The 112,867-nt window shown below is 43.0% G+C and overlaps 3 protein-coding genes across 6 annotated transcripts; all 3 read left to right on the forward strand.

Annotated features, from left to right (window-relative positions):
* The first annotated feature begins 10,066 nt into the window (after positions 1–10,066).
* On the forward strand, positions 10,067–70,219 carry DSTYK (dual serine/threonine and tyrosine protein kinase). 2 transcript variants are annotated; one of them, XR_013348569.1, is made up of 14 exons: positions 10,067–10,592; positions 31,681–32,069; positions 46,958–47,621; positions 52,986–53,218; positions 53,789–53,872; positions 57,028–57,204; positions 57,608–57,737; positions 58,859–59,015; positions 59,794–59,926; positions 61,682–61,795; positions 62,369–62,483; positions 63,442–63,576; positions 65,729–66,241; positions 66,718–70,219. XR_013348569.1 is itself a non-coding variant. In XM_077839600.1 (13 exons), exons 1-13 carry the CDS (start codon positions 10,067–10,069, stop codon positions 65,914–65,916), a joined length of 3,045 nt encoding a protein of 1,014 aa, XP_077695726.1. In that variant the 3' UTR covers positions 65,917–70,219. The 2 variants fall into 2 exon arrangements, 1 of the variants encoding a protein (XP_077695726.1); XM_077839600.1 differs by having other exon boundaries at positions 65,729–70,219.
* Positions 70,220–71,889: 1,670 nt separating this feature from the next.
* On the forward strand, positions 71,890–90,711 carry RBBP5 (RB binding protein 5, histone lysine methyltransferase complex subunit). Of its 3 annotated transcripts, none has more exons than XM_077839194.1 (14): positions 71,890–71,953; positions 73,453–73,478; positions 74,348–74,520; positions 75,316–75,456; positions 76,341–76,503; positions 77,101–77,210; positions 77,828–77,947; positions 78,358–78,511; positions 78,627–78,698; positions 79,337–79,454; positions 81,335–81,404; positions 82,124–82,353; positions 83,285–83,479; positions 87,790–90,711. In XM_077839194.1, the coding sequence occupies exons 1-14, from the start codon at positions 71,935–71,937 to the stop codon at positions 87,816–87,818; spliced, it is 1,620 nt and encodes a 539-aa protein (XP_077695320.1). In that variant the 5' UTR covers positions 71,890–71,934; the 3' UTR covers positions 87,819–90,711. The 3 variants fall into 3 exon arrangements, with proteins under 3 accessions (XP_077695320.1, XP_077695322.1, XP_077695323.1); XM_077839196.1 differs by having other exon boundaries at positions 87,793–90,711; XM_077839197.1 differs by lacking the exon at positions 71,890–71,953 and adding an exon at positions 72,781–73,026.
* A 1,902-nt stretch (positions 90,712–92,613) lies between these two features.
* Positions 92,614–93,723, forward strand: TMEM81 (transmembrane protein 81). Its single transcript, XM_077839509.1, has one exon. It carries the CDS (start codon positions 92,926–92,928, stop codon positions 93,721–93,723), a length of 798 nt encoding a protein of 265 aa, XP_077695635.1. The 5' UTR covers positions 92,614–92,925.
* Positions 93,724–112,867: the final 19,144 nt, after the last annotated feature.

Raw genomic sequence — 112,867 nt, forward strand, 5'->3', positions numbered from 1 at the left:
GAAGGAGAGAGTCTCTGACCCCCCCCCAAACTTTCTCCTCTAATTCAGCCGCATGGGGTGCAGTGCGCAGTACCTGCATTTTTGCTTGGGGAGGGTGCATGTTTCATGCAATTAATCATCTCCTCCCCCCTCCCCAGTTCTGTTACTCACTGCTCAGGAGAGAAAACGAGTGATGCGAAACCCTGGAGCCTTGCATGGCTGCAGATCCTCGTGCCTTGGGTGCATCTCGTCTCCCCTCCCGCCCCCGCCCCGCCTTGACATCTGCTGCTTCTCTCTCCCCCCCCGCCCCCAGCCAAGGAGCCGCTTCCCACCGCAAAGCTGCTGCCGCCGCGGCTCCTGCTCGGGAGGAGCAAAGCGGCTCAGCCTACCCCCTCCGCCTCGCCGGCTGGGGCGCCTGACGGACGGCCGCCTCCGCCCAATCAGAGCTGGCGGATCGAGTGGGGCGCCTGGAGGGGGGCGGGGGGCGGAGCCCGTTTCAGGCTCGGTTGGCCGGCGGCGCTCCCCCCCCCCCCCCCCGCCCGCGTCCCCAGGAGCTGTCAGCGGCGCTGGTGCTGCACCGGGCGGCGGCTTTGCCCTGTCGCCGGCGGGCTGCGGCAGAGGCGGGCGGGGAGCCAGGGCAAGCCCCCCCCAGGCGGTGGCCCCTAGGCAGGAGCCCACCTTGCCCTAGTTCTGCGAGGGGCGGAAGCTAGGCTGGCACAGTCACCTCTTCATTGCCATGGAAACTCCTCCCACCAGCATGCGACTCTTGGCCAGAGCCTCTCCTGTCCTTTATTTATTTCACCTCGGCCTCTTGCAACGCAGGTCAACTCAATTTCCCTTAAGAGAGAGAGAGAGAGAGAGAGAGAGAGATTTTTTTGGGGTGCCTTTCAAGGTACATGGACCTGCAGGGGTGCACACCCAGAGATTTAACCCTTGCGCAGTCAGAGCTTGCCACGCTCCTACCTTGCTTGTGTCGACAGAGGAAAAATCAAGACGACCTTTAGCGCGAGGGTTGTTTTCAGGAGAGGCCTGAAATTCTTTATTTTTCTTGCATGGAATTTCTTGTGCCCCTTTGCTGCCATCTTGCCACACACGTAGACCCTGAAAAATACAAAACTCGGCGGTGGTCTCACTTTGAAATGAAATGCCTTTTTTTTTGAACCCAAACCACATAAACTTGCACTTTTTCACATTGTGTTTTAGGAGAGAGCCACACACACACACTCGCTTGCTTTTCTTCAAAGACTGGTTTATTTTCTGTGGAAAGTGAGGCCACTTTTAACACACAACTCTGTGACTAAAGCAAAATTTTCTGGCCAAGATGGGCCGATGTTTAACCTTGAAAGGAAATTGGGGAGGGGGACGGACGGACCTTGAACTGCAGAGTTTTGTATTTTGTTACAAATATTTTACTGTGTTTTATCACCACTGGTTGTCTGAATGTGAATTCATTTAACTAGGGATGTCCTAGGGAGAAAGTGAGATAAGTGAGGAAGGGGTGAACAGAAAGGGAGAGTGATAGAAGAGGACAGAGAAGCACCAACATACATACATTCTGATGAGTTACCAGCTAGTGTAACTATAACCATATTTAATCATAAATTTATTCTGGGTTGAAGCCAATCTCTACCTATTGAAGAACAGCATAAGACCTATATGGGAAAAGTGTGTCCCACATCTGCCAATGGCAGGGTTCTTACATTTTCCTCTGAAACATCTGGCACTGACCACTGTGAGAGACAGGGTAATGTACTAGATGGATCATTGGTCTGAGCCAGTCTGACAATTCCTATGTTCCTACGACAACCTCTTATTGATCTAATGACTCAGGAGCAAGGTGTAGTGTCTAGAGCAGGGGTGGGCAAACTACGGCCCACAAGCCGTTTTAAGCTGGCCTACAGCTCCTGCTGGGGAGCTGGGTCAGGGGCCAGACCACGCGGCTCAGCCCCGCTCTGGCCAGGTCGCTGGGTCAGGGGTCTCGCCATATAGTGTGGCCCTGCTCCAGTGCTCCAGCCAGGGCGCAGGGTCAGGGGCTGCACCACGTGGCTCTCGGAAGCCGTGGCATGGCCCCACTCCAGCTCCGACATGCTCCAATGGCCCCATCTGGTGCTCCAATGGGAGCTGCAGGGGTGGTGCCTGCAGATGGAGCAGCATGCAGAGCCACCTGGCCACACCTATGCGTGGGAGCCGGAGAAGGGAGTAAGCACCGCTCGGAGCCTGCAACCCTGAGCCTGTCCCCACGCCCCAGCCCTGATCCCCTCCCACTCTCCAGACCCCTCAATCCCAGCCCGGAGCACCCTTCTGCACCCCAAACCTCTCATCCCCAGCCCCACCCCAGAGCCCTCACCCTCTCTTCCACCCCACTCCCAATTTTGTGAGCTTTCATGGTCCACCGTTCAATTTCTATTCCCCAATATGGCCCTCAGGCCAAAAAGTTTGCCCACCTCTGGTCTAGAGCCCAGGTTGTGGTTTCAAAGGTCTGTACTTTCTCTACCAATTACTTGCTATCTGACCTTGGACAAGTCACTTAGCCTCTATATAAAAGAGGGATGTCACTCATTGGGGTGAAGTCAACAGGAGTTTGGATGCACAAAGTATGCAGGATAGGGTTACCACCTGGCCGGCATTTGACCAGCCTGGCTGGTTTGTTTTTTTATGGATTTGCCAGTGGCCAGAAAAATTATTTAATTTGCCAGGGTTTTCTTTTAATGTGGGTCTAAAGATTTGCATTAAATACACTGGGATATCAAATGTTGAGTGTCTGCGTCCAGCTAAAGATGCAGCAATGTTCCCATTTCCGTAGTTTAAATAAGAAAATTGTTATTCAATCTTATGTGTTATCTCTCTAGATACTATAATAAGAGGCTGTTGAAGCGGGGAAGGGTGAATTGCAGAGTTGCCTTGTGGTTGGGGCAGGCTTGCCTCCTTGGGTAAGGGGTGAGTGCCGGGTTTTTTGCATATCATAGTTGATAACCCTAATGCAGGAGGAGGCCTAGTGTTTGTCGAACACTTAAAAGATCTTTGGATGAAAGAAGCTATTCAGTGTTAGTCATGGTCACATTCAGTAATAGTACTGATTCCGTGTATCAATGGGTAAATGATGATGTTATAACCAATGGGCCAAACCCTGAAGTCCTTACTCATATTTTGCTCAGCCTTTATTCAGTCACAACTCCTGTACAATGGCTAAAAATTACTTCAGTAGCTAAAAAATAATTAAGAGCCTCAGAACATGGCCCTCTAACAATATCTTATTTGATGCTTACAGGTAATTAGCAAAAAGAAAAGGAGTACTTGTGGCACCTTAGAGACTAACCAATTTATTTGAGCATAAGCTTTCGTGAGCTACAGCTCACTTCATCGGATGTAGCTCACGAAAGCTTATGCTCAAATAAATTGGTTAGTCTCTAAGGTGCCACTAGTACTCCTTTTCTTTTTGCGAATACAGACTAACATGGCTGCTACTCTGAAACAGGTAATTTGATTTACCCCAATGAAACAAAATGGTTTGGGTAGCTCACAGATGTCCTGTTTTATCAAGAAGGAAAAGCTCAGATGAAAATGGATTGTGATAGGTATGAAAGCTTCTCATCTTGTCTGCAGCATTTTTCTTATCTTCTGTTTCTGACTGATGCATGTTATTTCAGCACAGAGCAGATGTGATCCAGTAGGTGGTCTTATTGCTTGGACTATTTCTGCAAAGAGTTATTTTTACTCTGTCCTGATATAGCTCCATAAGCACATTAGTTCATCTGCATGAGGTTTAGCATGCCTGTGTTATTCTTTGTCAAACACAAAACCTTAATGAACAAAGGTGCCCTTTTATTGATGTGGGTATGGAACAGGTTTTTTGGGTATTGAGGCTAATCTCTCATGAGTGGAATTAAGCTTTGATTGATAAATTCACAAACATGGGAGTTTTCTTTAATTTTAAGGTATAAAATTTAAGCAAACTATAATACATTGTTCTCCTACAGACTCTTCATTTGAAGATCTGAAAGGAGTTTACAAACATTAACCAGAAGAGTTTCCCAACACCTGTGGGCTACGTATTGTTATATTCATTTTACAGGTAACTTAACTAAGGCACAGGACGGGGAGGCAATTTTGTGTGCAGTCACTCAGTGATGCCATGGAACCACCAGGACCAGAACCCACAAACCTTTATTCCCTAGCACCTGCTCTAACCACTAAACAGCACAGCATTATCACACTATAGCCCCAATCCTGAGAAGTGCTGAGCACCTGCTGCCTCAATTGTCCATCATTCCACCTCTTACAATCAGGCCTAATGGCTGCATGATCTGGACTAAACAGTGAAGATACAATATATTGGTGAAGTTCCCTGTGCAGAAGGCCAGCAAAAGGCATACGTACCACTTAAGTGACACCTGAATCTTCAAAATGTGACTTAAATGGCATTCAGTGGTGGACAGGCCTCATGTCATCACTCTGCAGGGGGGGAGAATTTCACCCTTTGTGAACTATTCCAGCCTCCATAAACAATTTACTTCGCCAAACAACGTTGCACTGTTTTCATAAAAATCCTAGCAACTGGGCATATCTTCTTAAAATAAAACATGGGAAAATAAAGGATTGTTTGTGTGAAGGAGAAGTTGCTATTTATTAGATACATTTTCCATTTGAATGGAAACAGTGTCTGTGGGATCTATGCCAATTAGCTCTGTCTGGCACTCCAGAGATCAAGAGGGATCAGGACATGCCATTTGCAATAGGGGCTCAGTATTTCTTCTCTACGCTCATCCACTGAAAGATGCTAAGCGCCCTTTGTTGTGTGAGATACCGTAGATCAAGTCAAACGTACAGACTGACTTGTATCTGATCATAAAGAGCCTGATGTATAGTACATCTCATTGGTTTGTGGCGGCGCAGTGGGATTCTTGCTTTGTGGAGCCATGGTCAGTTTCTGCAGTCTTGGAAAGGGATCACCAGGCTCAAACAACTGCTAGGAGTTTGCTGAGGGTATTGTGGCCTCAGCAGCTCAGATGCCAGGAAAGAGCATGGAATATATAGATGTGATTGAAATGCTAGCATCTATATATTATGGTGATGTGCAGAGAGATAGAATCTGGTGGCTTTATTTTTATCAACCACAAGGCAACAAAATGTATTTGATTTCAAAAGAACAGTCAATTACATGCAAGATTTCCCACCATTCTTTTCTCAGGAAAAAAAAAAAAAAGCAAGTTAGTTTATTCGGTCTCTCTCTCATATGACCTTACTACAGCACTAACATAGAACAGCAAATTAATCTGCTCTTTCAACCCTTTTAGCCCTTTTAGCATGCACAGCAAAGAGGGCCATGCCCCTTTCTGGGATACAGCCTTCCAAAATTCTGCTCCTGACAGTGCCAACTATTCGGCTCAATATCTTGGGAAAGAAAAGGAACCGGGGGGGGGGGGAAGTGACTGTGGCAGTTGAAAAGTGCAGCTTAAGCTGATTTTATGACTGAAAGGTTAAGCGTAGGGAGGAGGGCACATTTAAATAGCGTTTTATCAGCAGGAAATGATACATAAAAAGGGAATCACAACCTCACACACAAAAATTGAATGTAATACTATGGATAATTTATGCATAAATCACTTATTTCATCTCAACAGAGACCATAAGGGCCTAAGGGCATGGAAGGAGATCAAGAAAATGTGGAGAAGGCATAAAGAAGGGGTTTTGTTTTCTTTTTTTCAGATGGGAAATGGGCCATTCTGCTCTCAGTTACATAAGTGTAAATCTGGAGTAATATCTTTGAAATCTATGGAGTTATTCTGGATATACACCAGGTAACTGAGATCAGAATCTGGCCCTAAATACTGAGAACAGCCTTGGTGGACAACGTCACCATGGCAAATACAGTGGTGTTTTTGAAGATGCTGTTATATGCTTTCCTTAGGACAATGATGTGTTTTTTCATAGGGCACATGTCAGGGTGCATGGGATAGGCTTGGTACATTTTGTTTTTATTACGGGGAAAAGTTCCTTTAACTAGTACAGTGAAAACAGAATTCTCGTCCCAAAAGTAGCATGCAGTTTGTTTTTGCATGTCACTGAAAACAAGGGAAGTCAGAAAGACCGGTGGGGTGGTTGTTTTTGGGGAAGTCTAATTCATTTCCACTTCAGACCCTATTCCCCATCCCATGCAAGGCCCAGACATTGGACTATCATTTGGAGAGGAGAAGGAGAATAACACAAAGTGCTGCCAACTCGTATCAGTGTCAAGTATCAGGGGGTAGCCATGTTAGTCTGTATCCACAAAAACAATGAGGAGGCTGGTGGCACCTTTAAAGACTAACAGATTTATTTGGGCATAAGCTTTCATGAGTAAAAACCACTTCTTCAGATACACGAACTCTTATCAGTGACTCCCCACAGTAACTGCTATCATCAATGCTGCTAACCGTCACGATTTCATTGCGAGTCTCACAGGATGTTGTTTGTGTTTGTGCACAAACAATTACGTGTGAATCTCAACTTCCATTAAAGTACATTTCTGGCCCTTGGGTTGCAGAGAGAAGCTTGAGACTGGGACCCAAGTGCACCCTAAAGGTTGAGAAACAAGAAGACAAAAAGAACCCCACAGTTATTTTAATGTCTCATGATTTCTAAGACAATCTAATCTGGGGAGCCTGAGTCATGATTTTTGCGCATTTGGAGTTTGCAACACTGCGTCATGCTCCAAAAGAGTTTTGAGCCACCTCTTTCCAAACTCAGCATCATCAATACAGCTGTTCGAATTCTTCATTGTCATTAATATTAGTTGAAAATCTAGCTTTTTGTTTTGCTTTTGAACCATTCATGAACTGATCTCCGCTACAGTGAACAAGTTAGTTAATGGTAAGTAATCACTGAAGAGTTTGGATGGACAATTTTTAGCCTTTGAATTGTCTGGCAATGATCCACTACAGCTATTCATTCTTGGTTATATGTATAATTAATTGTCTAAGTCACATGGTACTGATTTCCTGTTTGATTGAATGAACTTTTTAAACTGGAGAATGATGAAAAATAAATATACTTCCCAGTAGCCATTTGTGCTAACATCCATGGAACTTCTGGAATTTGCAAACATTTTCATTAGTCCAAATACTTATGGATCCACAAATATAAGAGTAAAGCCAGTTTGTTCATTAATATACTGACAAGTTACTAAGATGGCTCTAACCACATGGCAGAAGGAGCAAAGAGAGCAGGTGCCCCAACGGAGCTGGGTTTACAAGGAATGTAGGATCAGATTCTTGAACTATAATGTTGACAGGGATTGTGAGAAATATTAAAAAGCAGAATGCTAAATTCTAAAGCAGAAAGCACAAATGGAAAATGAATTACATGCGTATTACCAATATGTCAAGACAGCAATGGAATACTGTAAAAGAAACAAATTGTTCTTTACAAGGTAGGGAAGCTGTGGAAATTGCTTTACACTTGTCCAGGTCTGTGACATAAATAACTGTAGAGGGGTTTGGCAATAAATAATAACTTTAATTTAAAAAAAATATTTTTAAAAAGGGTCATCATCAGGATTAGACCATCTTTGTCATTCTTGCTGTAATTCTTTTTTTTAATTATTATTTTTATCTTTAAATGCTGGGTGAATTTGGTGCTTTGAAAGCGAGTAAATGAACGACAGATCTGGCTAGAAGCCAGGCAGAATGACAGAAGCTACTGTGAAACCTTCCTCTTTCAGACCTGTGCTAATATTAACTCTGAGATGAACTGCAAGACCTTGGGTTGTCAAACTCAGGTAATTTGAGTGAGTGAGAATTAAAAACAAAAATGATGAGGTGAGTTCTTAAGTGATTCGTTTTATCATCATTACATGAGATCCAATTAATATTTCTTTCTTATCACTGTCCAAAACCAGTGCTGAAAAATGTTTATCAATACTAAAAATATTTGGCGGGTAGGGCAAAATATTTCTAGCAGCTCATGAGGTTTCAGGCTTTTAAATCATGTCATTCTGATTACCACCTTCTAACAAGTGACTCAGTGGGTCTTCAGCAGAACATAGGAATTCCCATACTGCATCACACCCTGTGGCTCACAATCTCTCTGGTCCCCAATCAGCAAAATATTTAAGCATGTGATTCAGTCTATCCCTATTCAGCAAACAGTTAAGCACATACTTAGCTTAAGACAATGGGACCTAAGCATGTGTTTAAAGTTAAACTGTTTAACGGTAGAGGGAAGGACTGCTGAATCAGGACCTCGCTGCCTCAGGTTCCTCAAGAACAGAATGAGGATAATCCTGTTTACCTGCTTCACCAGAACTGTTTTAGGATTTAGGCCCTGATCCTGCTAAAACAAATTATGGGCAGATCTCTACACCTACAATGTCCACGGGGTTCCACGCAATGACAAGGTTCTGCCCACTGAGAATCAGCTGGGACTTTAAATAGTGTTCGTAAAGTAGTTTGATGAAAGGTGCGAGAAGAGGGAAAAATATTATTGAACATCTTCAGTGGCTATATGTTCATAAAACACCATCAACAAAAGCCCTATCACACCAAAACACCATATTGCACACACAATTTTCCCTCTGGGAAGAGAATGAGAGAAAGAACAAACCACATGTGACAAATATTAAGTCATGCCACTTACTGCCCTACTGGAAGACACTCAGATGGTATGGGGATAAGCACGCTATAAGAACCTATATAGAGCAGAACAGAAAAGCATTTTTTTCTCATCCTTAAATTCAAGACTCTTTGTGCTCTCCTTGTGCACTAAAAGTTCCTGTCACCATTTTTGTAAGTATGTAGCGCCTCATCTTTGCCCTGGTGTCCTTGCCAAGACTTCCCATCCCCTTTCCCCACCGTTGAGCTGCAGCTTAACATAGGAATTGCTAGACTGGGTCAGACTGGTAGTGTGTCTAATCCAGTATCCCATCTTTGACAGTGTCCAATACCAGCTCCTCCAGAGGAAGAAACCCTGTAGTAGGTTGCAATGGGGTAACCTGCCTCTAGGGAAAGTATCCTTCTACCCTCTAGCCCAATAAATAGAAGTTATAAAGGTCCCCATAGAAAGGGGATCTGACCTCTCTCCCCACAGAAAGGAGATGTGCCCCCTATAGAGGGGTGTCTCCCCACAGCAAGGGGATCTGCCCTCTCTCCCCCTAGAAAGGGGGTGTGCCCCCCATAAAGGGGTGTCTCACCACAGCAAGGGGATCTGCCCTCTCTCCCCATAGAAAGAGGATGATGTGCCCCCTACAAAGGGGTGTCTCCCCATAGCAAGGGGATCTGCCCTCTCTCCCCCTAGAAAGGGGGTGTGCCCCCTATAGAGGGGTGTCTCGCCACAGCAAGGGGATCTGCCCTCTCTCCCCATAGAAAGAGGATGATGTGCCCCCTATAAAGGGGTGTCTCCCCATAGCAAGGGGATCTGCCCTCTCTCCCCATAGAAAGAGGATGATGTGCCCCCTACAAAGGGGTGTCTCCCCATAGCAAGGGGATCTGCCCTCTCTCCCCCTAGAAAGGGGGTGCCCCCTATAGAGGGGTGTCTCCCCATAGCAAGGGGATCTGCCCTCTCTCCCCCTAGAAAGGGGGTTTGCCCCCTATAGAGGGGTGTCTCGCCACAGCAAGGGGATCTGCCCTCTCTCCCCATAGAAAGAGGATGATGTGCCCCCTATAAAGGGGTGTCTCCCCATAGCAAGGGGATCTGCCCTCTCTCCCCCTAGAAAGAGGATGATGTGCCCCCTATAAAGGGGTGTCTCCCCATAGCAAGGGGATCTGCCCTCTCTCCCCCTAGAAAGGGGGTGTGCCCCCTCTAGAGGGGTATCTCCCCATAGCAAGGGGATCTGCCCTCTCTTCCCAGAGAAAGAGGATGATGTGCCCCCCACGTAGGGGTCTCCCCCCACGCGAAGAGGCCGGTCCTGCACCAGGAGGCTCACCCCCCCCCAAAGGGGCGTGGCGACGGCAATGCAGCGCTGGTGTCAGGAATCCTATTGCAAAGGACTACACATCCCATGGTGCACCGAGGGGCAATCGCCGCAGCAAGCACCTCCCCACTAGAGGACTACAATTCCCACAGTGCCCTGCCCCAGACGCGCAGATACCCTAGGCAGAGGACTACCATCCCCATGGTGCACTGCGGCACGGGGGTCCTCCCACCCGCCGCCTCCCCCTTCCCTCCGCGGCACCCGGATAAAGGTTCCGCTCCGTGCGCACTGCGGTTCGGCGCGGCGCTGCCAGTGAAGACGGCGGCGGGGCCCGGCCGCGGGGCGCTGTTCCCTCGCGGAGAAGGAGGCCGAGGCTACAGCCTGGCAGCGGCGGAGTCTCCGCCGGGGTGGGGCTGGGAGAGCGGAACCGACCTGGAGGACATGGACGGCGGAGGCGCCCCCCCGCCTAGGGGCCACGGCACCGGGGGCGGAGTGATCCGCGAGCTGTGCCGCGGCTTCGGCCACTACAACCGGCACCTGGCGCGGCTGCAGCACAACCTGCGGGAGACCAAGAAGTTCTTCCGCGACATCAAATACTCCCAGGGGCAGCCCTTCCCCGTCGTGGCCGTCCCCCCCGGGCCTGGGGAGCCGCCGCCGCCGCCGCCGGCCGTTCTCCCCACGCCTGGCTCTCGGGACAGCGCCCCCAGCGGCAGCGTGCTGCAGGCCGGTGAGAGGGAGCTCCCCGACTGGGCTAATGGGGGGAGCACCTCTGGGGTGGGGTTCAGAGGGGGGAGGGGCAGCTCGGGGGGTGGGGCCGCGTAGTGGAGCCTCCGTGGGCGGGGGGAGCCTGTGGCGCAAAGCTGGGTTTAGGGGGGATGTGTAGGGTGGGGAGCGGTGGGGGGACCCCTGGAGTAGAGTGTGTGTGACTGTAGGAGGGTTGGGGGGCGGTGTATTGGGGGTGAGGGGCATGGCTGGGGAGTATGGCCGGGGGGGGGACGGTATATTGGGGGTGGGGGGCGGGAGCTGGGCGGGGGGGCATGGCCGGGAGGGGCGGTGTATTGGGGGCGGGGGGGGGAGCTGGGCGTGGGGGCGGTGTATTGGGGGCGGTGTATTGGGGGCGGGGGGGCATGGCGCGGGGGGGCGGTGTATTGGGGCGGTGTATTGGGGGCATGGCGCGGGGGGGCGGTGTATTGGGGGCATGGCGCGGGGGGGCGGTGTATTGGGGGTGGGGGGTGGGAGCTGGGGGTGGGGGGGCATGGCCGGGAGGGGCGGTGTATTCCAGGGAAGAATAGGGCTGATCTCTGGGCAGAATAAGTGGTTTATGGGGCTGGTGCAACAAAAACGGGGTAGAAAGAATGGGTGGGGGAGACATAGGGAGAGATGCACAGAAAGGAGGAAAGGGCTGAGCATGCTGAGCTCCAGTGGCGCATTGGGGAGGAGAGGGGAAACTCGGTGTGACAAGGGGGCATCGATACAAAAGGTGAGATGTGGTGGCAAATTACAGGAGGTGAGGCTCTTGCTAGGAGATTATGGGTGCTGATTGGTGGCAGTTTTGCAATTACTGTAAAATTGAATGATTTATGTACATTGCAGTTTGCTTCAGTAAAAGGTCTCAGAAGTAACCATGTTCAGTTCTTTTCATTTCCCCCCCCCCCACCTATGAGCGGTTGTAAACCGCCATGATACAAACCCCTTTATGGTATGTACAAGTTTCAGAGGGGTAGCTGTGTTAGTTTTTATTAGTAAAAACAATGAGGAGACCTTGTGGCACCTTAGAGACTAACAGATTTATTTGGGTATAAGCTTTCTTGGGATTTGTTAGCCTCTAAGGTATCACAAGGATTTCTCATTGTTTTTATGATATGTAGAAGTTCAGCTTCCAGGGAATATCTTTTATGAGAAGGACCTACTGCAATTAACAGCTTTATAAACCTTTCCATTCACTCAGAAGTAATTCCCGAAGTGTACATGAAGTTTTTCTTTATTAGCTTTTGGCTCAATAGGCCTTGTGCCCCAACTGTTAAACATCCTGATATAAAAATCTGTTGTTCTTGTGAGACTTAAAATCTGTCACACTCAAAATAAAGTGTTCTATATAGAACACCTGAGACTGAAACGGCTACTCTAAAAATCCAACCTAATTCTTACCACTGATGCTTTTTGTTTACATTCTATTTTTTGTGGTTTTTGTTTTTAGTTTCCGAGGCAATAGGAAACAAACCAATCAGTTTCACTTCTGGTTTTAGCCAGCTTTGATGTGATTTGTGCATTGTCACAATACTGAAAACACTTGGCTTGCAAACATTGGAGGAGAAATGTTTAAATACAAATAAAACTGTCTGCAGTGATATTTTTGACTTCTATAATGTAAACTTTTCCTTTTGGGTGTTAAACTTGTTTAAAAACCTCTCAGTTTAGGGCATAAACTGTACCTGTCTTCAACCCTTTAAACTGTTAGGTTATTCAAAATTTTACATTGTTTCTGTTTTTCAGTAAAAAGAAAAGGAGTACTTGTGGCACCCTTTAGAGACTAACCAATTTATTTGAGCATACGCTTTCGTGAGCTACAGCTCATTTCGTCGGATGCATACTGTGGAAAATACAGAAGATATTCTTATACATACAAACCATGAAAAAATGGGTGTTTACCACTACAAAAGGTTTTCTCTCCCCCCACCCCACTCTCCTGCTGGTAATAGCTTATCTGAAGTGATCACTCTCCTTACAATGTGTATGATAATCAAGGTGGGCCATTTCCAGCACAAATCCAGGGTTTCACAAGAACGTGGGGGGGGGGGAGAGGAAAAAACAGTCTCTATTTTTTTTTGTTTCTGCCGGGGATAGACCAGGAATGGAGTCTTAGAACTTTTAGTAAGTAATCTAGCTAGGTATGTGTTAGATTATGATTTCTTTAAATGGCTGAGAAAAGAATTGTGCTGAATAGAATAACTATTGCTGTCTGTGTATCTTTTTTGTAACTTAAGGTTTTGCCTAGAGGGGTTCTCTATGTTTTGAATCTAATTACCCTGTAAGGTACCTAGCATCCTGATTTTACAGGGGGGATTTCTTTATTTCTATTTACTTTTATTTCTATTAAAAGTCTTCTTGTAAGAAAACTGAATGCTTTTTCATTGTTCTCAGATCCAAGGGTTTGGGTCTGTGGTCACCTATGCAAATTGGTGAGGCTTTTTATCCAACATTAAACCCTGGATTTGTGCTGGAAATGGCCCACCTTGATCATCATACACATTGTAAGGAGAGTGATCACTTCAGATAAGCTATTACCAGCAGGAGAGTGGGGTGGGGGGAGAGAACCTTTTGTAGTGGTAAACACCCATTTTTTCATGGTTTGTATGTATAAGAACATCTTCTGTATTTTCCACAGTATGCATCCGATGAAGTGAGCTGTAGCTCACGAAAGCTTATGCTCAAATAAATTGGTTAGTCTTTAAAGGGTGCCACAAGTACTCCTTTTCTTTTTGTGAATACAGACTAACACGGCTGTTACTCTGAAACTTGTTTTTCATTGTTGTTTCAACATGAGCCCTTGCATGACTACCTAGTTTTGAATGTCCAATCACGTGACCTTTAGATATCAAGGTGGCAAAGAAGGCCTGAGCAGCCTGTTAAGCACTCACTGGGCAAGTTACTGTGGCCATGTACATAATGTCAATGACTGGTCCAGAACTGCAGTTTGTTCAGTGGCTGTGTAACATCCTGCCATTGTAGATATAAGAATGTCTTAAGTTATGACAAGACGTGAGCATCTGCTGCATGCATGCTAAGGCCATGGTCCTGCATGTTACCTCAGCATGTGAGTAATCAACTTGGTTGAATGGAACTACTTGCTTGCATAATGTTGTTTCATGTGCTTAAGTATTTCTTGGATGGGTGTCTAAAGCTGATATAACTGTGTGAGATTCTGGGGCTGCTTTCTTCTGGTTAAAATATTTAAAAGAAAAAGTTATTATCTTAGTGCCCGAACTCGTGTTTTGTAGAACCTAATTGTAACAGAGGGGAGAGACTTTAAGAGCCGCCTTAGGAATCAAGGAGCACAGCTCCTATTGATCTTTCAGGAAAGCACTCACCTTGCAGAGTTTGTGTCTTCAATGCTGTAGCATTCTGTACAGTGCATGTGAATCAGGAAGTAAAATATACTAGTGTCTTTATTGTCCAGGGTTGAGAGAGACTTCCTGAAATGCTACACTTCTAATTTACTTTCTAAATTCAAAAGGTGATATCCAAAGAGGTCTATTAAAATAATAAAAAATAACAAACCTATCCCTAGCTTGTTTTCAGTCATGGCAGCTAATGTTCTAAAATAACATTATAGAAATACCTGGCCCCAAATAAGCCACTGGGAAACAAGCTATCTAAAAATTAGCTTGCCTTCACTTTGTTCTGTATCAATATCAAATGCATCTGGTAAGCTGAATCGCAGCCATTCTGGTTTTATTGAAAAAGGAGGTTAAAATAATAGTTGGCTGGTGGTGGGACCTGAGAGCCCTGTCTTTCATGTTGTATTTGAAAGACTTTTAAAACAAATCTTAACACATCTGGTGATTAGGAGGGTGACAGCTAAAAGCTGTTGGTAATGGACAAATGAACGATCACAGATTGAAAGGATGGGTCTCCTCTACCCAGTGTGCATCAAGCACTAAGACAACTACTGTAATTTCTTTGTCAGCAATACAAGCAAAATTAACTTCAGAGGATGGAAGCTTGGGGATTATGCTAGTTACTGTTAAAGGGAGAACACCTTTGTAGCATCACTGTTTGTGTGTCTTGGGTTTAATAACAAGACATTGTCACGGATACACATGTATCAAGAAATTTCTACTGTGGTTTTATAACCATGAAAAATCTTTCTAAAGAGAGGCTTCTCATTAGCCTACTTCAGTGTTAAAGCTGCTTCTTGTACAAAACGCTGGCTGTTCCTCTTTGTCTTCCCTAGCCGTCGTGTTTCATATTGAGTCTTTACATAATGGAATCTCCCAGGGGTTCTGATCAGGGCTTTATTGATGCTACCAGGTTATACTCTCGTATGTAAAGAAATGGCAAAATAAAACCCACCAGACGATTGAGTAAGGGTTGTTTAGGGTTGCCATAATTCTAATTGAAAACTGGTCCCCTTTTGGCAGTGGTGATGGGGCAAGCTGTTTGCTCCATCTGATAAAAAGAGATCAATTAAGATATCTCCTGTGTAACGTGCACCTTAGGAAACTGAATCCTGTGTCTACTGCACTGAACAGTGATTAACAAATTGCAAAATACAAATGGAATCTAAAAAGAAGAGAAGATGCCTTACGTAACTCAGTGTTAAAATTGGTACCGAAGAGAAACCATGCAGTAATCAGGAATTGAGAGCTGTGGTACCAGTAGTGTTTAGAGTATCTGCAAAGATGAAGAGGTGACATCTGTAGGTGCTGCATGGAATGGAATGTGATCTAATTGAATTGTGGGATGGAGGGCTAATCTGAATTGATGTTGTAGTCAAGGTGAGTAAATGGAATGAACATATGTGGCTCTTAAATAAGGAATGCTGTGGTCTTGAACATAGCATGGTTGGCATATGTGGTAGGATAGCAACAGTAGTTACCCTGATTTTATTTTGTGTATCAGCGGTAATTTAAACAAAATAAATAGCAAAGAAAACACCATACTTTGCAAAAAGATGCATTCATGGGAGAGGTACTTGGCTGCATACTTTGCTTAATTAAATAAAGTAACCAGGGATGCACTCGTAAATAGGTACTAACAATCCCTTTTACTGTTTGAGAAACTGTTTCCCTTACTCTAGACCTGGCATCCTTATGAATTCTTCTGAAACAAGACCCTACCATACCATGAGAGCTGGGGAAAGTTTGAGATGGGACTGGTGTGGAAAGGAAGGGAAATCCTCAGACACTGTTTTGGAGAACAGACTTTGAAACTGCCATGCTGCTCAATGTCCCTATCCTTACCTTGAGGTGATTAACTCGCTCTCCTGGTCTTTTACATCCGGTCCTCCAATAAACACAGTTTTGTTCTCTTCAAGCTCTGCCAGCAGTTTATTTGAAAGGTATATCATTCTGAAACCTAAAACCGTTTAGCCTGGGTTTCTTAATGTTTTGGCCGTCTTACTTTGGACCCTATTGTGAAGTTCAGTTATTTTCCTCTTTTTTTTTTTGGTATATAGGCATCTAGAGATGAACCCAGAGGTTAGTTTGATCCGCTGGAGCAGTGCTGCAGAACTGACAACAGAACATCAAGCGTAGCAGTTTTACACTTGACTTTGTACAATGCTGTATATACAACTATTGATCATTACTCTTTAGAAAGTGTTCTTAAACAGCAACCACAGAACGCTTGTCATGGCTTTTTTATGACCTGTTTTTACTTCCTGTTCATCTAACAAGGTTACACATCATGCTTAAAATAACCACTTGCTTTATTTGTATTGCAGCAATCCCCAGAGGATTGAGGATCCCATTGTGCTTAGAGATGGCAAAGATATGGAAACAAGATTCCTAACACTGAGACTAGTTTTAAAAGGCTATTAGACTACTTGCTGGGTGGTACTTGGCACTACTCTGGCTCAGTGCTGCTTTGACAGATCCTGTTCAAATAGATGAGAGAAATGCTGCTGTGGCTTACAGGGTTCAAGATAAGGTATAGACAGGGCCCAGCTCCACATACCATGAAGACAGTGGCCATGTTATCAGTATAGTCATGGCTGCTCTTATAAGAGTCTGCTTTGGCATGTTGATTAGCAAAGTGTGTGTGTGTAAATATATATGTATGTATGGTCCTTTTTTTTTTTTTTAAAGACATCCGCAAAATCATTTTGCGGAGGTAAGGGCACTTCACAGACACTTTCAATCTATGTACTTATATTCTAAATTATGTAATAGATCAAAGGGGTGCACTTGATCTATACAGGGCAGAAATGCCCCTTACTGGAACTCTTCAACTCCATAGTGCTGCTGTATTCAAAATGTGCTATCCTTTGTATAGCATAGGAGATGGGGTGCCAGAATGTGGGGGTCACGGGGCCATGGCCCCACCACTTTTACTGGCCATAAGGGTGAATGATGGATATGGGGGGAGGGAAAGATGGGGGAGCCTTGAGGGAAGGGGTGCCATGGGGGTTCATGGTTTGGGCACTGGTGACCTCCCCCCACTTTTAGGAAGCTTTCCACTGCTCATGATAGGAGGAAACTTACACCCATGCACACTGTAACTTTAGCTTCTATAACTCTTTCAAGGTCAGTAGTATAGTTATCGGTTTCCCATAGCTTACTGCCTCCATTAAAATGTAACTTGGGTGACTGACTGCAGTGCTTTCCCCTCTGGTGCCCCCAAACCAAATTTGTGAGTGATCTTAGATTTCATCTTTGCTGTACAGCCAGTTCTTTGGTTAACAGATTGTGAATCCTTCAGACAGGGATCATCCTTACCTCTGCCTAGCAAATGAGCCGCTGGCTTTGGTCAGGGTTTCTGAGTGCTGCTGTAAACTTAGTGATAGTAAATAGTTTTAAATGGGGCACAACTGCTGCTTTGGGCATGGCAAATGAGCAATACTAACCACAAGGAATATCCTTTCTCCAGTAAATCTTGTCATCTAATTTTAGTCTTGAGTTGCCGTTTCAAAGGCTCTCATGGTACCATACATTTTTAGGTGGCCTATGACTGAGAATCTCAGTTGCAATGGCACTTACAGACCCAGGGTCTCTTCTCCTTGGATTCTGGAGCAGGAGGAGAGATTCTGTTGGTGGAGAAAGTGAAGTCACTTCAGGTGGACCTTGTTCACTTAAATCTTATTGATTTCTTCTTCAGCTAGTTTCTCTGATGCTGGAGGTGGGTACCTTAAACGTACTTTGGGATGCTTCAGGAACTTTAAGGAGTGTGGCTTCAAGTGTTTGAATTTTTCCAAGCTGCGGGCCACCAGACAGATACTGACTAGCTATTCTGTAGATTTCAGTAATCGCTGTTTTACCTTTATTGCTGAGGTGTGTTGGCCTCATATGGTTGGCTGTGGAACTGATATTTTCTTAATGATTTCACTTATACTTTTAACTTCTGTCTTGGGTGCCTAGAATATAGAGAAGGTGCTTTTTGAAAATTCTGTATTGCTTGATTGATAAAACCAAAACTGGCAGTATAGGGAATACAGTTGTATTCCGAAATGAGATGAGCCATAGGTAGTGCACAACTTGGCTTTGCATAGAAATGGATAACTGCAAGAGTGAAGGTGAAATTCTGCCCCATTTATGCACTAACGATCTCTAAGTGAATGTCAAAGAAGCCAGTGCAAGTACAGTGTGTAGCAGAAACTCTAGCTCTTTTTTCTTTCTTTTTTTTTTTTTTTTTTTTTTTTTTTAGTGGATGGGTGCATGTGTGAGTTGATTTGTAATCTGTGAAGAAATGCCCTCAGCAAACTAGACTCTTTTTGCCAAGTAGTTGTGACTCTGAGTTATAAAATCCATTTTGGTGAGACACTCTTGGTCCTGAATTGGCTATTTTCATCAAAAAGCTAAATAGGACCCACATGTTTGGAAGCTTCCCTATGGGTACTTATTTGAAGTTTGTCCTATAACATCAGCTGATGTGGTGTAAATTCCCCCAGTAAAATCAGCATAATTGCTTTTGCCATAAGCGCACTTCATCATCTGCAGTACTCTGGATTTGGTTCACTCGTTTCCTAGTAAATAGCTTTAAAAATTATCTGACATACCAGTGACTTATTACGGAAATTGGGGTTTCAGATTCCCCCATCATCCTGAACCTTTCTATGCTGACCAACTGCATCTGTGTCCTCTGAGTGCTGTGTGAACCTTCCCTTTGATTTCTTTGCTCCCAGTATCTTTCAGTCTCTTGATATGGCAAAAATAGTACTGTCTGGTGCAGTTTATATTTCAGCTTGGTGAATGCAATTCTAATTTTTTTTATAATTTTGACTGATACTATTTTGTTTTTTTTAAGCATTTTTACTTTTATCAATTTAAATTTTCAGTTGTTTAAAACACATAATTTTGTGTGTTTTTTTCCCCCCTATTTTTATTGATGTGAATTTTCACACTTGCGGGAAATTGTGTGTGACAACAGTGATTGACTTTTTAAATCTCAGTGTCTGCAATGTCACATGTCAAAATATATAAAATAAATTTCCTCAATTTTAAGTTCTCAAACAGCATTTTTCTTACTTTGCCTGTTTGTAAATTTCAGTTATTATTGATAGAAATATTTTTTCGTGTACAGTGAAATCAACGTTTACCAACCATTACTGATAAAAATGTAATCTTTCCAAACCTTTTTTATATTTATAGAAGGACAGTCCTTAATGAGTTTACTGTTTAGAGGTTTGTTTGAATTGTTTTGCATCTCAGTCCAGTGTAGGCACAGCACAGAAACCACCTTCATAATTAAGCCCCTGGTGATAGACTGGTATCACATGTGCTACGGATGTCTTTTGTTTATGGTGTAAGTTCCAAGTTTGCTCTGAGCATTCATACTCTAGTCAAGAGTTGACACTGTATTATGGTAGGTTTCAGAGTAGCAGCCATGTTAATCTGTATTCGCAAAAAGAAAAGGAGTACTTGTGGCACCTTAGAGACGAACAGATGCATCCGATGAAGTGAGCTGTAGCTCACGAAAGTTTATGCTCAAATAAATTGGTTAGTCTCTAAGGTGCCACAAGTGCTCCTTTTCTTTTTGTGTTATGGTAGTTGATTTAATTCACTGGCTCAATCTCTTACACTGACTATAACAAATTAACTTGTTGAATGGATGCTGGTCACTGATGGATGTTATGTGCAGGAAGAAGGATGAGAATATACAAGCTTGTAGCACCAGGCATGTTCTGATCCACTCAGTAATTCATTTTCTTTAGGCTGCTGTATTCTAACCTTATTGATGTCTTGGTGAGAGGTGTGGGGGTGAGTGTGCAAGAGCATACATATACTTGTGATAGCTTTCCACACTAGTCAAGGAAAGTCTGGAAGAATCCTTACAAACTGTTTGTTTGAACATGTCTTCACAAGGTCCTGCTGTATTGAGTGTTGCAGCTGCAGTGATGACTTTGTGTGCAGTGTTTGAGTTTGATATGTTCATGCTAGGTCTTGGTGGAACAAGCTTGCATTCCAATCTAAGGTGCAGTAGGTCTGTAAGTACGCTAAGACATGATTCACTTCTTGCTTTGTCTCAGAACTTTCAAACCCAATGTTTTGTTGGCTGAAATTTTCAGTGCAGTTAGTGCTGAGGCTAGTCTGATGTGGGTATGAATTCTGGAAAGGCATAAACCACAAAATTAGCCTTTTTTGGTATTCAAGATGCAGCTTCAAGTTTTTTCAATAGAAGAAATTAATCATTTCTCAATATCTGAGGGTTTTATACTGCTACCCATCACTGAGGGCCATCTGGGTAAAATCAGTACCAATAGCTAAGTCCCTAATGGAGTTTTGAGCACTCTTTCGTTTTCAGGGTCAAATCTGTGTTTGGGGAGTCGGGGACACGTCTAAGGTGGAGGATGTTCATATTGTGAGCCTCACTTTTATGGTGGAAAGTTTTTTCTTAATAAAAGTAAGACTTATTGAGCGTTGCTGTTGTACACTTGATGATCTGAATTATGGACCGGTAAACCTCACATCTTTTGTTTTGCTTAGACACTTAATTAACAAAGTGTGCTGCCCCTAATCTGAGTGATGTTAGTAAAATTAGATTAATGGATAGCTATTGTAATGTAGGCTAAAATAATAGCCCTCTTTGTCAAATGTTAACAGACTTAGTAGTACTAACTTAGAAGTTAGTAGTATTGGGAAATATTTCCCAATATCAGAGGACTCATTGTTTCCTCAGAATTTGAGGTGCTGAACACAATAGCTGTTAGTTTAAGCAGGTTCCCTTCATAGCAAACCTGTTACAAAACCACACACTAACTGGCCATCTGGTCTATGGTGGCTTTTTAGAGATTCTACTGAAGACCTTTTAGATGGTGTTGATAACGCAGTTTTCCTGTGGAAAAGATTGTATTAAATGCTGTGTATGCTTACAAAAGCGTCAAGGAACCAGGGGAAAGTGTATTTGTAATTGTTGAAGTCAAGGGGAATCTTGTACATATATCTAGGGCGATGATGGTCCAGACTGTGTGCATAGAAAGGGCTGTTTTGAAATGGTCTGAATCCCACATAGTGGATTTTCTTCCTGTGCTTTCAGTGAGACAAGGTACTTTCCTGAAAGTGCAGCCTGTGAAACATGTAGTCTAAGGCCATGTTTACGCTTCGCGGAGATGGAAGCTCGATTTTTAGCGGGTCTAGTGAAGACTCGCTAAATAGGGAGCGCTCTGCAGTCAGGTTGACTCACCTTACTCCTCTTGTTCCGGTCGCGTACCGAAGTCGACGGGAGAGTTTCTCCTGTCAACACAGCATGGTATAGACAACACAGTAAGTCGATCTAAGCTATGTTGACTCCAGCTACTTTATTCACATAGCTGGAGTAGCATAATTTAGGTTGACTTACCCCAGTAGTGTTGACAAGGCCTAAGACTATTATACTCATGTCTGATTCAATTTGATGTATGGAAACTTCCCTAGGTCACCTTAATAAAACTTCTAGTGTGTTCAAAGCCCACTCTCTTTTTAACTAGTCTTACTTCATATGTCCACCAGGTATATGATCAAGGCTCTTCCATTTATGAAACGAACTTGCTGCTCAAGTATTGGCATGTGGTATTCATGGTGGTGTTGCATTGCTGATCTGATTATCAATTGAAGGATGAACAATTAAAAGCTCTGGAACATTAGCATCACATCATTTCTCAATGCTCTCTCAAAGTATTGGGGTGTGCTTACTGGCACATACATGTAAGTGTACTTCGTCTCTTGTAAGTGAAAATGTTATGAAACGCATTGAGTCTTGTGAGAAGTGTGTCTCTGAAACTAAACCTAATCCCTGAGCCTTATCAAGACACATGTTACCTAGTGTCCTTAATGCTGCATAACTTCTGTTATGTTGAGCTTATGCTCAAATTGATTAGTCTCTAAGGTGCCACAAGTACTCCATAACTTTTGTATGTGATACCTACAGGAATCACTTGACCTGACACTGAAGTGCAGACCCTTGGGGATACAACAGCTGTTTAAACACTACCACTGTATAGTAACTTAGGGTAGGAAGTAGAAGAAATCCATATCCAATGGAAACTCAAAAGGGAATTATTAGGTGAGCAAACAACTACTCAAGTTAGAGTTGGACCAGGATACCTGGGCAATGCTCCTGGCTCTTCCAAAAATTGGGTTCTGTAGTTTCCCAGTGGTCAGGACCTACAAGGTAAGTCCACGATGCTCTGTCTGGCTGCACAGCAACCACTTGGCATAGGGTACCGGTTCATTATCGACAGGGCGTTAGTGACAAAATAGATGGCATTATTTCTGCAGCATTTTGTTTCTTCCTTTGATGTTTACCAACCAGGTACTGACAAACTGTTGCTACTAGACTTATAAGAGCTTACCGGATAAGATGTAGGTGTGATTTATGATCTGCTTCTGTGAGCTATTGGAAAAACCAAGTTAATTTGACAGTTAAGATTACATCCAGCACAACCTAAAATACAAATCAGGCAATTAAGCATCACTTGTTATTCATAAATATGGCACCCTATTTTCCCTAAAGAACAGCATTTTGGACCCAATCTGGCTTGTTCTCCATGTTTTTTCTATGAGCAGCAATTCTGTAACGTTCCTACAGTAAAATGTGGTATTGATGCAAGAGAAGTCCTGAGAAGGGTTTTTATTTTTGTACATGAATATATAATTAAGAGAAACAGCCCTTGCTCTGTGATCTTTTGTGTAGAAGAACTGGATATCCCAGCTCTGCGTTTCTCTTAAATGTCCTCTTCAGACTGATTATAGTGGCAGAGGTTTTAACCACAGATACCAGGCAGCTGTTAAACTTCCTGCTTCTGGGTTGTCTTGTATCACAACGCACACCACAAATGACAGAATGGAAGCAAAGGTAATTTTAGGGAAGAATATCTGACCTCCAGGATGCAAACGTCTCTTCTGTACCGATCTTGTGCTGCAAGCTGTTTGTCAGAACAAACTTTTCTTTTTAAAGTGGGTCATTGTGGGGCAGTTGCTTTTACAAGGGGTTCTCAAACTTCGATCCCCTTCTGACGATAAAAATTACTACACGACCCGGGGAGGGGAACCAAAGCCCAAGCCCCACTGACCGGGGGGTTGGGGGGCAGTGGGACAAAGCTCAAGTCCTAGGGCTTCAGCCCCAGGCAGGGGGGCCTGTAACCTGAGTCCCAACATGCAGGCCTGAAACCCTCGAGCTTCAGCCTCGGATGGTGGGGCTCAGGCTTTGGCCCTGGACCCCAGCAAATCTAAACCAGCCCTGGCGACCCCATCAAAATGGGGTTGTGACCCACTTTGGGGTCCTGACCCACAGTTTGAGAACCGCTGCTTTTACTATAATGTGTAAAATAACAGCGTATGACGCTTGTGAAGTGGTGGTGGATGGTGCCACACAAATGCCTCAAACTTGCAGATTGAAAAGTAGCAGATGTTAAGTGAACAAACCTTTTCTCCCCACTGGGAATATTGGGTCACTTCTGTGGCTGCTTCCCTGTCACTCTCTAAATGTATATTAGATGGTATGCAAATAAAATTCTTTGCTGGGTGCCAGAGCAAAATTTTAATTGCAAGGCTGCCTACTTCTCAGGGCTGGATAAATTACAATTGGATAAGGGGCTGGACAGCATCCACCTGCTCATATGGAAAATTACTTAGACTCTGACAAGGCTTTTGCAATACTAATGTAAACATTTTCAAAATCTATCCACTGTTGAGTTTAAAATTACACAAAGCTTATCTAGAATAACAAATGCCTCTGAAGATAACCTGATCAGTTCATGTGTAGCATTGGCATTTCACTTGTTCAGGAACATGTCCTCTTGCAGCTTGACAACATCATGCATTTTGCTACTATCAAGTAAACAAATTTATTTTGCTTATCAGTATTTCACTGATGCCATCTGCTGATAAATCTAGATTCAGGTAAGGGAACTGATTAACTGGAAAAATGGTTTGTGGAAGTCTTTTCTGTTTTGATGTTGGGCCTGTGCTGTAGCAATGAAATCTTACCAAAACAAAGCGCTCTAAACTCAAGACTTAGAATTGAACGCTCGCCTTGAATTTTAGCTGCTCTGTATCTGCAGGAATGTAAATTATGTGAGCCGACCAACAAGGAAAAATAAATAGTTTTGCTGAACCCTTTCCTGAAACTCTCCTCTCCTGATTGTGATGTCTCACTTAATCGACATATCAACAGTGGATTAAGGCCCCCAGATTCTGCACTTCCACATCAAGTTCTGTGTTGTAGTAGGAAATTGCTAGCAAGGCATGAATTAAACTCTACCTTTTTGTGCACATCTTTCACACGCTCACTGTAGGTGTAAGGCTCTTGTCCTGAACTTTTATGATGTCCATTTTATTCGTGGACAGTGAGGTTGTCCATGCTTATCTTAGAGCTAGAGAACTTTCTTTTCTGTCCGTACAACCCATTACAAACACTGCATTGTAGCAATTCTCCCTTCTGGCCTAGGGTGCCTTCCACCACTTCTTTGTTGGGGACAGTTGCTAGAGAATTATGAGAGGGAACTGAGCATGCTGTCTTTGTATTAAACTGTCACTGGGAGGTCAAGCTAGTTCTAGTGCAGAAAATGACACACACCCCCCCTTCAATTCAGTCTTGTGACAACTATTTCTAATTACAAATACTTGATGAGATTAAGAGGACAAGTTTGGGTTAGGTGCCATAGAGCAGCAGGTTTGGAATCTTCCCGCTTGAGTTTTATTTTTGGCATTGAGGGTTTAGCCCAGGGTTGCAGTCTAGCCACCTGTACAACAGTGGTACTTGATGTAAGTGACAAGGGGGTTGTGTGGCTTAATGGCTTGCATGGCGATTGAGACTTTTTTTTGTTTAAGCATCTAAGCATATGAGTTTTTAAAGTCTCAGGCGCAAATCAAAAATATTACGTAAAGAGCTACTTGAAAAAGTGGTTTTATGCCTTCTACTTCTCTCTTCTCCAGAAGACTTCCTTGATGCTGGAGGGTTAATTTTGGTTAAGTGCGGAGAGGCACAGTGATAGGTGGAGTTCTCCCTTCCCCCATCTTTAATCCAGCAGTATAGTGGAGATGTTACACTCCTCTTGTCAGTGGTAAATGCAAACCCCATCGGCATTCCTTAACACTTGTAAAACGTGGATGGTTTATAGTCATCAGCCTGCGTGACTAGTGCAGATAGGGTTTTTTGTTTTGTTTAATCTTTAAACTGACTTTGGCAACAGAAGTCTGAGAGAAACTTGACCAAAATAGGTAGTGACTTTCTTCCAAACTTTCCTGTTTGTAAGGATTTTATTCAATGTAGAGCATCATCCTGTATGGAGTGTTATAGAAAGCATATCCCAGAATGCTTTAGAGTTGAACAGGAGAGAAATGGAGATGTAGAAGGGAAGAAAATATCTGGTAGGTTTGGAGAAATATTGGCAACTTTTGGTAGGGCTCTTTGTTCTATGCTCTGCATTGGCTTTACGCTGCTTTTTTTTTTTTTTTTTTTAATTGAGGAATAGGCACTAGACAGGCCCATGTCTAGGTGTTGGCTGCTGCTGCTCCTGAAGTCTTGTGGTTACACGAGAATCTTGGCATCCATGTAAAACAGCAAGTTTCTAGCCCTCATGGCTATGAAAAAAACTTGAAAATGTGACTTAAGTGTAACAGATTCAGGGATGTCTGCCTGAGACCATAGTTCTGAGTGTGGTAAATGGTCCCATTCATCTCATTATGGGGTTACCAATATGCAGTGCTCCTGCGGGTACGGGGGGGGTACACTACCACTACCCCATCAAGTGAGGCTGTGGGTACACCTACACCACAAAATAAAGAACCGTTGCACTGAGTCTGAGCCTGGGTCAGCTGACTCTGCTCATGCTACGGGGCTTAAAAGCAGTTTAGGTGTCTGGGTTTAGAGTAGAGCGTAGACGAAGATACCTGCCTGGGTTTCAGAGCCCAAGCTCCAGTCTGAGCCCAAACATGTCTACACTGCTATTTTTAGCTCTGTAATGTGAATCTGAGTCAGTTGACCTGGGCTCCGAGACTTGCTGCCACAAGTTTTTGCTGTGTAGATGTACGCTGTGGGAGGAGAAGAGTGTAGTGAGTCTGGCCACTCCATCCTGACTGCTGGCTTAAGTGTTGAGTGTCCCAACCCTGCCTTTTAGGGGCAGAGGACGCTTGTTGACAGTGGGAGTGAGGGCAGAAAGGTCTGCCATGCTGCTGCCCCAGCCTCTTGGGTGTGGGTGAACGTGGCAGGGGCTCTACCATGGCTGCTCCAGGACAAAAGGGCAGGTCCATAGCATGGTGGTGGGACTCCATTTTGTGCTGTATCTCGGGATCCAGGTTATCTTACTGGCAAGTGTTGGATTAAGACAAAAGCATACTTACTCCTTTAAATGTCTAGTCAAGCAAATAATCAGGACTCCATAAACTTCTGGAAGAATCAGCAGAGTGTTTTTTTTTTTTCTTCCCAAAGTTTCAGTGCTCTTGTGAAATGTTGTATAACTGCCATATGACCTCAGAGGTTCCATTTGTAAAAGGGTTTTCTGTCCTTTTGTTAATAAAGTAGCATATGAGAGATTAGGTCCATAAAACTTCTACAATAACGTTCATTTGACCTAGATATTTGTAGTAACTCGCAAGCCAAATCTGAAATCCAGTGCACTTCAGCATTTTGAACAATATCATATATATTATATGCAACATCTTTGAATAGAAGCAGATTCGATTGGGTGCTCCTCTTGGACAAAAAGGCTGAAATGAAATTAAAATAAAAAACAAGGCCCTGTACTTGGACACAGAAATGCAGTAGTTTAGAACGTATATTCCCAAGCAATAGTTAGGCAAGATTGTAGCAGGAATATATGCCAAACAACTGTTTTTGAGCATAATAGTCTGATGGATAAAGATATATATATTTTTTTAATGAGTTCCCCCCCCCCTTCCCCTCCTAAGTCTGGCCTTGTTAGCTCTTGCTGGCTGGACAGTTAAGTCCATCTGTAACACTGGACTTGTTTCAATCTAATTTAAGGCCTTTCCTCTAACCTAGAGTAGATTGAATGGGGAAAAAAGTCAAAAAGGTCAAACGAAGTACGAACACCAAGTCTGTATTTCGTTTGACTAGTGTAGTGACGTTGACCACGGGGCCCCAAGGCAAGAATCTGAATCCTGGCTTAGCAATTGACATGCTCTGTAACTTTGGGGAAGTCACCTAAACTTTCTATACCTCTGTTTCCTAATTGGGATGGTTTATCCCATTCATCAGATAAGGATGGATTGTATAGTATTGGAAAGATGGAGAAAATGCTATATAATTGCTTAAGGTGCCTATCGTTATAGTATTTAGACTACTAAAGAAACTGTAGGACAGGAATCAAACTCTTGTCAATGATTGAAGGTACTGCTACAGTGATCCATGGCTGTTCCTCCCATTCACTTCTTAAAGAAATCTTGCAATGTGACCTGAAGATGCAGGAATTGGTCTCTGCATGACTCTGTGCCGTGGTATTTGACTGCTCAAGCTTCTTCAGTGGGAATGCCCTGTCTGACTGCTCTTGAGAAGGCCACGTGGATCAAAATAAGGAAGAGTGCATTGTAATGTGGCTTTGCCCTTGGCCCACAAGTAGAGGGTGACGGCACTAGCTTTACTGGTGCTCAAAGATTGAAAAACATTCCTGGACAGTGCTGCAAGGAATAAGAAATGTCATCCATTCATCTTAGTATTTATTATCTCTGACCTTGGATGTTGCCTGCTTTGCTACAGAGAAATCAACAATTCTCTAGCCTTCACTGTAAGCTAGTGCAGTGTCACGCTTTTGAAATGACTAATGACTAAATGACATTGTAAAACTATTGTAGCTTGTATGGTTTTTTTGTTACTGGGCAATAAGACATACTGTGTAACCTGCATAGAAACTGCTGCATTCCATCTGGTGACTTTGGCTGTCCCAGAAGGCAGTGTCTTTCCAGGTGACTAGACTATCTTAAATTGCAATTAAATTAAAGCCATGAAAACAAAGCTCTTATCGATGCATTAGATTCTGGTATTCCATCAAGGAAAGCTGGTCTGAGCTGAGTTTGTCTATAGATGAATAAATCTGTTGTCCAATAACTTAAGAGCATATGCAGTGTGATCCTACATGGGCCATTAATACAACCGCGGGGCACTTTGTTAGACCTTAATATTTGAAACAGTTTTTATAACATACATTTGACTTTTTATGCTACCATTGTGCTTCATTAGTAAGCTGCTATTGTGAGCCACTTGCATTTTCAGTGGAAGGATGAAAATTATAAGGCCATTTGGGAATTAACTGTGAAGCTCAAATTAGGATGGCTGGCAAGATAACACTCAAACATCATGAGCATTCGCTCTCTGAATCTGCTCAGGTTTCTAGAAACAGGTGATCACAAGTTACCTTGTAATGTGAGGACTATCCTTCCATTGTTCATAAAAAAGAAAGCTCTCTAGTACCCTTATGGGTGCACAAAGTGAATATATAGATACATGAACAAACCCAGAATAACTTGGAGATTCTTTAATCGTAAGAAGTTGTTTCAGCTTTGAAAGATTTCTTCTTTGCCGTTCCTTCCCCAAATTCACTTATGTTCTAAATCGATTTACCATGTTTGATGCCAGAGCTTGGTGCATTTTGTCATACGACACTACTTATCAGGGTGAAGTTCCTCCTCCTCCACCCCTAACAAGTCTTGTGCATTCCATTAATTTCTATTTTAAGACTAACTCTAGATTGAATTGGATCTGTCCTTTTTACAGACATCAGTAGCTTGTCCTGTTTTGATGCATTCATGGGATGGGGGTGGAGTAGAAGAAACTCTGTTCCACCTTCATAATTGGCTTGGCTCCATGCCAGAGTCTGAGGTGTAAACTGAGTCTCGTATCTTTTACTTCTGCTATCCCTAACTCGTGCTTTCTTTTGAAGTTTTAAAAAGCACATCCCTGTGAAGTCTCTTCCCCCTTAATTGCAGAATCCAATTTAAATTTGCCTCTGTTTTTTGAAAACTTGTTGCATGGATATCCCCCCCCCCCGCCCCATCTCATGGATCTTGGCTCTTTGCTATTAACCACCAGTCTAGCACTCATCTCTTCCCTGTTTCTGTGTGTACTGTTGGTGCAAGAATCTTAACCTATGTAGATCCCACTACCTAGAAGAATCGTTCTATATATCAGTCTTTTCAAATCTCATTCAAAACATGGGCCAGATTCTGGGCTAGTTTAAATCACTGTAGCTCTTTTGAACACAATGAGAATCTGGCTCCATATCAGTTTTTTTCCCCTCAATTTCTTATACTATCTAGAATTTCTCTGTAGTTGGATTTAGTGTAACTCAAAGGTCCTTAAGATGTGGTTTATAGGGCAGACCGTATAGGACAAAATCATCTTGTACAAACCAGGAATTCAAAAGGGCCAAAACCAGTGCTGAGCAGTAACTCTTCAGTTATGCTGAGCATCTCATATTGGCCTTATTGTGTAAGCAGGGGAGCAGACAAAGTATAGGTTAATGGATCAAGTATTCAAGTAATTCAGACTTCTCAAATGAGAAGGTGAGGGAGGGTGTGGCAGCAAGAAATATCACAGCTGCTGTGTGGGAGATGCAGATATTTAATAGACAATCTGTAGTAATTTTGATTATAAAGCAGTTTAGTTTAGATTAAAGTTCAAGTTAAATCATATGTGGTGTTTCAAATCAGTATTTTTTCGTAAGTGAACTAATTTTGCATTTTGTGGCACTATTCTTACTCCACTCAACCTCCAGTATTGAAACAAAAGGCATATGTAAGAGGAGTGAAGAAATAAGGATCAATACGTGGCTACTTGCAACGACAATGTGGAGCTTCTTCCCCCTCCCCAGGTCAACTATTTTGTGACTTTTATTTGTTCAGCCTGACCTTTGACCTTCCCATGTAGCCCTCCAACATTTTATCTATTAGGAAAAAGTCAGTCAGTGAAAATTAAAGTAAAAGTAGACCCTAATTGTTTCAGACAATCTCACTGCAGCTCACTCGAACGACAGTACAATATTTACCTCTGACAGCCAGTGAACAAGGTCTTGCTTACACTGCATCCTGTCTTACCCAGATGTGAAAGCATTTAATTTCCTCAAGTTTTTGTAATGTATCAATATCTAGCCATGGGGGAAGCTTTACAGTAGCATTCCTGTAACTACTTTGATGTTACAGCCAGAATTTTCAGAAACTGTCACTTCTCATGTCAATGAGCTTAGGCTTTGAAGGTGAGCAAGCCTGTCTTTCTTGTAACCCTCTTGGATGTGTTACGCACTGTCGGGTGGTTTTAGTTTATCTGGGGCTGGGAGGAACTTCAACCAATTCATTGCTTGTTGGATTATTTATTTATTTTTTTTTTTCCTGGTGCATGGCTCAAAGCAGTCTATTCAAACAGGGCATTGCAGCTTGGGAAGCGTTTGCAAAATGCTTAATGGCATTCCTAATTCTGTCAGTCCATCTTGTTTTGAAGCCCCAAGATGAAGCACTATTCTAGCACGCTTCAGTATGGTACACAACCACCAGTAAATGTAGGTGCCTCTTAATCACGTCAACCTTCCCAGTTTCCTCATCTCTCTTCTCAATAGGAAGAGCAAGGGGTGGCTTTTAACTTGCTGAGGAAAGACAATTAAAAACTTACTTTCATACGAAGGATGTCTGGGTGTTGTTTTTCTTCAAGTACTTGCTGTAATAAGTTGCCAGTTGCTTTGCTCTGAACTCTTCTATGGAGGTTTAGAACACATCTTGAGGGATACTATAGAATAAGCTGATCCGTGAATTTCACATGCTGGGCCAAGGTGAGGGAATATATTGTACGCAGGTAAAGGTAGAAAGAATTTTACAAGTCTCGAGGTGGTGATCTAGCAGTTAAAATATGGGACCAGGTGCCAGTGCTCCTGGGATGTTGTTCTGGTCAAGTGACTTCCCTCTTAGGACCATTATCCAGCTTGCAAAATTGGGGTGGCTAGCCCAGGGATGTTAAGATTTTAGTTTCTCTCCTGAGACTTTGTAGAAGTACAAAATTAAATTACAAAGATTATATGACGTTTCTAATAGTTGTAGCTATTCATTCAACCACCTCCCCAGCCACAACCCAGGCTTGCCTGGATCTTGTCAAAGTGTTACCTCTTAATTCCAACTTAACTTTCTGTTCAATTGATTTAGTAAATACAGAAACAGTGATGAGATCCTTCCTAACAAGACCATTGCATTTCATTTTGATGAAATTTAGGAACTTCTGCTGTTGGTATTAAGTCAATACAAGCCCTGAATGGGTTACATTAGTTTGAAGGTGCAGAAGACTTTTAGGAAAAACTTTTTCACTAGGAGGGTGGTGAAACACTGGAATGCGTTACCTAGGGAGGTGGTGGAATCTCCTTCCTTAGAAGTTTTTAAGGTCGGGCTTGACAAAGCTCTGGCTGGGATGATTTAGTTGAGGATTGGCCCTGCTTTGAGCAGGGGGTTGGACTAGATGACCTCCTGAGGTCCCTTTCAACCCTGATTATTCTATGATTTTAAGACAAGTAAATACTTAGTGTTATTAAACATGAGTGTCTGGCTGGGTTTCTGCTTTGCTTGTACAGGGCATGCACCTTTCTGAAGATAATGCTGTGCTGACTATAGATACAGAACTGTATGGCATGCATTCTATTGTGTATGTTAATCAGCATTCCTAATGCAATCTGTTTGTTTGAATTCTAGGACAATTGATTTCCTTATCCTTTCCCCGCCATGAAGAGGAGTACCTCCAACTGACAGTGAACTGGCACCCATGCCTTCTAATCCTTGGTCAGAACTGCAATGCCAAATGCCAATTACTAAACATGCTTTTGGGTGAGAAGCTGCTACCCACTACCAAAATAAGCAGTGAGGAGAACTGTAAGAGGCGGCGGATCCGTTTTACACATGGGACACAAACGCAGATTAGTCTGGCGCTGCCTGGGCAGTATGAACTGGTGCATATGTTGGCAGCCCATCAAGGGCAATGGGACACAATACCAGAAGAGGACTTGGAAATCCATGGGGACAATGAGGATCCAGCACACCAGATAGCAGAGCTGGAGGTGACGCTGCCTTACTTGCTACTAAAGGTACTGATCAGAGGCACGCATGTTGTTGGTGCTTGTACTTGTCATATTTAGTCTTATCAGAAGATGATGATGATGATAAACTTTATTGCACATGAAAATGTTAAGATGTAAAACAATGTGAAGGAAGCAGGAAGAGGCAATATTTCCCCCCCCCCCCCCCCCCCCCCCAGAGAAGCCTGGAAGTGTGGTGGTGATGTAACTGATAGGTATGCACGTGCACCCTATGTTTGTTGCCCTAGCCACAAATAGATCACCTTTTTTATTACTACCCATCTCAAAAGACAAATTTAAACAGATGCGCCTTAAGCATTTCTTAAACCTGAATGATTGTAGTCCCTAATACCTTCAGAATCTGCCTCCTGTCCAGAATGACTGAGAGAGCAAATGTCTCCTCCAAGTATGACTTGCTGCATAGCACTCGTGTCAGCCCTGTGGGCACAGCCAAAGCATTCCACATCCCAATTCTGTGTTGGGACAGAATGACTTAATGCTCTGTAAGGGCTGAGTACCTTCCGCTCCCAGGCAGCTATGTGAGTTGAGAACTATTGGCGCTTACTCGGCTCAGGTTTTATAACAGAGTGCCAAACCAGGTAAGGCTTTTTTAGGTGGTAACACCCACAGGGGTGTGTGTGTGTGGTTTTTTTGTTTGTTTGGTTTTTTTTCCCCTAGTTCGGCTAGAGCAGGGAACTGAGAATCTGTTCCTAGTTTTGTCACAGCTGTGCTGTGACCTTGGGCAAGTCCCGTAACCTCTCGAAATATCCTCATCCGTAAGATAAAGATAATGCAGTCTTACCTCGGGAGTGTTGAGACTCCACAATTATTTAACACATGCTTTTAAAGACGAAAGACTCATTTGCTGGGACTTATGTTCAAAAGCATTTACCGTGTTGCGGTATATTCTTATTCCTAGAACACAACGTGGTGACTGGCAAATATATCTGCAGTGGGAGATACAGTAGTTGATATCTACTCTGTCTCTGATCTGTTTCTCAGATCAGTAAGATTATCAATGTACATCTACAGAACAATAAAATAAGTCAGCATTTTCTGTCAATGAGCTACTTACAAACAAGTCTGGTGGGGAGCTACCTTTCATCACTTCCAAGTCACCAGATATATTGTATAAACCAGCCTACAGCTAAAGACCAAGTCAGCCTATGATCATTGAGTGTGGTTTTCTTTTGTGACTTTTTTTTCCAATAGCCATGAGTATTCATGTTGGAATATGCCATCATCTTTATACTGGATCTCTTGGGCATGTGATCATGTGATATCCAGTGGAGTTAAGCTTGAAAGTGTTTAGTTTTAAATTCAAATATCTAACTTGTTTGGTTAAATTTTTATATAGGACATCTGAGCATGGTGCAGCTCACAACCCTCTTGCAAATTTCTCATGCAAGTGACAAAGATCTTTGTTGGGCTCCGATTATATTTAGGACATGATGAAAACAGCCACTCGGATTAACTTGAAAAGGGATGGCAAAGTAAGGAGACCTTCTAGCAGAAGAGGGAGTGTGGGGGTTACTGCTTGCCTCAACTTGGGCTGAAGACTTTTTTAAAAGATGAAATTTCATGAGACTAAAAGCAGGGAAGATCAAACATCTAAGAGTATTTATTTAATACATTGCAACAGTGGGAGACTTTGTTAATGTACATAAGGATCAGTTCACTAGGGATAGCTTTCTGTCAGTGTCAAATCATCTGGGCCTAGTCAGGGCCGGCCTTAGGGAGAATGGCATCCTAGGCCCCGCTGCCTCCAGCCAGTGCTTAATTTGCATTGAAAGAGATGCTGGGGCTCAGGCCCAGCACAAATTAAGCACTGGCTGGGCACTCTCCAGCCACCCAGCTCTCAAGATGGCATACCAGAGAACCACTAAGTGACAAGAAATTTATCACACTGTCACATTTGATTTGGGTAAAAAAAAGAAAAAAAATTCAAAACGCTATACAGATCTTTCTATAAATTGTAAAAGATGCCACTTTGTAGAGTTCGTCTCTTATATCTGCTCTGTCTGTCTGGTTTAATATAATGCCATAAGAAAGGATCATTTATAGATCAGCTTTCCCTCTTGCTGGTCTGTTACATATTTAATAATTTAAAACAAACACAATACAGACTTATTTTACCTGTTTTTGTATTTGTAATTTTAAGTGATCTAAAAGAGAAGTACGCTCTTCTGCACATTCCAATAAAATAGGATGGATGCTGCATCGTCAACTACAGGAATTTCCACTGTCCGTAACTGGAATTGCAGTCTCAAGAGATTAAGGCTTAAACAACACATTCACTATAATCAGTCAAACAGAATACAGAACACAGTGTTTGCTTCACCAGGGTTCTGTTCTTATTATTGTATAATTTAGCAACCACTTAACAACTTTCTATGTTAGCTAAAATGTATAAAGTTCAGAAACCATGGCATAAAGGGTATATACATTTTGGACTTTGACTTGCATTGACTGCTATTAAACAGTTTTTACAAAAATAATAATTTGATTAGGCTAATAAATAAATTATTGCAGAAATTGATTCCAGTGCTTATTCAGAAGAAATTAACTTTATTAGGAATTAATTTATAGGGAAATTCCTCCTATGCAAACCCATGCATTCTAGCTTTAATAACATTTTACATCTGCAATGTCAGTCTCTTGAATCAGCAAGAAAAACATGCTTTATCTCTCACGACACATTGGGCGTGTGTATAAAAAGAGGAGTCTGCCATATGTGATTTTTTTACAGTCTTTGTATCCTGAAGTATGGTAGAACATACAGTCGTTCTTTATTTCTCGTGACAGCAACAAAACTTAAATATGTTTGCAGACAAAGCAACACAAAAATAGTGCTGCTCCAAAACTCTGAACTGCTGAGCTACAGTGGGAGCTGGGGACAGATCCAGCAAGCTTCATGAGTTCAGTGGGATTAAGTGTCTGAGTAAGGACTCCTTGCAGATTAAAGGTTTTCAGGATCAAATCTTTAGCTCCCACTGATCGGTTTTTGCATGCTCACAAGAAAAAAGTAAGGGAGGGAGAGAACCCAGGCAGACAGAGGGGGAGAGGGAGCCATCTTGTGCTAGCGCAGAGAAGCTGAGAAATGGTAGTCACTGATAAAAATTTGTGTGAACAGGCATCTAATCTGAGAGGTATGTCTGAAATCTGTAAAATACACTAACAATAATGAATAACCCCTTCTCCCCTAAGACCTGCACTTGCCTCCTGCACCCCCTTCTCCCCTAACCTCTTCTGTGCCCACATAGAATCATCTCCTCAGTCAGCTCCTGGAGTATTCTAGGATGCATTTCATCAGGCCCTAGTGACTTGACAACATCTAACTGTCTAATTTTTAACTTCTTCTTTCCCTATTTTAGCCTCTCCTACCTCATTTTCACTGACATTCACTATGTTAGACGTATAATCGCCACCAACCTTCTTGGTGAAAACCAAAACAAAGTTCATAGGCATTTCCACATTTTCTGTTGTAATTTCCTCCTCTTCTCCCCCCCCTCCCCCCCCCCCCAAATTGAGTAACAGGCTAGCTAGTTTGATCTCATTTTGTGCCTTGGCCTTTCCAATTTAGTTTCCACTTTTTGTAGGACTCTTCTTTGGTTTTCAGATCACTGAAGATCTCCTGGGTAAGCCAGGGTGGTCTCTGGCCAGACTTCCCATCTGTCCTATGCAGTGGGATAGTTTACTCTTGTGCCCTTAATGTCTCTTTGAAAAACTGCCAACTGTCTTCAGTTGTTTTTTCCCCTTAGACTTGCTCCCCATGGGAGCTTACCTACCAACTCCCTGAGTTTGCTAAAGTCTGCCCTCTTGAAATCCATTGCGTTTATTTTGCTGTTCTCCCTCCTACCATTCCTTAGAATCATGAACTCATCATTTCATGATCACTTTCACCCAAGGTGCCTTCCACTTTCAAAATTCTCAACCAGTTCCTCTCTTTGTCAAAATCAAATCTAGAACAGCTTTCTCCACTTTCTGAAATAAATGGTCTCCAGTACATTCCAAGAACTTGTTGGATAATCTGTGTCCTGCTGTGTTGTTTTCCCAACAGATGTCTGAGTAGTTGAAGTCCCCCATCACCACCGAGCCCTGTGCTTTGGATGATTGTTAGCTCTTTTAAAGAGCCTCAACCACATGGGGGGGTACAGACCTGGAAATGCGAAGCACCTGGTGTTGCTGCTCACTTCCCCCTCTCCCAGCTCCCTGGGGGCGGGGGGTACAGAGGAACATTGGGGGGGGGGGTGAGCAGTAACACCAGGTGCTCTGTGCATCACTGTTCACCCCTCCTCACCAAAACATTCCTTCATAGGGAGGAATCAGAGAAATCTGGGCATCCCCCACATCTCCTCTGCGAGTTTGGGAGGTGGGGGATAATGCCCCTCTACCCTTCCAAACTCCACCTATGTGCAGCGCTCCCCTCTGTCACTCGCTGCTCTGAGTGCTCCCCTGCCCACCGGCAGTGCACATCTCTGCACTGTGCCTGGTGCCCCCCTGACCATGGAAGCCTGGGTGGTAGCCCATGTCGCTGGTCCTGCCTGGAGTACATTGAAGGCTTTCTGAAATTCTTCCTCCATTGTTCTGGCTTTGATGGGCTTGTTGAGCAGACTAGACCCACACCAAGCAGAGGTAAGTAACACAGTGGTAAAATGCCTGCTGGTGATGGACCGTAGTGCTGGCACATTATCAGAGCAATAAGAGGATTTACAAGAATACTTAAAATAGACATAACCCCTAATCTGCACCTCTGTAGCATGGCTCTTGCAAAGAAATTCCTGCTTGCTTTGACAAGAGACACAAAGCTAGTGAGCTGCTAGTAACAATTGCATGCTGGTGGAGATCATGACTTTAAGGCAGGGGTTCTCAAATGGGGGTCGGGGCCCCTGAGGGGGTTGTGAGGTTATTACTTGGGGGGTTGCAAGCTGTCAGCCTCCACCCCAAACCCCGCTTTGCCTTCAGCATTTATAATGGTGTTAAATATATTAAATGTTTGTAATACAGCCTCTGTTTGTCAGAGGGTGGAGATGGATGGCAGGAGAGAGATCACTAGATCATTACCTGTTAGGTTAATTCCCTCTGGGGCACCTGGCGTTGGCCACTGTCGGCAGACAGAATACGGGCTGGATGGTCTGACCCACTATGGTCTGACCCACTATGGCCTTTCTTATGTTAATTTATAAGGGGGGGTCGCATTCAGAGGCTTGCTATGTGAAAGGGGTCACCAGTACAAAAGTTTGAGAATCACCACTTTAAGGTGTAAGTGTCCACACTACGGTTATTTTTTTACCAGCGGTTCTGAGCATCCCAGTTCCTGTTGACACCCGCTGAGCAGAAGGAGCCCAAAGCTTTTGAAAAATCAAGCTGCAGATGTACCCTTGCTCTAGCTGTTCTCTATGCTATTTCTGATAGTCTCATCTTTTTTTACCCCCCCCCCCCCGCCCCCAACAGTATTGAATCTAGATTGGTGCTTACAGATCTTTGTGACAAGGATTTTGTTTGTGACACCATCTCCCCCTCACTAGAGTCACTGAAGAAACGTTGTCCTGCTATGCTCTAAAAAAATTAGAATGGGCTTGACTGTGGCGTTGCCTTACGGACTCTAAACACTGCTTACTAGACCTACATTTGAATTCAGTAGAACTTGTTCTGCATTTGACTTAGGTGTTGCTCATAATGGTCATAACCTCTAATTCTCTCTCTTAAAATGTTTACCAATAGAAGGCAGTCTTGATCGTGGAAATGCTGACACATCCATTGCTTGTAATGGATGTTGTGTGGGTTTAAAAAAATCTAGGCAAGATGCTTAATTACATAGGCAGGTTTGGACTGGGCACTTATAGAAAAGTGAGACAGACCTCATCTAAAGAACAAAGTGGCTCTTAAGTGACAGTACATCCTAGAAGGTTCTGTAAAGCTCTGTAGGAACACAGCAGATCTGGAGCATTATGCAGTCGGCACATGTTTGGCAGTCTTAACATGTTAACCTTTAGCTTGAGAAACTTCGGTGTTTAGGATAGGATTTGCTACCTTTTTCTGGGTTACTAAAGGATATCCTCGCTGAAATAAACATCTAGCTTCACAGAAAGAAGAGCCAGGAATCTGACTCTATGTGGGTGTGGTGGTTTGGGAGCACAATTCTGTGCTGGCAGGTATATTTGCTCTTAAGCATATTTATAATGTAGATGGCCCCAAAACCCCTCACATTTGGCAAGGCTATTCTACTCCTTGGGGATCACTTGTACAAAGGAATGCCTCTGGACCACAGAGGAATAATCAATGCAACCAAACAGATTTATGGTGAAAGTAAACACTTATTAATTTTGCTAAATCAGTAGGGCTTAAAGGCTCTAACTGAGATCTCTGAAATATTGTGCATCCCTGGGAAAACCATTTGACAACTAAAGAGGTGTTAGTGCAGACGGAAACTTCTTTTATACCCTGGATCACAGATCAATCTTGCTTTGTGCTTCACTCTTAGTGGGGTGATTTCCTTAACTTTGAATGCAGGTGGAGTCTGAGACTAGTAGGTGCTTACAGGAAATTCCTAATAAAAATGTGAGGAAACGGTACTTGCCACATGCGTTCAATACTTTAGATCTTTTTCGGGAAAAAAGGTTTTTAAAGGAAAAAATATAAGGTTTGTTCCTTGCACTTTATCTCAAGGAACAAAATTAGATGGGTCAGTAACTTCATTGAATTGGCTTTGCTACTGCTGCTTGTGCACCAATGCAGTGCTGTTACGTTTGACTTCTCTTCACCGTTTGTCCATTACAGGTGGCAAAGAATGTGACTGCAATTCCCTGTGGTCTTAACTGTAAAGAACATTCTAAGCAAAGGCTGAAGCAAACATTGGTTTCCTGTCTTGTTTCTGAGACCCTAAGGGTATGTCTACACTGCAAAGTTGTCAACTGACTCAAGCTCATGCTACAGAGCTAAAAATAACAGCGTAGACATTTTGGGTTGGGCTGGAGCTTGGGCTCTCAAACCCAACGGGGGGAGGGGCCTTTGAGTCCAGGGTCCAGCCTGAGCCCAAATATCTACACTGCTATTTCTAGCCTTGTACCCAAGCCCAAATCAGTTGACCTGGGCTCTGAGGCTTGTTGCCACATTACCTTTTCCAGTGTAGATATATTCTCTGAGGCTGGCTTCTGGCTGAGCCTTTCCTCCAAACCCCAGTATAGCACAGCTGCAATTAAGCTTGACTGAGGTGCTTTTGCTGAGCACCAGAATTAAATATCTGAGAGTTGTTCTGTTTAGGTCTTACACTGGGCCTATCAACTTGGGTTCAGTGCTAGAGGGACGGTATTCTCAGAAGTACAATCACTGGGAAATTCATATTTCCTTCCACCCGTATCTGATTAGAGCTAGAGTCTGGGTCTTGTGCTATGCTCTGAATGTCACTACTTTCAGTTTTTGCTGGCTTAGAGTGATTTCTCTCTCCCTCTCTCTCTCTTGATGGGGCAGGTTCTGTGGCTTTTGCAGTAGGGTTAGAAGAGTCTAGTGTTAAACACTATTCAGACTGTTTCCTATGTCTTGTGTTATCTGTAGACTTGTTTAATTGGCCCTCTTGCTGATGGAAGAACACAAACTTCCATAGTGGAGCAGGATTCCTATTTATGACACAGATGGTCTTTATCCAAAGAAACAAAGTAGCACTAACAACCTTTTTATTTGCAAAGGGTGCTGGCACAGAGTGTTACTGTCAGTTTTAGTTTAGAGTGCTGGCCTGGGATTCAAAGTTCTGGGATCAGTTCCCTAATCTGCCATACACTTCGTGTTACCTTGAGCAAATCATTTAATTTCTTGATGCCTCAGGTCTCTCTGTTAAATGGGGATAATGGTACTTCCCTACCTGACAGGGATGTTGAGGGTAAACATATCAAAGATCATGAGGTGCTCTGATACTTTGGTAACCCGGCCATATAAGTACCTCCGATTCATAGTGCAGTTGTATAACTTGCCCCTAGCAGCGTCTGATTTTAATTATTGTGTTGCTTGTGTGCTGTGGTAGATCCATTCTTGGAATCCGAAGAGTACTGGAATTGGTTTAGTGTTTGAGTGAAATACTGAGTTGAGACTTGAGTCTCACTAAGCGTAACTTGCTGCAGCAAAAGCTTGTCTAACAGAGGATAGCCTCTGAGCACCTCTAACTACAAAAAGTCTTTCCTCAATAAATGGAAAGTGAAACTGTGCCAGGTCTAATAATCTGGGGTAGGGTCATTTTTGGAAGCAGCAAATGAATCTTATTCTTAGATAAATAGGAGGCAGGTATATGAAAATATGGCAATTCTCTGCCAATTTTTATCCTAAAGGACAAGGCAACTGGCTGTGTCCCTAAATAGCTTATTGCACTGAGATAAAGATCTTCAATTGCTTGTCTCTTCTTCATTATGTACTGTGTATAGTGTCTCTCCTTTTACTTGTATTTATTTAGTACTGGGGCTAACTTCTCTCTTTGAATAGAGGTGTACAGAATTTAGTCCATAGAAATATGCATAGGCTGTCAGAGAGAGGAGAATGGAATGCTTTTTTCCTAATTGGCTACATTGTATTACAGTTCTTAATGAATAGGTGCTGTCAACATATGTCAGGCAATATTCTCTCAAGAAGCAGAATTGTAACCCAGCTAGTTGTGTAGTTGGTGTTTAGGTCTCCAAGTGTTCAATAAGTCTTGATTTTTAGACCAGGTTTTAACTTTGGAGAAACATGGACGTAATTATTTGATAGTAATGTATTTGAAGCTTTTGCTTCAGCAGAGCATACTGACTGAGAGCTCTGATTTAGTGAGAATTGACTTAAGGTTCCAAGATATTTCCATAAATCACTGTGTGACTGCAGCAATTCTAGCTAACAGTCCTCTCAGTGAAACTGCCCTATGAGGTGTACATGCTGCTGGGCACACACAAGAAGACTAGAGTGGTGCCTTGAAGAGTTTGTAAGTTTAAGAACTTACAACTGAATAGCATATGGAAATATTCAGAGAAGCACCATAAATTGGGGAAAATTACCTCATAGAAGTAAAAGCAAACAAATGATGCAAATGTTGCTAGAAAACCCTACAAGGTCTCTGCTAAAACAAGGACCAGTTGCTCACGCTGCATTTTGTGTTGGGTTTTTTTTTTAGCCCATCTCCTAGAGACAGTACTGGCTTCCTCCTTTGTTTATAGTCATCTGTGTGAGTCATCATTCAATGTGAATATTGCAGAATTGCCTATCCAATTTTTCTTTAACTTGTTTAGCCACGGACTTGGGAGTCCCATGACAGTAATAGCAGGAAAACTGCTGGCAAGACTTTTTTAGGGCAGAAAATGGGAGACTACTCAAGTCTTTCATTTGACTAAAAATTCGTATTCATGTTTTTGCTCGAGAGCTCAGTGGCTTCCTCTGGTGCACAGTGAAGATCTCACTTATGCCTTCATTTCTGGATTATTTGGGAGAATTTTTGAACTCTCTTAATAAAGTAGCATCCAAAATTGTAATTCTTTCAGCCACACCCAAAGGGGAATATTTAACTCTTCATCAAATGGAAAGGAAGTTTGTTTCAGAGCTGGCCCTTCATTGCAAGTTTTTAGTATTGGGACTTCCAAGTTGCAATGTCAACCAGTGGGGAGCAATCAGGATGCAGGACACCTCAGAGCAATCAATTTAAAGCACAGAGCAACCAGGCACTGGCTAAATGGAAGCTCTAAAAATGCATGCATCATGGTTAGCTAGTTAAAACAGAGAGCAAGTTATAGCTCAATCTAGCCTTTGTTAGCAGAATTATTTTGTGCCACCTCCTCCCCCCCATCCCCTTTTAAATGGGAGACTACTACTATTGGAAACAAATAATACTGAAAGAACTGACTAGGTGAATGTTTACTCAAAAGGCTACGCATATGTTAAAATCATGCTTAAATTAAACCTGAGTCTGAAGCTACCCCCCTTGTGGACAAAGGCAAGGTATCCTACATAGGACTTCTTGACTACCCCAAAAGGTGACCCTATTTGTGCTGCCTTGCACCTCTTTATCAAAGGATCTGAAGGCACCTCACAGATATCAGAAGTATCTGATTAAGTCTCCACACGTGAGTAAATTGCATCCATTATATTGAGATTTGGCTTCAATACAGAAGTCAAAAATGAGCTTTACAGACCATCTTATCTCCTCCACCAGCACTCAATTCCTTATGTAAATAAATAATCTAATTGCCCAAATGAAGGTCTAGACCGAACAAGTGAAAGTGAATCTTAAACTGTATCCTTAAAACTGCTCAGCTCTAGGGCTATTGGCCCTCCTCCCACAGCTCAGCCCTGAAGATGGAGCCCAAGAAGCTACTTGAATTTTAAAAAAAGGAATGGTTTCAGAGTAACAGCCGTGTTGGTCTGTATTCGCAAAAAGAAAAGGAGTACTTGTGGCACCTTAGAGACTAACCAATTTATTTGAGCATAAGCTTTCGTGAGCTACAGCTCCGATGAAGTGAGCTGTAGCTCAGGAAAGCTTATGCTCAAATAAATTGGTTAGTCTCTAAGGTGCCACAAGTACTCCTTTTCTTTTTGCGAAAAAAAGGAAAGTTTTTCTCACCTTTTGCCTAGCTCTTGCCTTTCATTGTGATTTTTTTTCATGGTCTAATGCAGTACTGATTGGGTTTCCAACTCTGCAGGGCAATACTGAAATTCAAAAACTTTTATATGGATGTGAAATTTTGTCTCTTGTTTGTAATTTTTTTTAAAGACCCTTTTTTCTTGGGCCTGTACTGCTGGAGTGTTTTATTTCTCTTCTCAGGGAGCACTTCTCCCCTAGCAAAAATCTCTAGTAAAATTTTTAAAGGAGACTCCTAGAGTCTCAGATTCTGTGGAAGTGAGTGACATCCTCCACTTGGTTCCACAGCAGAGAAACTAACTGGGATACTTTGCTCATAGCTTTTGAAGCCAATGCCATTAAATCAGATTTAAATAGTTTTGCCTGGCTACATAAAAGCATTTCCAGTTAATTTAAAATATTTTTTCCCTTCTAAAATAGTGATACTCCACTACAAATAACTGACTAATGTGCAAGCCCAGTGCTGTGGGGAAGTTCATGTAATGAACTGTCTGTAAACATGAAAAGATGTACTTACATGAGAGGATCCCTGTGACAGCTCAACATCTGGTCCCAGGCACCTAAGGGACTCTGATACTGCAAGAATCAATAGCAGAATCTTGAGGAACAACACTGATTTGTTACAGATGCATTTCAGTTTTTCAGGTTCAGATTAAGGAAGGCTGTCTAACCATAGTGTCTAATGAAGATCTTCAATTTAAATAGACTATTGCCCTGTTTAAGATGCCTTCCTAATGTTCTCTCTTGGCTGTGAAATCTTACTTGTTGCACTGTAAACCGAAATGCCAAAAACTCTATTTAGAATGTTGATACCATACTTGTACCCAATGTCTAATTGTCACTGAAGGTAAAATGGTATGAAGATTGCAGCCTCATCCCACCCAAATGACGACACTATTGCTGTCATCACCATCAGTACATGCTTAACAGCTCATCAGTTGTCATCAGCCCCTTCCAAGTGACCAAATGGTAGGTAATTCATTTAACAACTGGTAGTTCAAAGTGTATAAGCCACTGGAGTGTTTAGCTAATTGCATGATCTGATTGGTTGAGCTCTTGAAGCCCATAGAAGGGAGTGGTCTAAATACAATACTGGGAACTAGGAACCAAGTTCCAGTCATGTCTTGGACACTGACTCACTCCGACCTTGGACAATTCACTTAATTCAGGTTTCAGAGTAACAGCCGTGTTTAGTCTGTATTCACAAAAAGAAAAGGAGTACTTGTGGCACCTTAGAGACTAACCAATTTATTTGACCATAAGCTTTCGTGAGCTGCAGCTCACTTCATCGGATGCACTTCATCCGATGAAGTGAGCTGTAGCTCACGAAAGCTTATGCTCAAATAAATTGGTTAGTCTCTAAGGTGCCACAAGTACTCCTTTTCACTTAATTCAGTACCTCAGTTTCCCAATCGTTGAAATGGTGTGAATACTGGACTGCCTCAAATTGTTAATTCTCATTTAGAGTACTTTGAAGCAGGAAAAAATTGTAATCTGTAAGTGTTAAGTACCTATACCACTCCTTCTTCCAATTCATAAAGTCATTTCACCCATATGAAAACTTACCTCTATAGCACTTGAGAAAAGAAGGTAAGTATCTGTTACAGAGGAGGGGTTAAGTGACTGGCCCAAGTGTAACTTGTTTAATTCTTACTGTGTTGCAATGCTTATTCATGTTCCTATGCAACATTCACTGGGCATTATGTCAGTAATCAAAATATTACAGTTCTGACCAACCTCTAGACAGCTGTTGGTGCAATCATTTGGGCAATTACTCCACAAGGTAGGCATTCTCCTGGAGCCTTTCCATCTATGAACACTGTGGCTAAGAACTGTAGCTAAAAATTTGTGGTCTAACTCAATAAAGTTATACCATATATGAATTTTACCTGTAGCTAATAATGCAGCCTCCTAACAGTATTTAACTCCTATTCAGGTGGTAGAGTCCCAGAGCCACACCAACAACTGAACTCTTACCTTTACAGCTGAAATGTTCAATGCTTGAATCACTCATTAGAAACACAGGATATGACTGGCAACTTAGGTGGGCCAGTCTGAACTTGGGTATCTCTTCTAGCAGTGGCCAGTGTCTCTTTCACCATAGGCAGGTGAAGAGCCTACAAATCAGTATATTGTGGGAAGGGTGAGGGACAAATTCACCACTGGAAGTGCCAGGAAGTTAACTTGTACTTGATTGATCTTCTTGGCTTGCATATCTACAAACTTTGGCAGTTTATAGTGTCATTGTACTTAACCCCACTGTAATAATGGTCACTTAGCTATTTTCATTTATGCAATAACTATAAGTTGTAGTAGCAGTGGATAGGAGTCTATTTAGGGCAGTAACTGTATGCTTGGAATACACGCTTAAAGTTGAAAAGAGGCTTGATGCAGGATTTTTCATGACTTGTGTCCGAGCCATACAGGATCAACTCACAGTTGGTCTAAAGAGGACCAGTACAAATAACTGCAAAGTGGATAGAAGAACTTCTTGAAGCGTCTAGCCAGAAAATGTAAAAGCTCTCCTGCATGTCCCCACACAACCTAAAATTTACCTGACTGTCTGCTTGTATGTGTGGTGGTGTGCAGGTGTATTTGTTTTTGCACCTGAGAGAGGGGCTAGCTACTGTTTTTTCTGTGGTAGAAGTAATAGTAACTGAAAAATCAGGGATGGTCCTTAAAGATTTGGTTCAAGGTCAACAAACAAAAGTGAGTGAAGCTAGTTAAGGATTTTCCTTTCCTTTTGCTAAAGGTACAAATACAGAAGGCATCGGATCTTAACACTAAGTCAGTCATTGATGAGACTCTTTGAGCTTTTAAACTGTTTGGCCAACAGGTGGTTATAAAACAAATACAGTAAACAAATGTGGCTGCAATGTAGTCTTAAAGGAAAAGCAAACTTTGCTAGTAAGCAGTGTCATCTTTTTAAAATTAGAGAGAAGATGTTGGCGTCTCGGACAAGCTCCTTGAGAGGTAGCGTGGATGGTGGAAATGGTTCTAAGATAGCCTTTTCTCTAGGTCAGTGGTTCTCAAACTGTGGGTCAGGACCCCAGAGTGGGTCACAACCCTGTTTTAATGGGGTTGCTAGGGCTGGCATTAGACTTGCCAGAGCCAAAGCCTGAGCCGCACGACCTGGGGCCAAAGCCGAAGCCCAAGGGCTAAAGCCCTGGGTGGGAAGGCTCAGGTTACAGGCCCCACATCTGGATCTAAAGCCCTTGAGCTTCAGCTTTGAGCCCACCTCACCCCTCCCACCTGGGGTGGCGGGCTCAAGCTGTGGGTCCCCGCTTCTGGGGGTCATGTAGTAATTTTTGTTGTCAGAAGGGGGTCACCGTGCAATGAAGTTTGAGAACCTCTGCTCTAGTAACTAGTTCAGATTCAGCTCTGTGCAGTAGTGAATGCAAGCCACCTCAGTATGGTAACTTTTTTTGCATTAGCGTATGTATAATGAGTTGGTTGACGCAACTGGATTTCTAGTGTCCAGAAATATCTGCACACTAACTGCCCTTTGTTGGCAGTCTAGAAATGGACTGAGAACTGAATAGGCCAGGGAGGCTGAACTCCTTTTTGTCCTAAATGGGGGATTTTCAAGACAGGTTTGAGTCATGCCAGCAGATAGCAGAGAGAACAGCACACGCGTCCCTGAGCTATTCTTGTGTTGCGGATCTATTGATTTCATTCTCCAGGCTGGCAGTGTGCTCTCACTAGTTCCTGTCCTAAAAATCATCATAGTAGTTTAGAAAACCTTCAATGCTGAATCACAAAAACATGGATCTTGTGTCAGTGACTTCAATAGCTTTAGCTGATTTGAAGCATTCTAGCCATATCTCAGCGAGACACAATGAGTAAAAATACTAAATGAAGTGACTCAAGTGAAAAGTCTGAAATATTGAAGTGAGCTAGGATATATTCTCAGTTCTCCAATCTTTCACAATGAAAATGAAATAAAAAGTCAGCTCTTGCAAGACCGAGAGGTTTGAGGTCTAAAATAGGACCATGGATCCTGTACTGCCACGTGAAACTTGGGTTGGATTTGAACCTTGTTTGCTGATTCCAAGACTTCATTGTCTAGTATTGCTGTAGACACCCAAAAGGTTGAGAAATGAGCCTTGAATAACTACTTCTATAGGCTAATACAAGGATCTGGGAGAAGCTCCAATCAGCCCCATGGACTCATGGGAATTGCATGTTTAGACCATGACAGGTCCTACCACAGGGATGAATTTTTAGTGGGGAGAGGGAAGTTGGGAGTTAGTAGCAGGGTTAATTGCTAAAACTTCAATGTGGTGATTTTATTTTATTACTCTTTCAGGAGGTGGACATTGTGGTAGCCCCTTGTCGGGGATTCCAGTCTGCTGAAGTCACCTTGGGAGAGTATGTGAACCATGTCTTGCCTGTCGTCACCTTTGCCATCAGTGAGACTAAACTCTCAGCATCTGATGAAAATGAACTGCGGGAAATCCAAGAGAAATTCTCTTTGCCTGTTTTCTTTTGCAAAGTGCCAGAGTCGGAGGCTGAATTGATCTCTCCCAAAAAGGCTGAGAATGAGAAGTCATCCCTCTTCTGTCAGCTGATGGACCTAGACTACCTTAGTACCAACCACTGCAGCTGTGGGGCCCCTAGCTCTGATGCCAAAGCCCAGAGCATGCTGGTGGAGCAATTAGAGAAATTCCGCCTCCTGAGCACTTTCTCCAGGCAGGTGCTGCAGAAGCACCTGGTGGATGTAGCCACCATCCTGAACCTGGTGCACTGCCGCTGCCTGGACATCTTCATCAACCAGGCTTTTGACATGCAAAGAGACTTGCAGATCACGCCAAAACGGCTGGAGTACACGCGCAAGAAGGAGAATGAGCTCTATGAGTCTCTGATGGGTATTGCCAATCGCAAGCAGGAGGAGATGAAGGACATGATCATAGAGACTCTCAACAATATGAAAGAGGAGCTGCTGGAAGATGCTGCTAACATGGAATTCAAAGGTAATCTCTGGTAAGAGGAGAGAGATGGGAAGAGATCTGAAGATGACTAAATTTATAAGCCCCCCTCCACAAACTTTGCTTCTTGGGCCAATGTAAATGTGGATCAGAAGAAGTCCGCCTTCCTGTGTGACCTCTTCTGAATCATCTAGTCCGTAAAGCAATCAACGGGTAGTCTGCTACACTGGACTGTTTTCTCTAAGCATATCACTGAAGTAGGTTGGAGCACACAACTAGACCAGGAACACCTGACTTCTAATTAAGTCTGACAGTGATTCATGCTGCGTAGACCAGAACAGGCTACTTAGGCCTGGCCTACACTAAAAGGTTAGGTCGACCCAGCTACATCATTGTGGGGTGTGAAAAATCCACGCCTGTGAGCAACATAGTTGAGCAGATCTAACCCCTGGTGTAGACAGCACTAGGTCGATGGAAGAATTCTTTCACTGACCTAGCGCTATCTACTGCTGCTTAGGGAGGTGGATTACCTATGCTGACAAGAGAGCCCCTCCCGCCTGGGTAGGCAGTGGCTACACTGAAGCACTACGGCAGCACTGGAGCTGTACCGCTGTCGTGTTTCAAGTGTACACAAGCCCTTGGCCTCTTTGCTTTAATGTGCTGTCTTACAATGGGAGACGCTAATTGTCTACATTAGTGGTGGGAAAATGGCTGTGAGTAGTCAAAACTGGATAATAAAACCACTTTTTTTTAGCAAAAAATGCAAGTTTGTCGACACCAAAACATTTTGCAAATTTGTGTTGACTTTGTCAAATTGTTGGTCGCAGAGCCTCGATTTTTTTTTTCATTTTTAGAATACTTCTCATTCTGACACTTTAAAATCCACTTCTCTAGAAACTTCCTTTACTATTATAAAAATAACTGTAAACATACGCTAAATAGGAACATTGTTTGACCCCAAAATATTTTTTTTACTTTTCAACTTGCCAAAATATTAAAAACCGTTTGTTCTGGTTCAGCTCCACCAATCTTTGTAATAGTCAGTCAACTGAAATATTGCCAGTTTGCCTAGCTGTGGTTGTGAGGATAGTAAATCTCTTAAAAAAAAACTGTGAAGTGCAAGCCTCTACCCTGCATTCCTAGAATTTAAAGTTTCTTTCTCTCTCTTTCACAGGTGAGGACTGTTGTCTTAAACAGCTTTACAGTATTGAACCTTCTAAAATAAAACACTTCTGTATAGATTCTTGGTTGTCCTTCTACTATTGTTTCCTGCTGACCTCTGGGCAGTTACCTGGTGGTGCATCAGAAAGCATGGGTTATTGCCCAAAAGTCTATTTGGTATGCTCAACACATGGAAGAATGCAAGGACATGTGGTGTAAATTTTAACTAGGATGCAATTTTATTAGTCAAATTATATCCAGGGAACAGTCCAGTGTAGTCACTTGGAGCACATCAATCCTTTGGCTCCCTTACAGGGGGAGCACCCAAGAATTGACAATCATCACACAAGAAGGTTCTCAGGGTGCCCCCAGCTGCCCACTATCATCCCATTTTTGGGAGTTGAGGTGACAAGTGACTTCGACAGCCAGACAGCACTGCCATGAAGTGCAGTGGTGGGGCAATTGCCCCATGGTCATATCCCAGTCCTTGGTTTGCACTTGACCCAGGGTGGGGGTGAGGAAATGGACAAGTTGCCCCATCTCATAAGGAGATACCCTTCGGATGCCCACTTTGTTAAGACTTTGGACCTGGAGCCTAAATCGGAGAGTTCCTGCACTCGGCACCTTCCAAAAGTTGCAACAGCTAAACAATTCTCCTGTAGGTTCTAATGGTGACCTTCAGGAGCAGGAGAATCCCAGCCCTCCTGTTGCCCCATCTCATAAGGAGATACCCTTCGGATGCCCACTTTGTTAAGACTTTGGACCTGGAGCCTAAATCGGAGAGTTCCTGCACTCGGCACCTTCCAAAAGTTGCAACAGCTAAACAATTCTCCTGTAGGTTCTAATGGTGACCTTCAGGAGCAGGAGAATCCCAGCCCTCCTGTTGCCCAAAACTCAGCCTCTGGGTTTCTCTGTGAAGACAAAAAACCCAACCGATCTTGGTCAATCTGGTGGAATGGGGAAAAATTCTTTCCCAGCCCCAAAGTGGCAATTGGCATAGCCCACGGTGACCTAATAAGGAAGGGTTGGGGTGAGCTGATTGTTAGGAATTAGTAAACAGGAAATGGCCCTGAGCACAGGTCTCCAAAGCTCATGCCAAATCCCACACAATCTCCACCCCACCCTGCAAGTCGTATGTAGGCAGGAAATCTCACTGTCCTTTTTGCCCTCTCCCATCATGGAAACCACCAAGCTCAACTGTGGTTAGGCTTGGGGCCCTCTTTTGGGAAGAGTTAGCAAAACCTGCTCTGTTCCTGCAAGCTGAATGGCATGGGTGGTCTTTTTTTGTTTGAAGATGCATGGCTTCCCAATGCACTTCCTAGTGAGGTGTAACTTCTGTTGGTAGCTTTTGAGCTCCAGGAGTGAGGGGTTTATTAATTGTTGTGAATGGTTAAACTTAAGTAACATATTCTCTCTAAGTCTTTTGGTCTGGGGCACTAGATTGTCCCATGATTAGCTACAAATGGGTGCTTTGATGTGGCAAGTTTTATAAAACTTTCTCTTGTCAGGCAATGGTTTGCAATAACTATTTTTGGTCCTTCAGGAAGGAACGTTGACATGGAAATGCACTTTGAAGTGACATGAAGGGGTTTTCTGCTTGAAACGAAATTGAAAATAGCTTTAGGCTGTAAGATTGGAGGAAGTGGTTTGCTTTTCTTTACGTTCAAAAGGCATTGAATGCTCTAAGGAGGCTTTTAAATCTCTAGGCCTGCACTTTAATTTTAAAACTGGAAAACAAATGCATGCAGTCCTCTAGGAGAGATGGAGGGTGTGGAATAGAGCACCTGCCATAAAGTAGAGAATGAGCATGTGGAATACCATGTATCCAGATTTTTGTCTCTGGAGTGCAGTCACGGTTGGGAGGGAGAAGGATTGTTCTGTGACTTAGCATATGTTTGCTTTGTATCAGTCACATTAAGTACAGCCATAATCATGAAGGGTTGGTCTACACTGCAGTGTTGGTTTGAGTTAATTCTGCTTGAGTGAGAGTGTCCACACTGAAATAACACTTGATTAAAAGTGTTATTAGTGTCCTGGAGTAATTAAATCCCCACTGTATTATTTGAGCATCAGCAGCACTCAAGCATCAGCCCACATCCCCTGATGGGCCAGGTAGCTAGAGTTTAAAGCATCATTTAACTGGAGCTAGAGACTTTGTGTGAATGGGAGTTGGGTTATGGGCACCATGTTGCGCTTGGAGCTAAACAAGTCCTCGGGCTTTATCTGTGCTACAATCAGACTGCAATCAGATGTGACTGCAGCTTGGGGAGGTGTACCTACACCTAGCTTTAATCTAGCTAGTGCAGTTAAAAATAGCAGTGAAGACATGATTGCACAGGCTAGTAACGAAAGTATGTACCCCAAGTCCCTGGTAAGCGTGTACATCCCATGCTGAAGTCTGTGCTGCTATGTCTCCACTGCTTTTTTCTTTTAGCTGCATTAGGTAGTTTAAAGCTAGTGTGAGTATGTCTACTTGAGATCTAATCGCGCTTTCAACTGTAATGTAGATGTAGCCTTTAGTGAGTACATGCCTTCAGCGTGCACGCTGTTGTATAGAGCTGGGCATTCAGGAGAATGTAAAACCAGACTGCAGTAACTTGAGGGCCAACAGCATTTGAGAGTTTTTGCTGCAGGAAGGAAGGTAGATTCTCCTTTTGTGGCCTCTGATGTCATAAGTCAGTCACTTGATTTTATGTTTAAAGAAGCTAGACTCTCCCTTTTGGATTTTGTGTTCAAATACAGGGCTCCAGCCTGACCTCTGAGCGTTGCTGTAGAACTGGGGAAACTGGCTGTGGTGCATGCAACTTGACCAGCTAGTTACCTCTTGAATAATACTTGGCATTTTGTATACCAAGCATTGAATAAGCACCAGATAATCTTTGTGATGTGAGGAATAATATGGAGGAACTGAGGTACAGCAATAACTGGTTTGCATGAGACCTTGCTTTTAACAGAGCTCAGACCAGATTTCAGTTCTGACTGGGAAATCGCTGTGATGTGCATTTGAAATCAGAGGGCAGGGTAATCCTTGTCCCCTTCCATCTTGAGGGTTAGATGGGAGGTTGGCAAGTACATCACGAGAGAGAGTGACTCGTATGGCAGCCTTCTGAAAACAAGCTTTAGTGTCCAATTGAGAGCTAATTATAAGCTCCTTGGGGCAGGAGGGACCCTTTTGTTCTGTCTGTATAGTGTCTACACAATGGGGCTCTGTTCTATGACTGGGTTACTACAATACTACTGCTAATAATAGTCCTATAAATGTAAACAATCGGGCACAAGCATTGCAGTGGTGTGTATGTTGTTCTCACAGGCTATTAAGTTGGCTTGAAATTGCCGTAGGACGCGCAAGGAATCAAAAAGTATATTTAGAGACTTGAGTCTCAAACTTTTTTGCATTTAGTGGAGCAGATAGCTTTTCAGTGAACTTAGTGCTGAGAACTAAAAAATTCTGTGTCGGAAAATGAACTGGAGGGGGTGAGATTGTGGCTTTGGAATGTCTTGGAATCACTGAGTTAGTTAAAAACAGGCAAATGGCCTGAATTCCCCCACCCTCCCAAATCACCATTTGAATATGCTTCAGAAACTACTGAATTAAAACCTTCCTAATGTTTCTCTTACTGAGAAACAAGTACACAACAAAGAAAAGTACACAACTCAATCACCAAGGGGTCAAATGGTGAATGAATTAGCCTTTCATCTGTGTCTTTGGTCCTAGATTTAGTATATGGCCCTAGGGATGCAGTGGGATGCATGCCTGTAGAACAAGCTTGCACAGCTTCCACCTGCTTTTAAGCCCAGTTTGTTGTGATTTTGAAAGAACAGTGCTAATCATCCTACTTCAGAACATCTCTTCTTTCCTCCCTGCCCACCCCCACCCCCCAAAATAAAACAAAACCAAAGCACCCCCCCCCATCTCAGTCTTTTCATCTTACTGTAATGCTCCCTTGGGAGCAGTGGAGGGGCCCCTGTCCACATGGTTTCAACTAGCTTTCTTTCACAAACTATTGTTAGCAGCAGTTTGTCCAAGAGCATAAACAGGACCTAGAAGTCAAAACTCAAGATAATTTAATAGTGTTAGAAGGGGTGGAGGGTGAGCAGAAAGTGTCGAGACAAGTGCTGTCATAAGCTTGTGCTGTAGCTGCTTTGCAAAACACAGTGCAGAAGCTTGTCATGTTTGACTGCTAATAGTACAGTTGTGATGCCTTTGTGTCCTGGCTGTACAAATTTTTCCTTCCTTCCTTCTTGCAGACATTATAATTCCTGAGAATGGGGAGCCTGTGAGTTCCAAGGACATTAAATGTTGCATTAAGCAAATCCAGGAACTGATCATTTCTCGGTTAAACCAAGCGGTTGCCAACAAATTGATAAGCTCCGTAGACTACCTGCGTGAAAGCTTTGTGGGGACGCTGGAGAGATGCCTGAGGAGTCTGGAGAAGTCTCAAGATGTTTCAGTACATATCACGAGCAATTATCTCAAACAGGTACGGTAGCTCAAACAGTTGCTGAGAATTTTCGTAGCGTTACTTTTTTACAAAGAATTTTGTTGGACTGTCACAGCAAGACTTGACTTTATCCTGATAGCATAAGAGAGCAGCACTAAAAAAACAAGGAAGAGTTGGGCAAAGCTATAATGTACAAGCCCTACTAAAATCAATAGAAGGAAGCAGAAATCTTTGAGAAACTGACGTAGTGGCTAGAGAAGAGGAGGGGGTAGAATTGGGGAATCGTAGATTCTATTCTCCCCTCTTCTCAGGCTTGCTGTATGATCTCTGCCAAGTCACTTAACGTCCTTCTCGGTTTCCCAGTCTGTAAAATTGTGATAATTACCTGTCTGTAAGGGTGTGGTAAGGATTAAATACACGGAGTAATCTGGTCTGGTAGACTGGGAGCCATCTGCAACATCGGGTATAGACCATTGCCAGAGGCAAGATACAAGATTTGCAGGACCAGTGCTCTTATTTGTTCTAGGTCGGTTTTCCATACTGAATCAGAATTAAGCAAGTCATGGGTCCTACTTTGCTAATTCTCCCCTCCTCCCCTCCCCCCTCCAGATATTAAATGCAGCCTATCACGTTGAAGTCACTTTTCACTCGGGCTCATCAGTAACCAGAATGCTTTGGGAACAGATCAAACAGGTACGAATTGTCTACATTCCTTTCTGTTTGGACTGTAAAATAGACTAGTTACTATCACACCCTGAGTCTCGTACTAGAACGATGGACTGCTTGGATTATAAACGCTGCAGGGATGGCTTATGAAACTTTGATACTAAATATTAATAACTTCTGCTTCTCTCTGTTCTGCAGAATTATACTTCTTTTTACAAGCCATAAATGTGCAAATTAATAATGTGCCCCTAAAAGGGTGCTGGATGCTTCACAAAGCGAATAATTGACTTGACGGTTGCTTGTTACAAGTATTCAGGCAAACCACTATATTATTATTATTTATTATTTGAGTGCGTGTCCATACAGATTCTGCTCTTCGTACATGAGATTAGATTCTTTTGTGATTGTGCCTGTGCCCGGAGTACCTTTTCATTCCTCATAATGGAAGGCATAGGGGGCGTGGGGCAGCAGCCTCCTGCAATCAGTTCCTTCTTACTGCCCCTTGCAGTTCCTGTATGGATGTTCCTAACTTTGTGCAGCTAGGACGCTATTTTTTTTTCTTCCTACTGTGGGGGGGAGTGCTGGTCTTTGTCTAGTGTTGATCGATCGGATTTCTTTGCCAATTGGCTTTGCTTTACTTAATCTTAAACAGAGTAGTGAGAAGGTTTCTGCTACGCAAGGAATCCCTTCCTTGTATAGATCGACTGTACAAGGGCAGACCCAAGTCATTGGAGTTCAAGGTCTGCCCATCCTGCACCTGCTATTCCTGTGAATGTCTAGCAGTCCCAATGGCTATTGTGCTTTGGAGCAGTGAGGATCTGGCAGAGTTCAAGATCGTTTCTGAGAGGCACTGGAAGATCATCAGGGATGCAGAGCAACCCTCCTGATACCCACTCATTTGTCATCCTTCCTGACCGTACCAGCCATGGCAGTACTGGTCTCCCTACAAGTGAGCCTCTGTTCTAGGAAGTGAGCTTCGTCCACTGTCTCCAGAGCCAGATCCCCCTCACCAAAGAAGCTGTCTTGGGCTTCTCTCCTGTCTGTGTCCGCTTATAGAGGGTGAGAGGGAATATGGTGGAGATTACTACTCTCCACAGATTTATCAGCCTCTGGCCATCTCCATCTGCAGATAGAAGTAGTTAAGCCCCCAACTGCTACTTCTGTGGATGAGCTTAAAGCCCTTCCAAGACCTTGCTAAAAGTGGTGAAGACCCTAGATATTCCACTGGAAGTCATGCAAGAACATGCTGAGTGTCTGTCTTCTGAATGTCCTGCAGCCTTCCTCTGCAGTGTAACTGGCCATGCCCATTGGTGACTGACCACTTGACTTGGCATACAGTGGCCTCAGTCACAGCAACATCAAAAGGGGCTGTTGGATACCAGGTACCTGTGAAAGGGTTTGAATATTTTACTAGCACCCTACCCCGGGACTCTTTTTAATAGCGCAGGTGGCTCATGGGAAGTTGAGGCACCAAAGCCCGCCCAAGTCTACCCATGTGGATAAAGACCCCAAGAAACGAGATCTATTTCAAGAAGAAGGTATACTCCTCAGCAAGCCTTCAGATATGAGTGGCAAATAATCAGGTGCTGCTACCAGAGAAGGACTTCCTGTTACGGTACATTCTCCATTTTTACGGACAGACTCCTGAAGAGCCAGCACAAGGAATTGAAATCCCTTATAAAGGCCAGCTCACTGCCTGAATGGCACTTCAAGCAGCATTTGATGCATTGGCTGCCGCAGCCAGGTTCATGGCTGCAGGCATCAGGAAATCCACCGGAGGTCCAAGTCACCATCAGCCCTCCTGTTTGAGGGCAACAAGTTCTTTAATCGTGATATGGATGAGGAACTTAATTCCCTAAAAGACTCCAAAGCCACCTTGAAATTCTTGGGTCAGTATGTCCCAGCCCCAGAGAGGAAGTTACCATGATACAGACTGAAACTAGTCTCAATGCTATCCGCAGCTACTGACTTTAGAGCTGCTGAGGAAGGGGTAGTGATTTTACTGAGTCTGCCCCACAGTGTGGGGCTTCAAGCAAAAATGGTGTTTTATTTGTTTTTTTGCATTTGGGCAGACCTCCCTCAGCTCCTCCTTCCAGGCCTCTCTTTGACAACAGCCTGTCCTGCTTCCAGGAAGCCTGGGATGGGATAACCAAGGACTGCTGAGTCTTGATGATCCAGGTTCAAGCTGTTTTTATCCCCTAAGTCCTCCTTCAGGGGCCTTTCTCATCAGAGGCTGAGGGAGTCCACTTCTTGCTTCACTTAAATGGGAGTGGTAGAGGAAGTCCACACCCCCACAGAGTTCAGGGGCCAGGGACTTCATTCCCACTGCATCCTAATTTCAAAGTTGGGAGACTCCTCACCTATCTTTGTCTCAATGCTTTTTTAGCCATTGCTTCAAATTCTGCATGGTTACCCTGGACTTTATAATCTCCTCTCTGGATCCCATGGACTGGCTCACTGCTCTTGACCTTCAAGGTATGTATTTTCCCAACTTAATCCTTCCAGCTCATGGATTCCTGGCAAGAACTTCCATACTATCAGCAGAGTTCTACCCTTTGGTCTCTCAGCATCCCGATAGGTGTTCACCTAAGTTCTAGCTGTGGTGGCTGCCCACCTAAAGGCAAGGTATCAAGGTGCATCTGTAATGGACAATGGGCTGGTTGGTACAGGGGAGCTCCCACAGCAAGTGACCGACCTTGCTTCAAAAGTCACTAAACTGCTTTTTATCACCAAGTGTAGAATCTTTGTGGACAACAACTTGAACAATTACTTACAGTAACTGTGATTCTTCAGATGTGTTGTCCACAAAGATGCCATGACCCACTCTCCTTCCCTGATGATTGAAATCCTGCTCCTAGGGGATCCTTATTGGAAGGAATGGAGTACAGGTGCAGCTGGCCCTGCCCGCTTAGCTACAGGGAGCAAGGGGTGCAGAGTGCAGATGTGGCTCCAATGAAACATTGCTATTCAAAAGAAACTGGACTCATGCACATAGGGCACCTGCATGCCGAGAGTAAAAGCTGTGTGGGCAACTCATCTCAAAGAACCATACTTGCTCTTCTTTCTGAACCCAGTTCTGCCCTCAGATGACCTCTTAAGATTTCAAAAGAAGGAAGTAGCATATCAGGCCTGAGGGCAAGATTTGGCCCTTCAGTTTAATTGGTTTAGTCCTGTTCTGTTAGATAGTTCAGCGGATTACCTGGGTTAGCCCACCTGCTATCACCATGGAGTGGAAGCGGAAAGTAGCTCAGGATGCTATTGAGAGCCTCAGCGCCTCCAAGCTGGCGAAGAGCATCTGCAGCCAATTCCGGACCAGGCTAAACAGCTCTCACGAGGCTTTTGCAGCCTCTCTGCGACAGGTAGGTGTGGGGCTGTGAGGTGGGCAGTGCAAATGCAGAGCCCCATGAGGAGAAACAAATTGGGGTTTCTGTACAGTGCCACTCTGGGAAACCAGAACTGTCACAAGTGAGGTGGCCAAATGGTGGGCAGAATAGTCAGCCCATTGCTGTCCTCTTCAGTGTAGAAGTATTGCCTGTCTAGTGGGAGACACTCTGGCTTGTGATGCTTCAGCTTCATCAGCATGGCAAGCTAACTTAGAGCCATCCCTGCAATGAAGTGGGTGCCCTAATGAAATGAGCCATCTTGAAAATGGGACCCCATAGACTCCAGTGTCTTGCCTTGCTTTCACCTTTTGCTTCTATGTGAGGCATGTGACCATGTGGAATGACTCTACACATAATCTCTGGCCTTCTGTCTTGGTAGCTAGAGGCTGGCCATTCAGGCAGGCTGGAGAAAACAGAAGACCTTTGGCTGAAGGTGCGGAAAGACCATGCCCCTCGGCTAGCACGCCTCTCGCTGGAGAGCAGGTCTCTGCAAGATGTGTTGTTACATGGTGAGCATCTACACCCGATCTTCTTTCCAGCCTCTTGCGAGGGTGTGTCTTGGATTAGTTCTGTCCTGCTTCTGCAGGGGTTGGGAGAGCAAGGGCAAGGGGGACTCCTCATCTAGCTGTAGATTATTATACCAGAATAGTGTTGGCTGGAACGCTGATTTGCTTCTGACTTTGCTTCTACTTGACACTTGCCAACTAAGTCGATGTATTGGGTATGGTTGCTCTGAGGCCTGCAGGCCTATGAAAGGGGAAAACCTCGCCCATCTTCTAGTATAGGATGTTGTGGGAAGGCTGATCAGGGGGCAGTAGGATGGATAGCTAAAAACAATTAGTTTGTAGACTCAGAACTGGGAGAATTCTATGGAGGGGCGGGGGTGTAAATTATAGAACTTTGCAAAGCTAATTGTTTAAATCAAATATACTTCAATGCTGTGCTCATTTTTAAAAAGAAAAACTTTACAACATATTTGTGGGCCTAACAAGAACTTTTAGGCAGGCTCGATAAAGATACAGAGATTTGTTTTGAAGACTTACTCTTAAATCCTATGAGACTCCCTGGGATGATTCATAGGGTTGGTAATGGGATATGGAACCACCAACCTCTGTGGTCATGGGATCAAACCCAGCCTTTGTGGGTACTGACCAAAAAGCTTGTCTGAGGGTTGTGTGGCTTGTATGCTGCTAGCTGGAATGATTCCTGTTCGTTTACAGATAGGTGTCTATATCCTAAACCACCACAACCATTGCTATGTCTTCTGCGTTGGCAGTCTCAGATTAGACAAAGGATTGAATGAGCAATGAAGATAGAACTCCCCTTTTTCCTCTTTGGTACCTCATCATATGGGGGTGAGTCACACTTGCAGAAGAGTTCAGAGAGAGATTGTACAGGGCTGTTGGCTGTTCTGCATATAAATATTGTGGCCTATACCAGTTCCAATATAGCACCGACCTAACAACTTAAACTATCTGATTTCAAGAAGGACCCACCTACCTCCCCCTGAATGTGAATGTGAAATATTAGTTCAGTTTTTGGCATCATCCTAGCCAGATACTGATGCTAGAGGGGAAAAACGTGGAAAATTTACCTCTGATCAAACTGACACATTGCTGTGTGTTTGCAGGTAAACCGAAGCTAGGCCGTGAGCTGGGCCGAGGGCAGTATGGAGTGGTGTACTTGTGTGATAGTTGGGGAGGCCATTTCCCATGTGCACTCAAATCCGTCGTCCCTCCAGACGAGAAGCACTGGAATGACCTTGCACTTGAGTTTCACTATATGAGGTGTGTATTGGTAAACTCTCCTCTAATCTGCAAATGCCAGCTGAACCTGGTTAGATTCAGATAGCTATGCAGGTTGGCTTACGTGGCTTGAGGCAGAGACTTTGGTCCAATGTAGTTCCTTGCTGCTCCCAGTAACTTGGTCAGTGCTGAGGATTGCCACTAAATGCTGCACAACTTTGAGTGAGGACTTTCAGATGACTGTCAATGCTACTTATAGAATAGACAAGACAGTGCAAAGCTCACCTCCTGTCCCACCTCATCTCTCCCCAGGGCTGATTCTCTTGTGTCTGCAATACTCGTGTCCTCTGCTGCTTCGTGCAATAAAAGTCAGAGTTAGTATTGCATAGTGTTGCACAGTTGTCCCTGTCCTGGCCTTGGTATCTAATGTACTGTCTCTCCCTTCATCTAGTACCGTGCACTCTTTCTGCCCAAAGTGTACTATTCTGCATTCACTGAACAAAATGACAGTGGGACTACAATGTAGGAAACGTAACCAGCCTTGGCTGTATAGAGCTGCCTATACTGCAGTGCAGACAATTCTGTTACAACGCACTGACTCAGTGATCTGTCCTTTGCTGTAGCCATAGTGGTGGTAGCAATGAGAAGCATTGTCAGTCCTCTCCTGTCTTGTCCTACTACACTTGTTAAGAGCCCAGATGTTGGGTCCCTTATAAGGAGGCTAGGCTTGATTTAAGAGGGAAGGAGGGGAACTAGGCAGAATTGTAGTCTATGGGAATATATTCCCAGATGTTGATCTGTTCTGATTTTGTTTCTACAGGTCTTTACCAAAGCATGAGCGACTGGTAGATCTCCATGGGTCTGTGATAGATTACAGCTATGGGGGAGGTTCCAGCATTGCTGTCCTACTGATAATGGAACGGTTGCACAGAGATCTCTACACAGGACTAAGGGTGAGAAGGAAAAATGGCTGGAAGCACCAAATGAATTCATAAACTGGTCTAGAAGAAAGCTATTGGTCTGTTTACCACTTTCTGGTGTCATTTCCCTCAATATGTTTGTAACTGACTTTAGTCAGAGCAAGTATTTGTTTAGCAATACATGGAAGGCATGTCATGCATCCATGTACAATCTCAGCAGCACTCAAAGTGATGAGAATGGCAGATTACTTAACTGTGACTGTTGCAAATTTTGTGTTTGCATGTAAAATTTAGCTTTAGCCAGTTCTGGTCTGTGATTCAAACGGCCAGGAAGCTAAATGTGCAAGTGGACCATATCTTTGATTTGCTAAATTTGGGCTACAGAACAACCATAAAAATACATCTGAGCACATCTTTGGAGAACTTTTGACATACCTAGGCTGAGTTTTAATTATGGATCTGTAATGTTTTAGGAGCTTCCAATTCTCCTTTACATGAAGGCCCTCTTATACTGCTGGAGTGGTGTAAAGCGACATTAGTGTAGCTGAGAATTCAGGCCTGCAAATGGCCATTTTAAGTAGGAAAAGCTGTGTTGGCCTATTTTAAACAGGCTACCATACTGCCAGTGTATCTGACAGTGAAAGTCCCCTAAAAGGGAAGTCACTAGCTGAAGGCTCAAATGCTAGATGGAATCGGTACTTGAATTTCCCAGGGTATAACTCTCAGCTTCTATGTGAGAGGTCCAGTTCAGGTGCTTTTTCAGATTGCGGTTTGCAGCTATGTTCTGCAGCACCTTACACTTCAAAAATCCCTCTCAGCCCAGGGAACTTTTGGGGAATCACTTCACCCATACTGCCAACCTGAAGCACATCCACCTGTGGGGTGGAACACAGCAGCTGTCTAGCAGAACAGTGATACTAGACTATCTAGACCAGAAAGTGAAGAACGCTCTTTTGCTTGACAAACCCAATTGAACAGTTGGTGCTTCAAACTGTTGTAAACAGCACGAAGCTGGGACGCTGTGCCCTGTGTCGGTATAGCAGTAGAATGGACAACACTTAGTTTGATTTAAACACACGAAGGCATAAAATATAAGAATAATAAAAAACCTAGATTGTGTACTGTAGAAGTGAAAGGAAACATGACTTCTTGGGGTAGTGGTCTATAACCAAGATCTTCCTGAAGGGGAAGTCTTCAGGATGGAGTACAGTTGCATTACTGTAATAGTTACATAATCCTTTAATCTGGCTGAGACTACTGTACTGTGTTTGATCTGACCTGTATTGGTGAAGGTGGCATAAGAGATGTTGCATTGCTTGATCTTTAGCAGCTGACAACTTGGAATGTTTCGGATACCTTACTTTCAGAAGTCATGTGGCCTTTTTGCTGTTGGCACATCCATCCCTTTCATCTTGCTGCCTGCAGTCCTCGCTGACTCCATCAAGCTGTCTGTGCCAGTTTAGCAGCCACTTCAGGAGTAAATAGTGGGATCATGACGGCATGTTTCGTTACTGATCAAAAGAACTAAACAGACCAGGATAAGCAGATACCATGTTCAGAATCTTGTTAAACTAATGTACCAGGATGTTGGCAACAAAAGCAGCTCATGCCAAGTCCATTCCATTGCTTGGCATTCACCCATGGCTCTGGCAGGAGCTCCTTGCATGTGTTAAAGGGTCACTTAGTAGCTAGATATTATTTACTGGAAAGGACCAGGAAATCCCACAAATACAAAATAATTTACATTTGTGGGATTAGTAAATCCTCCTGTTTGCGCCTCTTCTTCAGGCTGGGCTGATACTGGAGACACGATTGCAGATTGCCCTGGATGTAGTTGAAGGGATCCGGTTTCTGCACAGTCAGGGGCTTGTTCATCGGGACATCAAACTTAAAAATGTATTGGTAAGGGTGATCTTTGTATACTTCACTTTCTCTTGGTTAGTCCCTAAAAGCCTTTTTATCTCCACTGCCAAAGGGGAACTAATAAATTGTTTGTAACATTGACAGTAAATGAAATAATGGCCTTATTCACGTAAATGTTTCCGTAAGAAGACTTGTGAACAAATGCTTTTCACTTTGATGGCACTCTTCATGAACTCCTCAAAACACTTACTACAAATATTAGTATCACAATGTCCCTGTCAGCTGTAGAAGCATTATTATTATTTTGCAAGTGGGTTAGAGGTGAAATGACTTGTGAGAGGATAGTTTGTTACAGATGGGATTAGATTTAGGACTTTCTGGTTCCTGGTCCTGTTCTCACACTGCTAGACCATACCTCCTGGTTAATAAACATGTAAAAACTTGTCCTGTTACTTTCTCTTTTCTTACAGTCCTATAGCAGTCAGTAATTAGAGCAAACTCCCAACAATTCAAACACGAATACATTTTGTAAAGTTGCTTTTAATATTAAAAAGCCAATAATAGGGTTGAAAGCATGATTAACCATCACCTGATGTATGGATGGCTCTACAGCTTGACAAAAAGAATCGAGCCAAAATCACGGACCTGGGATTCTGCAAGCCTGAGGCTATGATGTCTGGCAGTATTGTTGGGACACCCATCCATATGGCTCCTGAGCTCTTTACAGGTAAGGTGGTGAATGAAATCTTCTATTGACTGTCTGCAGCTCCAGTCCTGAAGGCCCCAAACTCTGTATTATGCCTTTTAACTCTGGAGGGGGAAAACATAGTCAAAACTGTGCATTTAACTTCACCTTCCTGTATTTTCAGTCTAAGTGATGATCATCTCCATTCTTTTTTCCTTTTATGAGAAGAGAGATTACTATGGGATTCATATGGCCTACAGAAGTCAATAACAAATTAATACCTCCAATAGCCCTTCCAGTGTATTTAATCTCTCTGGTACAAACCATTTTAAAAAAAAGGTCATCTGTGTTTTAGGGTCTGATAAATGGTTTCATACAAATCGTAGAGTAAGTTGGGGAAATTCAGAGTTGAGGATGGGAAATGAACCTAGATATCCTCCCCAAGATGAAATAAATCTTGACTCAAAATTTGACTCGCAGCATTATGGTTCTGACACCAACTATTTTTCCTTTTTAAATTCTCTTCCCCCCCCCCCCATTTTTGGGGGGGTCTATTTCATTTTTTACAGTAGTTTCTAAAGGGCTCCACCAGGATCAGAACCCTATCCTGTTAGGTGCAGCACAAAAATGTCACCAGGAACAGCATCTTTTTTAAGATTAGAGTGATCACAGCAAACCTGTTTGTGTATCCTTCAAAGGGTAACATGCAGATGCTCCTCATTTAATAAAGTGTTCATAGTTAACATGCTAGGTTCTGATCCTGAAAAGACTTAAGCATCTGCTTACCGTCTGTACATTGTAAGTAGTCCCCTGGGCTTTACTAGGACTGCTTTGAAGGATTGGAGGCCTTAGGTTGTTTCCATGCTGTACAATAACACACACCAGGCTGTGATGCAAATACTCAAATTAGTTTTGTACCTTTTATTTTATATTGGTGGCAAACTCTGGAGACGTTCATTTGTCCTGTTGCTCAAACCTGTTTGTTGCTCATTTGCCACAGGGAAATATGATAACTCAGTGGATGTTTATGCATTTGGTATCCTGTTTTGGTACATCTGTTCAGGACACGTGAAGTTACCAGAGGCCTTTGAGAGGTGCGCAAGCAAAGACCACCTTTGGAACAATGTTAAGAGAGGTATGTATGATTTTATGCTGCACTGCTGTTAGGTGATCTACTACTGTGTGAAACCTCTTGGTTTAAACCTCTTGGTGAAAACTAAATCCTTTTTACCCCCTTCTAGTTTTTCTTAACTAGGAACTGTATTTCCAGTTCCAGCCTCCCTGTGGATTTACTGGCCTTTGAGTAAAAAGTGCACTGCAGACTGTCACCCTCCAAGAGTATAGATGGGTAAATGACACTGGACACTTTTTCCTCTCTAAAGATTAGCTGGAATCTGGGCAGACTTGAGTGGGATATGCTGAAGGCCTGTCACTTAAGGTTTAACTGAAATTTCTCTAGTTACTGGCACGGTTCTAAAATCGTTTCCGATAAAACACAACCTGTCCCTGCTGATTACTGTAACGGTGCTAGCACGACGTTTTAAATGCTATTCTTGCCTCCAAAGGACGATGTATGAAGGTTAGAAGGTAGAGTAAACCACATCCCAGAAACAGCCGGATATGTCATCATCCTTTAAGGAATGCTTAATTCCTTGCTCTTTCCAGGTGCCATCCGAATCCTTCACCCTCAAGTGTTTTGACTAGGTGCTAAAATTGTAAAATGCTGGGGATCATTGATGAGTAGAAGGTTGAAAATCTTTTACCATGGAAGACTGTCTATTATCGTTTCCCATTCTGAGCAATGAACTTCTACTTCCCAAGTTAGAAAATAGTTTAACAGTGCAGTTGCTATACTGTGGTAGCACATACTTTACGTGTATAAGTGCCTTATTCTTTTTAATGCCTGTCTACAACTTTTCCATGTATGAGAGACACTAAACCATGAATTTGTTCAGAAGGAAGCAAGATGTGCATTCATTCTCGTGTTCCAGGTCTGAGTTCTGCAATTGTGGGCTAGCTACTGAAAAAGATCTTCCCCTGTACTATTAAGCCTTTTCCTGTGGCCAGCTGCTCCATTGGATCTGAATCATGCACATCCATACTTGGCTTGGTGCCTCCTGCCATTACCAGCTGTGGGATTTAACAGTACGCATTTCTACAGCTCCTAAAACCCCATCTGAAGTGGCTGGGGAAACTGCTGGGCACTGGTCTATTAATTTAGATCGACTAAATGGGCCAAAAGTATTAATGTAACTCGGTCATTGTCCAACATTAAACCATGTTAAACAAGGTCTGGGGTTTGGTATACAGGGACGCCAGGTCACTTAGTGATATGGCGCAAACACCATTAAAAATCCTTTTAACCTTTAATAAAGGATGCAGAAAAGGAGGACAAACCGTTAAAGCATTTGAAATGTAAAGTATTAAATAGGGCTTTCAATTAATATCCCTTATTCCCTTTCACTGAAGAGAGTTTTAGGACCGTCCCTCTGTTCGACAGTTTTAGATGGTAAATAACTGTCCTTTTGGAAGAAAGGAGAAGTTAGTTGAGATGGTGGTTGTTAAAGTTTGATCCTGTTTCATCCCAAGTGGTATTTGGGATTTAGCAGGAGCCGGTAGAGTTGGTGAATTCATCTGGGTCCCCCTCTCTGGCCTGGCTTGGTCTGGTCTGGTCTGGTCTGGGCATCTCTCAGGATCCGGTTGATGAAGGACAAGGACCCAAGAGATCAAGGGGGGTGGCAGCCATGATGGTGAAGCTTGTTCCCATAGCCAGATTTTTTCTCACCAAAGTCACTTCGTTATGGACCCCAAAAGGGAGGGATGTGTGTAATAGCTCATCCCCTTCATGATTTGGTCCACCAATTAGACCTAGTTTTGGACACACCAGTTTTGATTTACCAATTTTTGGTTCTACACTTTTCTTGTTTACCAGGCACAGTCTTAACACAGTCCTGGGGTTATAGCAATAGGGCTTTTTGTTTGGACTAATTCAGTCTGCTGACCTCCCTTTCTTACCTTTTTCCCATCATCATTTGTTGTGATAGGTTATTATTACATCTTATGATCTTAGGCTCATTTTTCCCAGGGAAGCGCCTAATTAGGATACATTTCTAGACCCAGTTATCACAACAGCACCTTCTTTACTAGGAGTGTCTTGAGAACTGCTAACATTGACTCTTCCCTAGCCACTATAATCTGAGCCACAGTGACTAACATCAAAGGATCTCCTCTGCCTATTTAGTCAAGATTTTATAGCAGTTACCAGCCCCTGTTCTTCCTTTTTCCAGGAGTACGCCCAGAGCGCCTCCCTGCATTTGATGAGGAATGCTGGCAGCTGATGGAAGCTTGCTGGGATGGAGACCCTTCCCAGCGTCCCCTCCTGGGCATTGTCCAGCCCATGCTGCAGCGGATCATGGACAGACTCTGCAAGTCAAGCTCTGAACAGTCAAACAAAGGGTTAGATGATTCTACTTGAAGGAAACATGAAAGAACTGTTTTATTATGGGAGCACTCTGACCCCCTACTTGCAGTTGTCTTTTTGGAAGAAGTAGCTCTTTCTCGGTAACAGGAATTGCACTGGAGCAAACAAAAGATGTCTCGCCTCTGAGAGCATTATGGATGTTCCGACTTGGGTAGCAGCCAGAAAAATTCCACTCCAGTGCACAAGTTACCCCAGCCCCCATTTTTATTACAAAGATGAGTGAATAAATAAAAGATGGAGAATCCAGGCCATTTGGACTGCAAGGGATCTCTGCTAATCCCCTCCGGACTGACCAAAGGAAAAGCATCTAATGCTTTAGGTAGCAACTGAGTCGCTAGGGCTTTATTACTGCAGTTCTCACTCCGTGGTAACAGTTGAACCAAAGTATCTTCCATCTGCTGCTATCTGTGGTTGATCTTTAGTATATCCACCAGCTTTCCTTATCCTCAAAATGGAGCTTGGATGGTTTGGGGGACAAATGACGGTAACTACCTGGGGTGGAACCCTTAGGCTACAAGGGGTGGGGGGATATGAGTGTCGTTGTGCATTAGCTTCTTACAACACTCAGTATGTTTACATTGACAGGATCAGAGCATCCACACTTTACCTAAGGGGGAATTTCTGCATTCCACTGCAGCAGAAATACCCCAAAATCATAAGCTATCTGACTTTTTTTTTCTTTTCTTCTGACTTACTCTTAACCTGAAAGACCACTTTTTGTAAACAAGTTATTGCTTCAGATAACTCTGCTTAATAGTGGTTGTTGGGGTGTCTAACCTGGCCTTTCTTTCCCAGGCTTTTGGGAAGATGGGGACTTCAAACAAATGGCTCTGAGAAATTGCACATAGCGTGTTAGAAACACAAGACGTCATTAGCAACTATTGACTGGTGTCCAAACCCACTGGAAAATTACCAGTTTGTGTTTTTAATTAAAATGCTTTCCTCGTTTTGAACTAAGTGTAAAGGCAGTGACTGTTTTAAATTCTGGTAGAGACATTTTAAATAAGATTTCAACTTTTTTAAAGTCATTTGCTGGGTGAAAAAGTACCCAAGGGAAAACAGGTCGGGGGGAGCGGGGGTGCAGCGGTTGCTGTGTCCACATCTGATCTCTTCACTTCCTTGGGCTTTGCAGTTTGGTTGTATTAAAAATTAGAGGTCAGTTGCAGGGTGTGTGTGGGGCAGGACAGTCCTGATACCCCTTACATGAAGGGCTCCTTCTGAAAATACACCCTTGCCACAGTGATTCCTCTGCATTTGGTTGGGCAAGGTTGATACTTAGTAGTGCTTGTGGGAAGGTGGGGGTAGAAGAATGGAATCTGAATGGAGGACACCTTTTGTATGTGTGAGGAAACTGATTACTTGGCAGTTTGTCCCCAGGTATAACAGCACACCCCCTCACCCCCCCGGCTTCAGGAGATGGGGCAGGCAGAGGCTTCATTTTAACAGGAAATCTAGTGTGCCATGTGCAAAACCATGCAGGCATGTAAAATTATTACACCTTGCTGCTGGAATTGACTGGGTGGTACAAAACAAAATTACAGCCAGTCGCCTTTTGCCTGTTAACAGCTTGAACAAAGGAGAGGGATAAATAACCCTGCAGTGTTACTCAACAGTCTAGTTTAACCCATCTTCTGTGTGCAATAAAACTGAAATAATGCTTTTTAAAAAAGATTGCTTTTTACTTAACTACAGACGATGGCATAAAAACTGTAGTCATAGTTCCACAGACAGCTTGCAACCTCTCCAGTAACTTGAATAGAAATGGGCAGCAGCTATAAATCACATGCCCAGAAAAACCAATCTTTTCAAAGCAGGACTATTACTAGGAACGTCACTGCCTTGGTGTATATCTATGCCACCAATGACTTTAACAGTATTAATCAGTTTTATATCCGTTTACTTTGTTCTGTGGTGGCTAGTAACTACGTTGAGAACTAGAAGAGTATAGGTCAGTATTTTTGCAGCGATAGACATAGTTTGTGTAACAAAACAAAAAAATAAATGAATAAAATTTAAATCTATATATGCAATTCCAGAAATGTCTTGTATAGCTTTCTCCTTTGTGGCACCTTCCTGACTTTTATCCTGTGCCTTTTTAATGCTGATTGTAAGTACCTTGAAGTCTTTGGGTTTTTTTGTTTTTGTTTTATGTATCCACAACAGAGGCCTGCACAAGTTTTCCCACTCTTAATACACAGCCACTTTCCTACTCTCTCGCTGCCCCCCCCCCCCCCCCCCGTTTGGCACTTGACTTCTTGCATAGCAGATTTCACATCACCTCTTTTTTTGCTTCAGAAGTAAGAACTCTTCATTAAAGCAAAGGGAAAACAAGATGCATAAATGATTATCCTGTTAAAAGGCTTTACTAGCTAATGATGTAACCAAAGGCAGTTATGTGAGTCTAATTCTAGCAGACCGAAAGGCAGTAACAAACTTGGATATTTGTTAATGTGTAATTGACAGATAGCCTTGTATAGGCTCTGTATTTCTCTCATATGAAGCAGCCGTCATGGCCTGCAGATGAATAGATAGATGTACTATAAAATGTACCCTCGCTGTTAAGCATATAGAAAGAGCTCCATGTTATTTAACAAGAATTCTGGTGGCTTCTGTTAGTATGTGGACCCAAATCAGTGGTGAGTGCCAGTAAAATAGTATAATTTGCTTATTTTAAACAAGACTCTCTCTGCATAAGACAGAAATCCTTCAAAAGGCTCAGGCTGCCTTAATGTGTGTTGCAAAAATATACAAACCAATGGCACACTCTGCCCCCAAAATCCACTAGATCTACCCAGCTTTCATTTCCAGCCTCTCTAAAGATGCAGAGGTGGGGTTTAGACCTAAAAGGATTTGAATGGAAGCTTTGCTTACTAAGCTGCATTCTGAGGTTTACGAACTGCCACTAATTTGCTGGCTGTTCCAGGTGCTCCAGCGTAAAGCTTATTCTTCAGTCAGTGAGTTGGAAGCATGTAATAATAGGATAAATCTAATTTACCGAGCAAACATAGTTGCAAGGTTAAGACTTAAACTTGAAAGCTGATAGTAGCTTACTGTGCAAAGATAAGAGCCACTCATCCCTGATTGATTTACCAAGGTAGCAACTTTTCAGCTATTGCTCTGTCCAGGACAGAAGTGACTTGATTGTTTCATATACTACATATTGTGGAATGAGATGGAAGAAAATGCTTCCTAAATGCAGTGGAAGACTGGATCGTTGTGATGCTGGAGGACTCCAGCCTCAATGTTCTGATGCTTTGCCACTGCTGTTACTCACTGTATAGCTGTTAAATGTACTGTATATCTGGATGTATAGGACTTTCTTTGGCTGGGCAACTGCTGGTTGGTGGGTGGGGGAACCCAAACATGTATCTAAACCTACTTGAGAGGGTTGCTAACTACATTAAACAAACTCTACAGCTTGCTCGTTCCTTTTTAAACTAAAAAGCAAGCTGCTCCAGTTTACGCTTTGCACATTTTTTTTGAATGGTGTTGCTAGCCTCTTTTTCCTCCTCAGTTTCTCTTTGGAGGGTTAGAGGATATTTACATTTATATTGGTTTACACATGGTGACAAGTTCTGTAGAATTTCAGAATGGGATTGAGTAATCCCTTTGCATCCCGTGGTGAAAGAATAGCTGTTCTTTCCTTTGTGTTTATATTGCATTCTCTGGACCTGCTGGTCCTACTTGAAGATCTAAAAGTGATGTGACTTTTTTTTTAAAGACTTTAATATTACAAGGGTTTCCTCTCCAGGAGAAAACAGGAGCACATCTGCATTTAAAAACTCCCTCAGGGGCTTAAGTGGCACTAATGTTAAAGGTTTTTATTTTTACTTTATGCCCTTTATTTTGGGAGCCTGTTGAACCTTGGCTGACTGAAGTTCAGTGGTGAAAACTGTTACATTTTCGGGGTTGGGGGAGAAATTAAGAACTGTACAGCCCCATTGTAATGCCTTTAGATTTTTGTATTGCTTTTTTTATTTTAAACTTTAAAGGACTGATGTATATTACATTGTTAAAGGAAAAGGTAACAAACTTACCAAGTGTGTAGGAAAAAGTGCAATAACCAGGAAATTGACATCCAGAACAAACTAAAATTTTCCCCTTGTATTATAACTTTCTGCAATACTAATTTCCTTTCTGTACCAGGTCCATAAGGGTATTTTTAAGAGATGTGACTGTGGGTTAAGAAGGCTTCATTTAGTGCTATTCTCAACTGTCTGTTTTATAGATATTATAGATAATTGTTAGAATGCACAGAACACTGTGCTGTATAATAAAGGTCACATTAACATTTTAAGTTTTTGCATTATGTCTTTGGCTTGTTTTCCCCCTTGACTATACCGTCCCACCCTATGTGTCTTCAGATAAAGTCCATAACCCATAAGTGCCTAGGAGCATTTGCTGAACTCCAGTGAAATGTTGCAAAGCTAAACCTAGCCCTTGGGATTGACACTGGTTTGCCTCTTATACTAGTGTAAATGAATAACTACAGTGATATCAGTGGAATTGGACCTGCATAAACCTGGTATGAAATGACTTCCCTCTTGTACTCTGCTATGGAGGATACTTTGGAATGGATAGGTAGTGCTCTGAGCTGATGCTTTCTGCACAATCCCCTTACTTTCATCATACTCCCTTTCAGTTCACTCTCAGTAAGCTTTCCAAATTAATTATTGCTATTATGGCTGTAGCTTTTACTGAGCAGAGTAAACAGAATTTTGTTCCCAGCCGGTAGCTATGAAGGTTGAACTCTGTCATCTAGCTAAAACTCCTGTAGTAACCCTATAGTGCTTCTCTGCAACTCAATCTCATAAACTCTCTGTCTTCCTATCTAATGATCAACCTTGCATAAAGTGAGTGCCTAAGCAGAATGAAATGACTGACTCAGTAACAGGCAATAAATGTGGCTTTCATCTTACAGGTAAGTTAGTAAAACATACCTCCTGCCTGTGTCTGACACTAGCACCATGGTCTATTAGTTTCTTCTTTTGTGTGTGTGTTTGGGGGTAGGGTAAGGTATACTGTCACCTAATGCATGGGAGCTCTTGCCCCTTGCTTTTACTAGTTTGTCAATCTAACTAGAATCAAACTAGAATCTAATTTTGCCCTTTGGAAATGGCACTCTCCCTCTTTTTTTTAAGCAACTGGTCTGTTGGAGAGTAGAATCCTCCAGTGCAGAATCCTATCACAACCTCGGGAAGGAGTGAGAAGAGACACTTTACTGTATGAATGAAAGCTGCTTATCAGGGTCTCAAGCCATGTTCTTCATACAAGTCCAGCTTCTCTTTCACAACTGAAGTCAAGTCCGTGTCAATTTTCTCTAACATGCTCCATTACCGACCCTGTTAAGCACAGGCAGAGGGCAGGGTACTGTAGAGCTAGGCCTTTTCCACTACAGAGCATGGTTAGTTGTTTAGTCATTTCTGTGCAGAGGGAAGAACGGACTAAAGATAACCCAGGGCCTGCTGATTCCACACCACTCCCTGGGGCCATTGCACAAACCATAGCAATGCCCCAATCAAAAGTCTGAGCATTAGCGAGGGCTTTAGTACTGGTGCTGTACAGTAACTCAGGAGCCTGGAGCAGAGCTTGCCCCCAGCAGGGAAGAGGGGAAGTCTGTTAGGATAGCAGGACTTCTCCCACGTGACGTTTCACTGAGTCCCGCCTCCTCTCAGCTGTTCCTAAGCCCTGCCCCTGCCCTCGTGCACCCGGAACCTCTCTCTCGACTGTCTGCTGCAGGTAGGAATCTTTTTCCCCGTGCACCACTACGGGGTGCCTGCGGCGGTGCCTGACTCCCTAGTCCGTGGCCCGGCTCGTGAGGCTGTGCTTCCCCTCCACCCTGCGCTCCAGAGCCGGCCGAGGGGAGAAGCCGAAGTCGGGGTGAGAAGCCCTAGGAGATCTGCGGGGGGGGGGGCAGTTTATCAGGCAGCGCTTAGGGCAGCCCCGTTCAGGGAGGAGGCCCCCGGGGTCTTCGACGGTGAGCGGCGGGGACGGAGCGAGGCAGCGGCCAAGATGAACCTGGAGCTGCTCGGTGAGTGGGCGCTGGCGCTTTGCACCCCCCCGGAACCCCCTCTGCTCCCCTCCGCCCCAGGGGGGCGGCCGCGGAGACGGCGGGGAGGGGCCTCCTCGGTGGGGTCCCCGGGGTCGGGTCCCGTCTCTGGAAGGGTCCCCCAGCGGGCGTGTGGAGTTCTGAGGGCCTGGGGGTGGGGGGCTGGGCCCGGGACGGGGGGGGTTCCTGGAGGGAGGAGGCGCGCTGGCCTGGGGAGAGGCTGGAGAGCGGGGCTGGCGCGGGCTTGGCAGGGGGGAAGGGGCCCCTTGTCCTGGAGAGTCCAGGCCCCACGAGGTTCCTGGGGCGGAACTGTCTCCGCGGGGGGCCCGGGCTTTATGGGGGGGCTCAGGTCTGGTTCCTTCGGGTGACACTTGTTGGTGTGTTAGCGTCATGCGTGGCCTGCGTTGTGCTGCTCCCGCTGCCCCTCGCCCCTACATCCTGCCCCTCGCCCTGGGCGGACGCAGAGACAGCACCTTGCCTGGGTCTCCCCCCGGAGCAGCAGGCAGCGCTCCTGTGTGCGCAGACCGGCAGGCCGTTCCCACCCTCCCCGCTGGCCGGGGTGTGAAGCAGGTGGAACTTTGTAGCTGAACTGCGACCCAGAGTGTGGGGCTGTCCTCCTTTAGGCAGAAATAATTACTCATCTCCCTTCCCTTCCCCCATATAGTACTTCCGTTTTATTATTCTGAGAAACAGTCCCATATTTGGAGTCTGCAAATAGGAAAAACAAATTTTTGAAGCAAAATCATGGAACACCTGTTACAAAGAGATGGGGAGGCAGGAAGCTGCCTGTTGGAGGGTTTTGACAAGTGTTTGGGGGACAAGAGTGCTTTCGATTCAGCTCTTTAACCCTTTTGTCTTTTCGCCTGTCACTTAGCATGGGTGGGAGCAACTCTGAAATAGGGTTACCAAAAACTGGAAAACCTGGCCAAGAGGCTGGGTTGACATAAAAAAACCAAACAGAAAATTCTAATTTTGCAGTACAGAAGGACTCAGACTACTCATGCGGGTGGATGAGGTGTCAGCCTGATGGTGGTACTGATGCAAGCATGCTCTCGGTCAGTTTCACCAACACAGCAGCTCATTCATGTAGCCAGAGTCTATGCAGATTTATGAAACCTTGGGCTGGGGGGGAAGAATCTTATTTGAGAACTGACAGCGACACTGGGACAGGCCTCGATAGTTGGGTAAGTCTCATTACATCTGGGGTAAAACTTGAAGACCCACAATGATATATGCATGATTTATCTATGTTCAGTTTAAGACATGATCCTGCTATATGTAGAGTGCCCTTATTTCTCATTGACTATACTAGGAGTTTAGCGTGCTCGTAGGATCAGACCATCAGTGTGTTTGTAAACCTAATCTATTAGAATAAGGACAGCAGACTTGTGTCTAAATGGAAACAACATGGGATTGTTCAGTATGAAGTATGTGATTTTTATAGAATTTAATTAAAGCATTATGTTTTTGTTTTGTTGCAGAGTCCTTTGGACAGAACTATCCTGAGGTAAATCCTATTTTTTGAGAGGTCACTCTGTCTTTAGTTTTTGTTGGATTGCTCACTTGATTTTCCTTGTATTCAGTTTTAATCTTTCTTGTATTTAATTGTTGTTTTTAAAAAGCCAAAAAAACAAGGCAGCTGTTACAGGGCTATGCTTAATTGAGTCTCTAAAATAGGAAAGTCATCATGCTTTGCAAATATATCCATCCCAAAGTTAGCTGTGCTAATGCAGCCATTGTGCATGTCTTGTTATGTAAACAGTCAAGTGGAGTAGGGAAGAGATGGCTGTGTGGGTATAAATCTCTACATTGAGTAGTTCGGTCTTCTTTGAGAACCAAAAAACTATTCATTCATGAACTTGTTACTTCTATATTATCATCAAATCTGGCATCAGGCTATTTGACTTTGAAATCTATCAGGTTAAAATTTGTGGCTCCCAGAATTCATGAAAAGTACGCTGCTAGTTTAAAACTTGGATTAAAAATAAAAAGTAGTCTCTGTCTGTCTTACATCTGTGCTGGCTATTTGTTTTGTTTTGTTTGCCATTTGGCTTGGAGAAGGGGAATTTTAAATATTCTCCCTTTTCCGCTTCAAAATAAATTGTGAACATATTTCTGTACTTAGTGAGCTTTAGAAAATGCCCTTTTAAAAGCAATTTCACTCCTAATAGCTGGGTTTAAACCTGGTTGAGTGTTCCTTCAAGATCGGGCTACTGATCATCCAAACATCTGGCTTTTGGTGTTCAACTAAAATCTCAGGTGGTAGCTCATACATTTTGCACTTAAGGTTTAAAAGCAGGTAAAGTAAAGTGGGCACAAAGCTTGAAAACAGAAGTTTGGTTTCTCACTGTCTCTTCTGCCATTGTTTATTTCCAGGAGGCTGATGGGACACTAGACTGTATCAGTATGGCTTTGACGTGTACCTTTAACAGGTGGGGCACTCTGCTTGCAGTGGGCTGTAACGATGGCCGCATTGTCATCTGGGACTTCTTGACGAGAGGCATAGCCAAAATCATAAGTGCCCATATCCACCCTGTCTGTTCTTTATGGTAAGAAATTATTTTAGAGGTTGAATGTGAGTTTAAGTATTATGACATTTCTGTACTAAACCAGAGTTTATGGGAGTCTCCTAAGGGATTATCGTATTCAGTTAATTAAAGCCTCATTCCTTACCTCTCCTCTGAATTTCCTAAGATTCTCTTTCAAGTTCAAAGATTCTCCACCCCTTTGATGTTGGACGCCACACTTTCCTCTCCGGGTTCCTTTGCCTTATTTTGCCTCTTCTCAATAGTTGTGAATGGCAGCCCTTTCAAATTTGATGTATCAAGACCACACTATCAAGAATGCACTCCTGTAATCTAAAAGAGCTCTCTTTTTGTCGAGATGTAATTGGCACTTAAAAACAAAGAGTTTTAGAGGATACTTTTTCATAAAGCAAGTTCATTCCAAGCTTTCATTCTATTCAGGATTATAATCTATGTATTATCATAATATTTCTGCTTTGCTGTGAATGGAATTTGGTCAAATCGGTGCTTGCTATGGGCCAGGTACTGTGAAGTGCTGGCCATTCTCAAGACCCACTGAAGTCAACATACAAAAACAAATAAATGACTGTCTAAGCCAGTGCTTTGTAGGATCTGATCCTCTAAGTGAGTTTTAAAGAAATGATGTGCATAGTCAGTTTGTGGAAACACAAAGATAAAAGCTACTTGGAGCTGTCCAATAGACAGTTTTATAATAGCAGCTCATAGTTCTAATAGACTAGTTAAACTATTTTTTTTGTGAGCATAGGTTTTGTGTGTGTTTTTTTCCTGAAAGGTTAATATGTTTCTCTTCTCTTGCAGCTGGAGTCGAGATGGTCACAAATTGGTGAGTGCTTCAACTGATAACATCGTATCACAGTGGGATGTTCTGTCTGGAGACTGTGACCAGAGGTTTCGGTTCCCTTCACCCATCTTGAAAGTTCAGTATCACCCCCGAGACCAGTAAGTTGTATGGAAAAGATCCCTTCTTAGGAGTCTTTTATGAGCTGAATGAATGCTCTCTTCCCTATGGTTGTATAATCATGAAAACATGTTTATTAGATCTTGTAAAAGGATTTTCTAAAAACCTGAATGTTGTGTCTAGTCCACCAGATGCTCTCCCTTTAACAGGTTTCAGAGTAACAGCCGTGTTAGTCTGTATTCGCAAAAAGAAAAGGAGTACTTGTGGCACCTTAGAGACTAACCAATTTATTTGAGCATGAGCTTTCGTGAGCTACAGCTCACTTCATCGGATGCATACTGTATGCAGTTTCCACGGTATGCATCTGATGAAGTGAGCTGTAGCTCACGAAAGCTCATGCTCAAATAAATTGGTTAGTCTCTAAGGTGCCACAAGTACTCCTTTTCTTTTTTCTCCCTTTAACGTGTTAGTAATGTGAACAAAATAAAAATGTTTTTGTTGTGACTCTAACCTGCTGAAAAATAGTTTTGGGAAGTGGAAGAGGTTAAACAAAAGGATGTGTGTTAACAATTTATTTACAAATTTCTTGTTGAGTTGGCACAATTGATGTATAAACTTGGAAAAACATCCATAAAGAGATGTAAACAAAAAGGAAAAAATAAACACCAGATCATATTGTTTTACGATTGTATGCAAGAATCAGTCAGGACAAGAAAACAAAGATATTAGGGTTTTTCAGTTAATATCTGTTGCTCATGAATGCAAGAGAGAAGTCAAGGAAACAAAAGAACTTGTATCATGGTCAGCCACAATACGGCCCTGCTTTTCTCAAATTCCTTCAAGTTTTTTCGTACTGGTAAATGTGAAAATTGGAGTCTCTAGGAAAAAAAAACAAACTGTTAAACCTTCCTTTTCTCCTCTGCAGAAACAGGGTTTTGGTGTGTCCCATGAAATCTGCGCCAGTGATGCTAACACTGTCTGATTCAAAACATGTTGTTCTACCCGTGGATGATGACTCTGATCTGAACGTGGTGGCCTCTTTCGACAGGCGAGGGGAATATATCTATACAGGCAATGCCAAGGGGAAGGTGAGATGACACTGTGCTGATGCTCAGTGAGTGAAATAGTTAAAATAATGCAATTCATGGTCCAGGTGTCTAACCCTTCTAGGGATGAAGTCCTTTGTTTTGGCCTGTGAGGCATGTTCCCTGAGAGCTTCTTGACTCATTTCTATTATAATGATGCTGACCTTCCTTGGTAAAGCACTTCGACTCTATCTTTGAAATCTATAGATGAAAAATGCTATTTAAGCACTCTAAGTATTACTTGTATTGCTACTGTTTTTGAGAAGATTTGTAGGGGTCTTTCTTCCTCTAGTGCACATAAACTGCATGATAAAAGGTGCTATAGATGTATAATTCTTATCAGAGGTACTCAGTAATGTACACCTGCTGATTTAAGCCTCTCACTGTGAGGTAGATATTCTCCCTATTTTCCTGAGAGGCAGCATGGGGCATAGAGTGGACAAGTTCCTTGTTGTTCAAGGGCACAAGAATTAGTTGCAGAAACAGGAACTAGAACCCAAGAATTCTGCCTTAGTCCTCGGCACTATACCTAGGTTAACACTTGCAATGTGAGGCTGCGTAATGAAGACACTGATTATTTTCTGTTTCTTTAATCTTCAGATCTTGGTCTTAAAAACAGATACTCAGGATCTGGTTGCTTCCTTCAGAGTAACAACTGGAACCAGCAACACCACAGCTATTAAATCAATAGAATTTGCCCGGAAAGGAAGGTGAGTAGGAGGAAAATTGGAGGTGAATTGAAAAGTTTTAAGATGGATGAATGGGGTATAAAAATACTAACAGAACATATGTTAATCCGTATAGACGCAGACATTAAAAGTAAATATATTTCCTTTCCAAAATTAGTTGTTGTGGGGGATGTGTCAACTATATAATTCAGGGGGAATCCTAACAGTAATACACTGTCTGTTATGTAAATAGAAAATATGAAGAGCTGGACATATAACAGAACCGTGTGTTGGTTTCACAGTTCTGGCTAGGTTTTAAAGGATAAATTTACTTTTGAATTAAAAGTGGGAGAAATAGAAGGAGGGGAGATTAATACATCTCTGGCATACTTTTTTTTTTCTGATTAGTGTAGGTTCATGTCATAGGAAATGTTTTGTTTATATGGGGCCCATACCTGCAAAGTGGTGTGTGCCTTCAACTCTCATTGACTTCAAGAGGGAGTTGTGAGTGCTCAGTATCTTCTAGGTACATGTTGAATGTGTAATAAAAATTATGGTATTTTTCATGTTAGTTTAGGATTTAAAAAAAAAATACTTTAAAAAAAAGTCCTTGTTTCAATGTAATGAACTCTCTTCTAACGGTGTTCTCCTTCCCACAGCTGCTTTTTAATAAACACAGCTGACCGAATAATCAGGGTTTATGATGGTCGGGAAATACTAACCTGTGGGCGAGATGGAGAGCCTGAGCCAATGCAGAAGCTGCAGGATTTAGTAAACAGGTAGGAAGCAGCAGAGAGATTGGTGGCTTGAGATACAAAGCTACTTGCTTTGATGTGGCATTCACTGCTCGGTGTGTTCAGATAAAGAATTGATCTCATTCAGGGTGGCTTTTGGTGTAACAAGGCTTTTAAACAAACTATAAGGCACAGGTTTCAAATGAATAAAAGAATTCAATGAACCTCTCACCCAAGAAACCTAATAACCCTTTCCCATGAAACCTTCGCTAGAATCCTGTTTTCTCCGCATTTGCTTTGTTTTATGAATGGATCACTTGATGATTACCTGTTCTGTTCATTGCCTCTGAAGCACATGGCATTGGCCACTGTCGGAAGATGGTATACTTGGCTGGATGGACGTTTCACCTGACCCAGTATGGCCATTCTTATGTTTTTAATTTGCTTGCATGCAGGACACCGTGGAAGAAGTGTTGTTTCTCTGGGGATGGGGAGTACATAGTGGCAGGATCAGCACGGCAGCATGCCCTTTACATCTGGGAGAAGAGCATTGGAAATCTAGTGAAAATCCTTCATGGGACCAGAGGAGAACTGTTGCTAGATGTAGCAGTGAGTGTGTCTCCCATAATTTTTCTGTCAGTTATAATTCTAACAAACAAATGTTCTTAATCCACTTAAAAATAGACTCTTTCTTTCTCCCCTTTTACCATCTGAATAATTCCAGTGGCATCCTGTCCGACCAATCATCGCTTCCATTTCCAGTGGTGTTGTATCAATATGGGCTCAGAATCAAGTGGTACGTATTTTACAGATTAATTTCCATAGGGAATAGTAGCCAGTTAATTCTCTCTGGGCGGGTTGTATTTTAGGCATTCTGGCAGGCGATGCACCGCAGAATTTTCTTTCCAATATGTTACTGAATTAGGTCTTGAGTGAGCAAAATACTTAATGTGTGCTTAACTTTAAGCACAGCAATTAACATTAAGGTATTACTCATTTTCTTAAAGTTAAGCCTGTGCTTAAGCACCTTTGCTGAATCTGGGCCTTATTGCAGAGCCTGAATTCTCAGATAATGGGAGCAATGTCCTTCTCAATTTATTATTCGCAGATAACAGATCTGAGAACATAATCACAAACAAAAATGGTGAAACAGAGCATGCATCCTTCTGGTTATGGGAGTCCTTATCTATGTGCAAAGATTCTATTAGATTTCAAGGGATGAAGGAAATAAAAATGACCAGATGACCACAGAAACTCACTTTTCCAGTGTTGAGTCTGCCATGTGACTATGAAGCTCAAAGAGGGGCTAGTCTTGTGACAGTGCATGTGGTTTGGAGGATTTTGGGGCAGAGCTAGAGTACAGTTACACAGATGTCTCACTGCAGGTGCTGCTTGTTTGCACAAGGTAAAGTTCTCTTTGAATTTGCGGTTTAGGAAAACTGGAGTGCCTTTGCGCCTGACTTTAAAGAGTTGGATGAAAACGTGGAGTATGAAGAGAGGGAGTCAGAGTTTGACATTGAGGATGAAGATAAGAGTGAGCCAGAGCAGACAGGTAACATGTAATGCGAGTATGTATGTAAAAGAGGTCTGGCTATCAGTGCCATTGTTTATTAAATAATTCCTATGTCTGGATACATAGTAAAATAGAAATTAAAAATATGTGATTAAAAGCAGCGGTAGCAAAATGATAGATGATAAAACAAGCTAGGATTATTGGTCATAGGCAAAGCAACACGCTTCACTTATGCTTTTGTTTCCAAGGTTTATATCTGACATCCAACACTTCATGTAAAAAATGACTTCAGCACCTATGATTCATAGGCCATACAAAGTGAAATACCTCTGCATAAACAAGATAAAAGCAGTAAGCATACATGCAGTCAACCTCTTGGAGGGAGTCACTATTATTAGTGGGAGAGGAAATGTTGAATTTCAAGCAGTAACAATGACAGGTTTCAGAGTAACAGCCGTGTTAGTCTGTATTCTCAAAAAGAAAAGGAGTACTTGTGGCACCTTCACCACCTGGTGGTGCCAAAAAAACCCACCAGAGGGAAAGATATTTAAACCAACAAAGGGTAGGAGCTTCCAAATGACTTATAAAATTCTGCCATTGCCAAACACTTTTTGTGTATGTTTTGTAGCGCATGCAATGTTTAAGATTACTTGATGTCGGGGCCTTTTCAAGCATAATCATAGATTCATAGAATTGTAGGACTGGAAGGGACCTCGAGAGATGTTCTAGTCCAATCTCCTGCACTCAAGGCAGGACTAAGTATTATCTAGACCATCCCTGATGGGTGTTTATCTAACCGACCCTTAAAAGTCTTCAATGATGGAGATTCCACAACCTCCGTAGGCAATTTATTCCAGTGCTTAACCACCCTGACAGGAATTTTTTTCTAATTTCCAATTTTTTTTTTTCTAATTTAACTGCCCTTGCTGCAGTTTAAGCCCATTGCTTCTTGTCCTATCCTCGGAGGTTAAGAAGAACAATTTTTCTCTCTCCTTCTTGTAACAGCCATTAATGTACTTGAAAATTGTTATCATGTTCCCCCTCAGTCTTCTCGTCTCCAAACTAAAGAAACCCAGTTTTTTCAATCTTCCCTCATAGGTCATGTTTTCTAGCCCTTTAACTGTGTTTGCTGCTCTTCTCTCGACATTCTCCAATTTGTCCACATCTTTCCTGAAATGTGGCGCCCAGAACTGGATAATGTGGATAATGTTGGAATTGAGAATGGAATCAATTTTGTTATGATTTTAAAAAGTTGTTTAAATGGCAGCAAAAGGCATTTAATGGTAGTTAAGTTATTCTTATAGATAAATAAAAAAAGACCTATTTAATCACCTGCAATCTGTACAATAATTTAAGTTCATTTTAAAACATGATATAGAAAATAGTAAAAACTTGAATTTTTTACTTATAAACCTGTATTTTTAGCACTCATTGTAAGATGTGGTTTATGACTAAATAGAACCAAACGTATTTTTGACATGCTACCCTGTAATTTAAGATTGACCTACACTAGGAAAATGCTCTGCCATTTGCAATCGGCTCCCCCCATTTTCTCCGTCAGAAAAAAATGGTTTGGCTGCTGGTGTAGATAAGGGCCAACCCTTTGCAACCATTACAAAAAGCATGTTAGACACCTGAACCTGTCTGCTTACGTGATTTTTACAGATTCCAGCTGCAGTCAGATTAGCAAGGTAGAGGTTGTATTTTAAAACATTGTTGCTGCTGGATTACCCAGACACTTAGGGAAGAGGTGAAAAATCTGATTCTGGTGTATTCAAGGGAAATGCCCTAGGTCTTTCTGCCTAACTTCAGGATTCCAGATCTTGCATGGTAGACATTCAGGCATCAGCTAAAGCTTCCTAAGGAGAGGTCTCTGTTTTCCCTATCAGGCTATATTGCTCCATTTCTTTGTTTTTCAGGTGCTGATGCTGCAGAGGATGAGGAAGTGGATGTAACCAGTGTAGATCCTATTGCTGCCTTCTGTAGCAGGTAATTTTTTTTTAAAAAAAAAACTGGAAATTCCAAATGTGTGCCCAAGATTCTCTTTGTAATATATAAATTGCCACTCATTCTATATGTAACACATGGCTGCGCTGGCGTTTTGCATGTGTTCCCAATAGTGCTGAGAGGAGTTACATGTCTAGAGAATAATTTACTGAGACCAGACTATATCTCAGAGGGTACAAAATGATTGTATTCTGCAGTCTTACATGCTTCACTAACAAGGTGTAAAACCCTAGCACTTGACACTAAAGCTCAATCTTTAGTTGGCCTTGAGAAGCAATAAGATTATAGTCCTATCCCATTGCTCTTCCCTGTTGTTTTCCTCCATATCCCTGACAAACTTCTAAAGATACTTCTATTTCTACCTTTTTAATTTGCCTAATCTTCAAATCTCACATCATAGCCAACGTAATTTCAATCCAGGGAGACCTATGGAAATCCATTAGCACAACTTTGTGTATCGTGAGGAACACTGTGCCTCCTAGGGGTTAAATGCCTTGCCTCCACAATAGTTCCCCTTCCCTTCTCAATCTTCTTTGTTGTTGGCAATACATATTTTAGTCTCTGGAATATTCTGGTAACTGTGTAGTGTCAGTGTATGGCTGGTGTCTGTATGAAGCAGCCACACAGTCTTACTTTAGGGACCTAGAGAAAAGCATATTAAATGTGCATGTTTTAAAATGAAAATATTTTCTCCTTTACAGTGATGAAGAACTGGAGGACTCCAAAGCGTTGCTGTATTTACCTATTGCTCCTGAAGTGGAAGACCCAGAAGAAAACCCTTATGGACCCCCACCTGATGCTGTCCAGACCTCCCTAACTGATGAGGGAATAGGCTCTGAGAAGAAGAGGCAGTCATCATCTGATGGACCTCAGCCACCAAAGAAGAAACCCAAAATGACCAACATTGAACTGCAAGGAGTACCTAATGATGGTGAGTGAAAGCTGCCATCATTTTAGTGCCCATTCTGCACTGAAGATGGGTGTTTCATCTTTGCAGCATTCCCAGCTCCCACCAGTTTCAAGACCAGGTGTTACAAAATCAATCTCTGATCGTGCTAATAGTCAGAAACCTTTATGTTGCTTTTGATAGTAGTCGTCTTTGGCCATCACCCTGAACCAAGTTCTGTTATAACTCATATTCTTTTACGAATGAGTGAAGTCATTCTAAAACAATGATTTTTGGTGTTCTTTGTACTTCATTCATTCATTCATTCATTCATTCATCTGCTCATTTAGCCATAGTGGGATAAATTGGAAGAGCTTTGCCATTAAATAAGTCACTTCTATCTCTGCTAGCCCCCGTATTGAAATAGAATTAGAGCCTAGGCCTACACCAACAGAAATGCAGCATTATATGACATTAGGTAAAGGTGGCAAAGTCCAGGTATATTAGAATTCATAAGGAGGACCAGGAATAGCAAAATACATTTCTTCTGTGTTTGTGCCACGGTATTTTGCCTCAGAGGGTCAACTTCTGCTAAAACTGAATTTGTCTCCTTGATAAAAAGCTGACCTGCATCCTGTGGGAAAGCGTTCTCTCCCGCTGCATTGATCTAGCTGTTGGAGACGGTGAGATTTAGGCCAATGGTGGCTGCAGTAATCGTTGTCCTAATCCTAGTCTCTGTTTGCGCTCACTCCTCTGATTTCATGCAGCCAAAGTGATTGGGGTGTTTCTTATTTCTTGAAATGACTACACTGATCCATCTCTTTTACAGATTTAAAAAAATGTTTTTTCCTTCTTATAAATCCCATCTTGTGACATCAGAAATGTAAGGGGAGTGGCGGGTCACGTGACTTCAGTTTGCCACTCCAATGGCTATAAAGCATATGCAGGTATTTCAGGTGTTTCTGTCTCTTTGCAGAAGTCCATCCGCTGCTGGGTGTGAAGGGAGATGGTAAATCCAAGAAGAAGCAAGCAGGCAGGCCTAAAGGATCAAAAGGTAAAGAGAAAGATTCTCCATTTAAACCGAAACTCTACAAAGGGGACAGAGGTGCTTTACCTCTGGAAGGAGCAGCGAAGGGTAAAGTGCAGGCGGAGCTGGGACAGCCTTTGACAGGTAAGGACCCAGCGTGAGCGTCGTTGGCTTGCTTGGTGGCCTTGCTTTGTACAGACCCTGACTTGATATAGTCTTACCACTTTATCTTCCCAAATGGCATTTGCTCACTAAGTGTTTAGCTGCTGTCAAGGATAGGCAAAATTTTCCTTTCTTAAAGTGTAAATGACTATATATTGATCACAAAACCAAAACAATGTACAAAATCAAAACACACACCCCATTGCGTATACTGCAACTAAAGAACATACAGGATTTTCTAATATAATATAATAATTCAATGTTATGTCAACAGCAAAAATGGTGGTAGTGGTTTGATTCTTTAATGTAGTGTGTGACAGCTCTTACGTTCATAATAGGCTTCAGTTTGCCAGTCAGGGCAGTTGATTCTTGAAATATGTGTTAGGAAAGAATGTAAGTGGTGGAGGTTTTTGAGGTGTAAGGTATTGCTCCATGCCATCATCAGTAGTGGCTGGTATGCCAAAGAACCTAAAATTTGCATAAGCAAAATTGAGAGAAAGGGGAAAAACTGCTAGTAGTGGCTGCTTTCCCTTGGTTGCAGACGCTTAGCAGTGCAAAGAGTATTGCTGCATTTTAGAAGCTTCTTGCTGACTTGATTTTTCTGTTCCTTGTTTTGGTATATAGTACATTTTAGGGATTATCTCTGGTTCTTAATTAAATAGGTAGCTTTCATGTAACACTGTTCACCATACAAGCCTTCCCATTCAGTACACACGCGCGCACACACACATTCTGCAAGGAACTAACCATTTACCATGAAGTAATTTATTAATATTCAGTGGATTTCCACAAAAAAGTATTTTTTTTTTGTTGAGGATAAAAGTATTTTCCAGTAACTTTGCTTATGAAATCCTTTATTTTCTCAACCTCTGGGCCTCTTCTGAATGAGCAGCGACCAAAACTCATGTTTTCCTTACTGTATCAGAGTACTGTCTGTGTTTTAAATGGTTTCTGCCAAAATATATACCTGTAACTTTCCATTAGGTAAAAGCTTAATTTCCTATAAAGAAATGTTATGATCCTCCTTTTAGCAGATGTACAACACTCTGATCTGGCAGGGGAAGAGGAGCTCTACTTCAGCCTTTATTTCTTAAAGGATATTTTAAAAAGGACACTGTCAAGAGAAAATTAATTTTTCTCTTATATGTGTGTTGTAATTTCATTGAATTCAGCGGGAGTTGTATTGCTGTAAGTGAGAGCTGGATTTCCTGACTGTATTTACATTTTTTGGGTCACTTTCTGGTTCCTGTGCACTAACATTAGGTTGTGTTTGGCTTACCTACGTATGGGGGTTTAGCTACTTGACAATGCCCTTTTCAGCTGAAATTGACTGAAAGCAAAGGTCTGCGTCTGACACATGCTGTGGTAATAGATTGGGAAGCTGCTCTTCTACCTGCGTGTTTGGAAAGGCTCATTTAGGTACAGAAAAGCAAAATATGAATTGGAATTTGCTGAGTTGAGCCCCATTTTCTAGGTGTGTTTAAGTTAAGAGTGATGCACAGAGACCCAAAGACATGATTGATTCATACACAAAATTTTGCACATCCTTGAGCTCAGCAGCTGCTGCTATGGATTTTAGGCTGTCCAGATTTGATTTTTTTCCCCCCTCCTTCTCCACACTGCTGGTCCTATGTTACCCACCTTGCTCATTGTCCTTCCTGCTCTGCTCCTGTTATGTTGCTTGTATTGGTATCAATAAGTGCTTGTTCTTTGCATATGAGGGGATATGATATCAGAAGTTTGTCTACCTACCAGGGCAAAATCTGTCCATTGAGTGTGCAGCTTGACTGGTTTTTATTGTTGCTATTTAATCTCTTGATGTACTGCACTCTCCAAAATGCTTGAAATTAAACTGAAGCTGTTAGCCCAAAACAAACTTGACACTATGCAAAAATTACTCCTGATGATGATGATGTTGAATGGCTTCAAATGTCATCCTCATTTTGGCACTTTAACGTCTCTAAAATTATCCTTGATTGCCCAACTAACTAAGCACCATACGTTTTCTTTTAAAGCAAAAATATAGTGTTAGAGTATCTGGGTTCCGAGGATTCTAAATTACCCAGGCAGGCTTCCATTGCACATCGTGACTGCACCATGTCGTGCTGGAGGAACCGAACCAGTTTTAAAACCAAACAAATATAAGAATGAGTGTTTGCAGAATACCATACATTTTTTCTTTTATCACACTGCTGATTAACATAACTGTATTCAGGCGGCTATAAATGGAAAAGCATTATACACTGTTCACCGTTCACCACTATTTGCAAACAAAAGAAAAAAAACACAAGTTGTTCAGTGCTTTTAATAAATGTACAAGGTGTCTAACCTTTGAGCTTCTGTGCCAATGTAGTCTACCTGTTCCTAGGCTAGTGCCATTATCATCATTAGCAGGTCTTTTCCAGATACTGTGTTTGTGCAGTCATGCAGGTGTAGCTTTATGAATATGTTTGACTTGCCTGAGACATTTTTTGAAGGCGGATCACAGCCTACATTTCCTTTGCAGCTTGCCATCAGTATTACTTCCATCTCCTCTATAATTCCCTTTAAAAGAAATTTCCCCGCGTGTATTTTGAATGCAGCAAAAGTTAAAATAGGCTCCTTCTTCTTTGTTCTTGCACATCATTATAAACTCATGGATATCAAAGCTAGATGGAACCATTACGGTATAGTCTGACAACCTGTAGCACCCCGGCTATAGAATTTCACCCATTATAGTTGTTGATGTTGGGATCTGAGCACCTGTATGGCTTGTGTGAAATGGTGGCTACAGGGCCAGTGGAGGCCACATGCTTTTTCAGAGAGCCTGAAAAATGGGGGCTCCTCTCTCCTAAGGAGTAGTGGATTTAAATAAATAAATCTTTAGCCATTCCCCCACTAACTTTAGCAATCTTAGTGGATGTTAATGGGCAGTGGAGCCTTTTATTTATTCATTTATTTTGCTTTGTGCAATCAGTACGGATTTTATTTTTTCATTAGTGTTAATTCAGATGTTCTTGGGCATTAAGCAGTTAATTAGTATTATTTTTACACAGTACATATCTTCTATTAAGATCCATGAGTGCAGTGTTTCTCAACAACTGGTCCGTGGACTGGCGCCGGTCCCTTAGATCTCCCTGACACAGTTTAGGAAGGCAGCAAGCTGGTCCCTGATACCAAAAAGGTTGAGAGACACTGCATTAGTGCATGCCTCTGTGGAGTCATATGGACTTGCTGGGCCTGCTCATAGATCCATGTTCGTGTATCTCAGGGTAGGACTGCGTTCAATATGAGGAGAACAAACTGGTGAATCAAGTTGATGGAGTAGCTGGAGATGCCCTCCACAGAGAAGCATGCGCTCTTTCAACTCCTAGAGCCCTGTTACCTCAAACAGAAATATTCAGGCCTACCGTCCTTCTCTCCTTTCCCTTGTCCACCCTGTATTCATGCATGTTCCGTTAGACAACCAGTCTTTTCTTGAGGGCATTAGTGTACGCCACTTGTGGATAGTCACCTTCAAACTCAGCCGGCTTCCCCTCTGCTTCAGGAGTCTTGCCTGCTTCTAGTCTGACTCACCATGCAGAAGCAGACACTTGGCTAGCGAAGGCTGATTTTTACCATACCTCCTGCTTAAAGCCACTAATTTCTTGCAGTGCTGCTTTGTGAATTAGTCAGTCAGTTGTTAAAACAGCAATGCAACATGCATACTTCCTCTGGAAGCTGTTTGCTGCACTGCCGGGATGCATTCCATCTCTGCAAGTCAGCTGGCTGGGATGCTGAGCCCAGTACAGATGAAACTCTGCCATTGTACTGCCCAGTCTGAGAGTAAATGCATTTTCTTCAAGTGAAAATGAGGTCTCAGTATAAACAAGCTCAATTGCCTTGGCCCTTTTGATAATTTTAAGACTGAAACTGTTTTAAAAAAAAAAACAAAAACAAAAAAAAACCTGTTTAAATCCAAAACCAAGTGGAACTTGTGTTTGAGTTCAGTTGTGTTTTGATCGGAGTTTGGGGATTAATTAAAGTCCGAAACTTAAACCTGGTAAGTTTGCTTAAGTTCCTGCAAAATGAGATCAGAGTTCCTCTAGTCCATATCTGGTATTTCTGTACATGTTTAGGATTCTGTGCACAGACAACTGAAGTGGTGGTATAATCACCAAACCAGTGTCTGTCATGCTTCTGAAAAGCGTCGCGCTATATTGAAAATATCTGTTTTAGCCTGCTCTTCTGGCAATGTTAGCATATTTGATGGCCTCCAGTTGTTTGGGTTCCCTGATGATGAAATATTTTTCACCTGTCTTTGATCTCTTTAGCAGGTGGTGCAATCTCAGAACTGTTATGAAGACATTCTGCTTTCTCTTCCTCTGTTCTTTCCTATGTTGGCACCATAATGTGGAATATGGACAAGGTGCTCAGTCAGATAATGGACTGACTTTAACTTAATACAGCAACCTGATTGCTCGTGGATGCAGGGAGTGACTTTTATAAGAAGTGAATTATGGAAGAGAAAATGGCCTGCATTCCTTCTCCTCAACCCTCTTTCCCACAAACAGTGTAAGATATTGACTCTCAGGACAGGAGATTTGCAAAGAAACTGTGTGGATTGTCTCCTTATAGCATTTGCTAAAGTGAAGCACCCTGCTTTCCTCAAGCTAAGAAATCATTTTCCGTTTGTTTCTTTCAAAGATTTTAGTTCTGAAACTGAAGCATGCCAAGATTTTTATTCCCGGGACCATGTACCCTCTGACTATGTATTCCTAAGAACTTCCATTTAATTAACTCTCATTTCAGTGAATTGTTGTGTGTTTTATTCTTTCTTCTGTGCCATCTCTACAGTACTTTACAGTGAGTTAAAAGAAAATCTGTTAATATCTTCATACACACACCCGTTTTGTACCACCACTGCGGGTTGTGTGCAAGGTCTGATGCCTCGTCATCAGGCAAAGATTTCGGATTAGGAGCTGAGATAGTCTCTGACGTCTACAAAGAATGGTCGGTTTGTGCAGGTGAAAGATGCCAGCTTCATGACACTGTTTTGTTGGTAGAATTGGGGAGGGAGAAGATAGAAGTAAGTCTAAATAAAAGACCCAAGAATTTGACTTTGTTGCCTTTAGGCTAAGGTATAAAAGGTTGCATTTTGCTACTTTATCTCTTTGCCTGCAGTGTTGGTTCTTTTTATATTGTCATGTCAGGTACCATAGTATAGGCAGCTGGCTCCCTCTTTTGCTGACCCATTCTTGCAAGTGGAGAAGGAAGAGAACCCCATCTTTATCTCAAAAGAAACGATAGTATAAATATTCAGGCTTTTTTTCAGTTAAATATCGAAGACCTTGAATAAGAGCCAAGAAAAGCCAATCATGAAACAGTAACACGGGTTTAAGAGCCAAGGATCCTTATTTATTGTTTTAAAGTGGTCCGATTTATTTCCCCTGGTGAAATAAGGGGAGGAGAAAGATGGAGGTTTGTGTGTTCTTTCAAAATCTCAACCTTTCTTCTTCTTCCCGTGTATGCTTTAATTCCCTTGTCCCTCCCCATGACCTGTATAATGCTGCCACTTTCCTTCTGTGCAAGGAGAACTAGATGGCAAGGTCTCTAAAGTCAGTCAGCATTGTTCCTTAACAACTGCCCCTGCTGATGATTAAGTGACATTGATTAATATGTACACAGAATAGCTAAGTTATAGAACATGTACACTGGGCATTGTAGAGGTCAGGCTCAAGCCACCATTTGGAGTGTGCCACAGGAATGGTCAGGAGAGAACTTCTTGCAAACTTGTGGAGATAAGAAATTAGGCAGCAGATGTCTTGCAAATTATACTCCTGGTCCTTCAGTGTGCTGAGTACCCTCAACTCTCATTGAACTCCTTGGAGTTGAAGGCTCCTAGTACTTTTCAGGAGGTACTCCGGACTATGTAAGAGAGGACCCTACATAAATAACATCACTATCTTAGCTTGAGTAGCAAAAATGGACCATTGGACTAGCTTCCACACACAGTCTTGCAAAAGTGGGCTTTGGGGCTAGTTTCTGCATGCAGTCTGGGAGATCAGTTGTTAGTTTAATTTGTACAGTTTTTGTGTAATATTTTTCATAAGTGCTTACTTATTTAATACTTTTTAAACCTGTGATTCCATTATGGGATGTCATATTTCATGGTGATAACACCTAGAATGACAAAAATTGGCAGGTGTAGTAGAATGATGCTACCTTCTGAATCACAACCCGTAAGTTGTGTGGCTGCTCATTCTTTCCATTTCAGATGTAGACGACAAACCACAGGTGACAGATACACACAGAAGTCATGGAAAAACTGAAGTTTAACAGTACCATCTCCCCCAGTAACCTCCTTGTATTCTCAGGATTATGTGGGCTACACACATCTGAATTTAAGGTGATCCTTATTCAGTCCCTGAGCTGAAGAAAGTCTGTTCTGCTTGAGACTTAGCAGATGGGACATCATAGAGATTCTTTTTCTCCATCCCTGCCTACTTTCCGGGTGACAGTAGCATGTTATTGGATGTTTTGTGCAACAAATTAAAATAGAGCTTTCAGTCTTAGTGCTCCTCGTTGCTCAGGGTGTGTTACACTTGCTCTTCAGCTACTTTCATTTATTTCCTTGGCTTAGTAAATTCAGCCTGTTTTCACTGCTTCTTTTAATTTCAAAACATCCTTCATACAAAAGTATCCACTCATACCAGAAGCCCAAGAAGTGAGTCAGGCAGTTACCTATGTTAGGTCTAATTTAAGCAAAGCAGCCAGTAGCAGCATTGGAAATAAACAAAGTTCATAAGAAAGCTGGTGGTTTTGTTCCTAACTTGCAGTCCAGTGTCTTGCTTCATTTAATGAAACTATTTTTGATTCCACCCTCACATATTCTGATAAGCTTTCTTTGCCCTTTGAACTCTCTGGACAGCTCATTTCGTAGCTTAAACTCTTATGGTGTGTCTGAATCCATCACAAACCCTAATGCTGCCCAGGTGATGGCTCTGAAGATTGTCTTAACGCATATGAATTTTCATAGACTCCAGCCTTCAGTTGTGTTGAATGCTTCTCCAATTGTACAGTGTATGTCCTTGGTTTATTTTCTTCTGTCTTTTTAATTCATTATTTTGATATCTCTGTAGTTTTTGTACAAAATGTGTCAGATAATGGCCAGTTGGTAGTCATCGCTGCAACAGAGCAGTGATGTTAGCTTCTGTGTTTGTAAATAAAGAGGTATGTTTTATTTCTTAAACTTGTGGGTAAGTCTCTGTGTTCCTTTCATTCTATTATTATTATTTGTGTATTGTGGTAATTGTGACACTCCCTGGAGGTCCTAGCCATGGATCATGACCTCATTGTGCTAGGTGCCATAGAAACTTAGAAAACAACCATCTCTGCTTCAAAGAATTTACAATCTAGGGATTATTTATTTATTTTGCAGCAAGAATTTGCTTGAAAAAATTTCTTTATTTAACAAAAACAAATTCTTAGTCTAATAAAAATATTTCCATATTCTATTAAACAAACAAAAAAACAGTGCGAACAGATGGTCTTAAGTATGAGTTTGCATTTGTGTGCAACACAAAAGTTCCTGGACAGAGAACCTGAAAGTGAAACTGACCATAAGGAAAAGAGAAATTGACTTAATTGAATTTATGTTCCAGTACTCTCATGCTATGCTGAGCTTAGTATCGATATTGAGAGAATGTAGAGATGGAGAAAGTGAACAGCATAAATAAAGAACAGTAAAATGGATTTTAAAAATTCTTTCAGATTTAATAATCTAAGGTAGTGGTGGTAAGAGAGGTGTAGTTATTTGTTAGCACTGTTCATTTTTAAGGAAAAAGTCAGTGTTCCTGCAATCTGACCATAGGTAATCCTGATCTTTAGTAATATCAGTTTGCTGGTCAGGGACTACTTTTGTTTACTGGACTATTGTCACAATACTGTATTGCTCCATCAGAAATAAATACTATGTTTACTTCTCATGACACATGATACTTGGCACTTCATTGCACCTGTCTTCGAAGACTTTCACAGCTCTTTGTGAACCATTGCTTTGGAACCATTCTCTTCTCTCCCTGCACCAACACCCGTGTATTGTAAGTGGTGGCTTCCATTTTGCTAATGTATCAATTGGAACGTGAAGGTTGTGACTCTCCGACGGTCACTCAGTGAGTCAGTAACTGAGTCCAGAATACAACCTGGGAGTCAAATTCACAGCTAATATAAGTGGCATCTGAAGTCAGTGCAGCTGCAGCCACCTCTGCAGAACCTGGGGCTCCTGACTCCCAGCCTTACGCATGAACGCTGATACTGTCAGCTCAAATGGGGCTGCCTGGCTTTACTATCTTCAGTATTCTAATGTGCTGTGGCCATTTTGGAGCTTTCTTCATCAAATCATCCATTTAAGATGCTTACCTGGATGAGTGCGACGTTCTTTGTGCCATCATCCTGCCTCGTGGAAGGCTGGAATGGTAGGCAGGAATGGTGTCCCTATCCTTTGTTTGCCAGAAGCTGGGAACGAGCAACAGTGGATCACTTGATGATTACCTGTTCTATTCATTCCGTCTGGGACACCTGGCACTGGCCACTGTCGGAAGACAGGATACTAGGCTAGATGGACCTTTGGTCTGACCCAGTAGGGCCATTCTTATGTTCCTATGCTGGTTTATGACATCATCATTGTTTCACAGTAGCATGTGTTATGGAAACTTTAGAGACTTAATTGAGCCATGGAAGGAAGTGGAGAACGAGGTCACCTCTCTGCATATACAAAATGTGTGCTGTCCTATTAGAAAGGAAAATAGCCAAGCATATAAGTGGTTATATTAAAATATTTACCAGTTTGCCTTTAAACTCTTGATGTTCTGATGACAATGAAGTCAAAAGCTTATCTTCGTGATCCTGGAGATTTGGGGAATGCTTTAAATTTCAAGGTACAAATATGTAAGACAGTACTTCTCACATGGTAAGTACTATTTTCCTATTGTTTTGTTGGCATTGTATTGGGGTTTCAAGATTTTATTATGGATTGTGTTTTATAGTTTGGGGTTGGAGAAATTCAACTGGAATAACTTCTCTTTGCTGCAGAAGTTGTTTTAAAATCATTTTTCGGTTCTCCCTTTTGCTCTCTGAGAGTTTAAATTAAAATATTTTGTATCAAAGGGGGTTTCCTGTTGTTGGAATTGAGTAGTTTAAAATGAGCTATGAAACATCTGTTATAGAAATAGGAACCCACGTGACGAACAAGGACTAACCTATTAATAGGTTGCATTTTCTTTAGCAGCGTTTCACTTCAAGTCCTTGTTCTTGGAGGATTTAAAGTATGTGGGGAGTTAGTTCACGAAGATTCTGCTGCTGGAATTTCGGTAATAAGTAGGATGAACACTTATGAAGAATGACTTGCACTTGTTGGACTACTAACTGCCATTGACTTAGAAGTGGCTTATGAAATTGACTATGCAGAGATGAAGACCTTGGAAAACAGTTGTATCTGTGGGACATTAGCTTTTGGTTTCTATCTGCCTTTGTTGGCAGCTTCCCTTGAGACAGTTACCATCCCAGCGCAGCTGAAGTCAGCAGTGGCTAAGGTTTTGGTCAGTACCACATCCTGCAGTGTCACCTGTGGCCTTGGCTTCAAGGTGGAGGAGATATGTCAGATTGATCCGCATGGCAAAAGGAGTCATTGTATCTTCCGCAGGTCAGACTGCCTGACCAACTGGATCTGTGGGTTACTCCATTTCACTGTCCCTGTTGGCAAACCATTTGAGCTCAGCTGCCTGACCTCTGAGATGATTGGTGTTGGCAGCCAGGCCTTTATCTACACTTGGAGGCTTGCCAGAGGCATAATCACCACAGATGATCTGCTTTTCAAACCTTTCAAGACCCCAGGCTATGTCATTAAACTTTCCCCTGCCAAAGAATCTGATGCAGGGACTTACAGGTGTGATGTGCAGCTGATGAAGACATTCAAGCTCGTTAAGAGGATCTACTTTGGGCTTCGAGTGATCCCTAATGATTTAGTGGATCTGAACTTTCAGAAATCCTTGACTCTGGAACAGAAACTAGCAGCAAATGAAAAGGAAGCAAACCAACAGAATGCCACCAGTGTTGTAGTACAATGGCATCAGCAGCCTTGGCAAAGAAGGGCCTTGTTGGTGTTCCTGATAGGAATTGGAAGTGGGGTGGCAGGAGGTGTGTTGGTGGGCACAGTTCTCTACTTTTTGCTGGAGGCTCGCAGGAAAAACAGACCCACAGAGGAGTGAACTGCTTTTTAATGTGGTCTCTCCTGACAGAAGGATAGCTTATTGCAATACTTATGCTGTCTTAGTGGCAGTATTTCAAACTGATGTAGGTGTGTGTTTCTGATAAACTGAGATTTAACTATTAAAGCAATAAAATAATCTCTCATAATGTGCTTGCTTTTAGTTTCATAAGTCTGTGGTACGTCACCACAGGACTTCGGAACCAGGAACTCCTGAGTCTTAATGATAGCCCTGCTGCAGACTTGGGCAAGTTACTTAGAACCTACATTTTCAAAAAGGTCCATTAATTTTGGGTGTCCAACGGAGCCACCTAAGACTTGAACTTTAGGAGGGTATAGATGATTGTTGATAGAGTAGACTGCTCATTGCTCACCAGTTGCCATCCTGCTACCCTCTGACTAGTTCAGAACAGTATTTCCCTAGCTAGTATTGATTCCACTACTGGCTTTTGCAGCTAGTTTTCTGGGCTCCCTCTCCATACCTTAATTGTACTGCAGTAGTGCATATAGGTTCTGCCTGAGATTGGAGCTCCCTTGTGCTAGGTGCTGTGCAAACATGTAGTGAGACAATCATAGTACTGGAAGGGACCTCAAGAGGTCTTATAGTCCAGTCCCCTACACTCAAGGCAGGACTAAGTATTATCTAGACCATCCCTGATAGATGTTTATCTAACCGACCCTTAAAAATCTTCAATGATGGAGATTCCACAACCTCCCTAGGCAATTTATTCCGGTGCTTAACTACCCTGACAGGAATTTTTTTCTAATGTCCAACCTAAACCACCCTTGCTCCAATTTAAGTCCATTGCTTCTTGTCCTATCTTCAGAGGTTAAAGAACAAGAACAAGAGACACTCCTCTTTGTAATGACCTTTTATGTAGTTGAAAACTGTTATCATGTCCCCCCTTCTCTTCTCCAGACTAAAAAAAATCCTATTTTTTCAATCTTCCCTTATAGGTCATGTCTTCTAGACCCTCAGTTCAATCATTTTTGTGCATTGTCTACCTTATCGCATTGCCCCAGTGATGAACTTCGTTGCTGGGTCTCCACTGCCTTTTCTGTGGGTGCGTATGCTCTCTCTTCCCCACTGGACCTTGGACAGTTCTAAACCCCAACCATGCAACAGTTTGGAGCCACTCAAGCTTCCTTTGCAGGCCAGAATGGGGAGGCTGCAAGCATTAGCTGGCACAACCATAATTTTCATCTAAGTTGGCACATGTACCGGGACCCAACCACTTCAGAGTATGGATAAGTCCTCCTTCAGCCATTCAGAAACCAGTTTATTCTTAAGGATTTTTTTTTTAAAGGATTCAGTGCTCTTATGAATCTGCTGATGTCACGTTCCCTGTGTTGAGAGAATAAATCACGTAGCAATCAACAGTAGGGAACAGTGCCCCACTGGCAGTGAGATCCACAGAGGTCTTTTCTCACTCTAGTCTCTGTCTCTGGTTTACTGGGTCCTTCACTCTGTGAAAGAAATTAGGAAAGCAGAAAAATCTACAGTACATCTAATTCAGGGAAAAATTATGACAAGCTTTAGTACTGACATTTGAAATGTATTATGCAAATCCCCATGGTTACTTCTTTGTGATATTTTATGGCAGAAGGGGATGAATACAAAAGTAAACAAGTTCTCTGCAGAGCATCTTCGAAAAAGCCAGTATGAAATATATTATGTTTAAATACACAGGGCTGGGTCTTCAGCTAGTGGAAACTGGCACAGCTCCTTTGACTTCTGTACCTTAATTGCTAGTCATTGAGAGTGCGCATGCTGCAACCTCTTTGAAAAGTCAATTTGATTATATGGTTATAATAAATGACTGTCCGTTACTACTTTGTTTCAATTTCCAGAGCAAATTCCTACTTACTCCACAGATGTATTTGCAACAATGTTTCTTCAGTTTAAAGGACTTCTCAGAAAAATAGGGCTAGAACCCAAGCTCTGGAAAATAAAAACTGTATTACCATGCTTGGGGAACAATAGGTGTGAGGTTTCTTTGATGTACTTGCAGCATTTCCTCTCTTGCGCTGGCCCTGAAAACTGGCCTTGTGGGACTACGGTAGGTCAAGGATTTATCCATAGTCCTCCAGGGTAGTGAGGAAAGTAAGATCGTGAGTTGCTACCACTTGGCTATATAAATGAATGTAAATGCAGAGGAAGAGGAATTCAGGGTCACCACTGGAGGTAGATATGAGGTGCAAATGAAGGCAAGGAAGATTTAGGCTGAGTACCAGGAAAACTTTCTTTTCTGTGATGTCCATATTGTGATATAATCTCCTGTGAGAAGTCTCCAAATCCCTGTCACTTATAGATAACGTACTGTAGGGAGAAAAGTCCTGCACTGGCAGAAGGGAGAGGGAGACTAGACGCCTCTTCTGTATCTGTTTTCTAATAGTCCAGGGATGTGCATGCGTGCCAGTGTTACTGAGAATTCAGTGTACTCTGTTGGCTTCCTGCAGGGGGTCAGTGGTACGTGGAGCTGGTCACAAACTTGTGTTTCACATTTTGCTGAGCCCTGTCGGATGTCCACTCTGGAAAGAGACATTGGAGCTCTACACTGTGGTGACTGACAACAAAGGGCTATACATTGTCCTGCCATCTAGAGATTTGGTCCCATGGGATAGAAGCTCCTGGATAGTGATCCAGTTGTCCAAGACTCTCCTGCTTCTCCTCTTCATCAGCTTCTTCTGACTCAGCTCAATAATACTAAGATCTCTTCTGCGCTCAGTCCCTGTTCTGTCATCTTCCTTCAGCTGCTCCATCCGGCTTTGCACCATAAGCTCCTTTCTTTGTTTCTGCTGCTTGGACAAGAGCAAGTGTTGCCTCCTCTCAGCCTTGTTCCAGTACTTCCCAGTCTTCAGCTCGCTCAAGGCATCGTCGTCTGTTGTCATTCCACTGCGTTCCTCCATGATCCTCAGTGCCCTGTCCTTTAGCAGCTGACTCTTCTGCTGTTTATTCAACAGTTGTCTGCTCCTTTTGCATGTCAGGCTCCACCTGTTCCCCTCATCTAGTTTGCCCTGGATGCCTTTGCTGCATTGATGTGAGAGCATTGGTGGACTAGGCTGGTTGCTTAAGCCCTCTACAGAGGCGTCTTCCTGCACTAGGTTCATATAGCTCACGTAACGGCGTGCATGATACGGAATCACAAGTGCTTTTGGTCCAGTAGCAATGTTCTCGGGTGTAAGAGAAACTGGTTCTGGCTCCTTCTGCCCTTCTGTTGATTTATCCACATTTGCTTGTTTTCTGACTCCATTCACTGCATTCTGAGGACGAAGTCCAGCTTTGTGGTTTGTCCCTTTTTCTTCGCTCATGGCGCTGTCTCCAACCAGTGGAGGGCAGTCTGCATGAGACTGGCCCAAAGGATACTTAGCAAGCCATTGGTCTTGCAGTGAGGATTGCTCAGACCCCTCCTCCTGAGCTTCTGAAGCATGTGGTGTTCTTTGGTCTTGATTAAGAGTCTTAAACAACTGATATTGGTGGCATTTTCTTTCCAAGATTTCTTGAAATCTCCTGTACTCTTCTGGGCTTACACCATAGAAACTGGAATCACTTAACTCCTCGTAGGTTAAGAACTCCTCAGTAGCTAGCTCACTACTTGCACGTGTCCCGCCCGCATGGTGATCTGCCCTCTCCCTCTTCTGGGCATAGGGGAGTTCAGCATCCATATCGGGTCCTGAATTCTCATCCAGCTGGGTGCTTCCATCGGTACAGCAAACCCCACTGTCCCAGTCATGGGGGAGCAGAAATGTCTGCTCTCCTCCCTTTTCATCCTCCTCATCTTCCTCTTCTGTCTAAAAATGAACACACACACACAGTTTTTAGTTTTTCCTAATGCAGTTTTCCTACCCAGCTATGCAGGAGTCCCTAAGCCAGCTATCAAGAAATGGAAACACAGCACTCAGTAAGCTACTGCAGATGGATTGCAATGCATTGCAGACTTCATGGGAGTGGAACATTTTCCCATCTAATGCATTACATCAAAGGCAGATTATAATAACTGGCTGAATAGGGAAATGCAGGATTAATGGAGTCTTGTAGCAAATTATATTTTGCCTCCTCACTCGCTTCCATGTTATCTTCCTTGCTTCTCACTGAGCAGAATATTGTTAAACTCTAGGGAGATGCTCTGAGGCATTTTTATTGAGACTTGCTTTGGAAATACATTGCAATGCAAACACATTCAAATCCCAGCCCTCTACACAGCTCTACCAGTACCTTTCAGTCCTAACCTACAACACCTTTCTATTGCAGGCATGGACGGACCTCTACTGAGCAGAGGTTGACCAAACCATAAACCACAGCACACTGGACAAATATGGGATCAAATTTCATTCCTGCCTCAACCTAGGGCTTAGCACCGTCCTTCAGAAGTTCAAGAGTTGCCCGTCACCCTCTTCGGTCCCATGTTTGCTGTATAAATACGTTTGGGCCTGTGCTTACCAAGCTCAAGCAGATGCTGTAGTTATCTTTAGGGGTGGTATGACAGCTGCTGAAGCTCAGCTCCTTCTGACGAACGAGGGCCAGTTCCTGAAAGAGAGAGAAACAAAATGTTACATGTACAGAGAATGTTATGTCTAATTTAGCAGCCCTGACTCAGGGTAAGGCTGAGGTGGCTGAATAAGATTTTCAGAGCCTAACTGCTCCAGTTCCCTTCCTCCCCAGCCCAGGAGAGGAGTCTGATTTGATTCCATTATTAATTAGTATTTATATTAGCATAGTGCCTAGGAGCCTCTCTATGTACAAAGGCAAATATGAAGAGGGAGAAATGCTACCTTGTAGTCCAACTCTTCTTCGTTTTCCACGTCACGAGGTGCAGTTGGCAGGTAACCAAGTTCATTGTCATCATTCTGATCTTGGGGCAGCAAGTAATTGTAGCAGGACCTGCGGGGAGTGTTAAATAAAAGACAGACAGTGATCCCCTAGGAGGATGGGTGTGGCCTATGAATCTGAAAGCTTTCCTTTTAAATGTCATACACTCAGGCAGCGGTAGTGGCTTGTTCTTATGGTGTGATTGGCCAAAACTGAACGGGCAGGGCAAGAGCTAGATTGGGCTATACTCAAGTTACAGGATGTCGCCTATTAGAAATCCTCTCAGGTTGACAGGAACCAAAAATGAGTGAGCAGTCTGTGTGGGAAGCTTGCATTGTTGATAGCCGTGTGACGCACAAATCTCTCCGGAAGTAGCACTTCAGTAAGAATGGGCTTTGTGTAAATCAACACAGCATTTACTAAGCCTAAAAGGATTCAGATGGGGGAAATATTGGTCTTTCAGCTATCGGTTAACTTGTGAATAACCAGTGCTGGGCCGTCCATATTCATAGTGCTCACTGCAGGATCTTTTAATCACAGGATAGTGCAGTTGTGGACCCAGCGAACCTTGTGGCAAGGCTACTACAGTGGGAAGGCCAAGGAAAGCATGAAGAGCTTTTCCAAAGCATTCACCAACTTGCTGAGGCATGGGGAGTCTAAGAGTAAGATTCATATGTCTATTGCAAAGCTGTTCAGGGCAGGTCCAGAGGTGAGAGGTGGATAATTATCCCATCTTTGCTTCGTGGAAGACCCCCAAGCAAAGCCATGCACATACCTGCCAAGGAAGAGATTAAAACCCGATGGGGTGAAATCCTCCCTGTGTGGGCACTGCTCATCCCACCAGCTGGAATCCGTCTGGGTTGCAGCATCGGATGTTTGGGGCGGTTTGTGGGAGGACTTCTCTCTCTGCACCTCCAGCGTGATTTGGTCGTCTGTGCTCTGAAGTATTTCTAGTGCCTCCTGCAGGGCAAAACTGGAGATGTCCTTCCCGTTGACCTGGTGGAGGTTTACGAAATGAAATGTTAAACATCTACTTTAGCAAGTAATATTCTGTAAGTGAAACACGTTTCAAATTTATCAGTAACTAAGCCCATCCTCCCTGCCACGGGCTGTACCCCATCTCAAAGCAGTACTGGCTGCTATTTCTGCTATGGCGTCACTATTCAGAATTTATCTGTTTCTAGGGGGCATAGAAATCTATCCCATTTTAAGAAGAAGATCACTGATGGTAAGGCTTTTAACAGCTGCCCTATTCTACTGCAGAAGTAGCGAATGAAGTGATCCCTATGTATCTGTAAAATGCTTTTGGGATCACTGAATATATTATAACAATAAGAATAAGGGGTTGTCTACACCTAGTCGTGCACTGATTTAGTTAAACTGGTGAAAACTCCTCTTTGGACGCTATTCTTTTCAAAACAGACTTCTTTTGGTTTAGCTTCAATCTGTTCCTAATTTTTTTAAACAAAACTGCAATAGGCCTGTTTTAAACGGAGGTAAACATGTCCACACTGCAGCAGCTTTTGCAATGATTTAACATGACATCTCCAGTTAAACCAGCACAACTCTGCATATGCACAAGTCCTTAGATTCCTGTTTCTCACTGCCCCCAGAATTCTTATCATCCAATGCACAGGTCTGCTCTTGCCACGGTTTTTGATGAGCAGCATTTTAGTGGCCTTAGTGTTAAACTCCGTAGGAGCTGCTTGTTTGTCTGCTTGCACTGGTACTCACAAGTGCAATCCAAAGCACTGCCGTGATGGTTGCCTTTGCAACTGATGCAACGCATATCCCAGGACGTACAAAGGTCTCTCACCCACCCTTTTTCTTATATGCAATACACAAGAAGGCAGATCTTTAATGGAGAGGAGCAAGAGGGGCTTTGTAACTCAGATTCCCTCTCTGAAATCTCCTGCCACAAGGGGAGGAGGTTGCTGCCAGCAATCCCATTGCATGAGCTTTGCTTTTCATAATGCACTGTGCATCAACTGAAGGAACAGGGTGAGTCCAACTCTGGTCACGTTTGGGGCAGGCTGCCTCTCAGTGCCCAAAGAGTGGGGGCAAACTCATGCTCAAGTTGTACGCTAACAGTTAAACCAGCAAAGAATTTGCTATCCCATCTGGACAGGTCTCCCTGCCCTTTGCAACCTACATACAGAGCTTATGTGCTATGGTGATGGTGACTTTAGACTTTGAGGGGACAGACCAAACCATTGTCTTATTCCCAGGTGGAGGAGGTCTCATGGTGGGAAAGGGAGAATAATGGCACTTTTGCCTCTCAGTAGCAACTGAATGTCTCAATTGCTTTACAAAGGCGTTCCCATTTTAGAGATGGAATAACTGAGGTCTAGGTATGTGAAAGCCAACATTTTCCAAAAGTGTCCACTAATTGTGGGTGCCCAGATTTGGGCATGATGGTTCTGATTTTTCAGATGGGATGAGTCTATGATTCACCTTGAGCAGCCAGTGTGTTAATTGTGATTTGCCCTGTCTCACTAGAGATCTAAAACATGCTAGTTAAAATATGTTGGCTAACATAGTCCAGCAGAGTTTCTGGGAGGAAGATCCCAGAGTCTGTACTGAGGTGGAGGCATAGTCTGACCTCCCTGAACAGATCCAAAATGGATGAAGTCCTGAAGGATGCTGGCACTGTCTAATCTTTATCCATCTCTGCATTTGTTAATCCTCTTTCCTGTTATGCATGTGTATCATGCCCATTCATACAAGTAGGCCATCCCAGCTCTACATGGCTGCACTGCAGGAGAAAAAACATTTTCTGCCCCTAACTTATAGTGCACTAAAAAAAAAAAATCCTCTTTCCCATTGTTATCTAAATCCCCCTTCCCCCTGCTGATGCCATCTGCCCGTCTCGTTCTCTCTCTCTCTCTCTTTCTCATGCACGGGCAGAGCTGGGTGAGCTGCTGCTGTCTAAACTCAACTCTTGTTACGTGGATTCTTGGCAGGAGGCCCTTGCAGCACAAATGTCAGGTCCCTGCCAATGGTCCTGATAATTAGGAAACAATTATCTTTGCCCATTCTAAAATCAGACAGATTGCATGCAGGAAGGAAGTCAAATTTACTAATGGCATTACCGTGTGCATAACAGAGTAATGGGGCAGAGGCAGCTGTTTAAATCCCTGTTTGCTATTGAAGTTTATCTACATTGAATAACCAGATTGCCTTAACTTCTGGAATTTTGATGGTGATGAAGAGGAAAATAAACCCCATATGCTGCTTATAGAACAGAGATGTGGCTGGTTAAGGTCGCTGAGCTTTTTGAGGTCACTGCTGATCCTTCTCTGTTTGTCACTCCAGTACTCCACCCATTTGAACTAAGGTCATCAAAGAGAAGAAAATACTGTGACAAATCTGTGGCCATCTAGGGTTTTATGGATCCCTCTGTCCCTGCACATCACAGCTGCTCAGAACTTCCAGGAGGCAGTGGAGATAGAATTGGCTCTTTCTTCTCCAAAAAAACCCCTAGGCTTTTACCACTTGAGCCTAAGGAGAATCTCTGTTCACCATTTACAGGATTTATGACACAGATGAGCGGTTATGATTCCATCCAGTAGAGGGCAGTGGTATACGAGGCAACATTCTATAGATTTTGTATTCTATGTGGTAAAGAGAGTGTTTTACACTATCTCTTGATTTTGGTTCTCCTGAACCACAAAAATAGAGTAATTCATCTGCTTAGCGGAGAAATTGATTGGGTGTTTTTATATGCTTGCTATCTACCACAAGAGCTCTTGTTCTTTCACTTGTTCCTGCATCGTGTGTTTTACCTTGAACACTTCCCTCAACTGCTAGAATAAATGAAACAATCCAGCTTGAAGAGTACTGCACTTGTGTGTCACATCTCTTCAGACATCTCAAAGCAAGTTACAAAATAATCATGAATACTGTGAGAGCAGCAACTGTGCGGATGCTACTAGGTACTCTATCGACAGCTCATGGACAGCCTTGAGGATTGATTGTGCAAACCCTTAGCTCTCGGTGATTTCAGGGAGTCCAGGGGGGGAAAGTGTGACATATGCTCTTGAGTGCTTACATGAATACATAGAATATCAACTGGCTAAAGTGCATATAAGTGTACCCCTGCCCTGTAGGGGAAAGGACCATAGCTGCCCAGTTACGTGTCACACGTGCTCTCCTGATAATGAAGATTATCCTTTCACTCAAGTAGTAGGAATCTGGTCTCTTGGAAAAAGCAGGGGGATAAGTTTAGTCTCTGCTGCCCTCAGTGCCAAATGGCCAAGGTGTACGGCGGTGAAATCAGTTGGGAGGCTTGCAGGGTTTGGTGTGGTACGTTAGAACTTTGTTTTAGAGAGGGGGAGAGAATGTTGGCTGGTGGGGATGCTCGGATAATTGGAGTTTAGGCAAATTGGAACATCTTAAATAGCATGAGTACACTGGGTAGCTGTTACAATTGTAGTACTTGCCAGCACTTTCCCCTTATACTTAGAAAAGGAAATAACTATCTGAAATAACTGACTGACTTTTATGGCGACTTCTGTGGATTAATTAACTTCTGAATTTATTTATACTCTTCTAGTAATCACAGTTTATATGTGAGGAAGCCTTGTACATAAAGAAGTATAGGTGATAAGAAATATCATTTTACTCCCCTTATCACATTGGTCTTAGATATTACGAAAACCATAGTGGATCTAGCACTGCAGCATTTATTCTAAGCAGTAATATTTATATGAACTGTGTTAAATATACTGAATTAAACAGATTATTCATGTCTTAGTTATTACAGCAGCAATTGTACAGTTGATATGCTGTGAGTATGCAGCAAATTAAATACCAAATATGTAAATAACATAAATCTATTATTACAAAGTGACTATACATTTTTCCACTTAGTTCAGTCAATTTTTAATTTTGCTCCTCTGATTTGATCAAGGTCTCTGGAATCAAATCATCTGACACTAAAAACAACCCAACTTCCACCTTTTACTTTGATTGCTCTGGGTCTCATTTTGCTCCCATGGATTTTAGTGGGAGTTTTGTGTGTGGCTTCAATGAGCTCAGGCTCAGGCTTCTATGCAGACATTACTGCAGAGCCCAACTGCATCCACAGAAAGCTGCCACTTAAGGGCAGATTTTCAGACGAACTCAGCTTCCACATAGATACCAAAATAAATGGCCAGATTCTCAAACATTGGGTGCTGAGCTCTTGTGAAAACTTGGCCCCCTGATGTGAGTACTGGGCCCTTGAAAATCTGGCCCTGAGCTCGCTTGAAAACCTAGCTAAACACGAATAAGGAGACAAAAACTAGAAGGTAAAAAACAAGAAACAAAAAAGCCCTGGAGGAAAAATCTAAAGACCCATGTGATGTTTTTAAAATGCCATTCACCACTGTTAATAATATAAGCACTGCCATGTGATGTGGACACTGGTGTCCACAGAGATGATGAGATCAACTGCTAATGTTTTAATAGGAATTTTTGGGGAAACTGCAATGTCTGAGCACTTATTTCAGCCTCTGTGATAGAAATGTATTTTACTGAAATAAGAGGAAGGTTCCCTCTATGTTGTTGGTGTGAAGCATCACCAGTGTAGAGAGCAGATTCTACCATCTGTTGCACCTCTTGGCATAAGGATTTACTCATATGGAAGCAAAAGATAATTTCTCTGTACCTTAATTCGGTCCCAAGAGGAGAAGAGAAAGATCATGTTTGAGCCGTCCCTTTTTCTTGGGGCTGTTTTTGTTGTTGGATTCTCAGAATCTTCAAAGCCTTGTTCAGTTCTTTCCCTCTGTCTCTGCCCCAAACTTTTGAGTTCACTCAAATGAGCAATCGTCCCATTCTTTCTCTGTGTCCCTTACATTTAAAAGGGCTGCACTTGTTTATGTTTCCAATGGGCGAGGGGCCTTTCATTACTGCCCTTTGACCAATCCCAGGGCTAGTTTGTCTAAGCCTGTTGGCTTATTGTGGAGACGGACAGTTTCTCCTTAATGCTTTTTCAGTATGGGGTTTATTTATTTATTTTGGTCTTTCTGCATCCTGCTGAGGCAGGGGGATGGGTTGTGTGATCCCTTTACTTGCCCATTTGGAATTCACAAAGTGACGCAACAGTTGTGTAGGAAGTAATTAACGAAATCTCTTGAGAAGCTGAGCCTGGGTATTAGCAATCTCTAGGGATCTAGAAGGCAGTGTCCAGTGTTGGGTCCACAGCAAACATTATAGAATCAAAACAATAAACAATGCAAAAGTTGGAAGCAAGAAATCCTCTAAAATGTCCTTGATGACTTGAAGTGGTGATTTTTTTTTTCCCCCAGGTGGGATACAAATCATGGCTCTTGATTTTATGACTGCAAAGCAGCCTCCTCTTGATTCCTGGAGTGCACTGTTTTGATGTTACCAAAAGCATTTGCTTAAATCATCCTTTTTTTGCGCGTTGGAGTGACAGCTTGTCACAGCTACATTTCACTAATTACCTTGTGCTGGGAGTGATGTATCAGTTCAGATCAAGCAAATACTAACCTGAACCTTGAACTGAAACTTTTGTAAGGATGACAAAAATTTGGCTAACTTATTACTCCTTAAGTATGGGGGGGTAGTCGTGTTAGTCTGTATCCACAAAAATAACAAGGAGTCTGGTGGCACCTTAAAGACTAAGATTTATTTGGGCATAAGCTTTCGTGAACACCACTTCTTCAGATGCATGCAGAGTGAAAATTACAGATGCAGGCATTTTATATAAGTTAACTCCCTTCCCTTCATGTGTCATTATATAATGCCTGCATCTGTAATTTTCACTCCATGCATCTGAAGAAGTGGTGTTCACAAAAGCTTATGCCCAAATAAATCTGTTAGTCTTTAAGGTGCCACCAGACTCCTTGTTTTTTCTCCTTAGTCACTGTAGTTACTGAATCAGAATTGTGCTGGGGACATATGCGGAAATGTCACACACCAAAGGCTGTACTCATGGTATTCCTGGCCTGACTCAGATGTCCAGGCTGTCCCAGATGAGTGTTTGAGGTGGTTCCTAGAAACATCTGAACTTCTGCAGTTTATAATATTTTGCAAGTCTTTAGTGCTTTGGTTTGCTGATCTGAAATTAATATGCATTAGTGACACCTAACAACGCTGGGGTATTGTATTGCCATTTTATGGATAAAGGAAGTAACTTCCCAAGGTCAGTGGTCACACAGTGTATCTATGGCAGAAGCAGGCATAGATCTCAGTCATGTATTTTAAATACTAGACAGTGCTCCTTGAACCAAGCTTTGGGGTCTTTTTGAGGTTTGCGCATGACTAATGTATAGAGCAGACCATGGTAGTAAAGAAGGTAGAATCCCCTAGAAATTAGAGCTAGAAATGGTTTTCTCCCTTGCCGAATGTAGATTGTTCCCGTCGTATTCTCCAGGCCTATGTTTAGAATGTGCTATGCATTCAGAAGTTCCGCCGAAGACTGGAGGATTTACCTGCGAGGATAAATGTATTTGCTCTTGCTGAATTCTGCTTTCAGTCAAAGACATCCTGACCCCAGGCATTAATGGTTACAGTTGCTGAGAAAGCAGAACTGCCATCTCAGCCTGGGACTGAGGGATTTATGAGTTCTGGCTGACGCCTGCTAACTTTCTTAATAACACCTCCTTCACCTTTACGAAATCTCTTTGGAATGTAAAATCCCTGATTTTTACATCAAACTGGGTAATGGGCCCCACCCATTAATGTCCCAGCCCATGGATCTCATCAAACACAACACAAGAAACAATAGGAAAGGGAGTAGTGCCTTCAAAATGAGCCTGAGCGTGCATTTGTGTGCCTTCTTGGGAGGTCGTTTTAGACTTGCAGAGTCTCCTTTGAAAGTGGCACCTGGGGCTGCCTGGACAGCACCTGGTGGCCTGGATTTTGGAAGCAGTTTGTATAGCAACCAACTATACTTTTTCAGGTTAGCCTGTTTTTAACGGAAGCGGCTGTGATGGGAAGAAGAAACAGCTGCTGTCTTTGTGTCCAATCACACGGACTTTGATGCTGAGCTGGAGTGCTGCCCTACCCACTTACAGGTGCCCTTTTTTACCATCCCTGTGGAAGTACCAACTGGAGCGAGGACAGTGAACCTGACACTGGAGAAGTGGTGCCTATGGCTCTAGCTATGTACATGAATCTAGGCTTAATCTGGCGTGTAGCATTAGTATAAGGTAGCATAAGATACAGCAAGGGGTTCTGTTTCTACCTTTGTAGCTGACTTTGTGTAGCCTTAGCATCTCTGTGCCTCAGTTTCCTCATCTGTCATATGAGGATAAAAATACTTATCCACCTCTGTAAAGTGGTTTGAGATCCCTGCGTGAAAGATGTGGTGTGCGTGCCGTATACCCTTCCTGATCCAAATGTCATGGGGTCATTGATTAAGTTAGAATAATGAGGATTATTTACCATGTAGTTAATAGACAACAGGGAACATGACCCTTTTTGGGTGGCAGGGAGTTTTAAATAGATGGGGTTTGGATAATTGAGGCTTTATTACGTAAGGCATTATTCTTCTAGGATCTGAATGTTGTGATAATGATGTTTATGCGTTGTAACATAGAGCATAGGAGGGATGGGAAGCTTTGTCCGAGTGGATTTGTAATCCATGTTACTTACCATGGATTACAAATGGTAAGTGTGCACGGTGCTCTGCGGGCCACAGGAAAACACCCAAATCACTCCTCAAGGTGAGGATGAGGAAAGAGAACCTTTCCTGCCCTCTCCATTACCCCCTCCCTGCCCTTTGAATCTTTCTTCTGCCGTCCCTTCTCCAGCGGAAGGATGCTGGGTGCGTGTGAGATCTAATAAATATAATAATAATAGCTAGCCTTTAGCGCGTCTGTTAGGAGAAGAAGGTTGTCTGTGCAGCTTGCCCCTCGGTTTTGATGGGGCAGGGATGAACTCTGGACCCACAGCTGTATCTTCCCCCTACCTCCGCCCCTAAGCCAAGACTCTTATTAACTCTTGTCAAAGTAAACTGATGGGCCACACCGTGAGCACAGACTAGCTCACCTGGCGTGTGGGGGCCTCTTCTCTTTGCGGCTCTCAGAAGCAGACCAGGCCCTCAGCACAAACCACTTTCCATCCAGTGAAGGGCTAGCTGTTCTGAGGTCACTTAGACCGGGCTGCTTTGTGATTTATAGAGTCCGGGCCTCATGCAGTGTAAATAAACTCAGGGTGTGTCTACACTGCAATTAGACACCCCTGGCTGGACCTCGCGGGGCTCAGGAATATTGGCTCTGTGATGTCCTCCTTGCTCCCCTGCCCAGTTACCTATGTCCCTCCTCTGCTCTCTCGCTTTCCTTGTGTCGCTCCAGCATTGCTTGGTGTGCTGCCTGTCTTGCCCATTTTGAGCTTTTGATTTCCCATTTTGTTTAACTATGTCTATTAGTTACTTACAGGGCCCCAGCAGTGCAGCGTCTGAACGCCTCACCATCTTTAGTGACTTTAGCTTGGGAAGACCCCTTGAAGTAGGGCCACTGTCCCCATTTTACAGACGGGAGCTAAGGCACAGAGAGTCCAAGGGACTTGGTCAAAGCCAAGGTCACACAGGGAATCTGACAGAACAGGGACGTGAATCCAGGTTTCCCAAGTCGGACGCTAGTGCCCTAACTACTAGACCAGAAGCTATTTGATTGTGAGTATTGATGAATTTGTTGTAGGCAAGGAGAGTACAAGCACATCCTGCTTATTCCCTGTCTTACTGCAGAGAGAGTGGAATCTCTATCAGAACTACCCAGGGGAGTCCCAGGGGTGACCCCCTAAAGACCACAGAGCTTCTAACATGCTTGGGTCTCCTGGGAGATGGGGAGAGAGCTTGGTAGCCCTGACAGGCTGCTGTGATGGGTTGGGAGTCATGCCACCCAAACCAACCAAGGGAGATACAGAAAGCATCTGTCTTGGAGTTAGCCATGCGATCTCTTAATGCACAGAGATGAGGAAAGGGCCAGGCCCTAGCCGCAAGCAAGGCACTGAGAGGCTGGCGTAAATCATTCAGCTTTTGGTGCTGCTCCAGCATCGAGAGCATTTATTTGTGTATGCCGATCTGACAGGCAGGAGAGAAATCTTATTACGTCTGTCCAGACCCCCTGAGGAGAGTCCCTATGTTGCTAGGCCACACAGCTGGGCACTCAGCCATATGCTCTAAGGGACTAAGTTGAGTGTCACTGGGGGATGTGGTGTGGCTGAAACAACAATCTCACCAGTGTCTGGTTCTGGACTCACTTCCTCAGAGCAACCTTGACTTGCTGTCAGTTTTCTGTTGTAATTTATGTTCTTCCAGGGCGTAATGTAAGTAGCATGTCAGTTTTGTCCAGACTCCTCTCCCCCATTTCTTCACATCACACCCACTGACTTTGGTATGTTGCAGATCCTCATGAGGATCCTCAGTACAGCACCATTTTTCTACTGTACGGTGCTCGGGCAAGTCAGCCATACCAGCTGCACAATGCTAGCTGCTGTTTAGTATGTGGAGGCAGGTTTTTTCTAAGATACTGAGCTTTTCAGCATGCATGCCATTGCAGCATCTGCCTGTGGATTTGCAAAATGTTTTGGGATCTGGATGAAAGGAGATTAATAGAGTTTAAGGCCAGAGGGGGACTATTATAATCATTTAGTGTAACCTCCTGTATAACACAGACCAGAGAATTTCACCCACTGATTCCTGCAGGAACGGAAAGGATTGCTTTCTGTGTCACTGAACATTAAAAAGCCTGATAATTTGTACCTGAACCAGAGCACATCTTTTAGCAAGGCATCCAGTTCTGATTTAAAATCTCCAAATTATGATGAATTTTCTATGTCCCTCGGTAAACTGTTCCAATAGTCAATTACTCTCCCTGTTAATAAGTTCCCTCTTATTTCCAATGTGAATGTTTTCATTTCAACTTCCAGCTGTTGGTACACAGTAGCCAGATACATAAACATGACATGAAATCTCCATTCAGACCCCCAACCCCAGCAGTTCTTTGCTTTGAGGGCAATAAACATGATTCCAAAAAGCCCCTTCTCCACTTGCTCATTGCCTCTGCCTTGGAATAGGATTAGGGCTTCCTCTGTGCTGATTGCATTTCCTTCTGCTGCAGAGTTCGGTTACCCACTGGTAAAGCCCCAAGCTTTCCTTGTTTTGTCAGTATGTTTAACTGGCAGCCTACAGGAAAAGCATCAGTGCTGGTGTGGGAATCCCTGGGGCAGTTGGAGCAGCCGTCTGCCTGCAAATCTCGTTGAATTGTCTTACACCCTTAGAGCTACTGGCACCTTATTCCTCTTCCACCAGAATGGCAAGGAGGCCGTCACAGAGACAAATGGAGCAGCAAAAGCTTTTAGGAAAACCTAGCCTCTGGCTAGGATTTTGGTTTGATCTGTGTCCCATAGAGGGGAATGCATGACTGAGATGGGAACGTTTTAAATCCCTACGTGCCCCCAGAGTTTAATAATGTGAGGGGGAGAGACTGGCACAGGTTTGTATATGCCATCAGTGCCTTCATCCTTACACGGTTTGCAAAGGAGAGTTCCTCATGAGCCACAGCACACGAGAGGTTAACTGATCTCTGTTCACACAGTCTTAAACATGCACGCCAGGGACAACAGCTGTGGCATGTAGGAGAGAATGGCCAACCAGCTGTGGTCTCCTAGCTTGAGAAAAAGGCACAAGGGGTTGCTGGCTACATGGGGTTCTTGTTCCTCACTAGTTAGGAAGCGGAAAGGACTCTGTTTGCCATGCTTCAGTCCTCTTTTAAAAAAAAGAAAAAGTCAGCTGCATTGTGGTGTTTGTCTAATGATTGCTCCCCTTGGAAGGATCCTGTTTTGAAACAAAGCAAATGCCCTTTCCAGTCCATCAAACATGCCAGCGGATGATCACTTTCCCTTCCACAGAGAAACAAAAATAAGCAGTGGGCTAGTAAAAATACCTCCCTGAGGAACAAAGGGTGCCCCAAACAGTGGATGACACTGTGTAAATGGTGATGGATTAGGGATCGATGGGGTTTTCCTGTCTCCTCAGCTCAGCAGGGCAGCTGCTGCTTTATCATGGGGGTGTGTTTGTGTTTGCTTCACTCTGGGGTGAGGAGCAAGTGACACTAAAACTGTCAAGATCCCCACCTCCTGCTGGAGATTTTATCAGAGAGTCCTTTGACACCATGACTAAATCTGCAGCTGGTGCCCACCAAAGCACTAGATTTTGCTAATTGACTTTAGTGGGAAGGGGTGGGCCTGCGCTGAAATGTTTGGGTCCAGATCTAGAAAGTTCTGGGGTCCCCAGATTTGAGGATATGAGTTGAGCCTCATTTCTACTGTTTGGAAATCTTCAGAGTAAAATACAGATGCCAGCACTGAAGGATAGTCTCTCTTGGGGACGTATTTTCAAATGTGGTGTCCAGATCCTGCACTTGGGAAGTCAGATAGGCAGATGGGCACCCAGTTAGGCACCTTAGTTCTGAGCATCCGAAGGTGAGATTTGGGAGGGTTTCACTTAGTTGCCCTCCCTTTTTAAAAAAGGGTCCCTAGGGTCTTCCTTCACCATTTTAGCAAGGGTGTATTTTTTCAGGGTTACTTGGAAGTATCTTGCACTTTTATAGGGCCCTTGTTCCAATGATTCCCAGAATGCTTGACAGACCCTTGACCAAATTCAGATGCCATGTAAGTAACTCCCACAGAAGTCAGTGTTTAGGTTCAGGCTGAATTTGGCCCTCGGTATGTATTGTGGATTTTGCTGCATCCACCTCTAAAATGCAGGTGCAAGTCTCTGCCACCAATCTTGGAGAAAAATTAGAGGAAGTGTCCCTACATCCCAGGATGTCTAGCAGTAGACAATTACCTGAGATGGAACTTGGCCAGAACATCAGCACAGTCTCATTACTGGACTGTTTTTTGGTGGAAAAACCCACCACTCTCTTTCACAAAGTTGTTTGCCAAGTGACAGCCTTTCATTTTGTGTGAGCTTAGTGCTTTCAAATGCTCTTTAACTTAGCCACACAACCGATCCAGCTTCCGCTGCAAGCTTTCCAATCCCATTCTCAGCTCTCTAAACAAGCCGTTCTGTAATCCTTAACTGCGTTTAAAGCTGCATATAAATCCTTTGGACTCAAGCAGGTGTCTAAAGCCTCTGAAGATCTTTATTTACGAACTGCGTGCTACTGTAGCCAATAAATAACTTTAATTACAGTAAATACAGTATGTTTACAATGTTACCTTTTTGTTTTTCTTAAAAAAATAGTGTACAACAAAATTGAGAAGAAAACTGCCCCTGTTCCTGTATAGTGAAGTCAGATTAAAATATTCACAGCAGAGAGTTAAACCAGTTAATACAGGGGGAGCCTTGCAGGTTAAATGCAGATGGGATCTTAAAATAATTAGCGGAGTGTGATTCGAGTGCCTGGGCAAGGTACAAAACGATTCCCTGGGCAAGGTACAAAACGGTCTCCCATCCAACACAAAAACACAGAGGGACCCATTCTTCTCTGTTGCATTGCTGTAAATCTGAAGTAGTTCCACTGAAGTACTCCAGATTTACATCCATGTACTAGTGTGCAGAATTTTGGCCAGAGGACATAATTGGAAGCCTAACGCTTGGTGTTGAAAATCATATCGTATCAGTTGGAAGATTATATCATGTTACCTAATTTAAAATATCAGTAAGTCACTGCTGTGTAACATGTGTCACTTGAGGATATCCGAGAACTTCACACCTGTTACTGAAGCTCACAACTCCCCTGTGAGGTAGGTATTACTATAGATGAGTACAACAGACTCAGCAAAGTGACACTTCTCAGAGAGCTGGTGGCAGTGCTGTAACAAAACCCAGGAATCTTGACTCCTGGTCCCCTGCATTAATCCCTAAATCACAATTAAATGGAGGGGATTCCTAATGAGGCAGGAAATTGGTTTGCAGCTTAATGCCAGGGTGTAAAGTCAACACATCCATTTAAACTACTTTGAAGCCAAGTTGTTTTTCTCTCCTTGCTTTGAACCCCACCCCTGACAGCCTGAGGCAGCCCTGTTCAATTTCACACACGCCCCTTTGTTCCTTTCCTCCCTTTTGAGGGCTCTGGCTGAGTCTGTTATGCCATTTCACATAGTTTAGACCCTGTTTGAATATCCACCCGTGCCGCTTTGGCCTTGTCTTCACGAGGAAAAACGGTGTGGGTTTATTACAGGTGTTAGCTAACTGCTCATAACTAATATGTAGTGAACTCGTAGTGTAGATAAAGGAGTTGTATTTTTAACACATGGTAACAGGTTGTACTAAAACTAGAACTGCCTTATCCCCAGTAGGCTTCTACTATGTGTTAGCTAACTCTCTAAGCCTGAAATTGGCCCTTTGCCCCTAGCTGAATGCAAAAGGGTAATT

The sequence above is a fragment of the Eretmochelys imbricata genome, chromosome 21 (assembly GCF_965152235.1).
Source record: "Eretmochelys imbricata isolate rEreImb1 chromosome 21, rEreImb1.hap1, whole genome shotgun sequence".
Lineage (NCBI taxonomy): Eukaryota > Metazoa > Chordata > Testudines > Cheloniidae > Eretmochelys > Eretmochelys imbricata.

Coding starts and splice junctions, on each gene's coding strand:
- DSTYK (XM_077839600.1), top strand. CDS start 10,067: ATGGTGCACTGCGGCACGGGGGTCCTCCCACCCGCCGCCTCCCCCTTC. Junction 53,873..57,027: donor TTTGGGAACAGATCAAACAG/GTACGAATTGTC, acceptor CTGTTCTGTTAG/ATAGTTCAGCGGATTACCTG. Junction 62,484..63,441: donor GGCTCCTGAGCTCTTTACAG/GTAAGGTGGTGA, acceptor CATTTGCCACAG/GGAAATATGATAACTCAGTG.
- RBBP5 (XM_077839194.1), top strand. Junction 75,457..76,340: donor CAGTATCACCCCCGAGACCA/GTAAGTTGTATG, acceptor TCTCCTCTGCAG/AAACAGGGTTTTGGTGTGTC. Junction 76,504..77,100: donor CAGGCAATGCCAAGGGGAAG/GTGAGATGACAC, acceptor TTTAATCTTCAG/ATCTTGGTCTTAAAAACAGA.
- TMEM81 (XM_077839509.1), top strand. CDS start 92,926: ATGAAGACCTTGGAAAACAGTTGTATCTGTGGGACATTAGCTTTTGGT.